Genomic DNA, 111996 nt, shown 5'->3' with positions numbered 1-111996 from the left:
TTTATGACGGCCTTCTTCCTACAAGACGGTGATTTCTCCCACTGATATTACTTATTCGAGCTTTTCTTGGAATTGACCCGGAGCACGATTTTTTCGGATTTCCCCTCACGCACTTTCCACGACATGTCGCGCTAGCCCGTATAAAACTTGAGAGTGATATTTATCGTCTCGCAAATGACGCGATTGTGGAAATAACGAAACAACGGATAGTGATGAAAAATACATTACGATTAAATATATATGGGGTATTCCATGCCAAATCGACCAGGGTTTGACCCTCGACCTCTCGGATTTGGTCGGCGATTTTTTATGTTATTGTTCCACCTCTAAAAGATGCACTCTGAATTTTTTTTAAACAATTGATTTAGTTATAATTTTTTAAACCGACATATCGATGACCACAATTTAAAAATCTGAAAAAATTCTCAAAAATCCTGTGTCAGATATCAAAATTTTCAAGCCTAGGTCCAAAGTGGGCCGGCGTTCGCTTCTAATTTTTTCGAGCTTTTTTTGAGTTTTTTTTCGAAAAAAAATATTGAAAAAAATTAGAAGCAGACGTCAGTCCACTGTAGGCTGTTGCTTAAACATTTTTATATACAATACAAGATTTTTGAAAATTTTTTCAGATTTTTTCGACGCATTTTTTTTATTTTGGAAAATCGCTTCAAAAAAATTTGAAAAAATTCTCACAAATCTTGTGTTGTATATAAAAATGTTTAAGCAACAGCCTACAGTGGACTGACGTCTGCTTCTAATTTTTTTCAATATTTTTTTCGAAAAAAACTCGAAAGAAGCTCGAAAAAATTAGAAGCAAACGCCGGCCCACTTTGGGCCTAAACTTAAAAATTGCTTCCTCATAGAGGAAGCTTTGTGATGGTAAAAAATTTTTTTTTCGAGATTTTGATGAAAATAGGTTTAGAATGTTCCAAAATGTCGAAAAATCATATTAGTAAAAAATGTCCGGAAGTATGTATGTATGTGTGTGTGTGTGTACGGATTTTTTGTACACGCATCTACTTCTACAATTTTTTAGATACCGGGATGCATTTTTTTTTAATCGATAGAGTATCATAGAAAGTATGTCCTCCTCAAATTTTATTAAGATCGGTTAACCGGTATAGATTTTAGGGGAATTTTTTTTTTAGAAAAGTGTGTTTTACGCTATAGCCTTCTCAATATTTGAGATACCGTTTTATTTCTAATTCTACTATATTTTTCAGTTTTTTTTACCCCTATTTCATATATAATTAATTAAGATTTGGTTAATTAGTTCTGTATGTATGTATGACCGCGAACTACTCATTCGTTAGTGGACCGAATTTTTACCAAAAGTATATGAAGTAGGGGTAGAATTTCCCGAGGAGTGCCATAAAGTGTATAGTTTTTCGTTACCGATTTTCTGGAAACCTGAGGAAGTTTCTCACAAAGCTTCCTCTATGAGGAAGCCAAAACAAATAAATACAAATAATTATACATCAAATAAAATAAAAGCTTACTCATAGAGGAAGCTTTGTGAGCGAAGGTTTCTACTTGCACATTTAAAAAATATAAAGAAGCAATGTGCAGGTTTCTACTTGCATAATTAAAAACTATGAGGAAGCAAAGTGCAAGTTTCTACTTGCACATTTAAAAACTATGAGGAAGCAAAGTGCAGGTTTCTACTTGCACACTTAAAAACTATGAGGAAGCAATGTGCAAGTTTCTACTTGCACACTTAAAAACTATGAGAAAGCAAAGTGCAGGTTTCTACTTGTTTTGATATGTGACTGGTCGATTTAGCATGGAATGCCCCATATATAAAATGAAAAGGAAATTTTCCCTCTTTTCCTTTACCATTGGAATCCGCTGCATATTGTTCCCATATTTATCTAAAGCCGGCTCTGCACGATATACGTATATGACAACATTGACCAATGTGATATCGTGTATATTTCATATGATCAATTTACATACATCACGAGCATGGCCATACTGGTATTGGCCAACGGTGATTTTTTTCGGAAAAAGAAAGGAAATGGTCAACGATACCATTTGCGTAATTGGACACATTTGGAAAAGCGAATTACAGTTTATAGTATGTTATTTAATTATTTATAGTGATTTTGTGACGAGAAATCAATATTTGACATTCTACCGAACCGAATTTTAAAAAGTATATAGTGAATATTAAATAATTAAAAAAAAAAACACGCACGCCCACGCATACATATTCTCTTATCAAACAAAATAGTTACTTCAAAACAGCTAATTAAGTTTCCTGTAAAATAAAACAATTAATTTATAAACTATTGATATCGCGACAATGTCTGTATGGGATATACAATCTATCCCATGCGTTGCCTGGCAGAGTTATTTCTCTGATAGAGGAACACTAATAAATTGGCTTATTGGATTCCGTATTTGGTATCAGTTATCGATGACACAAAATAACGAAGTTGCGTCATCAATTTGAACGGAAAGGCAATGCAAAATCCCTTAAATAAACTAGAGATTACGTAATATAAATGCAGATCAAATAAACCCCAATGCGCGAATCAAAGTAATGACGGGATAAAATTTCAGATTCGGACGTGAACAGCCGCTCCGACCTAATGACGCGTTACACCGACTATTTACGGACAAAATGAGAAAACGAGACCGTTGTAATCCCAGCCGGTAGGCGAAGGTTAACGATACGCGACGTGGGACACCGCCACGCGTGCTTAATTGATTTCCTCCAGTCGTTGAAAACTCGCCTGTAATTGAGCAGGACATTAATAACTCCGCGCACTGAATAATTCGTAGAAACGTACGTCCCCAAGTCTCAGGACGTGCCGGAGGACTTATCGATTTCAGATTAGTACGTAAATTGGCAGGCGAAGAGAGAGAGAGAGAGAGAGAGAGAGAGAGAGAGAGAGAGAGAGAGAGAGAGAGAGAGAGAGAGAGAGAGAGAGAGAGAGAGAGAGAGAGAGAGAGGGTGCAGGCTTGGCGAGGATGCTGGGGGAGGGACGTGCTCCCGCCCACGCATCTGCTTGTCCCCAGGTCATTTAGGGATTCATTTTGATATTCTGGCTATTCCCCTCCTTTCTATATCGAGCGCTTTCCAATTGGAATTCAGCCGCCTCGTTTTGTTCTATCTTTTCCCTACTCACGCTTCCTTGAAGTGTAAAAGCGTTTTCAAATTTCTCTCATTTCCTGAAAACTCGAGTATCGTCGACACTTCCTTTAAGACCGATTCTTCAGTTTTAAAGCTCGAGTGTGAGGGAAGCGAGACAAAAGTTTTGTGACAGATGCCGCAGAACGACCGACTTAAAACTTATTTCGTCGAAAACAGAAAAATTCGATAGCCAACGTGTCAAAAGAAGTACGAAAGAGCAGATTCTGAAACGTGAGTTTAAGTAATTTCAACAGTTGGACCTGAAATATCAGCATGATGTTGCATGACTCCATGATAGTGTGTATCTTACATTTCCTTTTCTCCACACGCCTTCTCTTTAGCTAGACGAGAACATTATCCCTATTATCGCCAGTCGAATAGGTCCGGGTTCATTAACCCGAGATACATCGATATATCGACAGCGGCTTTATATCTGACTGCCCGACTACCGACTACACCTGATCGCACATGCACAAAGCCATCTCCATTTTTAGGACAGCACTCGTTTTTTTCATCGATACATCGTATCGGCCTTGATGTCGATTTGCGTTGACCTTACATTTTGTTTGAGAGATCAGTAGGATGGTAACGCGATATCATAAGTAATACGAAACCATCAGTAACGCGATATAGCGTCATAGCGTCATTTTTAACGATAAAACTTTGCGTTCGTATCGTTTCCGCGAGTCATTCGCTGCGAAAACTTTCGGGCAACTTGTATTGTCGTACTTTTAGCGCTAAATGTAATGGCTTGGTTTTTTTTGTCCTGCAAGTTTTCATGGAAAAGCTTTTCGTCTTCTTTTTCTTATCCTGACGCGAATCTCTCGAAGATTTTCCGGACTGGAAGGTTTTTCGTAAAAAAAGTCGACCGTAAAGCCCAGATTATATCTTGTCTTATGAATCTCCCGATATCTGGTCGAGGCGGGACGCTTTCCGGATTCATGGGAAGCACTGCGGGGGATTTTTATTCGACTACGAGAAAGCGGCGGATAATAAAGTAAATCTTCATCTGCAACCCGAAACATTGCGCACGAAGATTACTGGAGGGAAAACGTTTATAGCGTCGAACCGGCGCGCATTTTGCCATTTGCCGTTTATTATTGTCGCAGTCTGTTGTATTTGCGCGCTGTGGAAATCGCGCGGAAGTTGAGAGGCGGAAGTAGAATGGATTTCGGTAGAATGCCCGGCTTTCTTTTATTCGAGCTAAATGATCTGTTTGAAAATGCTTTTATCCAACTAACGATTTTGTATGGTACATGCGATACCAGGTCTGGTGTTTCGTGTAGATTGCTGCACACACGAAAAATAAATCGATGCTTGCAATAGTTAAAACATTATTCGATAAAATCTTTACAGTTTCTTATTATATCAATATTCAGGCTTGTCGATTAAATCTCTGTGCTGTCCCGTTATGAGAATAAAAAAAAAGAATTCGGAATTATAATGAGCTTTCGAATCTCGAATTTATTAAATATAATTAAAAACTTCGAGTTGCAAAATTGAACATTTTTACTCATTGTCAGCTTGTCTTAAGAAAAAAATTAATTTTCTGTCCACAGTGATAACTCCAAAATTTTTATCTTGCTTCCAGAGCTTATATAGATGTAACTTATAATTCTGAGTCGTTCATTTTCTTGAATGTTAGAGGGTGAACTGCACAGAGGTGTTGAATATCTATCAATGCCAACGACATTCGGTGAATATATTGTCATCAATAGCGATTTTAAAAATAGCTTAGGTAAATGTGCCTTAATATACGAACGAATGTTTCTGTGAGTTAAGTATCCGATATTCCTGTCGACTTTTCTTAATCCGATATGCTTTGATAAATAATGAGAGTTCTCGTTGGCGAAGTGTATCAAAAAGACAAAGCATTAAAAATTGAACACACTATAGAGATATACGAGCAAGGTAGCTATTTAAGAACGTCAAGTAGATATATATTCCTAAAATTCCTAAAGTTCGCGGATACCGCAGGCATCGAAGAAATTGAAAAATCCGATAAGATTAAAAAATTCGAAAGCCCTGAAAGCCCATTACATTTTCGTGCAGGATCTAATTTCTCAATAACTTGCAGCGAAATTTATAACTGTTATTTAAACGGAAATGTATACGATTCTATTCGCAAACTTTTTTTGTGGTCTAATTGCGGCATGTATATATACGTAAACGAGAAGCATGAATAATTAAATGGAAAGATATAGAGACGTAAGCGAGTTTCAAATTATATATGAGCAGCTTTCCTTTTAATTGTAAGCGTAGTAGGATGTTAAAATTTCGCTTAAAAATTGCAGATTTTAAAACAGGAATCGCGATCAACGATTTTCCATTTTTACATCGTCGTTACACCTATGTTACGCGGTATATATTGGAATAAAAAGTTTTTTTTTCAGAAATTTAGTTTGTAATTAAATTCTCTTATGTCTATGTAACACACTCTGTCGTGTCTGTTACATTTAAACGAGATAAATGAATGAAGGAGGTATAAAAAGGACAATTTACGGGATGTTTCAGTGGGCGTGCGGGGGTGACTGGAGTGATGGGATGGGGCCAGAGCCCCATGGAGTTCGGGTAGACCCGTCTCCGGCCCAGCTCCCCAGCCCCCTCCGCCATCGATATCGACACCGCTCCTGCCAGCGTCGCAGAGGGCCGCCTCGATCGCGATGGAGGCCTCTAGCAATCAACAACAAAAAGAGAAGGAGCCACGCGTTCACAGGCCTTACGCCTTCGACAAGGTATATTCTTTTCTCGCGCGCGAATAAATTGTTTCCTAGTCGCGGCGCTACAAATATGATGACTAAAGGTCTCTTGGGACCCTATTGGAGTCCTAACTGATCGTAATAATAATTAATCGATCGTCGCGTTTGATCTCTGGCGCAGATGGAGGGGCTGGTGCGGGAGATGCAAGACCCTGACAGAGGGGTACCCGTGCGCAGCCAAAAACAATTTCTCACCTCGATCCCCTCAGCGTTCATGGGTGAGTGCCATCGGTACTTGCGTTGTGGAGTAAACGTAAGCGGCCATCACGGCCAGGACACTACAGTAGGCTGCCTGCGTGTTGCAGGTTACGACCTCATCGAGTGGCTGATGGACCGGCTTGCCATCGAAGAATCAGGTACGGGCTCGTATGTCTACTACTGATCGTTGCCGGCTGGCTCTCCCGGCTCTCCGCTGCTGTGTCGCTCTTTCCCTCGCTCACTCGCTCGCTCGGCTCGGCCACGGCGTCTCCTCGACACGCGCAACCGTAACGCTCTGCCTGAGGATATGCTAATGAGACACTATCGATAGTTTCGCTTCATAGCATCCGATCCTTTAAAGAATATCGATTATACACTAACCACACATTCTACACCGGATATTCTCTTTCGTTCAAGTCAAATATGAATTATCCGTACTGCTGATGGTTAATGAAAAGACGAGAGATTAACGAGAGAACTCGCAAATTTGTAGCTGTTTCGTGAGAAACGGTGAACTTTCTGCGGATTTTCTGCATTTCGTTCGCGGTTTTTTTCGCGCTCGCGCGGCCATGCAAATGAAGACCGTAAATTACAGTCCCGTTTCGTCGCGAAGCGAGCGTAATTTGCGTCGAATGAATTTAGAGAATAAATGTCTTCGTAACTCAGAGGAATAACGGAGGAATTCGCGGATAATGTTTATGGAAATACCGATGAATCAATATTTATCTATACGATAGGTTAATCGAATTAATCATTCGTTAATAATCACTTGGCGAGAGAGAAAGAGAGAGAGCGAGAGTTGGTGTCCTCTTCGAAGAAAGCTCATCGAAGCAACGCACAATCAGTTCCCTAAAAAATAACAAAACGATAATTTTATTGTGAGCAACTCTCGATGTATGTCCGCTAGAAAAACTGTGCGAACCGACAAACTCAACTAAAATATGACAGAGTAATGTGGCATTGTTTGAGTGATCCGCACGACTCTAAGCAACACTAAGCGAGACCCTTAGAGATATAAGCGTTTCTTCATATATGAAAATGCATTATTATGTTTGACAATAGAGGCGGTCCATATTGCTAATCAACTATGCCAGTATGGCTACTTCTTCCCGGTGAATGACTCCAAGACACTTACTGTTAAGGACGATAGCTCTCTGTATAGGTTTCAGGTGAGTCGCAGAGTAATTAATTCGAAAGTAATTAAAAGATAAAACTTGCGCGACTTATCCGCAATCATTTAATCCTCATCTGAAAAATTAATACGCGTAGACACCCTATTATTGGCCGTGGCAACATAGAACCCCCGACAACGTGGAGTACGCGATCTATCTGGCTAAACGAACTCTGAGGAACAAACAACGTCACGCTCTCGAGGATTATGAGATCGTATGTAAATTTACGTTGCTAATTACGTAGCGATAACACAAATCGAAAAACTCACATTTCGAGGACTTTCTTTCATAAAAGAAAATCGTCCCTATCTTTAGGAAGCTTTGAACAGCTTGCGCAAGAACTTACAGAACAAATGGGACATAATACAGCTACAAGCGGAAGAACAGGTGAATAACTATTCGTTACTATCGCACGCTTAATTTTCATCAATAGCATTCCGGGAGTATTGTCCCGCGTAAATGCCAATTCCGCATATTCGAGCACGTGACTCCTTGAAATGCTGCTGATTGTGTGGGCTCAGGTACGCCTATCCAAGGAGCGTAAGAAAGGCGACAAGATAGTGAGCGACTCCCAGGAACGAGCATTTTGGAGAGTCTATCGGCCGCCACCCGGTTGTCTCAGTAGCCTGGAAGTCGTGCCCGTACCCACTCGTTTTCGTCCTGGACTTCCACGACCTCCGTCACGCAAACGCACTCTCACCGATCTACAACGTGAGGTGAGCGTCAATTATATGTATATCGATCGGCAATGTTTCCGATACCGTTCTGAATCTCCCCGTACATAACATGCCCGTGTACGACTGTAACAGGTGGCCCTTCTACGGAACAGTTTGACACGCACGAGAATAAAGGTTTCGACTGCGATCGAAAATTTTAAATCATACTTTGAAACGTACGTGGAATACGATCCGATGTTCGTACAGCCGCAACCTTCCAATCCATGGATCACCGACGATCATATGTTTTGGCAACTGAATAGTCCCTTGTAAGTAATTGAAATCTGATATCGCACCTATGGAACGCGGAAATTTCAATTATGTACTTTTTTACGCCGATCTAGAGTGGAAGTTCCTACAGAGAAACGTGTTAAACGATGGGCGCTATCGATGGAAGAACTTATGTCTGATCCTACAGGTAAAACTTTTCCGTCGCATTAATAGAACATTACATATTCATTCCGCAAGCAAACTCACGAGCGCTATTCTGCCGCAACAGGTTTACAAGAATTCACGAATTATTTAAGAAAGGAGTACAGCCACGAGAATATAAGATTTTGGCTGGCGGTCAAAGATCTCAGGCATAGTTTTCAAGCACAAATACCTGACAAAGTCAACGAAATTTTTAGGTACGCGTTGTATTCATATGCTATGCTATGTTATTTCGTTATGTGAAAAAAAAAAACAATTTATTTGTAACCGTGACATTTGAAAATTCACGCAGAGAATTCCTGGCACCTGGAGCTCCCTGCGAAATCAACATAGATGGAAAAACAATGGAGAAGGTTCATCAGGAGATGAAAAATCCGAGCAGATTTACGTTCGATTCCGCTGCGGAGCACGTATATACGCTATTGCTAAAGAAGGACTGCTACCCTAGATTTATTCGTTCCGATCAATATCGTAATCTCTTAGCTGCGGGCGTGCAACCTCTGCAGAAGAAGAGGTAAGCTCTCGTCGAATCACGTGTCGTATTACGCAAGATACAACCGTATCTAGGAGTATCCCGTCTGTCGTCTGTTTTTTCCAGATTTTTTGGCTTCGGCGGCCAAGCCAAGAAGAAAGTTTCCTCCACTTCGACACCAACGTCTAGCACTTTGCAGCACGCTAATATAGGTGGCGGCGGCGGCGGTGGCAGACGTAGGGGAAGCGACCGGAGCCTGTCCGGAAGCGCCCACGAGCTCGCGATTTGCGGCGTCCGCGACGTCACTTCCGCACCGCGAGTTCCGCATTCCCATAGCCAGTCGAATCTCACCGACATCCCATACAGGTATGCGGGGTTTGGGGGTATGCCTGAGAGTAGGGTTTCCGAGAGAGATAATTTTTCTCTCTGTCCTACGCTCTGTCCGGCGAGATACGGGCTATTTTCTTGCGCTTTTAGCATGTTATCCGTTCACGCGATATCGGGTGGACGTGGCCGATGATAGGCTTATTCGTGCGCGTCGTATTTTCAGGGGAGATCTACCACGACTCGTAAAGATACCTTCGAGGCCTAGTCCACGTAGTATTCAGTAAGTCACCCCCGATACATACCACGGTTTTCTCAATTAAGTGTAGGAGCGGACGGCGCGCGCGGAGAGCGCTTAATAGAGCCTTCTACTCGCGTCTCCCCGTGCCGCGTGCCGTGTGCCGCGTGCCGCATGCCGCGGCTCTCGCATATCTCGAAATAACGATCGAGTTCGAACGAGCCCGGTCCGAGATACCCGAAGGGAGGGCAGGACGAGTTATTAACGCGCTCCGTTGCACTGCCGCGCCGCTCCGCTGTACCTTCGTATCAGACTTTGGCAGACCCTCTTATCTCGGTGTGTTTGAAAACTCTCGCACTATCAAAGAAATCCATTTTATGAAAAACTCACCAAAATGTGTGTAAAGCGTGTATCATTGGTAATAGTACTGTATGACAATATTGTGCCCGTTCTCCTTGATAAATCTCAGTGTTTTTGAATACTATCAAATCGTCCGCGGAGTGTCTCAAAGACACGTTATCACAGACAAATAGCTCATTACCTATTCTTTCGATCTTTCGATAGACGCGTGTCTCTCTTTCTCCTGTAAAGAAAACAACTGTTATTGACCTGTGTTATTTGTATTTTGAGACACTCTGTATAATTGTCTTGATGTCGATATTGTGTCGTCCGATATTGTGTATCAAGTTTATTATACCTCTGTGCTCATATATCTCTGTAATATTTTATGTATAACACATTACCTATACGTGCGATACTTGTCGAGCACATTATTTGCACAGCAAGAAAAGTATATGTACAAACTCTTTCCACGTTACAAAAATTTTTTTTGTGATTTACGTTTTCCGATGTGTCGTAAGAGTGTTTTTACAATGTGAAAACCCTGGCGTTTACTCGAATGCGCGACAAGAACTCCGATTGAAACGATTCCACGAAAGAACAAATCGCCCAGATCCCTACAGGATGCTCCGAAATTATTCATCTCTGCTCCGCTATGGAGTTTTCGAGCGGGATAATTCCGGAACACCCTTGCAACATTTATATGTATAAAGACCTACCATCTACCATCTTCCCTAGTCGTTGAAATGAGCCGCATGCATGTACCGACTAATGTTGGTAAAAAACACATATATACATTTATATACATATATATATATACAATATATATATGTGTGTGTGTGTGTGTGTGTGTGTGTGTGTGTGTGTGTGTGTGTGTGTGTGTGTGTGTGTGTGTGTATACGCAGAACACACGAAACACGCACACGAAGCGCGTGGTATCTCTGCCTTTAAGCAAACGGTGAAAACTAAATATAATAAAGTTCCTGTTGTCAGGGATGCTGGCGCGACGGAAGTGGTAGTTCGCCCTATGGACGACGTATGTCCATGGGAGGCCGTGCCGGGCCCGAGCACGGAACCCGGAGGAACGGGGGACACCGCGTCCTCTGGAAGGACAGCGTCAGCTGATCAGACTCGACACGTGTGGGACAGCGGCGGCTACTCGACAACCGCGTACTCCGCCGAGGCCGCACGCGCCTCTCGGAAGAATTCCGCACAGTTGGACTCGTGCAGCTCGTCGTCGGACGTCAGCCTTGCTATCGCGGACGTCTCCGAGCGGTTGCGGAAGTCGTGTAGTTTGCAGCATAGCGGTAGCGTAGGTCGGTACGCGATAATCAACGCGACAATGCGACGTAAGAGTACAGCCTCTAAATTATCCCTCTCCTAATTTTGAAACGCACAGGTACATCGACTTCAGGCCCCAGCACGATAACGCGAAATTATTCTACCTGCTCAGCGAGCGGCCGTATCAGGCTAGCCGAGATAGGTCGCGCGTCCGTGTCGTCCTGCAACTATCCGTCGCCCCAGCAGTCATTCGAGTATTCCCACGCGGTGGTGGAAAGGGTGGTCGAAAAGCTGGAAGAGAGATCGTCCCTGGAAAAGATAGTGCCCGAAGAGGAAACCGTCGCGGAAGCCATCGTCGAAAAAGAGAGCCAGCCGAGTCCTAAGTAAGTTCCTCGCGAGAACGCGAGACCCAAGGCTTATACGATCGAGAAACGAGATTCCGTTTTTGTCCCCCAGAACAACCGCAAAGGCGCCCTTGATCAGCATCAGTGCGATCGTGGGCGACCTGCCGAGCGACAATTCCACGATGGAGAACATCGACGAGGATGCGAGCGAGAGCTGCACGGCAAAGGACGCGGGGGAGATTGTCGCCGAGGAGAAATTGAAAGGCGAGGACTCGCGGGCCGACACCGGGGCGGATGTGTCGCCGGTGGCCGAGGAACCGGCGACGACTGAGGAGCTGCCCGAGGAGACGCAGGTCGTGCCTGTCTGGGAACCGGACGCCCAACAGGAGGACCGACCAGCGGCGGCGCAGGCAGTGCCTCGGGAGAAGCGTGACAATAATGTTAACGAAGTATGCCCGTGGGAGGATGAGTAAGTACCTGACCCGACCTAAAAAAAAAACCGCTTACGCTCGCTGTCGCGACGATCGCTTCCAAAAAGTTTCCTCTCACCGTACTCAAGTAATAACCTCAAGTAATAATGTTCTTATTCGTACGGAGCGCTCACTGTCTGTTTCAGGGAAAACTGTAGAGTGGATGCACCCTATGTAAAAACCTATGCGACTTTAGGTTACTTGTAATTTGTCGTTGATATTAAATCTTGCATTTTACATTTACAACATTCACAAATTCGATTTCCACTTTAATCCACTTTACTGAGCTCGCGTGTCCAGACCATTGCGCGACAGAAGCTTCGATCGCTGCGTTAATTAAGCCAAGACACAAGCATCTTTTGAGGATAAAGTTTACTTACGCGGAAGCAGTTCGAGGATTTAATAAAAATGACAGTGCACCCTTGCAGTCGCACGAGAGTACTGATAGCATTCAAATACTTACAGACAGATTTTCACGATGTTGCGTGCAATGGCAAGATTGCGAGCAGTTCGTTCGATAGAATCGATAACGCGAAAATATATATGTCGCGGGACGAAAAACGAGCATCGACGTCTAGTCTCTAACTTTGCATCGAGTCACTATATTTATATTGTACGTATGGCCTAACGATCCGATTCGTTTGCTCGAGATCATCGGGATGGATCCGTTTAGATCTCGATTAACGATCAAGGATTTGGAGCTCTTTCGTCCTTTCCGATTTTACTAGAGTTATTTAATCTCTACTATTTGTACTATCCTTGGTATACGCGAGCCACGTTGAAAGAAATGAGCAAAGCGATTATTTGTGACTTGTGAAAGAAAGAGATCGCGAGCATTATTGTTTAAAATTAGAGCGCAGTCTCCAATGTTGTTCGTAGATTAACGTAGATCAACGTAGATTAACAACGTAGACTAGGAAACCTAGAAGATGTGTCGCGTGACAAGTAGCGATAGATATCGTGTCTCTCTCTGTGTTTGAGTAAACGTTCAAAACGGCGATGTATCGCCGAGCAAAGTAGGAAGTAAATTCAAGTGCGCGGATTGGGAACTCATTATGATCTGTTCGTGTATCACGTGCAAACGCGCGCTCGTAGGGTGCTAGCCATTTGAGCCGTTTGGCCGCTCTCCATGGTCGCGCTTTTCCCGGATACCTCACTTTTCCGCGAGTCACACCTCGCGAAACTTTACGTTCCAATATCCCGATGTATTACGTTACAGAACGCGATTTCACCCTTGGAGACGTAATTGCTTCTCTAATTAACCAGACTGTGCGATTGACGATGTCGCATTGGAGATACTCTCAAAATATCTCGTTTACTCCCGAAATACATTATGTATCCCAATGCGCGGCGCGTTACATTATTTAAGTGCACGTATTAAGCCTTCGTCTTACTTACAATTAGACTTATCGCCTAGAGTTAGCGTGTTTTACGCAGTGTCTTACGAGCGTTCGATATTAATTATTGAAAAAATTATCGTGACCTGATATATATTAAGTGTCTATTTCATGTTATAGTTCGCCAGTTATAGTTGTCGTAATCGCGTCGCATTGATTAACATATCGGCGACGATTACGGCGATTTTATGGCGTTTCACTCGTTGATCCTCGGTTAAGCGAGTCGCGAATTAAACAACAACAACAACAACAAAAAAAGAATAAAACATGTTTGCGCGAATCTAAGTAATATTGATGTCGAAATGCCCATTGCTATCGGATCTCTGATTCTGTTACTGCCCCAGGATCTCCGATCCGACGCTAAAAATCGAAGGAGAGGCTATTTAAAATTAAATGCATTGTGCTCTTATCTGTATCTTATCGGTGTCTTTTCGTGTATAGTTTTAAGATACCAAAACGATACATAATTATTACACTAATTACCGACGACGTGTTTGTCTCGCGTTCAATCGCGAACCTTACGACGATTCTGACGGCCAAATCCTCGTTTTTTTCTCAACGAGAGGAAAGGATAATCAAACTGACGGGAACGAAGAACGATTGCCTAATTACGCTGCACTTTACACGAAAAGATGGGAAACGAACGAACGTGAAAAAAAAAGAAAAACATGGTGGTTCTAACGCATGCTAGTTTTTCTAACGAACTGAATATCGAATCTTTAGGTGACAAGTTATCTTCAAAGTTCTTCGAATTTAAGAATGTATCTGATCTGCGTTTATTTTCTACGTGCAATAGCGAGTGTAAAACAGATGCGAGATACACTCCGTTGACAATTATTTGAGTGCAACGAGCCGAGTACGACGGTCTGGACACGCGAGTGTAATCATATAAGGACTCTAAAAATATTCACGACGATCGTATTGTTAATTCAGCAGCTCAACTTAAGTATCGTAAAGTTCTTACGATAGATTAGCCGATAATAAGACTAGAAATAACACATGTCCCGTGATTGAGATATAAGAAAATTAATATATGATATACTTACTATACCGTACGATTTCGTTCGCGTCATATAGCGGTAACGAATTACTTTTCGATTCGCCCGCGTAATTTTATTGTACAAGCCGAGATAAAAGTGCGTCGTAGTCAAAAAACTTTGAGAAGACACGGAAGACGAGAGAATTCGGATGCTGGAGAAAAAGCGAATTCTAAGCAACGGAGGAACCATGGAGCAAATCAAAAAAGAAAAAAAACGTTACTCGCCTAAGAGGGACGCTATTCTGTGTAAATAATTTCCGATATCATCGCGTATATATTCGCTCTCTTTCGAATCTTGGAAAATATATATTATATTCATCACGCAAGCCAAAGACCTCTTCTCTCTCTCATATCGCGTCGAACAACGCAGAGGTGCGCGCAAGCTATATATCCTTCGTGCTCTGTTGCCGAAAATATTCCTGACATTTCATAAAATGAATTAAGTGAGTTAAGTGAAACAGATAAGATAATTTTACTGTTATTAAATTGCAACGAACGATCATCGTAAACATTTAGAATAACGCGAGAACAACTTCTGAGCCTTAAAGCTTTAAATTATGACAAAATAAATTGTACATTTTTCTAAATGTTAATCGCGATTGTAGTAATTATTTATTCAGTTTTATATCGAATCACGATCTCGTCTCCGTTAATCGCAAAAGCAAGCTACGTTCGGCAGCAGAGCCGACGGAGCAACCTTGACCGCATCCGTCATACCGTATTTTGTATAACTTGAAACTGCGACGTTTGGCGTACATCGATTACATTTTTAGCATACCATTGTCAGAATTGCAAGTTCAGCTCGGAAAGTTTCGTCGTTAAATAATGTTTAATATAAAACGATCTGAAACACACACAAATAACATCTCTTTGCTATTCCGACGTTGCGATTAACTCCTCAGCGAAGGGAATGGCAATTATTTCAAGTGCCGGTCAATCCGGAAGAGGTGACACTTTGTATGATATGACGGAACGGAAATGTGATTAGCTCGCATAATTAGCGTACGTAGGCGAAACGGTAGATACGAATAAAAAGTCCAGAATATCTTTCTAAAATAGTATATATTGCTAAAATATTATTGCGCAATGAGAAAATTGACTTGCATAAATTATTCGTGTTTTGCAAGTTGCACTTGTGAAAAGTCTGCGAGATCCGGTGCCACCGTATATATTGTAACATTATTTTATACAGCGTTTCTAAGCGTTTTGTTTTATAGTATGTTTTCGCGATTTGAGCAGAAATTGTAAATATTGTTGAAATAGTATTTATGTACGTTTGCCGCATGCATTTATAAATTGCAATTATATATATTTATCTAGATATAAAATGAGTAAGTGCGACACTTTTGTAGTAAACGCAATAATGCTGTCGTGTTTATTACGGAAGGTGTGAGAAAATGATTTCAATTCTCGTAACCTCGAAAAAATATAATAATTATTATCGCCGTAAACAGAGATTTAAAGAAGAAGAAAAAACAATGTACCGCGTGGATTACAGCTGACGATGAATGGACAGGATTACCCCCTTGGATCGGTGAAATGCGAGATATTTTTATTATTATTAGAAAATCTAGACAGATCTATCAAAAATTGACGGGACTTAGGCAACAAAATGTGCACCAATTAAAAGTTCAGCGCACTGTCGCTTCTACGCTGAATTAAGATCTAGTTGTCCCAATTGCCGCGAATCTACGATTGGTCGAGCGATATGATTCTTGCGATTGTCGAGTTGTGCGAAGTTACGCGCGCGTATACAATGAAGCGATCGTTAAAAGTGCGTATTATCACCCGCAGCCTAAGGACGCCATCGGTATAATAAAGATATAAAGACATAAAGGTATAAAGCGAGTGAAAATTGTTGCGTATTACGTTTTATTGCGCGTGCTAGATCTGAGATCCAGACGTTTGACATCTATGGACGTCGAATTCCTAATCGATTTCGGGCTATTCCGAGGAAAATTCACTTTCAGGGTCTCAGATCTACGAGCGGGATCGATCCGTTCGAGTCGGCGCTTGATCTCAAAAAGTCTCCCTGGCGGAGACCTGAGAGAGACAGGCATCGACATCCCTCGGTCGACGAGGCGCGATCCAAGGATCCGGGAACTCGGTTCTGGGATCCCTGAATCTCCCAGTCTAACTTTTCGCGTCTCGAAACCTTTCGCGATGGGAGACGGTCGGATTTTCGTGGCGCGTCGGCGCGGCGCGGTGTGTCGTCGCGCGTAGAAACGTGAAAGATTCATGATCATCATTTTCCCTGTCCTCTCTCCGAAATTGCATTCCGCCCGGCCCGGGAAACACGCGGCGTAATATTCACACGAAGCCTAAAAGACGAGAGCGCTAGTGACAATAGTGACAAAACGTGTGTATAAGTTGCGTCGTTGAATTTTTGCGAGAACAGAAGAAGGGTGAGGAAGCAAATTGCCCTCAAGATTGCCTCCGACTTACCCGCCCATTCCTCGTTTCCTAATAGATTAACTTGTCGCGTTGGAAGAGAATCGATGTCGTTCCGATTACTCCGATTATTCCGCCTCGATCATTCCCGCGATCAGTCTCGAAAGGTATATAAATCCGATCGTAATTTGCGATTCATTTCTCGTCAAATCTTGAAGAACCTTTTACGCTTCCGCGTGCTAACGACGGTTATTCGATACATCAAACAGGAGACCCGCGACTGTAAAATGCGCTTTACAAGAATACAGAAACGTCGTTAAAATTGCACTGCCAGCCAAACGATAGTTGAAAGAAAAAAAAGAACTATTTTTTTCATTATTTTGTAAGCAAAACGTCGAACGCCGATTACCGATAACGTAACGAATCGTCGGGGACAGAATGAACTGCCCAGACAACACGCATGTCCCAAATCGGGACATTATGTTCATTCTGGGTAACGATTGTTTGCGAATGTAATCATTGACGAGAGTAATCGGGTCACTCACCGGCCACAGTAGGTAGCTCCTCCGTCGTTTTCTCGTCCGTCGACTCCTCGTCCATTCCCTCGTCGAACACGTGTGGAGAGCGCGAGAACTGATATCGTCGATCATCCGCTAATTAACGTGATAACGCCTGGCTACCACTCCGAGAGCCACCAAACGCCATCGCGAATATCGGGAAACGATAGATTGATCACCGCTCGCGCCGGCTAATTATCGCTCCGTTCGCTCGATTTGCCACTCCGAGCCACCTCGACTGGTTCGCGACGCGCGGGCGCGGACGATGCACTCTGGAGTCCAGAGTCTGGACGGATAAATAACGGGAAACGAGATTGTTCGCGTCGTCCACTCGATCGCTCACCAAACCTTCCGAGAGTTCCGAGGTCCGTTAGGAAAGTTCCAACGACGCGACGGCAACTTCACGTCGGTCACGTTACGCGCTGCTCGCGACGACGATCGTCGATGGAGAATCGAGATCGCGTGGTTTAACCGCAGGCATGCACGTCGATCGACAATGTCGCGAGTCGCGAAGAACCACGAAGAACGCGCGGTCTCGTCTTCGGCCGAAAAGTACGCGGCGGTAATGAACGGAGATCGCTCGGCGGTTCGGCTCGGCTCGGCTCGGCTCAACGGATGTCTCGACTCTCAACTCTCGACACTCTCGATGCGCGTCTCCCCACCTCGTCTCGCGGTGGTTAAGCCCCTTGCACAATGCCAGGCAACAGGCAATAGGAACAGGAAATAACCAAAAAATCGTTAATTACAACCTAAAAAATTCGAATACTATGATTGGTTGGCAACAGGCAATAGGCACAGAATTTCCAACGTAACGGAAACTCTGTGTCTATTGCCTGTGTCATTGTTTATTCTGCATTTATACATGATTTCTGATTTCTATTCCCTGTTCCTATTGCCTGTTGCCTGGCATTGTGCAAGGGGCTTTACACTCGCAGAGCGAAGTTACGCGCGAGTCGATGTAAACACGCCGCGTTCGAGCCGGCCGGTCGGAGTCAAAACAAAAACTTTCACTAGAATAATATCAAAGTAAAGTCAGCTGACTGCTGTCGCGTGATTTAACGCAAATTTATGCAAAGCCGAATTCTATCGTGTTATCGCGGGAACAATTTTTGCCGATGGTAAAGACGCATTCGAACCCGATGCATAACGTCATTTAAGGCTCCTGGGTACTCGTCGCGGCCATGTTGGAATGTGACGTCAGAAGCGAGAAATGACACGTTGAAAATTCTTGCGTAGTATTTCCAAATAAAAAGATATTTGCTTAAAATAACACTACAGATCACTTCAGCACACTTTGAAAATACTCCGAGTTGAGGTTAAATCTACCTCTTTCCCTTGACAGTTAATAAATAGCCGTAAAACGAATGTGATGCGATGCAGGCTTGTGCGCAGGCGCATGACTAGATTTCGTATTACATTCATTTTACGGCTGTTTATTAACTGTCAAGGGAAAGAGGTAGACTTAACTTCAACTCGGAGTATTTTCGAAGTGTGCTGAAGTGACCTGTAGTGTTATTTTAAGCAAATATCTTTTTATTTGGAAATACTACGCAAGAATTCTCAACGTATCAATTCTCAACATTTCTCGCTTCTGACGTCACATCTCATGAGATGTCGGGAAAGAGCCCAGGAGCCTTAAACGGGAAAGTAATTTTCACGTATTTTCAATTAAAACACTTTGCGACGGTATTATTATATGTCTACGTTATAACTAAGATTTATGTAGTTTTCATTGATATGCTAACCCTGTTTGACTGTCAATGACGGAAATATCTACAAAAATAAAACTGGCCAAGACTGCTCTATGACGGAAATATCCGCACATTCAAAAAAGATACTTATACCGCAGCAATTAGAATGGAATACTATATTTTTGTTTTTGAGATCGCAAAATTTAAATCTGAAATCAAAATTGCGAAATTCAAAATGACGGGTCCAGTATAGCGGACCAAAAATACAAAAAATTTGTATACAAAAAATGTTTGACTTGCATAAAAATTTGTATTTCAAGGTTTTTGAAACCGCTAATTTCAAATTTAAAATAAAAAATCAAGAATTTAAAATGGCAAATTCAATATAATGAGCAAAAAATTTAAAATATGGTTTAATTTGAAAAAGTTTTGAGTGGTTTTTGAAGCTGCTAATTCTATTTTAAATTGAAATTTGTTAATTTAAAATGACGGATTTAATATGACGGCCAAAAAATTTAAAATATCGCAGTTTGTATAAAAATTAATTTATAAGAATTTTTATAAATTTTTCCGCCATTTTAAATTTTGACCTTAGATTTAGATTCAGCGACTCAAAAAATCCTCAAGAAGCACATCTTTTTTATAATTTTATTATCTTTTTCGTCAAAAGCATTTTTGGCTTACAAGAATTTTTTGCCTAACAGCCAAGGGGTTAACGATTATATCGATATTTTTCTGTCTTTCTTCTTTTTCACCGCTTTCGCCCTCTGGCATGTCCGCGTCAAGTTGGCAGGGCGCCTCTCGAATTTTTCGACGTGCACCTCGCACGGTTTCCGGTAACACCATCGAAATCGCTTTGCAAAGCGATGCGAGCGACTGCTTTATTCCCGGTTTATCGTTGCATTATTCCCGTGTTCCAAAGGCGTGATTGAGGGCGTGGGACGAGCGTCGGGTGATCTCGGACGGAATCGCTTCGATCAGTCGCGATTAGCGCGAACGCAGTGCAAAACAGTGAAAAATGGAGCCGTCGGCGTCGGCAGCGAGGAGGCAGCGGCGACGTCGCATCGGTCGGTGAGTAAACGCATCCGTTACGTTTGAACGAATGATCCTTAAGGGCCCGGACACACACTTTTTCGTAACAGTAACAGTAGGATTTCGACCAATCGCGTTGCTCGATTCGGGAACGTACGGCCGTACGTTTCCGAATCGAGTAGGGGAGACCGGGGCCTAACCGTCAGTTTTTTTTTGGTGCCGATTTTTAACAAGAAAATAAATAATTTTAGTTAAAAATGGTATACCACTGTAAAGAGTGAACCTTTAGCTACAAAATTTATATAGGAAATTTTTATCTACGTCGCTTTGTTTAACCGGTATAGAGCAAAAACGACAACGGTGGAAAAATTGAAATCTCAAAAATGTCGGGGTTTAACCGTCACACTACATTTTCAATACATATACGTACATCTAATCCTGAAAAATGATAGGATACATCTTAATAATTGTTTTTTAAGAGAAAAATATATAAATTTATTTAAAATTTTTATGCGAAACATTATTAAAAAATAGTTACGATGGTTCCTCTTTCCGCAGAAGTCACTCGCCCGACTTGTTTTACTCCTCGACGTCCGATGACTCTATTCGGTGTCTGAACGGTTTTAATTCCCGTCTCATCCATATTCCATATGCAGTGAGCCTGGAAATGCCCGGAAATGCCTTCGAAATGCACCCGGACTGCTTACTGACGGATTAACCCCAAACACAAGTTTCAGGTTTGATCGCCCACGAAATATTAGACATCAACGATAATGAAAAAACTACACTGGATTCGTGTTCAGCATGCATTACTCTTTATAATCACGTACCTCGAGATTTGGAGAGCAAATATTATTGCAGATATTACAAAATTTCCACGCGCAGAAAATGTAACTTTCACCTTCCGAAAACACGTTTGCCCTCGTAAAAATCATAACACGGCAGGTAGCCTGCCGAAACTCCGTTGGTCACATGGGTACCATAAGCAGCGTTTACAATGTTAATAGCGAGTTCGCACAATATACAGGTTCCGAGATATTTGATTTGACGGTTCAACCCCGGCGACGGTTAGGCCCCGGTCTCCCCTAACGCGATTGGTCGAAATCCTACTGTTACTGTTACGAAAAAGTGTGTGTGGCCAGCTTTATACCCCTGTTTATTCCAACTTGCGACGATTTGACGTTATTGCGTGGTAAAAAAAAAAGAGAAAAGAAAATTACGTGCGTAACGCATTACATGCATTCGGCACCGGATTACTTTCTGCTCCGCGGTTCTGCGAGAAGCGACATTATTTCCGATAACTTCCCGCGCGAGTTCTAAGGTTCGATCTTCGAACGATTCTTTCTTCTTTTCCTTTTACATTCTGACGCGAAAAGTTAACCCGACTCCTCTCGTAATCGCGTCGTCCTGAGGACGCGCTCATCGAGAGGATGTTGTCGACCCGCTCGTCCATCGATCGTCCATAAAATCGTAGTCTGATGCGGCTATCGCGATTAATCTGCGTGTGTCGCGATTAATCCTTTCATTCCCAATTTACATCTCTCTAATTTCGTCAAAGATGCAGCTGATCTGAGGAGCTTTAGTTAGATTTAATTAACGCAATAACGTGACAATATATTTTATTATAATTTCTAAGTGTTATCAAAATAAAGACAATAATTTATAAACGTGGTTTATTTTGCCTCATTATTAATGCATGAAATAATCCGTCAAAATGAAAAGTGCTCCGCTAATTGCATAATATTGCGTATCGATGATGCGTCACGGGAATGAGAGGATTAATGATAAAGCGGCGAGTCCTGTGGAAAATACGGAAGGAAGAGAGAGAAGGAGAGAGAGAGAGGGCACACGAATAATTAAACCGCAACCGACGGACGTTAATTAGTTGCATAGCAATTAGCAGTAAGTGACAGATAGATGATACCTTTGTATTATCGTACACCTCGCGCTAGAATTTGGCGTAGCACGAGTTTTATCTTGACGCGCTAATGTTACGCACTTTGGCGACGATTAATTATTATTATTATACGCGTATGAAGACGCGCCGATATAAATATACATATATATATATATATATATATATATATATATATATATATATATGTATATATATATATATATATATATATATATGTATAAAGAACATGTTATATATATATATATATGAGAGATGAAAGGAAGAGGAAAATGTTGCTAGCTAGCGTTGTAGACGATACAAAGATGGCTTTAGTGTATATAGTTTTGTAAAGTGTTAAACTATAGTGAGGAGAGATTTATGATTACATAATGTATAAAATATACTTAAACAATACATCGCTGCGAAAAAACGTATGAACTCGTACGTTTTTCTGGTATTATTAATTATAAATTCTCGTTGGCGATCGGAAGCGCGTGAAATTGGTGAACCGTCATCATTTCGTTAAACATAGCTGCATCCTGATATATCGTGCGTGAGGCCGCGGGGAATGTTGATGATTACGTATATAATATGTGATATACGCGTGAAATTTTAAGCTGTCAATAGAATGTCCTAATATTAAATATTATAGTGCCATTATACGGTTTCTTTTGTCCCTTCCCTCTTTCGCGTTTTACAGGAAGTAGGTGTATGCATTATATTTCTGTTTATTACTTCAAAAGACCACTTTAGACAATCTACAGATCACGTCGCATTAGGGGGATAGAATTCTATTTATAATTTTACCCCAGACAACAACGTCACGTGATTTTCACATTGATAAGTGGTGATTACCGGTCCTAGACGTCATGTACCCAATAACTGACGTTTAAGATGCGTGAATATTCTAACAATTTAAAATCAATAGCAATTTAAAATCAATTTAAGTCAATTTAAAAACGTTTATAATGCGTTTCAGATAGATCATTTTCAAATTAAAAGAATATATACGCAAATATCGGATCATCCGATGGGATCTGTTTCTCGTAAATAAAATATGATGAACGGTGGTAGAGATACCACCGAAATATGAGAACGGTGCATAAATCACGGAATTGCTCAACTTGTATCAGTTGTATCATGGAATTCACTCTTATAATAAAGTGGGGCACACTTTTGGATTGATCAGATTGATGTAACGTTAACGTAACCTTATTTTAGTTAATGGTACCTTTATTTTTGAAAACTGATAATAATTAAATAAACACAAATAAAATGCAGTGTATTTTATATAACACATCTCGTTTGAAATAAAATCATTTTGTATATAATTTTGATTTTCCTCTAGTTATTAAAACGTTTTTAAAACGTCATTAAAAGGCCAAAAAGGTCATAAAATCACGTTTTTTCAACGTCTTGAAACGTTGTCATCGGTCTGTGACTTATTCCTGTTATTTTTACGTCATTATTACGTGATTATAAAAGGATAATTGACGACTGACCAAAAACTGACGTGGAAATCACGTGACGCTGTTCCCTGGGACGTGCTGTGTAATAAAGAAAAACATTTAGAAAAATCGAAATACCCGCATATATAAAATATACATTAAAATACCTCAAAACAAAATATACGAAATACAAAATTATAAATCGAATTCTATCTTGAAATCCGACTTGAATCTCGGATCGTTTAAAATGGGGCTTTACACTTAGCATTCCTCGAAAGTTTTCCGGGAAGAAAAATCCACGATAAGGTAAGAGAAACGTTCTCTTGTGTACGTGTATATGTGTAAATTTTTCCACAGTATTATACGCACGCTCCGAAATTACAGTCAGACTTTTATTAATTCGACGGTATGCATATTCACATCCCACATTTAACGCTGCATGTAGAATGCCAATATCGGTCACAGTTTCAATAACAGTTACAGCGATCGGTCGGGCAATTCGACGGATATCGCATGCAACGTCTTAGGCAGTATTGGTCCGCTCCAGGTCTGTCAGCAATATCTCCAATAGCGTCGCAAGTGTTTCTGTAATCACGTCGAAACGAGGATCAGAGAGAATTTCCGAAACGCAGATGCTACATTGAAAGTCACGACCGTTTGATACTTTAATGCGATTCCGAGTCAATGACAATTTATTGCTTAAACTCGCGCGGCAATCAATTTAATACTCACAGACAATGACAGATTCCTGGCGGACAGTTCGACGGGATGCGAATGCAATTCACTTGACACCAATTGGTCATATTCTGCCTGTATCGATAAGCCGCGGTTGGCTCGCACACTTGAGCCCTGAAATCGTAAAATCCATGCACGTGCGTGTCACACCGAGAACAATCAAGCGCGCTCGAGGCTGACACGCGCGCGCGAATTAACTTACTCTTTAACGCTAATCGATTCTCACCTCAGTGGTCGAGCGAACGGCGCGGTCGAGAATTTCGGAGCTACGGAGTACAGCTCGTAGATAACATTCTGATATAGAAACCGCGGCGGTATTGCACCGGTGCTGGTAACGATGCTCACGTCGGCACAGTTTCGGAAGGTTTCTGGCCTGCCGCATCCGACGGCTTCCGTGCCGTTTTCACACGTGCCCCACATGTTACCTAATAGCAAAACACATACGAGATTAAGAGATCGCTCTCGGTACGAGAGACGAAAAGTAATACGCGATAAAATTTCGTGCCTGTGTAATAATTCCACTGTACGACGCATTGCGAGCACGTTAAATACGGTGGTAACGTTACCGTGTACCTAATGATGCCCTTCTTCCCCGTATCGTGCGGAATCTCAAAACGTACGTTCTCCGTCCCGGATACGTACAGGGGATAGCTGTGCAATTAAGCGATTAGTGATATTAGCGACAGCATCAGTAGTCTTATACATACCGAATGCGTAGAGATCACTTACGAAGCGAAACACTCCGGTGTTGTCACGCGCGACGGATCGTTGTTGGGGCAAATATACATCTCGAACCAGCCGTTATGGTTGGCCGTCAGCTCTATCTCCACTTCGATTTCCTCCAAACAGATTATACTGACATTGTACTTATATTATTATAAGTTTCTTACAAGCGTATTTTTTTCGCAAGAACATAAGAAATAACCCAGACAGCATGTCCAAAATCGGGACATAAGACGTCTTAAAGTTATCTTTAAAGAGGTCCCGATTCTGAATATAGTGCCTCTAACAGCATTAATATCCTGATGTATATCTGTAGAATATACTAAGGATGTCTTAATATATGGAGAACATTCTTATAACATTTTATGCTTTACGATATCCTCTGAACATTTTTAGAATATACATTTGCTGTCAAGGGCTGTCTAGGAATATATTGCTATTTAATCTTGCTATGAGATTTGCATGCGTGCAAATAATAACGTACGAAAACATCAGAAAGTTACATTACCTCTCCTACGGTGTATCGTCGAACAATGATCCCGTTTGCGAACTCGCCACCGGCCTCGTGTGGACGCGGCTGACTCAAATGATGCGCGTCCCCGCAAACCCCGCACTTGCCTTTATTCTGCTGCCAATGGACCGCATAACCACCGCAGAAAAGCTCGTTGTCATTATAATTGACGGGGTTTGGATAACCGAACCTCCACATCGCGTTCCTCGACGGAGGATCCATTAATCTTCCGTGTCCGTGGATCACGTCAGGCACCTTTTTCAAAGATTCGCGACGAAGGTAGGTTCGAGAGCGAGAAGAATAAGAAAAGTATTGCGTAAAAAAATGAAACTGTTACTCTGCACCTTTCTTCGATCGCGCGATATACGCAATGTCATTAAATGGGCGGCCTCGTTATAACTTTTACTCGCGTGCGTGAGTTATTAAGGGCGCGTCTGCTGGGAAAGTGCTGTGAAATGGCGGAATTGTCCGAGGCTATTGGGCGTATTTAAGGAGTATATTGAAAAACGAGTTGGTACGGTCGGACTTTCGATGCCACTGGCAAAAATAAGGCCTTTCAGATTTCCTTAAAACGTAAGTTTATGAAAAGAGGAACGTTTGTGCGATCAAGAGAGCGCGGAAGTCCTGTTAGTAATTTTAATCTCGTTTACGTAATTATCGTAATTATTAAAAAAATGATCTTACTTGCATGAAGAGGTATAATATTACGAGCAGAATGTTGTTTCGTTGATGCCTGGTGATCATTTTTTCCTGAAACCATTACAGCAATTAGTAAAGTATTTCTATTTATTCGTGTTCGATTGAGGGGATTTGGTTTTTAAATACAATGAATCGATAATATATGTCTCTAACAGCAATAATATCTTGTATATCTATAGAATATACTAAGGATGTACTTAATATACTAAGAACATCCTTATAATATCTTATATTTTACGATATCCTCTAAACATTCTCAGAATATACATTTGCTGTTAGGGATACTATATAGAATATAGTCTAGGAAACTCAGACAACACGCGTGTCTAAAAAAACGTCGCAAAGACATCTTAAAGACGTCTTCACGACGTCTTTTAGACATGCGTGCTGTCTGGGAAAGCTATCCGCGCTAAACAAATGAAGCGATTCAATGTCATCAACATCGAGCATTAATTATATTATTAACTCGATCAAATATAAACTTCGCATTCATCTCGCATTTAACTTTTAAGAGAAGTTTTCAGGAGCCTGCAAGGGGCATGAGAATCTATTCCAAACTGGAATTAGGCAACGTGTTCAAAGCTTCTGTCGTAGTGTCGCATAATAATGAGTTCCGCCTTCGAGTGCCGGGGGACGAGATTACAATGAAATAAGATCATGACGGACGTCCTTGAATCAGCTGGTAGAAGCCGAATCTTGCGTAAGAAAGTGAAGCAACGAGTATTGTGCCAACGGTGTCGTTACGACAATAATGGCGAAGAACGTCGTTGGCACTTATGTCACGTATTATTAAGCGATACACGTAGCGTAGGATTAGGATCGGCGCCAAAAACCGTCCCGAGCGCGTTCTTTTAACGGACGAAACAAAATTTTTTTACATCTATTTCTAGAATAAATCTTAATATCCATTTTGCTTTCGGCTATTCATAAAAATTCATCGCCGTTATTGATCGATTATTATTGACACGTCGATTAGTACGTAAAGCGGAAGTAGAATTCATTGACGTGTGTACACGTGTCATTGACAGCTGTTTGACACGCGACGAGATACATGGTGATGATCTTAAGTGACGGTCTTCCATTAGGCTCTAATATGAACCATTTAAAGTGCCGCAGTCTCAATCAGCTGCTGAATTGTAAGTTGAATACTTGGTTGAATATCAATCAGGTAGAACCATCATTCGCAACAGATGCTTTGATTTGAAAATAAATATAACGGTAAGTAATAACTTCCGTAAATTTTTTACGTGATGATATAACTGTATTCTCAAACGCGTCAATAATCTAATATCTAATAATGTAATATACTTAATGCTGATAAAATATGAATATTAAAAAAATTAATATCAATATATTAAATTAATATTAATTATATACGTATATGATAATCCTAACACATGATCGTTACACATAGATTGTATTGTTTTTGTTGGATCTCAATTTTTTATTGTCACAAATCTCATTTATGTAGTTTAATTACTGGTCAAAAGAGACTCTGCCATAGCAGGATTCGTGGAGCTACAATGAGATACATTCGCTCTGTAGTCCAAATAAAACCAAAGATTCATCGAATGTAAAACAGAGCCGGTTAACCTTCGCCGAGAGCAAGCTGGTACTATCAAATCGCAGTGATAAACGAAGGAGAGCATCACAGCCAATGCTCTTGGAAGGGACGCCTCGACGAATTCGCACGAGATAGGTGAAGATGCGACATAATGGAATTCGAAACGACATAGCGGGACAACGATGGGAAGTATAAATCTAACACTTTTAACACTAAGGCTGTTTAGTTCTGACAACAATGTGTTCCTCCCTCCTTTCCGATCTTCTCGCCGTTCCGCGATTTTAGCACCGAAATTCCTCCCACGAGGGCCGATTTTTAGAGGAGGCGATTCTAATCGCGGTCGTAAAGTGCGAGATAAGTGGTACTTTAGCTTTCGGGAATAGACACAAGCCAAATATCGTACCGGATTCCTTCGTGAAGCGAATGACCGGAAAGAAGCGATTCCGCGCGCGTGCCTGGTTAAAATTTTACGTTATCCTTCATTGAACATCGTTTATGATGATTCTTTCCTGAAGTTATGGGATTCACCTTCTTTCGTTAAATTTGGCGGATTTATAGGGCTATGGCAATTTTTCTTTTCTTCACGTTCTAAATTATGTTCTAACTGTACAAGACCTCCCGTTAGCAAACTTGTGTTCCGGCCGAACCTAGTGAAATTTTTATTGACTGGCTTATTATATCTCGATTCATAAATATGTCAAGCGAGCGGAAAAAAATGTAGAGATAAGCCAATAAGCCGCATAACGAGGGATCATAAGTTACCGGCATTTGAATCCTCCTTGTATCGTATTCTCTTATTCGTATTATTAGGTCGGTCGGCGGGATTCGAAAGTTGCAGTCATAAATTATGGGTTATTCGCGAGTACACACAGTTCGCCTTATCGGTTAATAAACTCGTGATATATATAAACGCTTATAAAACCTTTGTTGCCCTAAAATTAATATAAATTATATTAATTGTGTTAATACAAGAGTTGGAAACGAAAGCGCGAAACCTCGAGGCTCTCTCCAGATCGTTTTTTGACTACAATAAACAGTAAAAAATTATTAACGATCAATGCACGCTTTATAGTTTTTCCGAATTTATCAATATCAAGTGTAGAGATCGACGACCCATCTAACCGCGAAATTATTGAAATCGGGTTCGCCGGGTTACACCGGTTTCAGAATACGGCGACATAACAAAATAAGGGAGAGAAAGGAAAAAAGGAGACTAACACGCCTCCTGTTTCCACGTCAAGCCAAGGTCGCGGGAATGGGACAAATTTATCTCAAGACTATAGAGATTACAAATGCAATCGAGTTTAAATACGAGATTTCGTGTCGCGAGCTATTTCGATCGACTTAGAATAAATTATATGCGAGAGATCCAACGCAATTTATCGATAATTGGCTATTACTTTTCGTATAAAAACTTCTTGGCAGAGAATCCTTATGCGATCGATCTTGGAAATAATCAACGTTGATCCTACAATTAAATGCTCCGGTAACTCGCATGTCTAAAAGATGTGTTTACGACGTCTTTTAGACACGCGTGTTGTCTGAATGCGTTTTCGGATCGGGTCGCAAAACCCAATTCGCCGGCTTTCGTACTTCGTTGTACGTTAAAATTGTAAATTACGACACGTAGGGTATATCTGTACCCTGTATGTATGCAAAGTCATACTCACTCGAGTGCACGTGCTCAGTCTGATCGGATTGTTAAGCAGGTGAAAATCGACGGGCAACGCGATCGGTTCCGACGGGGTTGCTCTTCGCGGTCGCAGGTAGTCACCCAGGAGGACAGTTCCGCACAATCGGACGGACCCGCTCGAGCGCGTTCACGCGAGTGACAATGTGCGTGCGCGTCGCGCGCGGCCCGAGCTGCCCAAAAACACGGCCACCTCCAACCGTGGGCACACAGAACTTGAGGCGTGGTTTCCAGGTAAGTCGGATGGGCCCCGGCTAACATAGTGGGGGATGATCCGAGTGTGTGGAAGCTGGAAAATCCTCGATCGGTCCATTCGGCATTCCGCTCGAAATCGCATCGTCGACCGGAGGTCTGGATGATCGTTCGCGTCCTCGCGCGCGTTCGAGCACCAAGTTCGTATTCGAGCCTTGGGAAAAATGTGGGTATCCTTATTCTGTCCAGCAAGATCCACCGACTGACGGATTGGTGCATTATTTTCATCCGAAACCTGTCCGGTCATCGATTTCTTTATACTGTCTGCCTCGAGACAAAGACGATCATAACTGGTTACTTAGTTATTTGCCTTCCGCCTTTCGTAATGAGGTCAAGCGCAGCTCAAACACTTTCAGCTATGTGTGCTGAGAGCGCACGTGTCCATACAAATATACATATACATACATACATATTTATATATATGTATTGTTTAGTGTCAGTCAAATAACGATTGCCATGAAATTCGATAATTCTTGTGAATAATATATGCACGACATATAATAGAATCTCTCTATTATTTTAATTAATTAATTATACCAATTTAATTTACATCAAATTAACATCAAATTAACATCAAATTACAAATTAGTTATGCGGCATAACTTAGCATAAATGACTGCGATAAACACGTACGCGAACATGTGACAGGTAAACAATGAAAGAAAGACTTCTTTCCGGGAAATATGTAAAATTTTGTTGTACATTTAAATGGCACAATATAACATAACAGAGAAAAGCCCGAATTTGTACTTTCACTTTCACCGTATCACACCACGTAAAACCGTTGGAATTGTAGATACTATTCCTTACACGAAGCGCAACGGTATTCGTTGACAGCAACAGATATACAGACAGACAGTTGTGCAAGCAAGGACAATTTGATACCTCGCATTAATCAGCGACTGCTTTCGCAGTCAGAGCATCGCGAAAAGAGACCGACGTTTTTTTTTTGCCTTTGAACGCCTTCGGTACCCTTCACATGCGCTGCCAAATATTTGCAGTAGGTGCTGATTTTTCTTTTTAAATAGTATATTGGATGGAATATTGACATTTGTGGTATTCAGCGCTCTGAAATAGACCAATCATAAATCCCTACGACGAGGAGCGACACACAAGAGGAGTTCTCTCTCTCTCTCTTTCTCTCTCTCTTCCTCGGAGCAGAAGAGCGGCTGCTCCAGCAACTCGCGCCCCCACGAGACTCTCCGGCTCTTTTTACCGGGTGAACGCTATCAGCGCGTATCAGCGACCAGTACGACTCCATCCCTTCGGCAGAGACGACGTTGCTGAGAGAACAGCCCTCTTGTATCCGTGCTCTTGTCTCAAACGGAAATGCTCGTTAACAAGTATCACCGCGCGTTGAGTGGGCGGACCTCGCTCCGACGGCTGCTAAACGGTATTTATACTTCCTCTTCGTCAGACTCGAAAATGGGTGTAGTTCACATAATGGGTGACAAGAATCTATTCGGGAGCATGCCGCTCTATCGCGGACGCTGTGTGGACCGTGACAAAATCGATAAATTCATCTCGGCTCCAGCTGCTTCGCCGTCCGCCCGCGAATCTTAAATCCCTGTGCGGAGCATAACGATTGCAAAAAAGGCAAAAAAGAAATAAATAACATTGAAAGAAAAATTAATATATTAACTCTTTCACAGTGTAGTTCTCGGTGCATTTTTAACGAAAATACTTTTAACGTTGTATCTTTAGTGAAGAGTGCTATTAATATCTTTCATTATCCCATCGTTATTTCGTCGTTATCTCATCCGAAATTTTAAATAGCACGCAGATAAAGAATGTTTACTTTCGTCGCGATCTCGGACGTTGTAATGTTAATTTTAAATCAGTTTTGTACAAAATACAGTTCCATTACTATAAAATCTTCTCTCTCGCAAAGAAAAAGTGCCTCAGTGGTAAAACAATTAAATAAAAAGTGCCTCAGTGGTAAAATAAATTAAATAAAAAGTGCTAGCAAAATATATGTTGTAATCCAAAGAGAATCGTTATAATTTTCGAAAAATTTAAACAATCAATTCTTGTTTGGAATCTATATTTAATGACGCGGAAAGTAAGCATATTGCGTATCGTCAACTTTGTTACTTAGCAAATTTGAACGATTGGGTCCTATCCAGTCCTATCTGCTGATATAAAGTATCTCAGATATCAGACAAACATTTGATATCTGAGATAGGAGAGCTCATCCAAAACATGTTCTCTCGATCAAAATCACGTTTATTATATTTTATAATCAGTTATGATTAAATGAGAATTTAATCTTTTAATTCCGATTTCTATATCCAGAACTCTTTGCTTTTAATAGTCTCTTTGTCCAATACGGAAAACGTTGCAATCTGTATTTTCTTTATTCATACTCTAGTTTCTACGTTACCGTCCGCGACTTATGTATATCACGTCATTGCACATTGCAATTTGTAACATAATGATTTACGAGGGGGTTCGAATACGTAAAATCGCAGTAATAAATCAAGCAATCAGCCTTAACTATCGTCAATAGAACTGATCACCGCAGTTGTTGAACAATTTAGCGAGTTAAGTTGTTTTTCTGCTCGGATATGGATATGTCGGCAAAATCCAAAAGCGCAGAGAATCTTTTATATGTATATACGTGTATGTTTCTCTGCGAAGAAAATGCGTATATATTTAAATTTAAATATAAGAGTATAATGGTTGTCGTGCAGGCATTACAACGTGGAAGAGATGCTTAACCGGTTCGGTGCCGAGGGAACCAGAAGGGCCGGTACTTACGACGGAGATACCGGGTCCTCGATCGCGCAGCTTGCTACAAGAATTAAATACGATTCAAGTACGTCAGGCACTCTTGATTCTTTGGGTGACGTCACGGCATGATGTTGTAATCACATAATTTATCAATTAAATTGCTATATCTGCTGATGTTTTGAGTGTTTCGCCTATAGCTCATATTTCAGTTCGATAGTTTACGTTATAACTTTACCGTTGTTACATAGAATTGCTATAGGGGAGACCGGGGCGAAGTCGTCACTATTTTTTCGGTGCCGATTTTCAACAACAAAACAAATAATTTTAGCAAAATGTGGTATACCGTTGTAAAGAGGTGAACCCTTTGCTACAAAATTTATAAGGACATTTTTGGTCTACGTCGCTTTGTTCAACTGGTATAGAGTGAAAACGACAAAGGTGCAAAAATTGAAATGTCAAAATTGCCGGGGTGAAGTCGTCACTCCATTCTCGGACTGAATTTTAAATTAAAATTCATAATTCCGATCATGAAAGATGATAGGATACATTTTATTAATTACTTTTTAATAGAAAAATGAAAACATTAATTAAAAACACGATGGCGGAAAATAATTACAAGAAAAGCGCACACACTTATGTGCCCTACGCTCGCACGAAATACACTGTTTCTCGTCAGCTCTATTCTGTCATCTCTGAGCACACGCAGCACTACATATTATCCAAGTCCCCGCCGGAATCCGACCACTGCTGCTTCTTTGACTTTGAAAGTTTGATCGCTCATAAAATATTAGAAATCAACAAAAATAAAAAATTTTTACTGGACTCGTGTTCAGCATGCATTACTCTACAGAATCACTTATCTCGAGAATCGGAGAGAAAATAATATTTAAAATAGTTAAAATTTTCGACGCGTAAAAAATTTTACTTTTGACCTCCGAAAACACATTTGCCTTAATGTCAGAAAATTATAACATGGCATATAATCTCACTAAACTCCGTTGGTCACATGGGCACCATAATAAGTAGTGTTTACAATATTAATGGCAAGTTTATACAACATACAGATTTCGAGATAATTGTAGTGACGACTCCGCCCCGGTCTCCCCTATGTAGAATCAAAGTATATACATTTAAGATATGAGTAATAATGCGAAATATCTTTTGTAAATATGCCAGAGACGAAATGGGTTTACAATGTTGAAATCTGTGACTTCAGCAAGCGTCTTCCGTACAATTCTTCGCAGACTATGAAAAATCCGCCGGTAATTACATAATAGACGTTGACGGGAACGCGTTGCTGGACGTTTATATGCAAATCTCATCAATGCCCCTAGGGTACAATCATCCGGCTATGTTGGAGGCTCTCGCCGATCCCGTTAATCAAGTGAGTGATATAAAAGGCATTTCGTCGCGGAGTACCGTATTTATTTTTCTCATATACGGAATTTACATGCTAATCTCCTCTACATGATATATCACTTGAGTTTTAACTATACAGCGTATGTACAATATTGGATTAAATTCTAATAATCCGATATTCTTGGAATACATTGCGAATTATTTTGTTCTACGTAGAGTAGATGGTGTCCAAGCGTGTACGAAAAATTGTAAATGATATATTATGTCTTTTTCCAGAAAATTATAGCGAATAGGCCTGCATTAGGTGTCTTTCCAGGGAAAGATTGGCCTAATAGATTAAAGGATGTTCTGCTTAAGAAAGAGGTAATATACATATCGTAAAATTATAAAAAATTTTTTATCGTCCATCACTCTTCGCGCGATATAAATATGAATTATTATTATTGTTTTGAGCAGTTTGCACCACCCGGATTATCGCACATCACAACAATGATGTGCGGTTCTTGTTCCAACGAGAACGCTTTTAAAAATATTTTTATTTGGTACGCCGAGAAACAAAGGCAAAGAGCGCCGTTCACGAAGGAAGAGATAGAGTCATGTATGATAAATCAAATTCCCGGTTCACCTCGATACTCTATTATGTCCTTTAAAGGTCAGTCACCTGTCCGAATGAAAACAAGTTTCATTTTAATTAGGAATCTTTACGAAATATTTAATATCGTTAGGTAGCTTTCATGGAAGAACCTTAGGTGTCCTTTCAACGACTCACAGCAAGTACATTCACAAAATGGATATACCGGCTTTCGACTGGCCTATCGCCTCTTTTCCAGAGTACAAATATCCTTTAGAGGAGAACGTGCGAGAAAACAAGCAGGAAGATCAGCGTTGCCTCGCGGAGGTATCGTCAAGTCACTACTCTTAAATGTCTTTTTGAGCGTTTCGCATATATGAGAGAAGAATTTAAGAGCATGACGATATGTTTCAGGTCGAGGAACTATTCGAGAAGTACAAAAACGAAAAGAAAATACCAGTGGCTGGCGTGATAATTGAGCCCATTCAAGCGGAAGGCGGCGATAATCACGCGTCGCCAGAATTCTTTCAGGAACTTCAACGCGTGACGCGGAAGGTAAAGCGTGCGGCTCACAATTATCTCACTGTGCGTTGTAAGGAAAGATATATTGCATTAAAATGTTGCATTGAAATATTTTAGCACGGAGCTGCGTTACTTATCGACGAAGTGCAAACTGGTGGCGGACCAACGGGAAAAATGTGGTGCCACGAGCACTTCAATTTAGATACCCCACCCGACGTGATGACTTTCAGCAAGAAAATGCAAATGGGCGGTTATTATCACTCGGAGGATCTAAAGTAAATGTTTTTTTGTACGATAAAGCGATAACGTCGTGTTTTAAGTATTAACGTTTAATTCGCCCTGCACATCGCAGACCGAAACTGTCATATCGTGTGTTCAATACTTGGATGGGAGATCCCGGCAAAGTGATACTGCTCGAAGCGATTATAAAAACGATCAAAAAGGAGAATCTTTTGGATAGGGTTACGCGCGTCGGCGACTATATATTGAAACATTTGATGGATATGCAAAGAGAGCATTCTGCTACAATCAGCGCAGTGCGTGGACGTGGAACTTTCATAGCGTTTAATTGCGCCTCGCCTGAAATGCGAGACAACATCATCAAGAAACTTGCAACGAGAGGTAAGGTGATATCGCAATGTAAAATGCGAGCGCTAAGAATATCTTTCACGTTTTCGTGGTTTTCGTGTTCTTGTTAGGTATCCAGACAGGTGGATGCGGTAGCCAAGCCGTGCGGCTGAGGCCTGCGTTGACTTTCACAGAGCGTCATGCCGATATATTTCTGGACGCGCTTCGTTCCGTGTTAAAAAAATAAGAATAATCTTGGTGATTTCTTGTGTCTTCCAAATCAGATGTCTTCCATTATGGAGTGTTCACAGAGATATACGAAGTCTATAAATAATCATTATTTTTCTATGGCAGTTATATTATGGAATAGTTTATGACAAATGACGAATTAATGACAAACTAATCAACTGTATTGTCTTGTACATGTATGTAACAAATTATCGTTCGATGTGTTCTAGAAAATGTGCAAAATTATGATATGAATGTATTCCGTAACAAATGTAGAACTGTAAGTGATATCTTTATTGAGTATAAATTTTTACATCGATTATTTATATATTTCAATAATATGAACAAGATTTGCTATATTTTAGAAAATTTAGTATAAAATGATTAACAATTTTTATAATTTATATTTCATTTTATCTTCCTGATATTATTTGCTAATTGGCTTGATATAATTGGAAAAATTATTGCACAATTACAAAATGTCTTCTAAAAAAACTGCCAATAAAAAATGTTTAAGCTGTTCTAATTGTTATCGAAAACTTCCAATGTCCTTCATCTCGACATTTTCCTGAGTATTTCGGCAAAATGCTCATATTCTTGATGATGACTCTTCTGTGTCATGTAAGCCTTCGTCCTCATCTGAAAAAAATATTCGAGATAATTAAAGATTACAGAAATAAAACAATGTATTAAAAATCGAATTCCTGATTACTGCAAATGCGTATTTACCGTAACTTTAGAATCCACCGAACCATGTCGTTGTGACAAGTGCCACAAATTTACAGCCATATTCGCTAATGCAGTATCCCGTAAATCTGCACGAATAATAAAGCAATTAAAAAGTTCGAGTGCTAGCGCCGATTGTTTATCAAATTGCTCGGTAGATCCAAGATACTTGAGATGACTCAAGATTTCCTCAACAATCTTTGAACATATTTTATTGACTTCACCAATAAATTTCTGATCAGATCCATACAATTTATCATTTGAGTCAACCTGAAATGCCATTATGTGATAGATCTTAGTTCGTAATTAATTTCTCTAATTTTTAAATGTCATGAAATTACGGTTATTTAATTGTTCTTTCAAATATGCACGAAAATATGAGGTACCTTATCGATATGATATGGATAATTTTCCTGTGCTACCGTTGAAAGAAGATCGAGTACACGTAAATACAAATATGGTTTAGTTGAGGTATTCTCCTCGAAGTAACGTTGAACAGCATTGAGCAAGCCTCTCATCAAGTACAGGACACCATGCTCTGGGCTATCCTAATATAGTACAAAGCAATCTTAAAATCATAAAATTAAAACGTAGCGCATATCAGTATACTTACGGGAACTACTAATAATGTAGACAAGAAATTCGATAAGTATGAGAGCAAGTACGGCTGCGAGCTTTTCTGTCTTCCATCGATATCGATGGTTTTCGGCATTTCCGGAACTAAACTTAAAGCGGCCTTAAAGCAGGCATCGGCTGAAAAAATGCCGGTTTACACATGTAAATTGACGAGATAAATAAAAGCAATATGTTATATGTTAATGTTAAAAAAAGAATTAATTTGACTCGCACCTTGGCCTAGACATTGATTCAATAGGGCGACCTGTCCAGACAGTAGATACAATTGCAGGCGTGTATGGACTAAAGTTAACGACGGTATAGTGATGAAACAGAATGCAGCACAGGCGCGTACAAATGCCGACGTTCTCCTCGTATGGTGGCCACGTACTATCTTTCTGGTATCAACTGATAATCTATTCACGCACTGAATACAAAAGCAATGATTTAATTGCCACTAAAATTTTTATCTTGATATAGATTAGCATTGTAAAGGAAGAACAGTATATGTATTACATACCTGTACAAGTTGTATATGAACGCTATCAAGATTAGGAAATGCCGCCCTGGCCTCTGCGTAGAAACTAAGCTGCTTCTCAAAATCGCGACCATAATCTACTCGTTGCACTAGGCCACATATTAATTGTCCGATCTGTCGTTTCTCATCTTCGACGGTCAGAGCACTGCATTTGTTTGATTTTAGAGATCAGAATAAACTGTATAATCGCGAAATTAAATTGACATACCTAACGGAATCGTGCATTATTCTTGCGATAAACATCAGAGCGTTTATAATAATAGGATCTGTAATAGGCCCGCTTTGTGCACTTAATCCTTCTATAACAGTTTTACAAACTTCAACCTTAACACTTTCTTTGTGAAACAAGTCAATTAGGGGTAAAAAATTGTCCTGCAAAAATTGTCAGATTATTTGTGATAGATCGAACGTTTTAACATAATTTATTAAATAAATACGAATAATGTGCGGTTATATAAATGCAAGGATAGTTACTATGGCAAGCAGCGATTCAAAATCTTGCGTATGGGTGACTATCTTCTCAACAATATTCTGCAACTGTGGATAATAATTTTCGAAAGCTTTGTTTGGTCGTAGCCGGTCTATTATTTTACCGAAAAACAAATTTAATTCGTTTACCTGTATAACACATATTATATATTATAATAATTTAATTTGATATAAAGTATTATTATTATTATTATTATTCATACAACTTACAGAAAAGTGTATAACAGTGAACTGAATCCAAATCTCGATGCAATGCATGAATTTGTTGGGATCTGTGAGGTCCGTTATATACTTCCATATCACGTTAAGCACCGATTGACAATCTTCTTTCGGCGGAGATTCTCGCACAAGACATTCTCCCAAACTTCGATATAAGAGATACTGAGGATATCCTATTGAGGTAAAAAAAGAAAATCCTGTAACATCTCTAAATTAAATACATATAGATTTCTTATTTTTTTAATCTCAGTACCATCGTCTTCGCTCGCTACTATTAAATTGACGAAGTCCATTGCACGTGCAGCAATATACGTCGGTTTAAATGCAGTCAGTACTGTATTTAATAATAATGATCTGAAAACATGTATATGTCAATTACGTAAAAATGAATAGATTAAAGACAAATTAAAGATATAAATATATAGGTATAATAGGTATAAAATACCTATTTATTTACCCCTTCTCTTGCTTTTTACATCGAGATAAAACCTCTTCAAGAAGGCTCTCGGGCGATGTTGCCACCAAAACCTGTACGATCCAATCCAAAGCTGGTGAGTACAAATTAAGATACGAATGCAAGGTGACGTTTTGTTTCATTATTTCATTTTTCACAGCAGTACTAAATAGCTGCTGATATGTAAAGAGAAAATCGTACAAATTCTCCCTCACAAACTCAAAATCTGATGTTTTATTTAATGCCAATCCCACGCGACATAAATAACATCTCGCGTAAACCGCTATCAACGGATTTCCGATACCTCTTATCATACGAGTTATACGTAGTAGAGCAGTATTAAATTCGCTAAAATGAAAATATTGTTTTAATATATTAATTTTCATATTATTATAATATTACGAATGTCTATTACGAGAGTCTTACCTCGTCGTTAGAAAACTGTAAGATTTTATTATCGCCATTTCAACATATAAACGCGGTACTAGTTCGCGTATAGAAGCTATCTTGTAAAACCAATTCCGACACGTTTCCTTTGCATTCTCAGGAACCATATCGGGTGTAAAATTATCGGGCAAGCTTGTAGGTACTTTACTTCCTGGTCTACGAGAGAAATATCGCTATTAGCAACTGTGCGACAATCAGAAAAATATAAAATGCATGCAGTTAAAAAATAAGTTAAAAAATACATATAATAATTACTTGTAATACTCAGCCTTCACTTTCAATCTCTCGTACACAAGTTTTCCAAAGATATCCAAAATATCTGTGATGAGAACAAACTTGCTCGGATAAAAAGCCATTACAGACGTATCTACTAATAATTTGGCACACTGAAATAATTTAGTATTAATATCTAAATCGTAAGTTTCTTGCTCTAAGCTCTCTCATAGGAGCTGAACAAATGTATCGAAACCTGTATTGCAATTTTGAGCGCCTTCACTCTTTGATCGGAATGCCACGCTTGTACTAGTTCATTGTTTAATTGTTCGATTCGCGCGGTATACTGTTGCTGCGACAAGTCCAACATTTGCCTGACAGAACCCTCTTCAAAGTCGTCTAATTGTTCAAGTCGCGTTTTTACCTTGTCGACCATCGGCCCGCTTGGCTGAACTTTCACTACAACTGTGATAAATCAATATTGCGACAATTTAAAATAAACAATACTGTATTTAAATAATTTTATAAAATCAAATTAATCGTTAATTTTTTGAAAAAGTAAGTACCTTTCTCTCCACCTGGTAAGAAACTGGTTACAATCGATAATTTTTCGGAAGTTGTGTATTTGCTCAATATAGCGGAACGTCTAACAGACCATGGCTCTACCAACTCCTCTGCCGTATCTTTTGATTTTTTACTCGCAGGTGCAACATTTGAATAATCCCACTATGACATAGATAATAAACACATTGTGATAAAGACACTAAAATAAAAATATTATAAATTATATATATTACTTCATCTGCAGCCATCTTAGAGAGAGGATCCAATTCTTCTCGAACAAATTGTGTAAGGGGATCAGAACCATCCAGGGAAGGATGACTTAACAATGGATCGCTCAGTGGATTTGCAGGAACTGGTGTGTGCGTTGGGGTAGGTGTTCCAGTAGAGGAACCGGTGCTTGTACTTCGCAACGCACTGCGTCTAGCTGCGCCACGTCCATCAATCAGCTATATCATTGTAAAACAATTTTCTATGATTGTAGAAATGGAAATATTTGTGATAAGTACTCCAGTAAAAGAGAGGCTATTCTTACAGTGATTACAACTGGTTTCAAAGGATGATCCATAGTTTCTTCTAGGCACGCAAACTTTACAGTCCCATATTCCATGGGCTTTGATATCCTGCAATAAAGTTTCTTGTATGATTTCCTTATGTTAAAGTATCAAGGTTTTATTATATGATATCGAGAACAACAGTGTGAGCAGACACTTGAACGAAAATTAATTCTCTCACCATTCTACCTCCGTCATGTTTAATCGCGTCGAGACTCTTCTAAAGTCACAAGTAGGAGCGTAATCACGTCGATATTGTGCAGCTCATTATGCGGCATGCGGCACCGGAATCTGACGTTAAAAACCGCACCGACTGACCGACACACCACTCTGTCGACACGATGTCAAAACGTCAACCAACGTCAACTGATCCTCGCGGACCTCGCGCAAAGTCAGGCAACTGGCAAAGGCGCAAGCGGAGCGGAAGCACCGATCGGCAGTCGGCACGAGAATTCGTCCATCGCGCTTATTGGTCGCCCGAGGACGAGCTCCTAGAGATTTTCCAAATCCCGATTACACCCGACGAAAAGCGTTCATCTCGGCCTCGGTCACCTCGGTGCCCTCGGTTCCTCGTCACTCGTGGTGTCACGAATCTCCGGCCGACAGGTTTGCCTGCACGGCGAATTTCGACTTTCCGACCAGCGACCGGCGACCTCCGTCGCGAAATCACTCGACTTAAAATGCACGTCGACGATTCCAATGAACCGCCAATCCCGCTTGGGTCGTGACGCAGGGCGCAGGGCAGCACCGACACCGTCCCCGATTCTGACCATTCTGACCTGTTCTGACCACGCACGGCGCAACGGCGCACGGGGCGACGGCGACGGGCGTACCGCGTACCGTTCTCCCCCAGTTCTCGCCGCACGCCATCGTTCGCACGTTGCAGTACGCGAGCTCCGGATCTCTGCGGAAACTCGCGTCGCGACGCACCCGGACCATGGACGACGTTCTCGAGAGTTGGGAGCAGATAGAGGAATCCGGGGTAAGGCGCGTCCCGGAGTTTTCTCTCTTCGAGTCTGACATAGAACGGGACGATTAACCTATAACCTATAACCTCCTATAAGCTCCATTTCCTTCGATGACGAGAGGACTCCACGAGGCTCGTCGTCTCGCATTTCCTCGCGTCGAAACGTCCCAATCGTCGCGTATTTTTCGTACGTACATCGTTCGTAACTGATAGATTGATATACGCGACTGTTAATCGTACTTAGTACTTTACGCTACCATAAGGACATACTTTTGCATGGAATGCTCCAAATCGTTGAGCTCACGTGGAAACAGTTCTTTTCCTAATATTACTCGATCTCTTTCTGGAGATCATTTATTGTCGCGTGTTACAGAAGAGGAATGTAAAATTATGATGGATTTTTCAGACACTCGACAAAAGACTGGAGGCTTTTCGGTTGAACACAGAGGAAGAGATAGAATCTTCTAGGTAGGTTGAGGTGAATGTTTCTAGAACTTTTTTCCATTCTGTACTTTTTAAAGTCATTTAGAAACAATATATATATTACATATTCAATGACTTTTTGGACGTAGGGCCAGTAATGATGCAAACACGAGGATGATCATATTAGGAGAAGATGGCCTCAGATCTCAATACGTACCTCCAAAGCCCATGGTAAAGATATTAAAGAGACCGACCGCGGACTCGCGGGGCAGTGGCGATGGCCCACTGAACGACGACAAACCCAAGCAGCCTATCAAATCTTTGAAGCAGGTATGTAAACGCACTGTTTTTTTCGCCCCGTCCTGTCGAACATATGAGAGACGTAACGAATTCGTCTTAGCGGGAGCAGGAATATGCGGAGGCGCGCAGGAGGATCCTGGGGGAAGAGAAGAGCCCGGAAGAGAAGACGACGCAGGAGATCAACAGAATTCAGGCAAAGTCGAGTGCGCCGAACGGCAACAATTTGCCCAGCAACGTTCTTCGCATGCCTGTCGGTCCGGACGGCACCCGGGGCTTCAACGTACGCAGGTAGCGCGTCTCCCGACTGTCTCTTTCCACCCATCTTCTTCCTCTCCTTCCTACTCGCTGCCACGGGGAAGGAGAACGGCTATGAGGCCGATGACACGGAATAGCTTTGCGCTCCCGACCAGAGCGGACAAGATATTCTCGGAGCTGCGTCCTGCGACTTGTCATCACGCATAGATTCAGCCCAGCAAGGATTTGAGAGAAAATGGACTTAGCCACGCGAAAACGAAATGCCAATGTCACCACGCTACATTCGATTAGTGCTCTCTTACATGACAGAATCGAAAAAGAGACAAATGTGACAGGAAAAATAATTATATTTATGTTCATATTTGTATGAATATACATGCAGATATAATTATTTTTCTACGACGGAATTGCGATTTAGATAATGGAATAAGACGGAGGCGTGGATTTGTTACAAACGAAGAAAATGAATCGCATCAGTTTGTAAACTTGTATAGTAAGTGGAAGTATTTAATGGATTGTGTAATAAGTATCTGGACCGTGTAATAAAAGAACTCCCTGTATATATACACACATATATTATATACATGTACAATTATATTTGCGATATGTGATTCGTTTTGTTATTAAATCAAAGATACTTTTAACAGAGATACTTTTCATTTACCTCTGCTTCGAATATGATACAAACTTCATGTAGATGTAAAAGGGAGACCAAGGGAGATTACGCCTTAGCAATTTCATGTTGAATTGTGCTTAGAGTAGCATAAATTGGGAAAATTACTTATTAAATTGTTTATATACAATCTGACAAGTTTATAAAACTGCACATATTTCAATTGTTGAGATTCTTACAGCACACATTGTTTAAATTTCCTTAATTGCAATCGCAATGTTTTCCTGAATCGACAGTTACGACTCAAGATTGTTTAGATACGATGCGGATATAATTATCTTCAAGCGTAAAGAACTTCCCGAATGTACTAAAAATGAATTTACACTGTTGGGTACTGGGTAGTAGGCGTTCAAGCGTGATATTCGCGATAACGCTTCACGCGCGTGTATACGTGCATACTGCATGTGTGTGCGCGCGCATGCACGCTCAACACATGTGCAAATGCGTCATGGCGCATGTCAAATTGTACGTCTGCCGCTATTATCAGCTCGTCTGCGTCCCGCAGCACGGATATTTCTCGCGGTTTTGAAATAATGTTGCCGAGTTGTCCGTGGAAATAGGTGTCCGGGTGCCGCAAGTGCCGCGTCGCGTTGTCATCACCGGAGCCGTAAGGATGGCGGAATCGAGCGGGCCGATTCTTCACGTCATCGTCGTCGGGTTTCACCACAAGAAAGGCTGTCAGGTAGAGTGACAGGCCAATTAACCTGCCTTCCTCGTTTCCAATCGCGTCCAGGGCGTGCTGATAACGTTAATGTCACCTTTTCAGGTAGAATACTCGTTTCCACCTTTAGTGCCCGGTGCGCCTAACGAGTGCCCGTTGGGATGGAAGTATCTGCCCACGCTCGCCCTGCCCGACGGTTCCCATAACTACGACGAGGACACAGTCTATTTTCACTTACCTAGTCTGAACGATCCAAAACGTACGATATACGGCATTTCATGCTTCCGCCAAATACCTGTGGAGGTATTACAAAAGTATTCTACGTTAATGTATACAAGTTTTAACTTGTCGTATAAATATCAAGCCAAACGTTACTGTGTTTGCAGAAACTAAAGAATCGTACGTCTGACATAACAAGAGGCACTGTTCAGAAGTCAGTTTGTGTGCTAAGCACTTTGCCTCTGTACGGACACATTCAGGTAAAAATGGCCTTGATAACACACGCATATTTCGAGGAAGGAGATTTTAGTAAAGTATCCTTACTGGAGGATACTTATCATCATCTTAATTCGTGTATGAGCGGCGAAAGTCATATACCGCCGCAAATTTTTGTTGGTAATTATCCATCAACAAATTTCTGTTCAATGATATTTTAGTCACACCGCCTGCATTATACACATTATTTACAGGTTTGTCTGCAAGAGATTTTATATTGCAATTTCGTCACAAAGTGTTACTTTTATTTAAATTGTTCTTGCTTGAGAAAAGGATAGTCTTTTATCAATCACCTGTACAGCCACTGTGCGCCACGATATTGACTCTACTGTCACTGTATCCAGACATGATTGAACATGGTCTCCAACAAGCGGCTTGTGTAAGGTACTACGGAGATACTTTAATAAATAAATTTATCGAGATTGATAGCAGTAATAAGTTCAATAAACAAATCCTTCTTTTCTTCAGACCATCCAGGCCGATGTCTCCTATTCCGACTTTCGATGAGGAAGAAATATCAACGAATAATGTCGACGATTCCAACTTGTCATCCACCCGCATCGTCAAAGACGATATGTCAAACGCCACGAGTCACGAGCAGTGCAACGATAACAGCAATAGAAATTCCCTGTGCATTAACGACAACAAAACTATGGAGTCGATGGAGGGTAAATGTTTGGACGGACTACAGCATGTAACCCTACAGAAGAATAATAACGACAATGAAAATCTAAATATGAAGGTCATTGAAATAGAATCGGCACAGGAATGCACCGAATCTTACCTGGAGGAAAGCGATTCTAAATATTCGCCGAAGCCGAACGATAACGTACACAGGGTACATAGTGTAAACGCCATCACATTAAGCACGGGCGACACGGATAATAGTTTACCTCGTGACACGAGTAGCGATGCGCTTTCTGACGCGAGATTAACGAATAACATTACGCAAATTGCGCATGTTAATCCGGAGTTGTGCGGCCTACCTTTGGAGTTATTTACAAAGGTAACGACATCTGATGTACTTGTCATAGATACAGGGTGTTTCCTAAGTAAGTACAAAAAAGTGAAGGGGATATTCCATGGTTTGTTTTAGGGAGAAAAGATCCTATAAACATATGCCCTACACTGCTTCGTTTTCAAAATACAGAGTGTCAAAGTTGTAAAATAAATATGAAAATTTCGGAAATCTGGAAAACATTTAAAGATATTTAATTCAAATTTGGTTTGCGTACATGTGGTATTAAGAATCATTTTCCGGTACCGATAAAACATTTTTAGACCCATCAGGGGCGTGCATCTTTGACATCGTGTATTTTGAAAACGAAGCAGTTTAGGGCATGTGTTCATAGGACCTTTTCTTCTTAAAATAAGCCACGGAATATGCATTTCCTTCAATTTTTTATACTTATTTAGGAAACACCCTGCATATTTCATTCGGATAACATTTTGCATATTGCAGAAATATGTATCTGTTCTAGGGATATCTCTGCTTACCTTACTTGTCTTTGCCCTATTTGGATCTCTTGGGGGACATTAATGTTAGAGGATATATAGTAGGCGCTACAAATGTGCTGTTTAAACAAAAGAAGCAGCTAATCGATGTGCTAGTCGAGGTAAGCTTAATGCTAGATGTATATTTGAATGGGAATTGAATATAAATTTTGTTTAACTTATAATCGTATGCTACATTTACAAAAGGTTGAAAACACGCGGATAGAGGCGACCGATCCCGAGCTGAGGCGGCAGCTGCATCTCACCACGGAGGACTTAAGATTCGCCGATTACGTGGTAAGGCATGTGGCCGAGCCTCGGAAGGATATTTTTCTAGACGGGGTGGGATGGGAGGGTGGCGACGAATGGATTAGAACACAGTTCCGGGTGTATCTATTGAGCATGCTGCGTACATCCATGCAGCAGGATACTCGTCAGTCGGATCACTACAATGCAGCATTCATGTCCGCATGGCGCGCTACAAATAATTACAAGGCGTGGTGTAGCGCGAACAAACCGGAAATACTCAATATCGAGCCCGGTCATCCCTTTGCTGGTCAGCTGTCGGTGCAAGATATGAAATTACGTTTATCACAGTAAGTACAAATCTCTACTATAAAGTATAAATTTATAGTGCAAGGAATAAGAAATAGACTAATTCGGTTCATTGCTTTTTATGCTTTATTTTATCCGATCATGAGTACAATGTTTAAGAAAACAAAAACATTTGTTGTTTCAGCACGATGCAAAATACGGAAAGCGGCAGAAAGTTGAATCAAGCAATGGCATCGACTGGGCGCGCAGTGGCCACTACTGGGAAAGCTGTGGGTAAGGCTGCATAACTTGATTTAAATATAAGCCGGACGATAGAGCATTTAAATGCATTGTCAATTTCTAAGTACAAATATTTCTTTCATACTTAAAACTGCATATTAATATCTATGTATAAAAAAAAATACCTGTTATATAACTCTTCGTATTTATTATATTCTATATTTACATGCAGTTTTAAGTCTAGTTACTATATGAAAAAAAATCATAATTGGGAATATTAAATCAGACGTTCCGCTTAGTTTCGCTCAACGTCCAATGCGATCAGAATATGCATAGTTAGGAAGAAAAGTGTGCATAGAAATATTATTCTTGGGACTAACAATTTACAAGGGGGAGCGCTGTCGCAAGCAAAAGGGGCGTTCTCAAACTGGTGGAGCACGCTGACAACAGTTCAGCCGGTCGATGAGGCGAAGATTGACAATCAGACGACAAACAACCATCACGCAGTATCCAGCGTCACGGACAAAGAGTCTGTTGAAGACGAGGAGTTGAATTTCTCTGCCACCAATAACGCGGATCTTACCGTAGACCTTGATTAATACGAAAACATATGCCGATGAGAAATGAAAAAAAAACGATCACGTGTGATCCAAGCTAAAAATACGAGATATCGGACATTGGTACAGAGCGTAATATAAAGATACGTAAAACTGAAACGAAAAAATTCCTTGCAAGACCTCGTGTACGACGTGCTTGTTAAACGACCGAATTTTTTAAAGCATTTCAGTTTTAGCGAGAGAAGTTGTGAAGTAAGAAAGTAAACCCGCGTACGTACTACAGACTATATTAATGTGATATATAGCCCGCTAGGAGATTTTTTAGGCTGTCCGGCAAATGCTAGTTAAGCCGATATATTATTGATTTGAGTACAAGTTTTTGTAATTTCCGTCGAATATATTTTGTATATATAATTTCTATATTGTTTGTAAGATATGTGATATAATTTCGTTATGAAAAGACACGTAACTATCGCCAGTGATCTTGTACTCAACTTTTTCAATGTTGCATGCAATTAAGCAACACTATAAAAATGTCAATCAATTTTAAACCTAAGTAATAGACAAAGCATTTTTTTCAGTCGCAAATCTTAACTATTCTCGAAGGCTATACTACATTTACACATGTAATATTACATCCAATAATATTATTGTTTCGTTTATACATAGAGATATTCTCGCTTAAGAAGTACCTGTATCCTTTGTATATAAAAAATGTTTACGCGCACGTTTACATCGCGATTATCATGATGATTTTTCGCGCGCTTTGCGTATCATCTCGACGAGATCTTACGTCTTATTTACCGCTCGGATCGGAAGAGTACATTATCCTTTAGGCGCATATAAAAGAAACGCGAGAAGAGTGGCATGTTTGACGTACGCCACATCGCACATTATCGATCGTAGCAAATTTCTATCTGCAGGGTTTTCAATATTTTGTATTGTCGTGAGTAGCGGATTACATGTAGAGGACGGGCGGAAAGTTCGGAACTGGGACAGCCGATATCCGACAAGACATAAACATTGTACATTGTTCCATAATTCATTTCACTAAGGCTAATCCTGTTATTGACAATATTGCTACCTCCATTTATTGTCGAGATTACACCGTACGATTAGTTTCGTGTACCTACAACACGACGATCCCTCATAATTCGATAGATCGGTAATGAAAGATCTAAATCGAGATAGATAGTTGTTAAGCTGACTGTATCCTTATATCCGTCGGAATAAATTGTTAGCTTTATCGTCAAGATCGTGGACGATCATTCGTGGAACGAAGAGCTGCCGTTAATCATCGTAGCAAAGTTACGATTCAATTAAGCTTAGAGCACCCATGTAGATCATTTGTAGTGCTACTAGCGTAGTCATTATATAGTAACACACGTATATCTGATTAAGGTAAGAAAGTTTTTCTTCGCCATAATATTCGCAGAGTTACGCGAAAAGCGTTTCGTAGGGGGTATTATTAATTTACGATTCGCCCCTTTTTAGAGCTTAATCGTACTTAATATTCGCTCTATTTTTACACCGTTTTTACGTTAACCAAGTGAATCTCAAACGGCCACATTTGGCGCTAAATATCGATTTTTGTTACAGTTGTCAAATCGATCTGTCAAATTTTATCTTAAGCTGTTATTTAATAAAAGGCGACACGTAGTAATTATGCGAGCTGTTTATCTTGAAAACGATCGAGAATATCTAATCTCAATGGCAAATTTTATCTCACTTAAATCTGTCCTCGTACACACAACCACCACTGTTTTCAGAATAAACGGTTCACACGCCAGTTTAGATTAAGGTATCATAGGTGCATCTTTGTGATATTTAGTTTGTCATAATCTGCGACTTGATTTAAATTTCTTCGAAGAGAATTCGTCGGGGTGTTAGGGTATGTCTTTATTTATATGAGTAAAGTGTGCCAAATGTGGAGCGTGTACATTTTTAGGAGTATCGATGTCTGGGCGAAATGTATTTTGCAAACGGCGGCGCGATGCAAATTCAGACGCGAAAAACGGCCAAGCTGCTAATAAACGGAATCGACGTTGGACATTTAATAATTTTATTAAACGTTCGATAAAATTATCGTCTTTGATAAACGATCGACTTTTTTTTCGATCCCTTGCCATCATAGAAAAACTATGAATCCTCCTCGAACGACATATTTTTGAATTTATGCGAATAACGAATTTTGCTCGCGCTGTCTTTAACATTATTATATAGAAAACATAAACGTTTCGTAGACATTTTTATTTAAAGTCGTTTATAACACGACGTTTGTACATACATTTTATTTATTACAACATAAATATATTTTTCAGCGGCATCTTTTTCGCGAAACTGCAGGATCTTAATATTGTATAGTCGTTAAGGTTTTCTCTTTGCGATCGAATTACGAACGCGCTCGATGTATAAAATATTCTAGTTGATTTATCACCGATCGAAACAATAATGATAAAAGCAGAAAATTCGACGATCCCTTTGCACAGCTTTAGATGTGATTATATTATCGCGAGAAGTTATTTAAGACCCTCCTTCTCCCGCCCATATCGGATATAACTGAATATGTTTTCTATATTTATAAAACGCAAGTTTGTACAGCTTATGAAAATGTAAGGAGAACGGTGCGTCACGATCTGAGAAACGACTTATTGTACTGTACTGTATTGTATCCTATGACTGTAGAGTACCACCATTCGTCAAAATATTAAAAGAAATAATATCTAATTCTGAATGTGTGTTCTCGGGTTCTTTTTGCAGCGGCAGATTTATCGTTAATCACGTTGTAGAGATCCACGATATTTGTTTTTATCGAGATACAGGGCGGCGCAGGTTTTTTAATTGCCGATAATTTACGCAACGCATCGGCGTAAATATCGGTAACAGATTTGATCGGACATGTCAGCAGACTGACATCAACTGCGTCCGCATTGTTTATGTTCTGCCAGCAGTCTGCTGACATAAGGCCTGTTCTTGTGTTCTTTTTAGCTGAACTTCTTGCACAGTTAAGCGGGGAGCACACACTTCTGCACAACGCATAATGCGTAAGCATAAGAAAATTGATTGGTCTATTTCCTTATGCACATGTGTATGGACCAATCAATTTTCTTATGCTTACGCATTTTGCGTTGTGCAGAAGTGTGTGCTCCCCGCTTTAATCTTTTTTCTTCAATGTGAAAAGAAAAAGGGGGAAGATGAACCGTGCGAGTTCAGCTAAAAAGAACAGGTCGGTAGAGCAGATCGGCAGCAGAATTAAACCGCGCAGAACATAGACGGTTTCTGCAGAATCTGCTCGATTTCTACCGCTAATCTGCTATCCGATTGTGTTAGCAGACTCTGCTGGCGGAACATAAGCTGAATGCGGACGCAGTTGATGTCAGTCTGCTGACATGTCTGATCAAATCTGTTACCAATCTGCCAACAGACTGCCACTTTACGACTTCCGCGGATTTCCAATCATTTGCGTGTTTGACCAGTGTGAGCGCGCCTTAAAAATCATACCGCTCGGTGCGGTGGGACGGTGCGGCAGGAGTGGAACGGCGCGCGGCGCGGCGCGGGGGCGGCGGGCGGTGCGGCGCGACGGCGGCTAGTAGGGAAACGAAAGCGAGAACCGGGGATGATCTCGCCGCGAGCCGTGACTGGTCGGCCGATGCGCCGCCGAATAAACATCGTAGCTCACCGATAATAGCCGAAGAGCCGTAAGGTGCCGCTCGGCTTGCGGGTTGCGGGAGCGAGACAGAGGAGGTCGTGTGCGAACATGGTGTGTGACTGGCAACGTCACTGTCGTCGTCGTTGCCGTTGCCGTCGCCGCCGCCGCCGTCGTCGCTGTTAAAATTTCCGCGTCGCAAGTGTCGCAACGTTCGTGAGTCGTGTCGTGTGAGTGCAGCGAGAGACGTCCACAGGCGGGCTCGGCGCGTTTACCTCGTGAGGAATTCGGGCATCGCGTTACGTTGGCCTCGCGTGCGCGCGCGCGCGCGCAAATCGCGGATTCGGCCGCGAGTGAGAAGAGAGAGAAAAAAGGAAACACATATATGTAAAGCGCCAAGGGACGCGGCGCCGCGTCGCCTTTTTTAAAAGACCGCGTGTCTCTCCGCGCGCGCGTGTGTCCGCGGAACCGTCGTCGTTGCTCCGCTCTGTTCCGCGCCGCGCCGCGCCGCGCCGCGCCGTGCCGTGCCGTGCCGTGCCGTGCCGTGACGCGCGGTGCAGTGCAGTGTGTACACGTACGAGGCCGCGTGCGCGCGCGCGCGCTCGCTCGCTTGCGCGTGTTACGCTACGCTACGCTACCACGTCGTCGCGGGTGTGTGCATGTGTGTGTGTACATGTCGCGAGAGTGTTGCCTCCGTGTTTGCGCTTCTGTGTATCGAGAAGAGAGTGCGTTACGGTTCCTGCCGAGGTGAGCTTTTTAGTACGAATACTGTCGGGCCAGCGAGCGAGAGTGCGGCCGACACGCGCGCGCGTTACCGGCATCTAGGATTTCGCCCGTCTCATCGTTCCTTGTGTCATCGTCGTCGTCGTCGTCGTCGTCGCCGTCGCCGTTGTCATCGTTGTCACCGTTGTCACCGTCATCGTTGTGTGATCGTCGTGTGTACGTCGGGTGATCGTCCTCCCCGTCACCCCGCGGCTCTCAGGGTCGCAGTTAACGACCCGGTGCATCGTGACCGCGGTGAACCGCGGCCTCCCCGGGTGGCTCGCGGTGGCCCCCGTCGCCGTCGCGAAAGAGTGCGCCATGCGAGAGAGGGCGAAATCGGTGACTGGCAGGCGGCGGCCATCTTCCAGATGAGTTTTTCCTCCTTTCTTCCGATAAACGAGGCGCGCTATGCCGTGAGGGAGAAAGACGGCGAAGGCGAGAGATCGTAAGAGAGGACCGACCGATAAAGAGAGAGAGAGAGAGAGAGGGAGAGGGAAGAGATAGGAGAGGAAGGTGCGAGAAGGAAGGAAGTTTTGTCTATCATATGCGACGAGAGATGCGGTGAACGGCGCGTGCTGCTCGCTCCGGAGTCACGAAATTTCACGAGCGCGTGTCGCCGCTTCGACCAGCCTTCGCCTCGTGAGGGCGAGCAAGAGAAACGGTCGCTCGGGCGCGCGCGCGACGAAAAGAGACAGGAACGTATTAGGAAGTGCGCTGCTTGCCACGCGTGTACGAAAGAACAGAGAGAGGGAGGCGAAGGGACGGCGGAGCGAACCAGAGCGGAAGACGGAGAAAAAGACATACCGCGTGCGGGGGAAGAAAACGGAAGCGGTGCGGAGTGAAAAGAACCCGGAGCGGCCTGACCCCCTGTCGTCGCGCGTACTTTTCTTCGTAATCGCGTCGTTTTCGCGAGAACGCGAAAGACCGGCGGCCGCCGGAACGAGGGAAGAGCGAAGAAAAGGAGGACGTAAAAGGAGTCAGAGGAAAAAAAGAAAGAAAACAAGTGAGTCGCGCGCGTCGTCGGAGAACGTCGCCGGGACATCGTCTCTCGCCGCGATCTCGACGAGTGCGTTGTTGGAGTTGGTAAATCGATTACTCGCCGTGTGTAACCTCCAAGTCTCTCTGGCTGGACGTCGCGAGGAGACTGGGTGGCGGCTGGGAGGGATGAGGGAGGAAAAGAGGAAAGCAGGCAGGCACAGGCAGGCAGGCCTCGACGACCCGAGCCATCGCCTTGTCGTCGTCGTCGCCGTTGTTGTCGCCTCGCCTCACTTCGTCTCGTCTCGTCTCGTCCCGTCCTGTCCTCTCGTCCTCCCGTCCCGTCTCGTTTCGTCTCGTCTCGTTTCGTCTCGCCTCGCCTCGCCTCGTCTCGCCTCGCCTCGTCTCGCCTCGTCTCGCCTCACCTCACCTCGTCTCACGTTCGGCTCTCTCGCGCGTCAACCACGCAAACTGAGCCGTTTTTCGAGAGCGGGTCGAACGGTTGAAGTTAAAAGCCCATCGGGGATCCAAGCGCGGAGCCAATCGTGGCCGATAATTCGCGGCTCGCGCCGCGGATCGCGGGACGGATCGCAAAGATCGGATCGATCGGCGGGATTAAACGGCCGCGCCGGTCCACCGTCTTGATTCAATTTGCTTTCTCTCTCTTCGGTCAAAGCCGGCGCCTACGCGGTCGGTATTGTTGCGCTGTAATTTTGTCGACGCTGGTATCGGGGCCAATAAGGGCCAGGACACGACGAACCGTATAAGACGCGATCTTATGCGATTCGCGCGAAAAAATTCCACGCGTTATTACTCCGTTAAACGATTCTCGTAGAAATCGTTCGAATTATCGGCGATCAACGCCAACTTAAAAATTTTGAATGGGGAGATCCTCGTTCGATTTGAGCGACTTTTATACTCCTACGTTAGATCCCGACACGTGATAGAAATTAGCTCGAATCGATCAAACGCGATATCGCGCGCCGCTGCGATCCGTCGCGTAATTCGGCCTTAATCAAGCCCGAGCGGTCCTCGAAAATGTCGGCGCCCTTGGTTTACGTCGTACACATAACCTCGTCTCTCCGCGATTCCCTTCTTAGGATTCGCTCAGATTCGTAAGGAGTCGAGCGTCGTCCTTTGCAGATGCATTCATCCTTCCCTCGCTTTTCGAAAGGAGAAAGAGAAAAGAGAATCGCGAGACGTAGAAAACAGATCCGACAAAGACTATCGTGCGCGTTTCATATTTTTCAAGTTTTCGCGCGAATCTCGCACGTTCGGGATGGGTTTTTGAGTCATCACGCCGCCATTATGCGCATTGCTGCACCTGGTAGAATACCTCTTACGTCGTGGCATGTCTCGCTTGTCCCCTCCCGTCCCCCGCCAGGCTTGGCTTTCCTTCCGATATTACGGCAGACGAGCGTATACGGAGAAATTATTCCCGAGGAGAAAATCTCTCGCTTATTCGGGCGCGGATAAGGATACTCGAGGACGCGCAAAGTGGCGCGCGTCGATTCGCCGTCGATCATCCACTATTTTCTCTCCCAGGTTTCCTTCGCCTTCGTATTCACGTATTTTTCACGGACAGCGCTCGAACGAACGAACGAACGAACAAACGATTGTCGTCCATCGTAGCGAATCCGCAAGACGGGAACGGGACTAATTGAGAAGCGATCGATTTGCCTCGTTGATCCGATCGATCCGTTCGGCTAGTTTCGATTTCCTTCGCAGGATGACGACGCGGTCGTCATAAAAGGATAACGGTGCTCTCGTAAACGTATACCTAGCGTGCGCGCACGTGTCTTCTCGAGACGAACGGATTCGCAGCGAGTCCTGCGAAACGGGCGTCGCGCCGCGCCGGCCGATAATCGTTCGACGAGGCTCACGCCGTGCGGGCCTGATGTGACCCGTTTGATCGAAAAGCGGCTCGAAAAGAGACGCAGCGTTCTGGCGGTTCTGTGAGACGACGCGCGTGATCGTGCTGTGTTGCAGAGAGGAGATCCTGTCGGCGGAAGCCCCGGGGGGTGGCCGGGGGTAGCCGGATAGCCGGCCAGCGAAAATCGGGAGTGCGCAAAAACCCTTACGGATGCTTTTCGGATGCGGTGTGGCCCACCCGGTACATCCGCGATCGAGAGAGAGTGTAGTGTGAGATCAATAATGAGACAGGTGCTCTCATTGGTGTAAAGCGATGCGGCGGAGCTGAGAGTTTTGTTGGGCGGCACTAGGGCTCATGAAAAGTGTATTCGGCGCGTGTGACGACGCCGCCGCAAACGACGTCAAAGACCAACGTGCCGCGAGACATTCCAGCGAGTTGGATCAGTGTAATTATAATGTAGTGCCAACTCTGCAAATGGATAAACAGGGATGACTGATAATTGCTGGAACTCTGGTGGTGGTAAGTGTTCATATTCGACATGCACGTCCCACTCTTTAAACTCTGGCCGTTCTTCTATTTTTAACCCTTTCGCCGCTATTAACCGATTGACGAAAGTGCTGACGACGGGAAGATCCTCCGAGACCTGTAGACGGATCGAAAGCGAATCGGGAATGTATTCCCGTATTTCTTAAATAAATGTAAATTTCCAGATTCGAACTTTGCGTCACGATATCTCCACTCGTGAGGCACGTAGAAAACTAAAAACAATTTTATCACATAATTCAAACCCGAGCTATCGATTGAGCCTACTCGGAACTTGATCGGTTCAGCCGTTATTGAGATCCAATAATCTCGGGTACTCGCGACTCTCGCGGTCTCGCGCTGCGCGTATACTTGGCGCCAGACATTGGGAGCTTTCCAGCAAGCAACACAAATCGACACAAGTATCGTTTTATCCTTGTTACTCATTGCCAAAAAAGAAAGATAGAACGATGCTTGTGTCGACTTGTGCCGCTTGCTGGAAAGCTCCCATTACCTACCGGTGTCTCTTGATTCTGAGGATTCCCAGTTCTCACGTTCCCTCTCTTCAGGAGAACTTCGGGACGCCCGGTGGATGAAAATACGGATGTTATTTCGGACTTATAATACGCGAGATTAGATAAGTAACGCGAGGCGAAATCAGCCGAGAGCGGACACACCGTCGGTTGGCCGCTCAATTACGTTTATGTATATATATTACGAGATGTGAACGTTAGGTGCCACTCTTGTGCTCTTGGGCAACCGCAAAAACTTATTTTCCACCGAGCTAACCCAGAACGTATAGCTGTTAGCAGTAATTTTTTGTTCATCCTGCGCGTAAAAATACGCTTGAGATACGTAAATAACCTTGAAAACGTTCGTAGGCGATAGCAGAACTGTTTTGAAATCTTTCGTTATTGTGAAAATTAAAGGCGATAACGCGATTCCTCGCGGATCGTAAAATGATTATCTCGGATAATTCGTCGTCTTATTATTTTCAACGACCCGCTTTTTTTACATGTCCGAGAGCTCAGTTCCGTAAACTCTTGAGCATGGGCGTTCTTTCGGCATTCACTGAGATATAATATTGAAGGTCTCAGTTGACCCCTGTTTGGCCAGCCACGCGTTATCTCTCAAACGATTGTCGCGAATTCGTTAAGATAAACGTTCATCGGACAGATTCGACGAATCGCGAGTTTGTCACTTTACGTAGCTAATTGTGCGGGAAGAGCTTTTTCTCCACGAAGAAGAAAATAATAAACCGCGCGGCAACTCCCCAGACAACACAATGCCCAAAATCGGAACATCTGAACCTTTCGATAATGTTACACACGTTAATCGACCTAATGCGTTCTGTTTTTTATCGCGGGACAAGGGAGAAAAAGACACTTGTCAGTATTGGAAACAAAGTATTTATTTCTTAGATAGAGATCCGCTTGTGCGGAGGAATGCGATGATTATTATCGTGCAGCATGTGTCCCACGTTGCGTAAAGTTGAACTCGCGCATCCACTGATCGCGATGGAGCGCGTTGGGTTTTCTCGTTTTTATCGCAGCAGCGGCTCGCGGAATAATAGATCCCCCCGTGAAATCATCGCCTAATTAGTCCCTAATTAATCCCTGTCCAAATGTCGCCAGTCACGACAGAAGCGACGATAGAGACGCTCGGCGCTGCTCTCGACACCTTCGCATTTCAGTGTTACGTTTCAGCAAACGTTTCAGCATTGTCCGGCGGATCCACAACATCATGGACCTTCGTTTCTCGACGGCATCGCGGTGCCGCTGAACAGAGATCTGACGCTGCCGTGTTCGGCAGCGTTCGGATGGCACACTTTTTCGGAGGATGCGGAAATTCGGCCGGCGGCCGATGGACGCGCGCGCGTTAATGCAATTCGCCGTGTAGAGTGTAGAGCCGCTCGCGCGATATATCATGAGCAACGTCTCTCACATTGTTGCTAGCGCCTCGCTTTCTCCGCGCCTTTTGTAGAACGAATGAAATTCCACGATGGCCGTTGCCGCCGTCGTGACACTTCTCCGCGATGTAAACGTCGCACACGTCATGCAAAGCTAAAGGCATGCCACGGTTCGCTCGCGGAGGTTAGCGAAGGGGCACGGATAAAAATCTCTCGGCGTCAATTGGGGAAGTCTATTGCGCATGTGTCGTGACAAAGTCGACGACGGTAATGTGCAATTTTTAAGCGATGAAATCGAAGTATTTCTGGATTTGTCGCGCGATATTGCACGCCGCGCGCCGTGTCGTAAAAGTGCATTGTACCCCTGTTGAGCTGCCCCCCCCCCCACTTTGCAGAAATTAAAAAACCAATAGCGCAAAATTACAAGCTATTTATGAGCTTTCATATCCCGCAGATTAAAAATTTTGAGCTCCTCACACTGAGCAGGAATTTAATATTTTTTGTGGGGGGGCTGAGTCAACGTTGACTCAGCCCCCCCACTACTTAAAAATAGAGATATTGAATCGTTCTTTGCGGCAGAATTAGGAGCTATTTATGAGCTTTCGAAGTGATATAGTTTCGATTTTTGAGCTCATCCCCTTAACCCCCAAACAACCCTTTAATTGATTCAACTTAAGAGAAAAATGTTGAGAAAAATTAAAATATATTGTATCGCGGATATAATTCGTATAGCGTATAAATTCTAAGAATCAACTCTTAAAATACGCGCATTTTGATTATTGAGCTACAACCCCTTCGCAAGAAAACCACCCCATCTTCCCGGCTTAAGAGAGAACTGTACTTAAAATGAATAAAATTAATTATTTTGCGACTAAATATCGTTTACTAATTTATGAGCTCGCAAAATACATGCATTTTGATTATTGAGCTACAACCCCTTCGCAACAAAACCACCCCATTTTCTCGGCTTAAGAGAGAACTGCACTTAAAATAAATAAAATTAATTATTTTGTGATTAAATATCGTTTACTAATTTATGAGCTCGCAAAATACATGCATTCTGATTATTGAATTGCAATTTCTTTTGTAGGAATATTTTATATTCCTGCTGTACGAAAAAATTATAAGTTATACTTATAGAATATTAATTTACATTTTATCCAAATTAATTCTTTAATAGCCCAAAGTATACAATAATTTGTTTACATCGTGTAAATCATAAATTTAAAAAAATTAAATTAATTGCATTAATTTTTTAAATGCATGTATTTTGGTGTCTGTGAAGTTGGCACCTCATTTTCAAAAATCGGAAATTTTATTAAGAGTTCCATTTGCACCCACAATAGTTCTACAGTTCCTGATGTATTTCAGAAATAGTTCCGTCGATTTAGATAAAAATATAACGATTTAAAAAAATGAGGTGCTAACTTCCCGTGGCACCTCAAGTTTCGAAAATATTTATTTTTATCACGGAATTCTATAGTTCTTGAAGAGTTCTATAGTTCCTGATACTTTTTAGCGATAGTTCTGGTCTTTAAGTATTTTTAAATAATTTTTTAATCTGACCGCTGGCACCTCAAGTTTCAAAAAAATTGATTTTTATCATGGAATTCTATAGTTTTCGAAGAGTTCTACCGTTCCTGATAGGTTTTAGCAACAGTTCCGGCCTCTAAATATTTTTTTAACAATTTTTTACTGTGACCGCTGGCACCGCACACAAGAGTAAAGTCATGAATCGCAGGCAGTTTCGATCGACTTTTTGACAGTTCTCGATAGTTCTCGCATAGTTCCAACAGTTTTAATAGGTTTTAGCAACAGTTCCGGCCTCTAAATATTTTTTTAACAATTTTTTACTGTGACCGCTGGCACCGCACACAAGAGTAAAGTCATGAATCGCAGGCAGTTTCGATCGACTTTTTGACAGTTCTCGATAGTTCTCGCATAGTTCCAACAGTTTTTATAGGTTTTAGCAACAGTTCCGGCCTCGAAATATTTTTTTAACAATTTTTTACTGTTGCCGCTGGCACCGCACACAAGAGTAAAGTCATGAATCGCAGGCAGTTCCGATCGACTTTTTGACAGTTCTCGATAGTTCTCGCATAGTTCCAACAGATTTTATAGATTTTAGCAACAGTTCCGGTCTCTAAATATTTTTAAAATAATTTTTTACTGTTGCCGCTGGCACCGCACACAAGAGTAAAGTCATGAATCGCAGGCAGTTCCGATCGACTTTTTGACAGTTATCGATAGTTCTCGCATAGTTCCAACAGATTTTATAGATTTTAGCAACAGTTCCGGCCTCTAAATATTTTTAAAATAATTTTTTACTGTTACCGCTGGCACCGCACACAAGAGTAAAGTCATGAATCGCAGGCAGTTCCGATCGACTTTTTGACAGTTCCCAATAGTTCTTGCATAGTTCCAACAGTTTTTATAGGTTTTAGCAACAGTTCCGGCCTCTAAATATTTTTTAAATAATTTTTTACCGTTACCGCTGGCACCGCACACAAAAGTAAAGTCATGAATCGCAGGCAGTTTCGATCGACTTTTTGACAGTTCCCAATAGTTCTCGCATAGTTTTTGCTCTCGCATTGACTTTACTCTTGTGTGCGGTGCCAGCGGCAACAGTAAAAAATTGTTAAAAAAATATTTCGAGGCCGGAACTGTTGCTAAAACCTATAAAAACTGTTGGAACTATGCGAGAACTATCGAGAACTGTCAAAAAGTCGATCGAAACTGCCTGCGATTCATGACTTTACTCTTGTGTGCGGTGCCAGCGGTCACAGTAAAAAATTGTTAAAAAAATATTTAGAGGCCGGAACTGTTGCTAAAACCTATTAAAACTGTTGGAACTATGCGAGAACTATCGAGAACTGTCAAAAAGTCGATCGAAACTGCCTGCGATTCATGACTTTACTCTTGTGTGCGGTGCCAGCGGTCACAGTAAAAAATTGTTAAAAAAATATTTAGAGGCCGGAACTGTTGCTAAAACCTATCAGGAACTGTAGAACTCTTCGAGAACTATAGAATTCCATGATAAAAATCAATTTTTTTGAAACTTGAGGTGCCAGCGGTCAGATTAAAAAATTATTTAAAAATACTTAAAGACCAGAACTATCGCTAAAAAGTATCAGGAACTATAGAACTCTTCAAGAACTATAGAATTCCGTGATAAAAATAAATATTTTCGAAACTTGAGGTGCCACGGGAAGTTAGCACCTCATTTTTTTAAATCGTTATATTTTTATCTAAATCGACGGAACTATTTCTGAAATACATCAGGAACTGTAGAACTATTGTGGGTGCAAATGGAACTCTTAATAAAATTTCCGATTTTTGAAAATGAGGTGCCAACTTCACAGACATCGTACAGCAGGAATATAAAATATTCCTACAAAAGAAATTGCAATTCAATAATCAGAATGCATGTATTTTGCGAGCTCATAAATTAGTAAACGATATTTAATCACAAAATAATTAATTTTATTTATTTTAAGTGCAGTTCTCTCTTAAGCCGAGAAAATGGGGTGGTTTTGTTGCGAAGGGGTTGTAGCTCAATAATCAAAATGCATGTATTTTGCGAGCTCATAAATTAGTAAACGATATTTAGTCGCAAAATAATTAATTTTATTCATTTTAAGTACAGTTCTCTCTTAAGCCGGGAAGATGGGGTGGTTTTCTTGCGAAGGGGTTGTAGCTCAATAATCAAAATGCGCGTATTTTAAGAGTTGATTCTTAGAATTTATACGCTATACGAATTATATCCGCGATACAATATATTTTAATTTTTCTCAACATTTTTCTCTTGAGTTGAATCAATTAAAGGGTTGTTTGGGGGTTAAGGGGATGAGCTCAAAAATCGAAACTATATCACTTCGAAAGCTCATAAATAGCTCCTAATTCTGCCGCAAAGAACGATTCAATATCTCTATTTTTAAGTAGCACAAAAAATATTAAATTCCTGCTCAGTGTGACGAGCTCAAAATTTTTAATCTGCGGGATATGAAAGCTCATTTAGCTCATAAATAGCTTGTAATTTTGCGCTATTGGTTTTTTAATTTCTGCAAAGTGGGGGGGCCAGCTCAACAGGGGTGTGCATTGTTTTGGGTTGCGCAATTAAACCTGCGCCTCGACGAGCCGCGTCTATCTTCTCTTACGGCGAGTCCGTTCGCCTATCCCAGGCTGCACTACGAATAAAATAGCCTTGCCCCCGTTTTACATGAAAATTGTGGCCGACGACGAGTTCAATGACTGCGCTACTGCACTCGCGCGCGAGCAAGCGCGCTTCGCTCGCGCGTTCACTCGCTCGTATTTATCGAACAGCCAGATACATTTCGGCTGTCCCGGTCCGAGTGGCTTTAATTATCGTGTACCGCGACGATTAATTTTCTCCATTACTTTCTCAATTTTCCCGCCGAACTTGAACGCGTGCGAATAATACCTGCGACTCGATCGCAGAGTGGAAAGATCGTTAAACATCGGCGTACAAAACAAAGTTGCGCCGTTTGGTAACGCGCAACGGCCGGTCACGCATCGTGAACGTGTATAATGTCTTTAACGGATTGCAGTGATTCTCGAAAGTAACGGCGAGCAGTGCGACTCATTCAATCGTATATATATATATACATATATATATACTCGCGTTGATAACAGGACGAGGGGAAAGGAGGACGATTCTATCTATGAAAATTAAATGCTCTTATGATGCACGTGAATGAACTTTTTGCTGGCTCGTACGCGTGTCGTCTCGCTGGCCAGTGAATTTTAGAGAGATATGCTATTTATCAAAGATTCCAGAGTTATAAATATCAAAAGCCCTATCCGCCGCGCGCGTGTCGTGAACTTGGACGGGTTTAAGCTTGGCGATTATTTCTTTTCCGGGAAACTATGTCCCGAGGGTGGTTAACTGGACAATAAGTCCAGGGTGATTCTTTTCTCGGAATAACATAGCTTTATCCGCGATGTGAGTAGCGAAGATGGAAAGGCGCGCAACGCGCGAATTATCTATTATTTCTGTCGGTCGTCGATTCGACTAAATGAGACGGACTCCAAGTCGCATAATAGAACGTGGTTTGTTCGCGGAGAGGATCGACGCGAGTTAAATTCAATTCGTTTGATCGAAATAGATAATGCTCGACATAACGCGGCTCCGCAAACGCTAATTATAGCATTCGGATTGCACCGTTTACGACCCGTGGGATGTCCAGTTTATTGCGCGCAGCGGTGATCATAGGCGGCTTCGGCAGCGTCGCAGTTACGATCGGGGATATGATGACGATGCGGTAGATACCGTCGTCGAAGCATCGATAATCGCGGTTCCGAAAGCGGCATTTCTATCCGAATTTTCTACTTGGGAGAATTTGGATTGTGTGCCGAAAACGTCGTCGCGGACAAGCGTTATCGCTTTCCCTATATTTTTCCTCGCTCGGATTCGTCCGAAGATAAAACCTTCGCGATGCAATGCGTTTTCAAGTTGCTTTTGAACCAACGCCGAGAAACAGGCACGATTAGGCGCTCGGAGATTCTTGCCGAGGAATTTTGTTCTGATCTCCACGTGCGCGAACGACGATAGGGGGAATCGCGGTAAATTCAGGTGTAACGCGCGATCTTCCTACGATTGCGTGGCGCGTAATAACGCCATCTGATATTTAATATATCGGCTCTGCCGGAAGCTTACGCGATAGTCCGTTTCTCTTTGCGTTTTCTTCCGCACGGCTAACCCTTGCTTCATCTCTTTCTCTATTTCCTTTTTTCGCCTTTCTCGTCTCGTCGTCGTTTCTTTTATTCCGATGTATCGCGTCGATTTCACGATCACAGATCAATCGAGAAGATCGGAGTACATTGTTCGTACGCGATCGACTCTTATACAGATCGTGGATACGCTTCTCGATCTTTATCGCAGATTCTTCGTTCTCATTTTCCACTGACGCCACGAGCGAAAGGTCGAAGTGTAATTCGCTGTGACTTGTTGTTCCAGGCGCTGGCGTCAAGATGGAGCACTTTCAGGCCACCCTGGACCCAAGGAAGCAGGAGTTATTGGAGGCCCGCTTTCTCGGAGCGAGGGTGAGCTGCCTATAGCACTACACACACACACACACACACACACACACACACACACACACACACACACACACACACACACACACACACACACAAACACACAACACATACACACAAAAACACGCGCGCGCGCTCACTTTCTTTCTCTTCTATTCTTATCTTGTACAAAGATATTCTCCTTTCTTCGCAATCTTGCGAACGTTCACATAGAGGGAAAAGTTCGACATTGTACAAAATAATGACATTAGGCGATGACGAGTCGTCCCCCGGACGACATTCGTCTAGCAGATTATCACTCAGTCTATTGATACACTATCGGCTTTATCGACTTCGAACCGCTGAAACGAGTAATTAGCTCGTGAAGCACGTGATCGCAGTAGTTGCCATACATCGGCGAAGCGACTTGCATTTCGTCCGCAAATTTTCCACTTATCGCTTTATCACGTGCTCCGAGGCCGGCAACGTACATCACCGTCGACCTTTATCTCATATGACGAAACCGCGACGTTCGAATTGTCACGCACGTCGCCGCGACGTGATTGCTCTCGTTCTCTACCTCACCTGAGTTTTCTAGCGGCCCTTAATCCTGGCAGCGACGACGACACAGAAATCGGGTACCACTCGCGGAAGCCGCCGCAGCTCGATCCTTCGATAAAATCCGACAATTATTATGTCACTGGCATAAAGCCAATAAATGCTGGAGTCAGGTCCGGCAGGTACTCATTATGGAACGAAACGAGTCGTACGCATAATAAAAGGAGACGTTCCTCCGAGATTTTACGAACTCGGCACTCGGGTTACGCTGCGCCATCCCGCGACGTCGTCGTTTATTTTCTTTTTTTTTTGTTTACGAGATTTACTCTGATATAGCGACATCTGAGAGTGAATACGAATCATTTTCCATGGGTATATCCAGTGTTTGCCAAAATCATCTAATTGTAAGATAAAGATGAAAATTCATAAATTTATCTTAGATGAGATAAAGATAATTTTGCTTTTAATTAATCTAGATGAAAGATGACATGATTATCGCGATTTATTTAGATAAATTTTTAGATAATTTTGTGTTTATGTGTATATTCATAAACATTTATAAAAAGAATTAAGCAGATTTTAAAAGGGATATTAAAACAACACTCAATTTTATTTTAAGTTTTTATTTCTCAAAAATAAAAATTTTTCGAATGTTTTGTCTAATAAGCGATTTCGATGGGGTACATTTATGGTGCTAAACTAAAAAGGCGCTCTACTATAGAGACCCTCTAATAAGAGTCGCGAAATGACGCGTCAAAGTTAGGTCGGCAACGCCATTTTTCAGCAGAAACCGGAAGCCATGGCTAATATAATACAACTGTGAACACCATCACAGTTGGTAAAAAGACATGTTCAACATAATACATTAACCTAGAGACACATGTGCATCTAAACAGAATGACTGGTTGTAGTAGTTGTTCTGCGCCAGAGTGTAACAATTCTTCGAAAAAAGGGATATATTATGAAAGTCTTTTTCTGTAATCCCGAACAAAGAGTAAAATGGACTGCAAATGTAGGACGACCATGTTTTAGAAATTAAATTTCGCGCCATGGCTATTTCCGGTTTTTGCTGAAAAATGCTGATCCCCCCCCCAATAAAAATTGGAACCCTTATTTGTATTTCGCGACTCTTATTAGAGGGTCTCTACTTTACTAGTACCTACCGACTATGGCAGAGATGTATTATATTTAAAAAAAATATCTTTAAAATGTGGAAAATTCGTCAGAAATTGGAGTCCCTTCGAATTAGATTTTAAATATAAAAGTGCTTCGATGTGTTACCACTAGTAATTGTTTGCTTATTATTCTTTTTTTTCCAATATTGCGGAAGAAATCTTCTCCGCTACTATTAGAAGAACTACTGATTTGTTTTTGAGTGTAGTGACATTTTTGCAGTATGAATAATCTACTTCTTTCAAAAATAGGTTTTTACACAACTTTATACTTATATATAATAACGTTCCAATAATAACGTTCCTGGAATTCAATTTAATTTAAACAGCGGTAAAGAAATAGTAGAAAGAGTGAAAATCCTGCTAACTTACATCTTATAAGTTAGCGGAACAAAATGAGCAGAACCAATTGTAAATAATATTTTTATTTGTTGCTCATTTGTTGCTAAAAAGTTGCCAAAGAAAAAAATGTTTTGCTCTGTAAGTTTTTTTAAAAAATGATGTTCCACTAAAAGAAGATTAAGTTAGCGGGACAATATACATATAGCAACGAAATTGCACATAATAATAACATAAAAATTTGTTGCTAATTTGTTGCTCACAAAATATGCTAGTCCCGATTTCGTTGCTCGCAAAATAAGTGTAAATAATAGCGAAAACCTCAGCGTGCAGACAGTTACAAGAGTAAAGTACCAGAAAAAAATTTGTTGCTCGCATAATTTGGTAGTGGCGGTATTGTCTGAATTTGTTGCTCTCGACATATCCAAGTTTTGAATTTTTTGCTTGCGAAATTAATATAGGGGAGACCGAGGCTATCTGTCTACGGGGGCTATGTGTCCACAGTACTGCTATCTCAAGTTTTAAGAGACATATGTCTCTATCATTGTAACAAGTAGGGGAGACCGGGGCTAAAACGTCTACGGGGTAAATCCGTCTAATCAAATATCTCGGAACCTGTATATTGTGCGAACTCGCTATTAACATTGTAAACGCTGCTTATAATACCCATGTGACCAACGGAGTTTCGGCAGGTTACCTGCAGTGTTATGATTTTTACGGAGGCAAACGTGTTTTCGGAAGGTGAAAGTTACATTTTCTGCGCGTGGAAATTTTGTAATATCTGCAATAATATTTGCTCTCCAAATCTCGAGGTAGGTGATTATAAATGCATGCTGATTATAAAGAGTAATGCATGCTGAACACGAATCCAGTGTAGATATCTAATATTTCATGGGCGATCAAACCTGAAACTGATTTATCCCGGGGGATAGACGGTTTAACCCCGGCATTTTTGAGATTTCAATTTTTCCACCGTTGTCGTTTTTGCTCTATACTATACCGGTTAAACAAAGCGACGTAGACAAAAATTTCCTATATAAATTTTGTAGCTAAAGGTTCACTCTTTACAGTGGTATACCACATTTAACTACAATTATTTATTTTGTTGTTAAAAATCGGCACCGAAAAAAAACAGACGGTTTAGCCCCGGTCTCCCCTATTTGAAAAATGCCATACGTAAAAGATTTAAATGTTGTTTGTTTTTTTGTGATACCTCTCGCAGACGCTATATACATTAAAAGAAAAGCGAAAACAATTATTCACATTTTTCGACGGTCGAAAAATTTGCTGTGCGACAGTAGTTTAACTCAAATTAAAGTAAGCAATTCATAATATTATCAATTAATATATAATTATCAGGTGTGAGAAGTGTCAAATCTTAATTTCGCATAATCTAAAATTGGCAACATGTTAAAGACTAAAAAACGTGGTCGGGGCTGTCTGTCCTATTTTTGATGGGGCAATGTGTCCACACTTCAATGACGGATTGTTCTTTTATTAATAGATAATGCTGCGTAACTACAAAAGAAAGACTTTCTTTAAGACGGATAAGGTAGACATATCCAATAAAATTATACTTAGAGCGATTAAAAGAATAAAAATCGAGCGAGAATCTTTTCGTAAAAACAGCGTTAGACTTTGGAATAAATGTTCGGGCTTTCACTCGCTACTGTAAAAAAGTGATCTACGAGCAGTTACTTGATCCTGCGATTCAAGAATCGTCACTAAATTTTTATTTTAAAAATACACGTCAAGTTAAATATATGAGTTTGTCTTAAATTATTGAGTATTTTCTATTTCAAACGCTGCCGAGTATAAAGTAAAGGCCTCAAATAAAAAAAAAAAGATTAAAGAATTGAGGGGACAAAAGAAACTCATCACATTGATTTTGCAACGCACTCAAAATCAGTTTGATGCCACCGTATATAAAGAAAAGTCAGCTCTGCGCAGGAATCCTGTTAAAAAATCTTCACAAAATGTCTACTATTGCTCTGACTCCAACGACTAGGCAGTTTTTTAAATATTATATATTAATAATAAATAATATTATAAATAAGTATAAATATTAATATAAATAATGTGTTTTTTATCATGTGGACAGATAGCCCCTCGAATGTGGACAGATAGCCCCGCATATGGGGCTATCTGTATACGCATTTATTATTTTTTTTAATAGCAAGGTTGAAGGGTTATACTATTAAAATTTTAGCCAAATAGCTTTATTAGTTTTTTAGTAAACTTGAAAAAAGCGTAAAGTGTGGACACATAGCTCTGGTCTCCTCTAAACAATAGCAGAAAACTTAATCTTCTTTTAGCGGAACATTATTTTTTAAGAAAACTTACAGAGCAACAAACTTTTTTCTTTGGCAACTTTTTAGCAACAAATGAGCAACAAATAAAAATATTATTTAGAATTGATTCTGCTTACTTTGTTCCGCTAACTTATAAGACGTTGCTAACTTAGATAATTTTTAGGTAAGATAACAGTTTTTTTATTTAAGGACGTTCTCCGGTCCTTATACTAGGTGCGCAACTAAGTTTCCGGGTTTTTTTGATCAATAAAAAATGGAAAATTTCAAGAGAAATACAAAAAATGGTTTATTCAAAGTATCGTCCCTCGCTAGCTATACATTTTCGCCATCTCTCTGGCAATACATGAATACCGCGACAATAAAACGACGCGTCTTTGGTCCGAAACCATTCATCCAACCAATTTTGCACTTCTTCGAAATTGGTCAAGTGTAGCACAGTTAAGCCATGCACCATCGACCGGAACAAGTGATAATCGGAAGGCGCCAGGTCTGGCGAATACGGCGGGTGCGGTAGCAGATCCCATTTCAGCGTTTTGATGGTGTCCTGGACGATGGAACTGCGATGGCACGGAGCGTTGTCGTGCTGCAATATCACTCGTTCGTGTCTCGTGTCCCATTCTGGCCGTTTTTCGAGCAATGTATGGTTTAAATTGATCAGTTGTTGTCGGTAGCGATGCCCATTGACAGTTTCGCCCGGTTTCAGCAGCTCATAGTACACGTTTCCTTTCTGGTCCCACCAAAGCGCTCCTTGTCCTCAGTGTCGAAATCGCCACTTCTGAAGCGTTTAAACCAATCTTCACAGGTAGTTTGCGATGGTGCATGTTCGCCGTAGGCCTCCTCAAGCAAACGACGTGCTTCAGCTGTATTTTTTTCAAGTTAAAGCAGAAAAGCAAAGCTTCCCGCAAATGCTGTTTATTTGGCACAAAACTCGACATCTCCGTTGTTAGAAAAAAATATTTTTGCGTTGCGATATGTGTTTATATAACGACTGGTTATTGTTAACAGATGTCCAAGCTATAACTTCAGACAACTTCAGACATGTAAGTCGAGTACATGTGTTATTGGTGCCATCTATGTGTGAAACCCGGAAACTTAGTTGCGCACCTAGTACTAGAGAAAATCGATTTTCTTAGGATTTTCTTGAAACTGTGAATATACGTTAATTTAGGTGTGCTTTATGCGTGGTATAAATTTCAGTACCTCTTCCGGTATAAAAAATAAAGATACTGAGCCTCAAAGTTTCAACTTTTACTAATGAAAAGGTTTTCCAGGCCAAACGGTAAGAGATACGAGGTTGGCCAAGAGGACCAAAGTTGCTCCTCTCGTCGAGTTCTATAAGGAAAAAATGCCAAAACTAAAAAAAAATTAAATTTAAATTTTTTTTTTGAAACTTTGAGGCTCAGTATCTTTATTTTTTATACCGGAAGAGGTACTGAAATTTATACCACGCATAAAGCACACCTAAATTAACGTATATTCACAGTTTCAAGAAAATCCTAAGAAAATCGATTTTCTCTAGTATAAGGACCGGAGAACGTCCTTAAGATAAAGCTAAAGGCCATTTCACGTAACAATGTTTTAGTTGTAATCATAAGGCCGTAAGAAAATAGACCAATCACAGTCGCATCGTTATTCTCATCGCACTTGCAGAATAATCGAGTGCGTGATTGGTCTATTTTCTTTCGGCCTTACGATTACAACTAAAACTTTGCTACGTGCAATAACCTTAAATATACTTTGAATTTTTTTCACCTTGATAAGATAAAGATGATTACATGTCTTCATTTGGATAATTATAGATAATTTTATCTAGATACCGGCAAATACTGGGTATATCTTACCTAAGTAACAATATAACACAATAGGCTAGGCTGTATCTGTAGACGATGAGAACTACCGTTACTTTCTCCAAAAAGAAAAGTAAAAAATTATATAATAAAGTGATTCGAAGCTAATGCAAATGCGAGTAACACGAGCCAGAATGTCGATGTGTCGGTGCGTAACAATTTTTTTATTCAAACAATGCGGAATAATGAATGCGAAATAGTAATTGTACGGCCTGATGATGACCAAAATAAACGATCAAAATGTCCGGAGAAAAATTTGTTTGGATAAAAGAATTGTTTACACAGAGCAACATTGGCGTGTTTTTTAGCGCGCGTGTCGACTCTATACCCTACGCTTACATCGATACGCTTGCATCGATGTAACTACATTTTACGTTACTCGATAACGAATGTGTGAATGCACCGTTAAATTTAAGCATATCTGGCCGTGATTAATTTATAACTGTATCGCGCCAAAGATCGATCAGATCATATATCACGATTCTAGTTCTTTTTCACCGGAGACGACTCGCGTACACGTCGACTCTATTTTCGGCAAATTACGACATCATGATATACAGAGTGTCTCGAACAAATGGCTCTAACACAAGAACGTCGTGTCGTCTTGTAGGGATTCTAATTCTTGTGTTAATTTAACACGTAAAATTAAAATATTCTCTCGATATCGTTTCAAGAGTATAAAGCTCGCTTCTTCGAAATTCTACTTTTTCCAAGACTTATCCTGTAGAAAGGGATATATTACATACTCGGCGTAACTTGCTCGCCCGTGTATAATGTAATATTTACAACGACCCGTCTATATCGATCGTAACTTGCATTTATTCAGACATTTAGTATCCGCTCTCTAAAATACAATCACGTGTGTGAAGATAGCATCTCAAGTGTTAGCATCTCACAAATAAACTGCAAATTCACTTGCATCCAGCATAGTTCCACAGTTCCTGATAAGTTTTAACAATAGTTCTGATAAATTTACTATTAAAATCGCGTTTTTAAGAAATGAGATGCTAACTTCCAAAAACACCTGATAGTATCTCATCGTATTTCGAATACATGATCACGGAGGAGTAAATTCCATAGAGTTCTCCAGTCTAGACACATTCTGTCAATAGTTCTGACGATTAAACTCCGTAGAAAATAATTTATAATTGCAAAACCCATCTGATCCCATGTGTATGAAGCTGGCGTGGAAACTCACTAATTGTTTACAGTTCTAGAGTTTCTCTATGAGTTAAACAAATAGTTCCGACCATTAAAGCAAAAGAATTGATTCAGACAAAAAGTTGACTAAGACGACAACTTCACGCTGCGTCTCAATTTGTCTTACAGCAGTTCCCTTACTATATCTCATCAGATTTTGATTTGCAGTTAAAGACGAGTTCTATAAAGAGTTCTGCAGTTTAAAACCAAAAACATCGATTAAAATAACGTAAAAACTAACGAATATAGTGTAACAAATATATCAAGCTGAACGATTTTTCAGAGTTCTGGCTTTTCCAAGATAGTTCTGTATAATTATGAATACATTTATGCATTTTTTAAAGAGTTCTAGACACTATCAACGTTGTGTTTTCAAAAAAATTAATACTGCTCGGAAAGTGGATTTAAATAGAGATAAAGGTGAGATGCTGGTCAATATTCGATAGTTCTAATAATCGTAAAATATTTTTCATGCAGTTCTAAACATATTTAACAATTTCCTAAAGAGTTCTGGGCACTACCAACGTTGTTATTTTTTAAATAATTAATACTGCCCGGAAAATGCATTTTAAGACAGATAAGGGTGAAATGCTGGTCGATATTCGATAGTTCTAGTCATTGTAAAATATTTTTCATGCAGTTCTAAACGTATTAAACAATTTTCTAAAGAGTTCTGGGCACTACCAGCGTTGTATTATTTTTTAAATAATTAATACTGCCTAGAAAATTCATTTTAAGACAGATAAGGGTGAGATGCTGGTCGATATTCGATAGTTCTAGTCATCGTAAAATATTTTTCGCGCAGTTCTAAACGTATTTAACAATTTTCTACAAAGTTCTAGGCACTACCAACGTTGAATACTTTCACATATTATTTAAAAGTATTAACTATTTATTTTGTTTGGCAACGCTCTTTTAAATACACCATTTGTTAAATACGTTCAGGACTGTATATATTAAAAAAAAATAGTTGACAATTATTAGAACTTTCGAATCAACATAGATCAACATCTTATCTGTTTTAAAATGCACTTTCCGAGAAGTATTAATTTTTTAAAAACCAACACAACGTTGGTAGTGCCTAGAACTATGTAGGAAATTGTTAAATACGTTTAGAACTGCGCGAAAAATATTGTACGATGACTAGAACTATTGAATATCGACCAGCATCTCACCCTTATCTGTCTTAAAATGCATTTTCCAGGCAGTATTAATTATTTAAAAAATAACACAACGTTGGTAGTACCCAGAACTCTTTAAGAAATTGTTAAATACGTTTAGAACTGCGCGAAAAATATTTTACGATCTCTAGAACTCTCGGATATAGTCCAGCATCTCACTCTTATCTGTATTAAAATGCATTTTCCGAGCAGTATTAATTTTTAAAAAACCAACACAACATTGGTAGTGCCTAGAACTCTGTAGAAAATTGTTAAATACGTTCAGAACTGCGCGAAAAATATTTTACGATGACTAGAACTAATGAATATCGACTAGCATCTCACCCTTATCTGTCTTAAAATGCATTTTCCAGGCAGTATTAATTATTTAAAAAATAACACAACGTTGGTAGTGCCCAGAACTCTTTAGGAAATTGTTAAATACGTTTAGAACTGCGCGAAAAATATTTTACGATCACTAGAACTATCGAATATCGTCCAGCATCTCACCTTTATCTGTATTAAAATGCATTTTCCGGGCAGTATTAATTATTTAAAAAATAACAACGTTGGTAGTGCCCAGAACTCTTTAGGAAATTGTTAAATACGTTTAGAACTGCGCGAAAAATATTTTACGATCACTAGAACTCTCGAATATCGTCCAGCATCTCACCTGTATCTGTATTAAAATGCATTTTCCGGGCAGTATTAATTATTTAAAAAATAACACAACGTTGGTAGTACCCAGAACTCTTTAAGAAATTGTTAAATACGTTTAGAACTGCGCGAAAAATATTTTACGATCTCTAGAACTCTCGAATATAGTCCAGCATCTCACCCTTATCTGTATTAAAATGCATTTTCCGAGCAGTATTAATTTTTAAAAAACCAACACAACATTGGTAGTGCCTAGAACTCTGTAGGAAATTGTTAAATACGTTCAGAACTGCGCGAAAAATATTTTACGATGACTAGAACTAATGAATATCGACTAGCATCTCACCCTTATCTGTCTTAAAATGCATTTTCCAGGCAGTATTAATTATTTAAAAAATAACACAACGTTGGTAGTGCCCAGAACTCTTTAGGAAATTGTTAAATACGTTTAGAACTGCGCGAAAAATATTTTACGATCACTAGAACTCTCGAATATCGTCCAGCATCTCACCTGTATCTGTATTAAAATGCATTTTCCGGGCAGTATTAATTATTTAAAAAATAACACAACGTTGGTAGTACCCAGAACTCTTTAAGAAATTGTTAAATACGTTTAGAACTGCGCGAAAAATATTTTACGATCTCTAGAATTCTCGAATATAGTCCAGCATCTCACCCTTATCTGTATTAAAATGCATTTTCCGAGCAGTATTAATTTTTAAAAAACCAACACAACATTGGTAGTGCCTAGAACTCTGTAGGAAATTGTTAAATACGTTCAGAACTGCGCGAAAAATATTTTACGATGACTAGAACTATCGAATATCGACTAGCATGTCACCTTTATCTGTCTTAAAATGCATTTTCCGGGCAGTATTAATTATTTAAAAAATAACACAACGCTGGAAGTGCCCAGAACTCTTTAGAAAATTGTTTAATACGTTTAGAACTGCATGAAAAATATTTTACAATGACTAGAACTATCGAATATCGACCAGCATCTCACCCTTATCTGTCTTAAAATGCATTTTCCAGGCAGTATTAATTATTTAAAAAATAACACAACGTTGGTAGTGCCCAGAACTCTTTAGGAAATTGTTAAATACGTTTAGAACTGCGCGAAAAATATTTTACGATCACTAGAATTCTCGAATATCGTCCAGCATCTCACCCTTATCTGTATTAAAATGCATTTTCCGAGCAGTATTAATTATTTAAAAAACAACACAACGCTGGAAGTGCCCAGAACTCTTTAGAAAATTGTTTAATACGTTTAGAACTGCATGAAAAATATTTTACAATGACTAGAACTATCGAATATCGACCAGCATCTCACCCTTATCTGTCTTAAAATGCATTTTCCAGGCAGTATTAATTATTTAAAAAATAACACAACGTTGGTAGTGCCCAGAACTCTTTAGGAAATTGTTAAATACGTTTAGAACTGCGCGAAAAATATTTTACGATCACTAGAACTCTCGAATATCGTCCAGCATCTCACCTGTATCTGTATTAAAATGCATATTCCGGGCAGTATTAATTATTTAAAAAATAACACAACGTTGGTAGTACCCAGAACTCTTTAAGAAATTGTTAAATACGTTTAGAACTGCGCGAAAAATATTTTACGATCTCTAGAACTCTCGAATATAGTCCAGCATCTCACCCTTATCTGTATTAAAATGCATTTTCCGAGCAGTATTAATTTTTAAAAAACCAACACAACATTGGTAGTGCCTAGAACTCTGTAGGAAATTGTTAAATACGTTCAGAACTGCGCGAAAAATATTTTACGATGACTAGAACTAATGAATATCGACTAGCATCTCACCCTTATCTGTCTTAAAATGCATTTTCCAGGCAGTATTAATTATTTAAAAAATAACACAACGTTGGTAGTGCCCAGAACTCTTTAGGAAATTGTTAAATACGTTTAGAACTGCGCGAAAAATATTTTACGATCACTAGAACTCTCGAATATCGTCCAGCATCTCACCTGTATCTGTATTAAAATGCATTTTCCGGGCAGTATTAATTATTTAAAAAATAACACAACGTTGGTAGTACCCAGAACTCTTTAAGAAATTGTTAAATACGTTTAGAACTGCGCGAAAAATATTTTACGATCTCTAGAACTCTCGAATATAGTCCAGCATCTCACCCTTATCTGTATTAAAATGCATTTTCCGAGCAGTATTAATTTTTAAAAAACCAACACAACATTGGTAGTGCCTAGAACTCTGTAGGAAATTGTTAAATACGTTCAGAACTGCGCGAAAAATATTTTACGATGACTAGAACTATCGAATATCGACTAGCATCTCACCCTTATCTGTCTTAAAATGCATTTTCCGGGCAGTATTAATTATTTAAAAAATAACACAACGCTGGAAGTGCCCAGAACTCTTTAGAAAATTGTTTAATACGTTTAGAACTGCATGAAAAATATTTTACAATGACTAGAACTATCGAATATCGACCAGCATCTCACCCTTATCTGTCTTAAAATGCATTTTCCAGGCAGTATTAATTATTTAAAAAATAACACAACGTTGGTAGTGCCCAGAACTCTTTAGGAAATTGTTAAATACGTTTAGAACTGCGCGAAAAATATTTTACGATCACTAGAACTATCGAATATCGTCCAGCATCTCACCTTTATCTGTATTAAAATGCATTTTCCGGGCAGTATTAATTATTTAAAAAATAACAACGTTGGTAGTGCCCAGAACTCTTTAGGAAATTGTTAAATATGTTTAGAACTGCATGAAAAATATTTTACGATTATTAGAACTATCGAATATTGACCAGCATCTCACCTTTATCTCTATTTAAATCCACTTTCCGAGCAGTATTAATTTTTTTGAAAACACAACGTTGATAGTGTCTAGAACTCTTTAAAAAATGCATAAATGTATTCATAATTATACAGAACTATCTTGGAAAAGCCAGAACTCTGAAAAATCGTTCAGCTTGATATATTTGTTACACTATATTCGTTAGTTTTTACGTTATTTTAATCGATGTTTTTGGTTTTAAACTGCAGAACTCTTTATAGAACTCGTCTTTAACTGCAAATCAAAATCTGATGAGATATAGTAAAGGAACTGCTGTAAGACAAATTGAGACGCAGCGTGAAGTTGTCGTCTTAGTCAACTTTTTGTCTGAATCAATTCTTTTGCTTTAATGGTCGGAACTATTTGTTTAACTCATAGAGAAACTCTAGAACTGTAAACAATTAGTGAGTTTCCACGCCAGCTTCATACACATGGGATCAGATGGGTTTTGCAATTATAAATTATTTTCTACGGAGTTTAATCGTCAAAACTATTGACAGAATGTGTCTAGACTGAAGAACTCTATGGAATCTTACTCCTCCGTGATCATGTATTCGAAATACGATGAGATGCTATCAGGTGTTTTTGGAAGTTAGCATCTCATTTCTTAAAAACGCGATTTTAATAGTAAATTCATCAAAACTATTGTTAAAACTTATCAGGAACTGTGGAACTATGCTGGATGCAAGTGAATTTGCAGTTTATTTGTGAGATGCTAACACTTGAGATGCTAGCTTCACACACGTAATACAATCAGTATATTGTCACTGAAAACAGTGATAATTCAATCACTGAATTATTTACAGTGATATACTTTTAACATATGTTAATCGGTGAATATTCACCGCTTTTCAGTAATAATACACTGATTGTACACTGTAAAGAGTATGTTGTACTTGCTCACACTTCACTCACATATCTGACGAAAAGAGAAGAATCTTCGTCTTTTTAATTGATACGTGGCATGGAATGGTTAGAAAACAAAAGAAGAATGTCGTGCAGCAGAAGCAAAGATTCTGATTGACTCACGATCACACATAACGTTACATGAACACTTCATAACTTAACTTTTTGAAGAAGCAAGGTGGGAGTATGTTCACTAAAAATCAGTAAATATTCACTGATTGTCGGTGACATATTGTTTTACTAATTCAATCTGCAACTTTTTACTGATTGACTTTAAGAGAGCGCGTCTTTCGATGACGTAACGTCGACAAAGAGTATCGACGAGCAAGTGTCATCCCCGCAGAGAGAGACAGGAGGGAGCGAATTGTCTGTATTACGCTAACTGCGTTATTAAAGACACGGTGGTACACCCGTTTGGTCTAGTATCTCCATTTTTGGAACGCCAGGCACGAGCGTGATTGGTTCTTATTCTGGATTTCTAAATCAGATATATTACCTGGAACAACCTGCGATAATACTCGGTGTCCCAGAAATGGAATCGGCAAGATCGATGGGTTAAACGCGTATCTAACTACTAGCAGAATAATATACATAGCTATAGCGGAACATTCATAGATACATGGTCTATATTATCGGGCCTGAATGTATGAAAGATGAAGAACAAGAGAGGAGTCGAAAAATCCGTTAAAGGTAAAGGATAAGCCGGTAGATCTGTCATGCGCGACCTTATATACATACATCCGATCGACCGATCGACCAGTCAACTAACCAACCAACCAACCAACCGACCGACCAGCCGACTAACCAACCAACCGACCGACCGACCGATCGACAGGCCGGCGACGTTGCCGGATTTTACTCGCATTTGTGTATGAGGTTCGCGTGCAAAGTACTAACGAACGCATGCATTTTGCATCCGTCACAACCGCGTCATGTTGTCCGTTCCAGCTCCTTGTCCGCCGCCACTGAGAGAAAGAGAGAGAGAGAGGGGGGGAGGGGGGGAGAGAGAGAGAGAGAGAGAGAGATATCGCTCGTTTTATTATCGTTGCATCGCATCCGAAGAGCGGCGCGGCCGGACGAAAAGGTGTGGCCAATCGCGGCGCGCCGTGCGATCAGCCCGCGTGCTATCGGAAGCATAGCGGCCTGGGGTCGTGCGCGACGACATCACGTGGCGCTCTCACTTAGAGCACGGCAGTCAAGTGCGCGAGCCCGACGCGCTCTCGCGCGCCCGCCGAGCCGTGAGAGTGAGGGAGGGATTAGGGGGAGTGGGCGCGCTACGCGCTTAAGGGTGCTCTCACATGCTCGACGACGTCACAGTCAGTACTCTCTTTTCTCTCCTTACTCCTTCTCTCTTTCACACAGTCGTCGACTATTACCGACTGTGTTTGTAACGTTACAACCGCATCCGTTCCTTTTTTATTGTTAGTCGCACTTTGTATACGATTCTCCACTAGCGTCGTACTTTCCTCCCTTTCCGATCCGACACCCAATTTGTTTCGCGGTTAGAAAGGACGGGACAAAGTACGAATGTCCGCGCGTGAAGTTCGCTTAATACATGTAAGTGTACCTACACCTACAACGTATCGACGAGGACGACGAGCCTGCATTCGAGGAGCGATATTTCTCAGATATAACTTCGCTCGCAGGTAACTCGACTTACCTAGGGTCGCCATCGACCTCTTTCGCGTCGGGATAAACCAAACGCCCGGAATTATTTTCGCGGAATTATAACACGTACGCAACAAGCTCAGATTTATAGATTTTTGTAAACGTACAATCGCTACCTCAGTTTTTGCTCCCTTATATGTTCATCTTCGAGACGCCATTGCTGAAACAGCAGGTGATCCTTTGCGCTTCGTTCTTGTGCATCTCTTTGTTTCACGCTCGTCCTTTTTCGTCCTTTTCACCGAAGGACGAGCGGAATGTGCGTGCGCGCATAAACGCAGTTTCACCCACACCCACGCGACTGCACGATGATGCAGCATGCACCGGCGTGCGACCAAGGCTTCACGAGCTTCTTGCCATCGCTTCAGGAATGTTATGGCTTCTTGCGTTGTAGCAAGAAATCTGAGATCTGCCCCTGTTCTCGAACTTTCAATGTAAATGCATATATCCCGCGAGGTTCCGATCATGTTAATCATCCACAAATCCATTACAGAGAGACATCGTTTTCTTTCTTAACCCGCAGTTTGCAATTAAATAATTGCGTTCTTTATTTAAGGCGTTTCTCGGTCGAGACCTGTTAACCGGAAGTCCAAGCTTATCGATTCGTGCTCTGTATACCGATCGTTCCTTGGCTACGCGAGAGAAAGAAATCCCGGTATCGAACTTGCCGCCCGGCTCAAGTCCAACGGTGAAGATTTATACCTGCCCCTTCCCTGTTTGCCTCGAACCGAAGTGAGACCTAAGTCGTTGCCGCCTGTCCTCTAGTCTACCGCTTGTCTACTAACCGTTTATACAACGCGGCCCCCTATTTGTAGAGACCCTAGAGGCCACAAAAGTTTATGCTATTTATACAATGTCGAATCAAAGCCATCGTAGCATTCCCGTTACACAATCACGCGATTGTTTCATGCGCGGTCGTTCGTGATTGTTCGCGGATCTTGCGTTCGCACTCGTAAGCTGCTTTTATGGCTTGTTATTCGAGAGATAGATCCATACTTAATGCTCCAAATCTTTAAACGCAAATAGTCGTGTGAATCTGTTGGACACTTGGAATGATCACAACTTTGTCATCAATTTGTGTCGTCAATTTAATCGTGGCTTTTTTATGTTATTAATTTAATCGTGCTTCAAAATCGTCGAACTTGGCACAATCATTCTATGACTTCGTCCGTCTGGCGTAATCCCTTGCCTATCCGTCGAAACACATTGGATCTCCACGTTGATGCTCCGCGCTTCTTTCCGGGACACCCGGTGTATACGTGCGGGCACAGAAGGAATCCATAGGTACCCGACATTTTGCAGTACTGTTCGTACCGGCGCGGCGACGGGCATAGGTAGTTTCCAAGCGCGAGCATCATCCCTTCGTTTCCCTTCCACTTGGCCCAATATTCTCATCCTTATCTAACTCATCCCCCCCGTTGCCCCTCTGCCCTTCCTTGCCACATCCGCTCACATCCGCGGCGTCTCTTGCAACCCCACCCCTATTAGTTATTTTCTCGACGAGTCTCGCTCTCCTCTCTTCTATTTCTCCCCCTCCCTATCCTCCCCCCTCTCTCTCTCTTTCGGAGTCACCTCTGTTGGTCTCCACATCCTTCGAGGATCGATCGAGAATGTGTAATATATATATATATATCCATTTCCAACTCCTTCCCTCCCCCCTTCACTTTCTGTCGATTCCATTTGCCCAAAGTCCGCATAGAAACCCGCCGTTCCCCATGTAAGTTACAAGCGGTAGGTATCGCTGTAGAAGCGTTCCGTCGTATCCTGTATCCAAACGGTCTTTAATTATCCCTTTAGATACACCGAAATCGAATCTCCTACTCGATTCATGCTAAAACAGTTCGCGTAGCATAATCCCGAGGTTGCGCTCGATAGGTAATCAGATGTCGTTTAGATAGTCAACCTTAGATAGAAATAAGGCGACAACTCAATAAAGCGTCGAAATTTTCGATACTTGGAAATATCCAGCGGCAGCTTGGCCACTTACTTTTTTTCCCCTCTACAGGACGTCGCAATAGGCGTCAAAATGGTCGACTTAGGCCGACTATCGACTTTTGATAAGTGCTATTGTAATCCAATGAAGAGTCCCAAGTCCCGCTGATTCGTTTCGCGGTCCGTCACTGATCAATCAACTACTTTCACTCCGCTATTGCGCAACGTTCAAAACTAGCGTTTCGCCTCATCGCCACACAGATCTACGAAGTTTTGATCCTTAACTCGTTTGGTAGGATTTTAAGTTGTATGTAAAAAAAAAATTGTATATGATATTATATGTACCATTGGGCTTGTTGAAATAGGTATGTATCAAAATCAGTCCAGTTAACGCATTCGTGTCTAGGCTCTTATATGGTACGCTATCTCGGTGGTAAAAGGTTTAAGGCGTGAGATACACGGAACCGAGGAAGGTACCGTAGGACGCAGAAGCTGTCGTCAGGTTGGCAATGATCGAGCGAGCTTTCGCCGCACTGTGTTGCCGCTCCTTCTTCGGCACATGGCGGTGCATAGTGGTATCAACGATCGTATAATAGCAATGAGCTCGGGCTCGCATTGTATGTTTATTGGACGAGGGGACGGAATTAAATTCCCGCGTTACATGCGACGCGAGCCCGCGTCATTTTCATCGGCTCGATCATTCGCTGATTAAATCGGCTGATCGCAGCCGGCTTGACGCTTCGCTAGAGCTCTTCCTCGGAACGCGCGACATCGTCCCGTCGTTAGCTCTTCTACGTTCGAGATGCCTCGCCGTTCCTCCGCTGTTCCTCCGCTGTTCCTCGTTAGAGATCTCCAGCCGCCCGTAACCGCTTGTTCACCCTGTACATGCAATACAGTATTTAGTACGCGCGACGTATACGTAGTACGTACCCGCTATCGATCCCGGACCTTAATAGGTATAAAGTTAGCGTCTAGAGTCGGTGTACCAGTGTGGTGAGTGTCTTCTGGCGAATGCATCCAGTAACAATATGGCGGCTCCGACCGTTTCGAGATGCGCCGAGTATCTGGCGAATAATTTTGCTCGAGCTTCGAAAATCGATTTCTCATTCGCGGGACCGTTTGATGGAGAATAATCGTCGGGGAATTCGCTTGGGATACGTTCCGCGTAAATGCGAAATAATTCTAAAGTTTTGGTGCGCAAAAGGTCGTTGCTTTTTCGCGATCGTCGATTTGAAGAAACGGACGACAACAATGGAGATTAAATATATCGTGGATTAATTGTGATTAATTACGTTCGCGCGAATAATCGTTCACTCGGCGATTTTATTAATTGACTTATCGACCAACAACGGCAAACGATGCACCGCGCCGGAAATGCGGCAGTCACGCTGATTTAGGAACGCATCGGAGCTCTGCGCTCGTTAATGGACCCGTGCCCGTACCGATTCGATTCCGTCGTAAATAAGAGATTCGGATAATAATACGCGGTCGCCGAATGTCGGTCGAATTAACACCATCATTATCTGTTTGCTCATTAACGGTGTTAATTAGCCGTCCGTACCGTTATTAACGTATTATACCGAAAATGCGGATTTGCACAACCGCCGCGGAGTGCAAAAAACTGCGAGACGAAAGCCGCGATATTCACGATAACCGGAAGTTATCCGCGGTATCGCATACTCGTTCCATTCTCGCAATTACTTAAATTGTTCCCTATATTTAAACAGTTCGGTGCTTCCTCTCTCGCGCTCGATTAAACGTACTCGTACTGCGGCTCGGTCAACGGCGGAGAATCGAGAATTGGTCGAAAGGCGAACGGAGTAACGATATTACAAATCTCCTTCTGGTATTCTTATCCCGTACACGCTTGCACATTTGCAACGTACCGTCCTCTATTTATAAGTCGTGTTATGACTGCGAGGGAGACGATGCGATTTCCTTACTAACGGTAGAATCTCCCGTGGATATCTCGCGGTTTCTCGTAATATTTTTCATTAGATAGCTGCGCAAAGTCCCTGCACATCCATTCTGCCGATTTGTTGAATCTGTCCTTCAACGTCAAATTTATGTTGGATTATTGACAATGAGCTGTTTTATAGGCTTCTGTTTACGTGTCCTCTCCTCTCCTCAGATCGTCCGTCCGATGGCTGAAAGCGATCGAGAGCCATCAGAATCGTACCATGTAAATTTGCCTTCACGTGCGACTCAATGCGGGTTTTCGCGGTACACGAAAGAATTCGCCGCAAGGTCGACGGAGGCGAAGCGGATGGAAGGAGCGGAAGCGAGAGGCGGAGGGCGAGACGGACGGAGTGAGGTCGATGGAGGCGAAAGGGGACGAGCAGGGGTGTTATTGCGTGGTAGTGTGGTTAAACGTATTGATCCCAATCACTACGATATGTCCAGGCTCCGCTCCGCTGCGAGCACTATGGCCGGGTCATCGCCGGAAAGCGAGACTTGCGAGTGTTACATAGTTTCGGTTAACGATAAAAGTATTTTATTACATTATCCGCTTCCTTGAGTCTCTCGGTCGATTCTCTACGTCCAAGTTGTGATAATGAATATTAGCTCGAATCGGACTTGAATCGAGTATGGGCCAAAGCACATATGACAGTCGTAGTCGTGGACGTAAGTAACGCACAAGCTTTGGCGTATCCTGATCTGTCAGATCGGGGACTACGAGTACTACGACCGTCGTATATCGCTACGCCATGTTATGTGCTTTGGCCCTATCTTACGAATAACGGAGATACACGACACGCGCCTAATTTCACTCGTAACAACTGTAATTCGAAAATTTACAGCGAGAGCCTCGTTTATTTTCGATACTGCTCATTCAACGGTCATCCCTAAGTGGCTCCCGTGTTTTTTTTCTACCTTTCCGAAGAGCGCCGTGCCTCGAAATGGAAATCGCGGATCGATGACGAGGTGTCGCTGAAGCGAGACACGGCGAGAACGTAGTCGACGCTTACGTAATGGCCTTCGGGCGCTTTTAAGGCGTACGCAAGCACCATGCTCGCGTCGCTCGCGATTAATCGGAGCACGTGATGTAAAAAAATCTGGCAACAGCGTAACGCGTTACCGTGGTATTCCCTCCGCATATTCGTAATGTCGTGTCGCGCGCGAGTTCGGTGTTACGAGCGCGCGTTAATTGGACCCCGCATATTATCGAGCCACCAATCGCGACTCTCGGTCCGGCCTTTGTCTTTCTCTTCGCATCTTTTTATCCGTTTATGGTTACGTTTAATTATTTCATTAGAGAGACGTGATTGAGCCGATTTCTCGATGCTAAATCAGCCATCTCCAAGCTCGCAATTAATAATCAATATACAATTATTTAATTAAATTCAAAAATTATAAAAATTTATATTTTTAGCACTTTATTTTTATTTTCGAACGTAATTTAGCTTATTTATTCAATTAATATAATTCATGCTTAATCAGAAACTAATTATCAGATTTCGTAGATGGAGGAATGTATATTTGTCTCATTTTATTTTCGTACATTGTTTTATTTTATTTTCATGGCGATAGCTGTTTTGTGAGTGAAATGAGCGCAACCCTTTCGTGAACGCGCCGGAGAATTCCGTGAGAAGCTTCTGGTTTTGCGATCGATGTGACGCTCTCTCTGCGGCAAGCCGTTGGTCGCTGAAGTTTCCTACTGGACCAATGGGCTACCTATCTATCCTTGGATGAAAGGATACTGTATATTCAGCACTGTGTGTGTGTGTGTGTGTGTGTGTGTGTGTGTGTGTGTGTGTGTGTTTATTAGTAAAAAATATTTCTGTTGCATCACGAAATGAATTGTATATATCACAAACATATGAAATTAAGTAAAAGATTTATACGTTTCTTTCTTATTGTTAGCAGAAAAGGTTCCACCTTGCAATGTTTTTGCTTTAAGCCGTGACGATGTTCTAGTTCAATGTCTTCTATTATTTTTTCTCTTATCGCGTTTCTTCTATTTCTATTATTTCTATCATCGTTCCTCGAAGAATGCAGATAAGGCACTACTATTATATGTTTGCAATCACAGAACTGTATCATCTCAGATATCAACGTAATTTAATCATTCCCTCATATATATTTTTTAAATGAGATAATACCTAAAAAAGGTATATGACAAAGGCGAATAGCGGAAATGAGATTATCGAAAAAGAGTTACGTTGACGTATAAATTTTCTCCAAAAGTATCTCCCGTCTGGAAAACCTTCCTGCATACATATATCTACCGAAGACTCGGTTGTTATGTTACATCATCGTCATCGTCATCATCATCATCATCATCATCGTCATCATTGTCGATAATGCAGAGATACGCAAGTCGATACGAGAAAACCACCCCTTTCGCTCGCGTACCCGCATGAAGTGGCGTGCATGCAATAGCGTACCACCGGTGAGAGACCAGACGGTCGGTCGACGTGCCGCCTATTTATATACACTCCGCGCCCGCCGTCCAGTCGAGCGACGACGATCGTGTCACGTCGTCTCGCGTCGGTAGGAGCCGAAAGCACGCTTTCTCTTTCTCTCTCTCTCTCTCTTTCTCTTTCTCTCTGCCCCCTCCCACCCTTCTGTCCGCCCGCGCCATCAGCTGCACCTGCCGCGCGCCGCCACCCGCTGGCCGTGTCTCGCCACTTGGGACGTAGCCGCCGAGGGCGACAGATCACGCCGCTTCCCGCTCTCTCAGCTGAGCTGCCGCGTCGGGCCAGTAGAATGCTAGCGCGTTCGTTGGCGGCTTGTAATGATAATGATAATGATAACAGAGTATATCTGGTTCACCGTTCGTAGGATCCCAGTTGCACCGGGAACCTTGGCTAATTAAGCCCGATTAGCGATTTCCTGGCCCCACTCCTAATCGTTGCCCCAGTTTTGTATCAGATCGCCGCTAGCGTCATGTACGTTTCAACGCCATTGCATTGGTTTCTAAAATGCCGGTAACCTTACGAATAGCATCAAGCTCGTCGTTACGTTAGTTATACTTCAAAGAAATTATAACTTTATGTTAACTTGTTGCCATGAGTTTGTAATTTTGTTAGAGTGCAAACGGATTCCTGTTCCCGGAATAATGTTCGATAGATAAAATAGTTTTCTTAGAGACTTTACGAGACTTTTAAATCTATTGTTATATAAAGCAAAGCGATCTGCCTCGATTTAGTGGCTGTTTAGTGATATGCGAGTAAGGGACACTTATCGATCGATTAATCATGCCGGGCACACGCCGGGAACACTCCGGGAAAAGGTACCGAAAACATTTTTCACGGGCCACTGGGCATCTCCGAGCGGATACGCGGAAATCGAATAGACACCTCGATAGCCCACTTCCGGGAGTCGCCTACAGATACCCCGATTCTTTCCGCTCGCTGGCAACTTCGCCTCGTAGGTCGAATCTACTCGTAGAGACCACGCGCGGATTCTTTTTCCCTTTTTTCGTTTCTCCATCGTGTGCTCTCTCTCTCTCTCTCTCTCTCTCTCTCTCTCTCTCTCTCTCTCTCTCTCTCTCTCTCTCTCTCTCTCTCTCTCTCTCTCTCTCTCTCTCTCTCTCTCTCTCTCTCTCTCCCCTCTCCCTCCCTCCCTCCCCCTTCTCCTCCCTTTTTCTCTTCTCTACCTCTCCTCTCTCTCTCTCTCTTCTCTTGCATAGTTCCAACTTCTCCTCTTGTACCCTCTCAGTTCCCAACGCTCGGCTGCCTACTCAGTAGCGAACTCGTGCGAATTCGGCCTAATCGGGCCGTCTCGTCTGTCGGACGAGAACGCACGAGCGCCACGCGCGATGCCGCAAGCTCTCCTTAGTCGTGGGCGTGATTGGCCGACTGAACAATGAAGCGGGCGGTGGGGCAAAACACAGTGCGAGAGCAGCCGGAGCAGCGCAATGGGCAAAAGGGAACGGGGGAGTCGAGATCCTCGCGAGTGAAGGTTCTCCTCCCCCTCTCTCGGCAGAATTCATTGCGGATAATATATGCGCCGTTACCGCGTATTAATCTGTTTATCCGGCATGGAGTTTTGGCACGCGGTATGAAATACATTCAACGCGAGGCGAAAAAGACTCGATTGGATACCCTAGAGGGCATTTCTTTAGCCGTTACACTTGAACGCTGTTCTTTCTGTTTACGTTAAAATGTACATAACGTTACGTACACAACGTTAAAATGTAAACCTCAAATGTAATTTCGGAAAACAACAAGAAGCATATTTAATGTTTTATACGATTTATACTTTCTGATTGACTTCCTACGGGATAGGGCGGATTTGGACAAAGAAATTTACTAAAAAGAAGATGAGTCAGCAGTACGTTTTCATATCGTGAGGTATCTGCATATGCTGTTGTATTCCTGACGCGCTTGGTACTCGATGATGTAATCGTGATGTTGTAAATACTGTAGTTTCTGACTTACGGTTGGCAACGCTGGTGCGAACGAATTTGCGGATCGTTCCTCGCGAATCTCGTCCTTTTGCTCTCTCTCACTCTCTCTCCTTCCTTCTCTCTCTCTCTCTCTCTCTCTCTCTCTCTCTCTCTCTCTCTCACCGCGTTGTAGTCCTGCGAGAACACACGAGTGCTGCCGAGTTCCTCCGATTACGGGACGTAGTTGACCGAGGAGGGTGAAGGGCACTGTCCCGATGCTACACCCCTGGTAGGGTGACCTCCGTTTGTTCCCCGTTCCGTGCTTCGAAGAAACTCGATAGCCGAGGCGACTCTCGGCAGCTCTCGCTTTTCGAGATCGCAAAGACGGACGCAAGGTCCGAGACAGTACTCGCAAATATCGACAATCGTGTGTCGAACCGCGGCTTTTAAGATCTCGCCCAGAATTTTTCACTCTAACGTAAAAAGTCGCGTTGCTTTTAATGGCTGTTCTTTCAGAAAATATCACATTCCCGAAAACATTTTAAAAAATAGTCTTACTACTAATTGTTGGTCATTGTCCACGAAAGCTCGATTATATTCATTGATAAGTTATCTGTAGATTGTAGTATGTGGTTGTCCCAATTGGGACTAAAACCCATCAAAATAGAAAGAAGAGGTTTCTTTGTCGAAAAGTGCTTGCTTAAATATCGACATCAATTCACGATCTCCTTTGGACTAGATTTTCCCTCTCGAAGAATTCTCGCTTCCTTCGAAAGGTATATCCCACGAAGACGCTGCGTGACCTACAGTTTTGTAGGCGAAGGAAATTCATGAACGCAGGTAGGCAGGTAGGCAAGCAAACAAGCAAGCAAGCAAGCAAGCAGACAGACAAGCAAGCAAGCAAGTTGGTGCATGTCCCCCGTATTGATCCTTTCGATAATAAGTGAGCACTACGCGCATTGTAAGGAAGGTTTCTACATACCTACCTACCAACCTTGAGAACGCCGAATATATATGTAAGCACCGTAGAAACGACGAGCGAGCTCCCGGAGCCTTCTTCCTGAGAAATCTCTCTTTCCCATCGTGGAGCGCGACTAATGTTTTTCCAGCCTTCCCGATGATCGTTATGGCGGTCCGTCGGGTTCTCGGAACTTCGAAACTGGTATCGTTGCCTCTCTCACGGACTTTTTTTACGAATCGCCGCGCATCTTTCCGCGCAACGCGCCTTCTCCTATCTACTGAGTGTCTCGAGAGAAATTTCAATCCTTGATTCAGGCACTTTCGTTAATGCGCAGATGAAAAATTTCCGTTCGCAAGCTGCTCGACATCACGGACGTTGTGAGTGATGCCACGACGTTTCTTGCTGGGCAAATAACCGTTTTTAATTGTCGGTCTTCTCTTTAATGACTCAACTTAAATAACCGTTATATTTAAATAAATCCATTTCTTGTCGGAGAGCGACGATTGTCAATTTCATTTCGTTCGGAGATATATGGATGTAATATAACAGTCGTTAACTTCATCCCTTCCCCCTCCGTATTTTTCGAATCTGCAGGTTCCGAGTTAAGATTTCGGCAAGTTTTTCGGGGGGGTATGGAGTCGTGTGCATAAATCGTACGGTGATCATAGGTACGTGACAACGTATTCTAGGATCCGCGTGTGTTAAGATCCACAGACTTGCCGTAGCTGTCGGAGGGATTAATCGGCTAGGAATCCACGAAATGGAGAGCGAGGCGACGGCCAATAGACGGCCGACGACAAGGCGAACGGACGGTGCATTCGAGAGATGTGCACCATACGATGCAACGCGGTAACGGGAGACGCCCTGAGCCCGCAATCTGCATTACCGTCCGCTTTTACCGCCACATTGAACTTCTTTCGCCGACTGCTGATATATCGACGCCTGAGTAGCGCAAAGAAACAGAAAGGGAAAATACTTGTCGCTCTCCGTGCTCCGTCTCGCGTTCGCGCTCACGTAATCTCTCTGTCTCTCTCTTTTTCTTTCTCGCTCGCTCCATCCCGTTTGCGCTTTCATCTTTGCACCATCAACGGTGATAGATAGGCATGCTTATTGAAATATCGATACTCACTCTTCGATACTGAGTATTTCACGGTACTAGAGTAACGTTATGCTGTTGCCGATTCATAGAACGAATCTCTCAAACGCTTGTCCCGAGAATTGCTTTGCATCCCCAAATAGATAGCAATTAGCAAGTCAGCGTATCGTTAATAATCACAAAGATAGTTTATAAAATTTGGCAGTAATTCGTGCCTCGGATAGCATGAAGTTTTAGTCTGATAAATGACTCTATTATTAAAATATCCCGTCCAAAAATAAGAGTCCGAAGGAATCAAGAAAAGAAGGGTTTGATGAAATCTTGATTAAGAAAAAATTACCGATTATTAAAAAAAAATTGTTATCGAGCAGAAAGAAGCATGCTATTAAATAAGTAATTTGAATAATTCTGTGAGCCCGACGCGTGAATTAAGTATCTCTGATTTGTGGTCATGTCAATGACGCAAAGAATAGGCATTTGCATACACGAAGTATTTGGGATTCTATTCAGGTATACGAGTACGCGGGTCTCGTGGCGTACTCGTGACACGAAGAGAGCAAAGGTTTACCGCACGAAACTGACGTTCCTTTACCGACAGTCAATTTGACGAGTAAAACTCGCTTAAATTTTAATTCTCGTTGTTGTGTTTTTATCTTTTTTTTTGTACGTTTCATGGAAGGCATACATAGGTCAGTCATATTAGACATTGAATCGTCCAATTAACCTTCCCAGGTTGCAACCACCATGAATCGCTTTGATTTGAGGTGCTATAAGTGGGATTTATTTTGCTTCGCAAAATTAACGCGGAATAAAAAGTTATTAACAATATTATGAACAAAAAACACGATTTTTTTCATTTTTTCTCAAATATCTCGAAAACTAAGCAAGATAGGGTAACTAACTATACGTACCTTTTTTGTAGAGCGTAAAATTATCTACAACAATGATCTGAACAACATTAATCGTCAAGTCAGTCGTTTAGCTTGCACGCGCCGTCAAAGTCCGAGACTCGGATCTCGAAAATCCTCGATTTCATCGTTTTTTTTTATGTTGCGCCGGTGATTTTTTTCCGTCATTTAAAATGGAATTAAAAATCCCCAAAAAATCACACATCATCTGAGAACTACAAAAAATACTTTTCATGATGCATCCGATTTTTTAGACCCTTTTTCTTTAGTTTGTAGCTATGTAAGCAAAAAATATTGATTTTTTGGAATAGTCTTAGTTTTTCGCTGTTTTCAGGCCTTAGAATTTATTTGAGACGAATTTTATCGTATGCATCTTGTTGTGGACGAATATTGCAACAAAAAAGGACCCTTGTATTTTTTTCGTACGACGAACGCTGATTTTTTTATTGGCACGCAAAGTTATCTAATATTGCGCACAGGTCGGATAACGCTTAACTTTGCGCGTCAATTAAAAAATCAACGTTCGTCGTACGAAAAAAATACAAGGGTCCTTTTTTGTTGCAAATTTTGTCCATAACAAGATGCATATGATAAAATTCGTCTCAAATGAATTATAAGGCCTGAAAACAGCGAAAAACTAAGACTAATCCAAAAAATCGAAATTTTTTGCTTACATAGCTACAAACTAAAGAAAAGGAGTCTAAAAAATCGGTTGCATCATGAAAAGTATTCTTTGTAGTTCTCAGATGATGTGTGATTTTTTGGGGATTTTTAATTCCATTTTAAATGACGGAAAAAAATCATCGGCGCAACATAAAAAAAACGATGAAATCGAGGGTTCTTGGGATCCGAGTCTCGGAGTTTGACGGCGCGTGCAAGCTAAACGACTGACTTGACGATTAATGTTGTTCAGATCATTGTTGTAGATAATTTTACGCTCTACAAAAAAGGTACGTATAGTTAGTTACCCTATCTTGCTTAGTTTTCGAGATATTTGAGAAAAAATGAAAAAAATCGTGTTTTTTGTTCATAATATTGTTAATAACTTTTTATTCCGCGTTAATTTTGCGAAGCAAAATAAATCCCACTTATAGCATCTCAAATCAAAGCGATTCATGGTGGTTGCAACCTGGGGATATTAATTGGACGATTCGATGTCTAATATGACTGGCCTAACAGTTCAAATTGTTGACATCCATCGTCTATCGCCGTGATGCATTTAGTCTCCCGATCTGAGAGATGCTGCAAAATCTTGAACGCGAATAGTTTCGATCAAACTCCGACTAACTTAATCGGCGCGATTGCTCGCAACACAGTTTCTATACACAGAAAAATATCATTCTACAATCAAGGAGAGCAATTACTTATTTCATTTGATTTTTTTTCAAGTAATAGTTTTCTTCAACAAAGAATATTTCCTTAACAATAGTTTTCAGATGTACTCGTCACAAGTCTTAGAAAAGCTCATTATTTTGTGCTCAAAAGAAGAATTTATTCTCGTTTCAAGAATATTATGAAATTTTATCGAAGAAAAGCTACATAGAATTAATTTGAATATTTGACGATATATTAACGTAAGAATATTTATTAGAGAGAATTTAGTATGTTTCTTCCAATTCTATGCAATAGAATCAGAACAAACGAAATATAGTCACATAGTAACAATCCATGTTCTCAATTCAAATATATTTTTTCTAGCATGTTATTTCAAACAATTACCTCTGTGAAGTTAGCACCCCATCTTTCAAAAAACCATTTTTTTCTTCAAGTTCTAAATGCACCCCGAAGAGTTCTAGAGTTCCTTATTAATTTTAGAAATAGTTCTGGCGAATAAAGCTAAAAAAACCGTTGATGAATCTTGGGGGTGCTAACTTCACAAAATAAAATCACAAAATCAGCGATAACAATAAAAGTATTAAAAATATTTAATTTTGCCATTAGGATTTCTTTTAGAACTCTTGAGGTGCTACCCAGAACTCTCAACAGAACTCCTAGAACTTAAAAAAAATTTTTTTATTTTACTCAAAAATCGAATATATCGAGAACTTTAAAGTTCTGGGAGTTCTGCTATGAGTTCTGGGTAGCACCTCACGAGTTCTACCAAAAACTACACGGAGAGAATTTTTTGTTATATTTTACCCTTAAATTCACTACAAACTTGGGACAACTTGGCAACCAAGGAATTTTTAAAATATACAAAAGACATTTTACAAACAACGTGATAAAAATTACCAAGCAGATTGGTAAATTTTGAAAAATTATTGAAATTTCCTAGATATATTATAGTAAAATTAATCAAACATATTTTATATTTTAATGTAATAGATATTAATATTTTTTATTCTAGTAGATATTAATCAGAATAGCTCGCATAAAATTCTTGGTGGTACATGTTGTCCCACAACTACCATGATTTCAGGGTAAATTTTAAGAGAAAATTCTCTCCGTGTATTAATGCTCGAAGCGCTACGATCGATATATAAAAAGTTCTCGCGATTTTTCGCATGTCGGGTCGAAAAATTTCTAAGTTCCGAAGGATAAAATTTTTGTTTCGTAAACCGGGCAGTTTTATGAGAGTTCTGGGTAGCACCTCACGAGTTCTACCAAAAACTATTAATGCTCGAAGCGCTACGACCGATATATAAAAAGTTCTCGCGATTTTTCGCATGTCGGGTCGAAAAATTTCTAAGTTCCGAAGGATAAAATTTTTTTTCGTAAATCGGGCGATTTTATCAGAGTTCTGGGTAGTATAAAAAGTTCTCGCGATTTTTCGTATGATCAAAAATGTTTTTTAAAGTTCTGGGAATTCTGCTGTGAGTTCTGGGTAGCACCTTTCGAGTTCTGTCAATAACTGTTAATGCCCGAAGCCCTGAGACCTATATACAAAAAGTTCTCGATATATTCGATTTTTGAGTAAAATAAAAAAAAATTTTTTAAGTTCTGGGAGTTCTGTTGAGAGTTCTGGGTAGCACTTCAAGAGTTCTAAAAGAAATCCTAATGGCAAAATTAAATATTTTTAATACTTTTATTGTTATCGCTGATTTAGTGATTTCATTTTGTGAAGTTAGCACCCCCAGGATTCATCAACGGTTTTTTTAGCTTTATTCGCCAGAACTATTTCTAAAATTAATAAGGAACTCTAGAACTCTTCGGGGTGCATTCAGAACTTGAAGAAAAAAAATGGTTTTTTGAAAGATGAGGTGCTAACTTCACAGAGGTCAAACAATTACTTTTATTTTTATAAGCTACAATATTTTACTATGATTCTTTAGGTAAGAATATAAAATACTTGAAAATAATGAATTGCTTGTTCTGAAAACTAAGTATTGCAATATTAAGAATGTAATCAAGAGGGATAGTCTAGTGGTAAAGTGCCAAACTCGTGGTTACGAAGAATCGAGTCCACCTGATCACAGGAATTTTAATATTCTAAAGAAACTGTCGCATATCTGAATTTAGAATGATTGAAACATCCTAAGAGGCCCTATGTTCCACTTGGGAATTAAAGAAATCAACAATAATAATAATAATATAATAATGATAATAATAATAATCTTTATTTACTTGAAAAACCCTTTAGTATATACAAACGAGAGATGCAGTTTATAATATTAAATAAAATAGATATAAAAAGTACGATCAAAAACAATAAATTATATTATGAAAGTAAACAAATGAGTTTCCGTTTAAATGTAGACGCATTGCCACCAAAGATTATAATTATCATCATCATCAAGAATATAATCTCTTTTAGGAAGTAGGCGGATTATTCTAAAATTTATACTTGATTCAAATAGCGGATAAACTTTTCTCAAGAAAATGTTATATATTTATTGAAGTATATGCTTCTTTTCCGTAAACTCCATATATATAGTAAGCAAACCGAATTTTTGTATTAATTAAATATTTTTGTTCGAAGTATTAAACTTTCTAAGAACCAGAATATGTTTTGAGTAAATGCAATACTTGTAATAACTTTATGGTGGATTTGCGGATATATAAACTTAATCAAATACTTAGAATAAGTAATATTTACTTGCAAGTGGTATTTTCTATGTGTAACTATATCACTCATTTTCCCTAATTTAATCTTCTTTTTCAAATGACAAAGAATTGATTATATTATATCCAGTAGATGAAATGCTGTAAGTTCTACTTGACAAATTAATCGTAATTTGATTCAGAGTAACCATGCACGTTTAAGAACAATCGAATACAAAAAAAATAGTGTGATGCGGAAGTTTTCTGGACTCACACACTCGCGATGTCAAAGCTCGATCTAATCAAGAATAAATGATAGAAGGAAAAGTAAGAATCGATCAAATAAATGTACTACTTAGCTTAAATATGCGTTTCATAAATAATCGCTAGAGTATTAATTTATTGCTATTTTGAGTCGCATTTAGCATATTTTGGTACATTTTCAGATAAGAGATGATAATATTTCAATTAAATCTCGCGTGGTCAATAAACATTCTAATTCAGGAGAAGCCACATTCATATTTTGCGAAATTTTGACGGTAATAGCGGTGAACTATGATGACTTTGGCACGTTAGTTACATACGTGTAATAAGCTCGGTAATTAGTTACATGCGAATCGAAACGGAGGATCGTTTTTCCACATGAAGAGAATTTTTATTGAAGGTATTAATGCTCGGACTTTCTACTCTCCTTTTTTTCGGTTGTGAGAACTAGCTCGTTAAAACTGGCCGTTGATCGCGCTGACTGCACTAGATTGTTTGCGTCGATTCATCATTTTCTCGTTCATCTTACTCGTTTGAAAAGGGCGAACGAGCGGCGGCGACAACTACACGACAGCCGTCCCTGTTGCTAGACTCGCCCGACATTTTTCTATTCCGGCCATTTACACGTCTACAAACACCACAATAATCGTTTTGTAAAACATTGTTTATAATTGCTCGCTAGCCGTATTCCACAGTTCTCATTTTTCAAATAATTTGATTGCAATATTATTGTAATTTTATCGATTGCTTTTGACAAATCCATGAAATTTTCTACCATGGCTTCAATTTCTACTCTCACATTCTTTACTACATGACTATGATTAATTAATCAAATTACACGTCAATTTTACGATTCCAAACTACATGGCTTTTTAATCGTCCAATCTTGAAGCATTCATCTATGGCTCGACGGAGAATGTGAGAATAATTTCAATTTACTTATTCGAAGATGGCTCAAAGCGGCGCCGAAACGTAATTTATAAAATAATTACGCATTGTAAATTATAATTAAATAGTGTTATTTCGATAACTCACGCACCTACAATCGCATTGTTTTTTTAATACCCATTATTAACTCTACTTTGTCAAATTGTTTATAATTTCATCGAAATGGATGACAAGCAAGGACAATGGTTTAAGGAGGTTGGTTAGTTCTCTGTGCGGGGAAAGGGCGCGCGGCAGGGAAAAAGCATATAGGTTAGATTTTCGTCGCGTGAAATAAACGAATTTTAGCAAATAAATATGTGGAATGCATTTAATTGCTGTTTCTTAAGGTTTAAAAAGAGTTGTTTGTACAATTGAAACCCAAATACGTTATTATCCACATTGAAATGTGGAAATAATAAATGTGGTCCTGTTTTATTTTTACAATTTCTTGATAACTATAAAGACGAATCATTTCAGTCTTCGAGAAAGTTCTTCCTAAATATGTAAAGAGTTATTTGCACCTATTTTCACTAAATTCTTATCATTTTTAATATGCTTTCGAGAGTTACATTACAGGTTAGGTAACATTTCTGCTGTGTCGCCCGTGTATAAGAGAGAGACAAGAGTATAACTTCAATAATTAATTACTCGACAACCATGCAGACGATTGTCTTCAACTTTGGCATGGACGACAGATTCCCATAGACGAATATTCTCCGTAAATTTGAACTAATTCTTATCAAATTGATTTGACTAACCACCCTCCAAGTCCGTCACTTCCGTCGTACATTTGCAATGTAGCAGAGCGAACTGATAAGATATCTTGTAACGCTATTACAGTTAGTCATATGACTCACAATTTTAGCGTCAATTTTAGTTCGTTGTCATGTCATGTCGTTAGTTATTTTTTGGTTACACGTATGTAAATAGAGAAATTATACATTGCGACTATGCAAAGAAGAGAGAGACAAGGAAACGGTAGCTGGTAAAATTATTATGTTGTCTCGTTGTAAACGCGTTCTACATCTGCAGTTATGTCGCTTGATCTCGGCTCTAGAACCATACGCTACATTTTCGTACACGCGGACTCTTTCTCTTTCTCTCCTTCAAATCCTCTCTCGAATATTTTTTATAACCCTCATAAAGACGCATATTTTTTGACGATTTGCTTTTCCAGCGTCGTAGAATGTAATGTGAAGTGAAAAATTTAAATCTGCTCGCTGAATTGCAAGCATGTTTGAAGGAGGAGAAATTCCTAAGAACATCAACGACTTGAAGACGTACACACATAGGTCTCGCAACCCATGCATGTAATCCTAGGCAGGGTCAATACGTGTTGTGCCTTTACGGACCTTGCAGTCGCAGACAGTTGCACCCTGTGGGCCCTGCGCACCTCCGCGGATAAAGTCGGACTCACACTCAGCATCCGCGCGCGTTCGTATCTGCTTTTTTTCTGGCCGCCTGAGCGGGGAGCTCCCGGCGACCACCTAGTGCCACGTGCAGGAACTAGGGCCGGCTTTCGATCGTTACTGATCTACCTACGTTAAGTGTTTGCCCGATGTCCGTGCGACCACCGAGCCCCACCCTGATTGTTATATCGCCCGCCACCGGCGATCGCGAGCCTTACGGCAAATTTGCACGATTTATTTTCGTACGCTCGACTCGGATGAATCATCGAAAGAATGAATCGCGTGAACGACAACGCCGCCGCTCGTAAAACAAAGACCGGTCGCTGTTATTTTGAAACAAACCGCGCGCGCGCAACGACAAACATACCTCGCCGCGAGGCATCGGAGACACGGACAAAACGAAGAGAAGGCGTTAGGTGTTACAAAATGATGTTTATGAGAGACTGGGGTCGAAAGATTTTCTCTATACGTGGAAGAGAAGGGTCGCGAACCGCGACGGATTGGGAAACGTTATTCCAGACTTCTACCAGGGCTGCATATTTCATGGACGCATCGTCGAATACGAGAAGATTGCATCTGTCTGTCCATTCCTTCCTTCCTTCCTTCCTTCTTTTCTTCGACATGCCGCGCGTCTGCGCGTGGGCCGTGCATACTACGTCGACAAATCGTACGTGGTCCCTGTCATGATACTGCGCGGTCGACAATGTTGCATCGTTGCGATGATAAGCCTTATCTCTCACAGTCAGCGGCGATTCAGTCGTTCGCGGCAAATACACGACGCGCCGATAAGAGGTCGGTCTCGAAATAGTCCCTCGCGTCTCTCAAGTTTCGCCTTATTTACGAGAACGGTCGTTTTATGTAAGATTCACTCCGATATATCTCGGAATTGTACGTGTACACAGTTGGTAAGAGAATATTCCTTCCGTATTTCTTCGTCTTCAGGGGCACGAGAGCTCGCACCGGATACCGAGTAATTCCGAGTACAATTTCGTGCAAGAGCTTCCCCCCAGCGCCCGCGACTTGACTTTTAACGTTCGATTCTAAACTTCATATTTCGGCAAGAAGAATCTCGGCTTATGGGGGGGGGGGTGGCTTCCAGGTTCTTTAGGTACAAAGTATCAATCTGTCCTCACACAGGCACTTAAGAGATTATGGATATCGTGACGAACCACACAAAGAGACAAGCACTCGGCTGTGCCACGCGACGCCATTGCGTAACGTAAGAATTGCGAGATTTATGGAAATGTTGGACATGGGCGATGCGCGCCGTTGCCATCGCTGTTGGCAGATTCGCCTTACACGCGATACGAGGGTTTTAAACGCAGTCACAAGGTGACAATGTTTTATGGAGGCTAAAACCGTAGCGCCGCCGTCGGACATTACGATTTCTAGGCGGACGACATGTCCGGAGACTCCCCATGCGGGCTCCACCTGTCGACATTATTTACTTATCGCCTACACCACGTTAGTCCACAGGACTAATTGCTAGAGCCGGAATTTAAAATTTAAATGGCGCGGAATATTACAGAACGATGCGATCATCCGCGTCGCTTTTTCCTTTCATGCAGTCAAATGCTTTAAAGGGACTGGTCAGATGCCGGAAAATCATGCTTGTTTTTGAAAATATTTTGTGACAAAATGAATAAATGTGCGAAAATGAAATTTTATTGACAAATACTCATAAATATACGATATGGCCGAAGTATACCCTCCCCCCGCTTTTTTTCGAGGTTTTTTCATCATTTTTCAATAATACCTATCTCTGTTCTCGGTGGTCTGATTAAGGCGAATTTTTGCTAGAAATCTTGAGGAGGGTTGTCATTATTTGATGAATCACTATAAGAAAAATCAAATTAAAATTAACAAAATGGCAGCTATTATTAAGAAAAAAATCAAATTTTTCTGTCCTCCGTCTTTCGTCTCCGTCTTTCATCTACGAATCTCGAGTGGTGTAAATGGGTCTTAATGGGGAGCCAGAAATCTGCGCTACGCCTCGCGACCAGCTTAATGTGCGCCGTCCGAAACGAAGAACGCGAGAAAGAAGGAGAGAGAGAAGGCGAGATCGTATCGCGCGCACGCTGTTGACCTGCGGGAGTAGTCCGTGCGGTTATGTCGTAACTTTCACAATGAGCGTGTTTGTCGTCGCACTCGCCAGTGCCGACCGTCGTCGGCGATGATCGGCAGGGCTCGGCGCGTGCGATCGGCGATCTTCGTATGTTCGGTTACAAGGATCGGCTGCTCTCGGTGGATATCCGCTCGTCGTCATAAGTAAGAATGCTTACGATACGCTGATCGAATATCGAGATGTCGATATTTTGTTCTTCCGCCCATCACCTTCTGTGTATTTCCTTTTTAACGCAAGAGCAAATGATAATATTCTCGCACGACCTCGTCTCTAAATTGTCACTAAAAACAGTCGCTGTTATTCTCAGAATAGGTACCGTTTCGTTGCGACGATACTATTTATCGTGTAGATGCGTGATTTCGCTGAGTGGGAGATGTCTCGTAGCTCAGTGTGAGTGCGATAGACTCGTATGCTAGGGATCATGAGTTCGATCCCGATTACCCCACATATTCCTCTTTAAAAAGAGGTATCCCTAATAAGGGAAAAACAAAATAATTTTAAGAGTTCTAAGAACTCGAGATTACATGAATAATCTCCCGATTAAGGGGTAGATATTAACTTATTGTAGAGAACACATTTGCATCTCTTTCAATGTTTCTGTGTTGTCATGCGAAATGGGTTTTTTGAAAGTTTTCCTATATTGTAAATCTGGAAATAGCGTACTCCAATTCCATTTAGAAATTATCGTCTCAAGATTTATTTAATAAAGTAAATGCAGGTTTGGCTAGACCTAGGTACTGCAAATAAAATCAATAGGATTAAAAAAAGCGTTTCGCTGAGTGAAAGATTAACTGCCTATGTCACGTATGAGTGAAATTTTTCAGTCATTGATACCAAAGACGTGTAGGATAAAAATTAAGATCGGCATTTGAGTTGATGCACAGTCTGAATTATCGATTGTCTTCTATCATTTTTCAAATTTTTATTCCTCTTCTAAAAAAGGCATGTCATCGATACTCGAATCTATTGAAGTAGGTATTGTTGTCGTTTTTCCGCGATGCCGATTGGTTCTCTCGTTGCGCTTACTTCATGAGCGACTGTCATGGTATATTTTGACAGTTGTGTGGTTAATAGTGTAATAGTAATAGTGAAATATTAAAGATAAATAGCGTGCGCGTAGCGCGCGTCTATGATGTCTAGTTTATATAAATAGTAAACTAGCTTGAAATATATTCATAACATTTGATTTAAGGTACACGAGAATTGAGATTGTTGAGATTCTAAGTCCGTATCAGACTACAAATTAAGATTGAGATTAGATTCAAATTTGACCAATCAGAGCAAAGTTCACTAGACTTGAGGTTAGTTTTCTTTATTCTGATTGATTAAATTTCAATCCAATCACAATCCAATCTCAATCCCAATCCGTAATGTGATACGGGCTTTATGATTGAGGGCGAAAGTAGCCAGGTTTACTGAGAATGCGAGAAATTGTTGCAAATCATTTAATCGTTTGTTGCGAGAAAGCATACGAAAGAAAAAAATATAGTTACGAGATCGGTAAATCAGCATCCAAAGTTGATGGGACCTTTATCCCGACTATTTATCATTCTTTAGTTTACTATTTTTTATTAATATTTTTAGGTGTTAACATTTCTTCTAACATCACTTCGCTAGTCGCTAGTCGCCGCCGTGCCGTTGACCTGCCAATTAGTCTGCACGATTATGTCGTAACTTTCACAATAACCATTTTCGTATTCGCTCGTCAGTTTGCTAGACCATCAATTAACGATGTATAATGAATTTCATGAAATATCATCGCGTGGTTTTCTTCCATTGCTTTCTTTTCCTTTGAAAGATTCGTCACGAAGATTTCACGAGTGTTGAGACTCTGAAATCGGTGAAGTTGTGATTTAATATAGTGCCGATAAAGCTACGTTATCTTCATTCAAATTTAATTCGAAACACGGCGCCTAACGGTTATGCCGTGTGAATGCGGCTTAATTCGGCCGCGAACGCGTCCTTGCACCGTGTCGGCCGCCACGCCGTTTACACGGGGCGCCGGGCTGCATCTAACCTCTCGTGAGTGTACCATGCGCGCGCGCACGCACACCTCCCTGCCCGCTGCGCCGCACCGCGCCGCCGGTTCTCTCGCTGAAGCGACATACACAGAAAACCGCGTGGCGGTGCGGCGCGCACGGCGCAAGCCAAGCAACGAGGCAACACCGCGTGGTCGACCAGCTGATCGCTCGGCGACGTGCTCGCCGCGGGTAGAGAGGGGGGAGAGGAGGGGAAGTCGCGCGCGACTGGGCTAATGAGTGTGCGACCTATTGGGAGGGCTCGATGGGGAGAGGGAACGGTGCGGAGAGGGGAGAATCCGCGCGCGATCTCGCCGTGAGTAATGTGAAGGAGGGGGGGGGGGGCCGCTGTGTTACCATCACGTCAGACAGCCGTGCCTCTTGCTGCCGCCACACCGACGGTCGAGTGGTGGCGGCATTGCAAGGTCTAGGAGGCCGCGTACTCGAGACGCTATGGTCGTTTCTTGATCCTGTATACGAACTTGATGACTCTTCCGAAACGTATTTTCTCTGCGGATTGCTTTTTACGAGCAATTTTCTCAAAATTCTGCAGACTATTATTATTTTTTGCTCGGTAGAAGATAGAAGATGAACGATTTTAATTGATTGAAGATACTTATTTCGGATTTATTTTTTTGTATTATTTATTTTTCGGACTATATACCTAGTTCAGATTATTAGGTCCTAACTTATTCTATGGCATACTTAAGTGATACACGCTATTCTATTTTAGAGCAATTTAGTCAGCATTTTCAACATTATTAAATAAACATTATTTATAAAATTATTTTATTAATTAATTTAGGCTAATAATTTCACAAATGAATAAAAAATTTACCGCATTGCTGTGGCCCCTAATTCCTTAAGATTGTTCTATCTAATGTCCAATTTGATTCAACAATGTATAACAATATAGCCAAGAAACTATTCTTTCAAAATCTATAATCACTGAATGGAATTCCATCAGGAATGGCAAGAAATTATTCGAAATAGAAAAACTGATCAGTTTATTAAAGTTATACCGATTGATCGATTATACCGATGCTACTTGCGCAAGAGAATATGACTTCCTCACAAGTATAGTTTCAAAATTAAAATATCCCTTTTTTTCTCTCTTTATTTTATAATAATATAGATTCTTGTTGCTATATTTAAAGTTAAAAAAATATTCATCTAGATAACGAAGTGCGTTCTTAACATGGCATTTAATCTTAAACATAAAAACCTTCTTAGCAATAAGTATATACGCAGTTCGGATTTATATCGATCTTGTGTCGAATGTTATGTTGGCATGTAATTTGCAAAATCACACCCAAAGTTCGCATTCGGCACACCGACGTGAACGCCATCATACGGAAATGATCGCGCTTATTTTCCCATGGAACTCATACCCGAGGGGAAGAAGGGGGGGGGAGGCAAAGGAAAGAGCAGGCAAACTTCCGAAAAAAGAGAAAAACTCATTGCAACGTTGTCGCGGTTTCCGAAACGCTGCACTGGCCGAAACGCGACGTTGCCCTTCGATTTCATTCCGTATCAATAACGAAAGAATGAGTGCAAGCGAGAAGGGGATTAAGGAGAGAGAAAAATCTGTCTGCCAATTAGGAGGTCGCTCCTCGCAACTGTGTCGTTGAAAACCTATCGTAACGGCTCGTTGTGTATGTAATGGCGACCCGTCTCGCTACTTCACGCCAATTGCTCGCACGGTTGCCCGTCAAATCACGTCTCGCGCCTGCCGATTTATGGGCTCATTATTCGTGGATCATATATTGTTCATACAGACATAACAGAGATATATTTTTCGTCGTACATGTTTAATTGATTTCTAAGATTAGCACAGGTAAAGGTTGTAAAAACTATCATCTGGACGACTCGAATCTTCGTTACGATCACTTCCAGTTTTTTAAAACTCGTTTTCATGTACTTTTTGTATGTAGATTATGTTTTTGCTTTTACAAAATATTGAACGTCACTGCGTGGGCGGCTGAAATGTGAAGATTGAAATGTCATCATGTCGCAACATTGTAAATGATCGTAACCTGTCAGGGAGGAAACAGCCAATCCGCTAACTTTGTGTTCTTACGGCACTCTACGTGTCATAAAATAGTATTATTATTGGTCGCTTTTTACGCGAATAGCATCATTTCCTGACAATCGTGAATAACATTGCTTCACTTATTAGATTCGTGATATAGGGACATTATTTGTATCAGTGCTGTCATATCGTCACCTATATTCTCAGGAGTCACTATTCACATAACAGTTTACTATCATCACATAACCATTACAAAAACTAGCGCCGTTATAACGAGAATCTTCCTTTTTTGACCTGTACACCATTACTTCGTTTTTCAAAGGGAGAACTTGCATTCCATATTCAAGGTGATTATAATTCAACTCAACAAGTGAATTCCATTTATATATCCGTGCGAAAATCGCTTGTTATTATGTTTCTACGTTCACCCGTGAAACTTCTCGGTCACATTCGTTCGCACTATTCCGCGAGAGTCGCGAGATTATTCTCGTTTACGATGATTTCGCGCACGAGAGATTCACCTTGCGTACTAACACGTCCGCCACTTGAAAATATTTATCGGCGTACTCCGATCGTCTACGTAGAAAGTTCATTTTGGAGCAACTCCGTTGGTAACAATATATGGAGCATAGCTCAGATTTGCACGGTCGCTCGACCTGTTATGTTCGTCCGTTCCGCTGTGTTCCGTTTTCTTGTACGTGTCCCCTCTACTTCGTATCTGCTCCCCTTCCCTGTCTCCTTTGCCCCCTCCACTGTTCGGTCTTTGCGTTTCTCTTACTAATACGCCCTCGCACAGGCCGAAGCACGCGTCGGCACGTATTTTACAGGAACGTAACGAGCGGAACCCATTGCGAGGGCGCATTTTCAAAAAGATGTTTCGCCGCGAATACGAACATGAGTTTAATAAAGTTAGATTATTCATTCTTTTCTTCACGATAATATTCCCACAATCTAAATACTGTATTGTTGATTAGTTAGGAAAAATGCAATCTCAAAATTTCAAATTTTTTACTTAGGATGTTTGTATAAATATTCTTTAATGTTTTATTAATCCGATTTCTGACAGATTTATTAAAGTTGAATTTTGTTACATCAATTTTTCGTGTATTAAAGAATTGAAGAGTACCTACTACTTTATTTCAGAGGAACAGGTATCTGTTAACAAAAGAGTTTGGATTATCCAGTACGTAGCTTCTTTTCATGGCACGTACTGCTATTTAACGCTATAGTTATATAATCTCCTAAGTCATAATATACGCTTGATTGCTACCATACACGAGTTGTATGACACAATATATAGTATACTATATGTGCCTTTAAAGCCTCCTTTAAAGCAGCTATATGTAATTTTAAATCCGAATAATATCGAAAGTGATAGCACGCGAAGATTACTAATTTACTTCAACGTCTAGCGCAAGGAAAAATTCCCTTAATTTATTGCTTCGGACATTGTAATTAAATACAGTGTAATATAAACTTTAAAATCAAAGGGTAAATTTTCTTCTGTTTTGCATTTACGAATTATTTTGTCCATAAGGTAAAAGTACCAATGTCGGGACACTGAGTAGGTAAATGTACCAATGCCTGGGCACGTACCTATGTCTGAATACCTTTAAAAAAATATAAATTTTTGGAAATAAACGTTTGGATGCTATAGCTAAAGTTTCAAACTACAAGAAAAAATATTTTTATCTTCGATTTTAATTCGCGTTATACTTATAAATAATAAAGGTGTCCAGATATAGGTACATGTCCGGTTATTGGTACATTTACCTTAAATAGCTTAATGTTTGTCAAATTAAAATTGCCATTTCTCACTCACACTCACTCACTTTTTCACTCCCTCACTCACTTACTCATTCATTCACATACTCGTGCACATAGCGAACAGTTGTTGTATAATTTATCTCGATATTTTCTTTCGCGTTGATCCGAAAATTAAAGTTCTTAGCCCATTTGCAGAATTTCTAAGAGCATAACTGACATAATTTATAAATCTGTCGAAGCTTCAAGTTATTCGCCGTTATTGTCTACATCCTGAAATTGTAAATACTCCAAGTTCGAAATTCAGTAAAGAACAACGTAGACAGCATCGGACATTATAGTCGAGTTCTCGTGGCTAGTAAAAGGTACTATTTTCCATAAAATTGTATTTACACGTGGTATAGTGGATAAGAGAGGCTCTCTTTCCTCGCGGGAGAAATTAACGCAACGGCAAAAAAGGAGCGTCATTCGTTAACCCGACTGACTGCTTCTCTCTGGCCCCGAGATATACAAGCGGACCGCAAAGTAACGCCGCAAGGCGGAACCGCGGATCACACACGGGAAACGTATCTCGGCGGTGAAGAGGAGAGGGTGAAGGGGTGGTCGTTGCAGAGAGGGAAGGGGAGGAGGAACAGAGAGAGGTACAACAGAGCAGGGGCACCCTTCGCACGCTGTAGCGGCACAACTACACTTGGCCACATCGATTTTACCGGCTCGCTTGCACTCACACTTAGTCGACCCGTTCACTGAAGGAATGTCTCATACGCCTTCCTCCTCCTCCCCCTCTCTCCCCCCGTCGTATTCTCTCCTCCCCTTCGAATCCCCGCACCGGGCTGGTGCTGCTCGCCGCCGCCACCCCCTACGGACCCGGTCTCCGTCAGTCACGGACGGTTCTCTTTCTATCTTATCCTATCCATCCCTCTCCTCCATCCAAGCTCGCCAACGTTTGCCCCTGCCCCTCTTCCCTCCGCGTTCCCATCCCCCCCCTCTCTCTCTCTCTCTCTCTCTCTCTCTCTCTTTCCCTTCCTCTCTCGTTCGCTGGTACATTCTACCAAAGTGTCCCTCTTTCTCTCTGACTCTGTTGTGTGATGCGGGGCGGTAGTAGCACCGCGGGGAAAAGTGGGAGGAAGGTTGCATCTTTTGCCGCATCTCGGAATCTCGCGCGTTGCTCATTTGCCGTACATAGAAGAGAGGAGAGGAGCGAGAGAAAGAGAGAGAGAGAGGGAGGGAGAGAGAGAGAGAGAGCGCCAGAGACCGACGAAGTGAAAGAGGAGGAACGGAGGGACGAGGGAACGGAGAAAGAGATAGAGAGAAACCTCAGGGCTAGGTAGTAGTATGCGAGAGCGGCGGTGGCATGGTGGTCGGACAGTTCCAGTTCCGTTTCGATTAGGCGAGTCCATGCGCGCCGGGTTTTTGGCTCGCGCTCTCATAACGCATCGTGCGCGAAGAGAGAAAGAGAAAGAGAAGGAGAGCGTGTGTGCGCGCGCGATGCCGCTCGCTATATCCATTGACATCGCTCGGCGCGATCGCCGTTTCCGTTGCCGTTGTTTGTGCCGCTGCTGCTGATGCTACCGTCTCCGCTGTTTACTCGGCGTGCCAGCCGCACGCCAACATTTACGAGCGCGTCCAGGGGGAAACGGAGTGAACGGACCTCCTCGTGCGGCGAGGCGCGAGAGAGACGGAGAACGAGAGAAAGAGAGAAAGAGCCCGTCTCGTAGACGCGAGACTCGGTCTTACGTACTACTCGACCACCGGTTACGGGTTCGTTCGTCAACAGACTGATCTCTCGCGGTTATGGCCACGCCAGAGGCAGGTCGCCAGGGTTACAGACGTGCGCTGTAAAAGTCCTACATGTCCTGATTTACCGGGTTCGCACGTATGTATGTACGCCAGCCATTTGCGCGAAGAATCGCTCCATATACGTTCGCGCACACACACATATGCGTATACAACTCGTACACACCATCACGCGCATCTGCTGCGCGCGATTGTACACGACACGGTGCTCGGGTGCTCCATCCATCTCGACAGCGAATCGCAATGACAACGGAGGATTCGCCATCCCTCTCTCTCCCCCCCTCTCTCTCTCTCTTATTTTTCTCTCTCTCTCTCTCTCTCTCTCTCTCTCTCTCTCTCTCTCTCTCTCTTATTTTTCTCTCTCTCTCTCTCTCATTCTTTCTCTTCGCCGGCCCTTTAGCCCAGTTCCGGGCACGGCCACTGATCCATCGATAAGGAAGTTTGCTGTCCTTTCCCGTGGTGAATTTGTTCATGTCGGTCGTGCGCGATACGCGAGAAATCCACGGGAACGAGCATCTCGTTGTCGCATAGTCGGGGCCGGCAGGCGCGATATACTGCCGGTCACGTGACCGGGCTACCTGCTAGACGGCGCGAATTACGGACTGACGGAACAAAATATAAGATTAGACATAGAGACATATTTAAAGTCGATTGTGATTCACATTTTTAATTGTATCTCGTTCTTGCATTACTTTGCCGTATCAGCCCGGTAATTTGCCAGATATCATTCCTTCTTTTTTATTTCTTTTCGCGTCAAACGTCAGATATGTCGATTGTCATAGCGATCGACGTGTCATCATCGACGAAAAAAGGGATTACGTTAAATCCTCTATAATAATAGTTTAGCGTGAGTTCCCAAAGTAAAACGTTACGTATTCATCTATCTTTTGAATCGATCTCAGGCGTCACGCGCCGCTCGCGAATACGTCATAACTTATTTATAAAGATCACAAAAGTAGAAAAAAGAAGATAAGTATTAATCACTGTTATTAACCTAGTTTTGCCTAAACGATATCGTCGCAAGAAAATCAATTTCGCCATTTCATTACGATGGCGTAATTAAGTAAGCAATATTCGTTTCTTTTCTCCACGAGGGGGGGACTTGCTCTTCGTAAATCTCACGTGTTCTTTCTTTCTCTTAGTTTGCGCCGAGATATAAATAAGGTAAAACAGTCTCTCGGAATAGCGCCACGATAAAAATAAAAGGCGTCATCAATCTAAGTAGATCGCCATGCGCTATCAAAGTTGATGCGCTATAAGAAGTGCGTAACTAATCGGATCAATGAGATCAAACTAGATTTTTCGACGATTCACGTCAAGCGTGAATGGGTAAGCCACTCGCATAACTTCAGCACGTACCGGTAGACCGTGCGATATTCAAACATATATAGAAATTGTTCTAGACGACTCTCAAAGGTTCTAATAATTTTAAATCGAAAAAAAAATACAATTACTGTATAACGATAATATTTAATCACGTGGACTTTGTTTGGTGACTTTCGCTCACATAGTAGAGGGTAGAGGTCCAGTTTCTCGTGGCTGCGCTCTTGGCTCGATTTGGCGACGACGGATCGATGACGGAGTATCGGAGTATCAGCGAGGTTAATTCGAAAAGGATACGGATATATGAAAAAGCGTAGTCGCGACGCAACGTGTAGCAACGGGGGCGAGATAAAAAAGAAGGGATGATGTCTAGCAAAAATGGGCAAAGAGGAAGAGAGAAGGTGACGCGCGCGTAGGTGCGTAATTTATCGCTACGCGGGACGTGCAACGGACGCGCGACGACGTCACATTTTACGCGCCGTGCAGTCGGCCGGAATGACGTAGCGTGTCGTCGCTCTCTTCTCTCGCTTATCGGTGCTGTTAATCGAGGAGGCGCAGAGCGCGCGCCCCCGTGCCCCTCCACCTGCTCCGCCGCCGCCACCGACGCCGTTGCCACCGGTGGCCGCGCGCGCGGCCGCCGCGGCCGCGGGTGCCGCTTACGAAAATATGCGCGACACGAGAGCCAAGTTAAACCGTGGCCTCGGCCCCGTGCTGTAAGGAGTTCAGAAGCGCAACGTAGTGAGTAAAACTGCCCCCTCGCGGTGCGCACTCGCGGTTTCCGATCATCGCCCATGCACTTCTCGAATCATGCACGCCGTCAAGTTCTTACCTCCTACCTCCTACCCCGCGCGTGCGTTACCCTAACCTTCCTCCCGTCTCCCGCCCCCTCCTCCTCCGTGCCGTCGCCGTTTTCTCTCCCTTCCCGCTCCCATACGCGCTCGTTGCCCCTTAGAACCTCTGTCGCCCTTCCGCTCCCTCTCTTCCTTCCTCCTTCCCGCCCCCCCGCCTGCCCCCCCCCCCCCCCGCTGCTCTAAGGTCCTCCATTTTGTCGTGATTCCTCTAGCTCTAAACGTATATCGGATATTTCCCTTACGCGCTGCCGCCGCCACTTGCGGCAGGATCGCGCGTGAAAATTCCGTTTGCCGTTGACAGTGTTGACACACCGCCAATCGGTCCCGGACGGCGCGAGTACTATGGGACTCCACCACAGGTCGTCCTGGAAGTTGTCGGTCTCTCTCTCTCTCTCTCTTTTCCCCCCCTCTCTCTCTCTCTCTCCCCCCTCTCTCTCTCTCTTTCACACACACACTCTCACTCACTCTCGCTCCGTCTCTCGCCATCTCTCTTGCTCTTGCTGTGCGTTTGTTCCTCCTCTCTTTTACGTGCTACCATTCTTCTTTCCTTCTCTCGTCTTCTCTCACTTGCTCACGCGCGCTTGCTCTCTCTCGTTTCCCCTTCCGCGCCCCTCCTCGGATCATCCAGCGCCCCTCATCCCTCCCCTTTTCTCCGTTCTATAAGTCTTTCTCTATCCTTTCAGGTTTGTTCCCCTTAGAGTAAATCGTGTCTTTTTAACAACACGCGATTCTCTCGATCCATAGCGTCGTACGCCGGTTTTTGCCGTCCGCGAAGCGTAACCTCTCTCGCGCCGCCGAGATGGATCATTGAAGCCGTCTCTCTCTCTTTCGTGGCTCGTATTTCGTCGTTCTTGTGCTCGTCCCCGTCGTCATCGCTATCGTTCGTGGTCGGTCTCACACGCCACTTTGCTTCGCCGTACGAACTCGTCATTACTATGTGGTGGCGACGTGCCTTATTCTCGATAACGGTTGAATCGCACAGGCGCTCCTTGCGACTATAGTCCGTCACTATTTGGTTCGTTGCATTGTTTCTCTTCTCTTGGCTGTTCTCGCCACTCGGCAGCTTGCAGGCTATTTTACATTTACAGGGCCTGTTCTCTGCTTTCAGATGTCTGCTGGGTCACAAATTCAGATGGCACCCCAAACAACCGTAAACTCTGGTCAGACAGTTCATAGTCAAGACTCGAACATGAGCACTGGTAAGTTCGATTTATTCGCTTAGAGATTGATACACAAATAGCAGAAATCTTGCTAGAAATGTCTGATTACTCTCTGCACGTCCTGGTCCTTTGAGCAACTCGCTTGCCTCGAGGATAAAGTTTTGTGCATCTGAGAAAGTTCTTTGAATGTTCTGCGATCAACGACAGATCCGCTGATCTGTTGTGATTATTTGAAATCAACGTTAAAGTTTAAAGATATCTTCATTCTGACAATTGATTGTAATTCTGCAGGCTCATCGCATAGTGATAAGGAGGTGGATGCAAACACTCCAGAAAAAGTACCACGGACTACTTCTGAGAGGAAAAGAAAGCGTAAAGCCGACGATGGAGGTGGAGGTGTCGCAGGTGGCTCTGTAGCTAGTAAAGGCGCTAGGTCAGTTGCTGCTCTTGATAATAAGAAGATCAATGAGTATTTTCCAAAGCATCATCTGGGTAATAGTCCTATTCGGCATGGTGGAGCCAAGAGTCCCTCCCCTCAACAGGGTTATCCTATGGTAAGATTAAGCATTAAGATTACAAGAATTATCTCAACTATAGCTTTATGACGCCTACATAACATATGTTTTCTTGCTAACAGTATCCGCCATCACCTCAACAGTTACTTTCGCCACAAGTAACAACACCTAATTCTTCGGTGGCGGAATTCTCTTCGTTGATGCAGCCACCAAGACCTCATCCTCAACCTCCACCACCTCCACCACCAGCTTCGTCGCAACCTGCAGGCTCAATGGTCAGCAAGCAGGTGCAGGTAAGGCCTACCAACCTCAATAGGACAAGCCAGGTCAGGCAAGCGAAGACTAACACCCCAAATGTAAGCAAAATTCGGTAATATCTGCAAGCATTTTATAAGAAATGACCCATAATTTGTATTAATATCTCTACTGCAATAGCCGGAAGTTTTGCGATAGGGATATGTAAGCGTCTTTCATTATTAGTCTGACAAAATATAACAGTTCTGCCATTGTACAATAAGCAGATAACAGCCAAGCTGTCACTGTTATTCTCAACGATTGAAATGTACTGATAAAGATATAAAATTATTGTCTAATAAAGATTTATATATTAGTATTACCTTCAAAGATTTGTCTTTAGTTAATTTTTTGCACAGAAACAAAATGATAAGAGCAATAAAACTGGAAACAGAATAATAGATTATTATTACAAAATTTAATTTTTTGTACCTAAGAATATTTTTTGTAACATTCTGTTTATTCATGTGAAATGCAGATAAATTAGTTCTTTTATGTGCCTACGATTGTGATCTCATGATGGGCATTTCTTGTCAAATGTTTACAGTAAAATCAGCTAATTTTTTGGCAAATTGTAGCACTGTATACATTTGTTATTGTACAAATACAGGCTATCTTGTAGTGCCGTTGTGAGATATTTGTCTTAAGGATTTGACTACTGTCGAAAATAAAAAATTGTACTATTGCTCGAACACAAACGAGCATTATTAAAGACATATTTTATTACTTTAATATATCGCACCTTTATTTCTTAGGATTCATTGAATATTGCATTTGAGTTCTAAGAAGTCCAATATTGTTTGACTGTTCCAGGATAAAATCTATTAAAAATTTTGTTGGGGTTTTACACATATATAGACATTTGTATGAGAGCATTTTATACATGCGTACATTTTTGGTGTTTTTCTTGCTGCCTATGTGACCTTCAGTTCCATCAGCGTTTGTTCATGTTGCTTAAGTTTTGCTCACTAGTTTATTTTCTACAAAAAGAAAGTCATGTGTTGTGAAATATAGAAATAATTACGTTATGTAATTATAAACAGATAGTTGTTAGAACACCAAACATAGACGTCGTATCTATGCAACTTTGTTTATACTTAAATTGTCTCTGACATTATACTCTTTCTGCATGTAGCAAGGTATCCAGTATTTTCGAGCAATGCTGACAAATGTATCAGATGTTACGGTAACATACTTCATTTATCGTAAAATTATACAAATTGCATTCCAGACAGAACTTACTTGCCAGAGGATACAGGAATTTGAAACCCAAGCCTCTTCAGACTTAGAACTACGTAACAATAAAATTGACGAGTTAAATAGGGTAAGTGCAATCGCGATTATGGAAGTTAGCTTATGCAAATCCTACCGTTCTTACTTTAGATTGAATTACGCATAATATAAATATTATGTAGGCGAGCTATGCTGTGTATCTTGACGATGGCAAATTAATCTAGATCTGTTCTTTGAACTTTCCAGACAACGGACGAACTTAGGCATCAAATGGCTAATCAACAGAAAGTGATTGAGCAGCACAAATCACATATAAATAAGTGTATAGACGTTGTAAAGAAGTTATTAAAAGAAAAATCAAACATAGAAAAAAAGGAAGCTAGGCAGAAGTGTATGCAAAATAGACTGAGGTTGGGCCAATTTGTGACGCAAAGGGTGGGCGCGACATTTCAAGAGAATTGGACCGACGGTTACGCATTTCACGAGCTTGCGCGACGGCAAGAGGAGATAGCAACGGAGCGGGAAGAGATCGACAAGCAGAAGAAGCTGCTGCTCAAGAAGAGGCCGTCGAACAGCGAGACCGGCAGGAAACGTAGTCAACCGCAACCTTCCTTGCATAACGGCACTGAGGCGACATTTTTGAAGCCAGATGCAGTACCTGGGTCGTATACGTGGCAGGAGTATTATGAAGCTGATGAAATACTCAAGGTACCATGATATTACGCGATCATATTTTCCTTAGATATCCGATTTTTCTCCATTCTTAAGCGATAATGTGTTTTCAGTTGAGGCAAAGCGCGTTGAAAAAGGAAGACGCGGACTTGCAACTAGAAATGGAAAAACTCGAGAGGGAGCGGAATTTACACATCAGAGAGTTAAAGCGTATTCACAACGAGGACCAATCGAGATTTAACTCTCATCCTGTTCTGAATGAGCGTTACCTCTTATTAATGTTATTAGGAAAAGGCGGTTTCAGTGAAGTGCATAAGGTAACGAAACATTCAAATTCCATCTATTGTTTTCGTTAACTGTATCAAAATTTACATAAACATAAATACATATTTTATTTACTTGCTCTTATCTGTGTCACGTTTTTTTCTCGCCTTATAGGCATTTGACTTAAAAGAGCAACGGTACGTGGCTTGTAAGGTGCATCAATTAAATAAAGACTGGAAAGAAGATAAGAAGGCTAATTATATAAAGTAAGTTTCTTTAAATTTTCACTCCCGTCGATATTAACTTGTTGATTATAATTGATAGTGTAGAGACGCTTTAATAACGACACGTTCTTGTTCCTCTCAAGAAGGGTGTTCTACCTATCCTTTTTTGTTACAACAGGCATGCATTGCGAGAATATAATATACACAAAGCATTGGATCATCCTCGAGTCGTAAAATTGTACGATGTATTTGAAATTGATGCCAATTCCTTTTGTACTGTTCTGGAATATTGTGATGGCCATGATTTAGATTTTTACCTCAAGCAGGTAAGCGTTTAATTATCATGTCACATTCCTTTAATGGTAGCCATAATATGTTTTTATTATTTTTAAACCATGTCTTAAACATTTCATTGCAGCATAAGACTATACCTGAAAGAGAAGCGAGATCTATTGTTATGCAAGTCGTATCGGCATTAAAGTACCTCAATGAAATAAAACCTCCAGTTATACATTATGATCTGAAGCCAGGTAAATATTATGAATCTAATAATTTATTTTCGCGAATGTAATAGTCAGTCCCGAGGAATTTTATATCGAAGATTATTTTTGTGCGCAAGTGAGTATGATTTCAT

The 111996-nt window shown here is 41.4% G+C and overlaps 7 protein-coding genes across 14 annotated transcripts; 5 read left to right on the top strand and 2 right to left on the bottom strand.

Moving 5' to 3' along the window:
* Positions 1 to 3125: 3125 nt before the first annotated feature.
* Positions 3126 to 22545, top strand: LOC139783976 (uncharacterized). Of its 3 annotated transcripts, none has more exons than XM_071723140.1 (18): positions 3126 to 3367; positions 5651 to 5871; positions 6017 to 6113; positions 6201 to 6251; positions 7156 to 7262; positions 7363 to 7479; positions 7581 to 7653; positions 7782 to 7981; positions 8075 to 8250; positions 8326 to 8399; positions 8481 to 8610; positions 8706 to 8927; positions 9012 to 9251; positions 9436 to 9492; positions 10780 to 11102; positions 11186 to 11450; positions 11524 to 11880; positions 12028 to 22545. In XM_071723140.1, exons 2-18 carry the CDS (start codon positions 5800 to 5802, stop codon positions 12086 to 12088), a joined length of 2622 nt encoding a protein of 873 aa, XP_071579241.1. In that variant the 5' UTR covers positions 3126 to 3367; positions 5651 to 5799; the 3' UTR covers positions 12089 to 22545. The 3 variants fall into 3 exon arrangements, with proteins under 3 accessions (XP_071579241.1, XP_071579242.1, XP_071579243.1); XM_071723141.1 differs by having other exon boundaries at positions 3128 to 3367; positions 7581 to 7652; positions 7787 to 7981; XM_071723142.1 differs by lacking the exon at positions 9436 to 9492 and having other exon boundaries at positions 3128 to 3367.
* A 50-nt stretch (positions 22546 to 22595) lies between these two features.
* Positions 22596 to 30270, bottom strand: LOC139783979 (uncharacterized). 2 transcript variants are annotated; one of them, XM_071723149.1, is made up of 8 exons: positions 29236 to 30270; positions 25987 to 26052; positions 25300 to 25557; positions 24798 to 24907; positions 24574 to 24719; positions 24295 to 24493; positions 24066 to 24182; positions 22596 to 23918 (listed from the first exon to the last, which is right to left on the bottom strand). In XM_071723149.1, exons 2-8 carry the CDS (start codon positions 26044 to 26046, stop codon positions 23801 to 23803), a joined length of 1008 nt encoding a protein of 335 aa, XP_071579250.1. In that variant the 5' UTR covers positions 26047 to 26052; positions 29236 to 30270; the 3' UTR covers positions 22596 to 23800. The 2 variants fall into 2 exon arrangements, with proteins under 2 accessions (XP_071579250.1, XP_071579251.1); XM_071723150.1 differs by lacking the exon at positions 29236 to 30270 and having other exon boundaries at positions 25987 to 26319.
* Positions 30271 to 30742: 472 nt separating this feature from the next.
* On the top strand, positions 30743 to 36008 carry Gabat (4-aminobutyrate aminotransferase). Of its 4 annotated transcripts, none has more exons than XM_071723144.1 (10): positions 30743 to 30900; positions 32201 to 32325; positions 33457 to 33624; positions 33876 to 33962; positions 34056 to 34251; positions 34325 to 34497; positions 34585 to 34725; positions 34810 to 34967; positions 35045 to 35313; positions 35391 to 36008. In XM_071723144.1, the coding sequence occupies exons 1-10, from the start codon at positions 30837 to 30839 to the stop codon at positions 35504 to 35506; spliced, it is 1497 nt and encodes a 498-aa protein (XP_071579245.1). In that variant the 5' UTR covers positions 30743 to 30836; the 3' UTR covers positions 35507 to 36008. The 4 variants fall into 4 exon arrangements, with proteins under 4 accessions (XP_071579245.1, XP_071579246.1, XP_071579247.1 ...); XM_071723145.1 differs by lacking the exon at positions 30743 to 30900 and adding an exon at positions 30952 to 31103; XM_071723146.1 differs by lacking the exon at positions 30743 to 30900 and adding an exon at positions 30952 to 31103 and having other exon boundaries at positions 33417 to 33624.
* On the bottom strand, positions 35761 to 41033 carry LOC139783975 (VPS35 endosomal protein-sorting factor-like). Of its 2 annotated transcripts, none has more exons than XM_071723138.1 (18): positions 40485 to 41033; positions 40285 to 40372; positions 39986 to 40198; positions 39755 to 39914; positions 39445 to 39647; positions 39231 to 39361; positions 38955 to 39131; positions 38532 to 38876; positions 38328 to 38428; positions 38066 to 38247; positions 37841 to 37984; positions 37575 to 37738; positions 37349 to 37511; positions 37063 to 37255; positions 36827 to 36966; positions 36600 to 36761; positions 36217 to 36483; positions 35761 to 36126 (listed from the first exon to the last, which is right to left on the bottom strand). In XM_071723138.1, the coding sequence occupies exons 1-18, from the start codon at positions 40499 to 40501 to the stop codon at positions 36040 to 36042; spliced, it is 2937 nt and encodes a 978-aa protein (XP_071579239.1). In that variant the 5' UTR covers positions 40502 to 41033; the 3' UTR covers positions 35761 to 36039. The 2 variants fall into 2 exon arrangements, with proteins under 2 accessions (XP_071579239.1, XP_071579238.1); XM_071723137.1 differs by having other exon boundaries at positions 39445 to 39653; positions 40485 to 41032.
* Positions 41034 to 41107: 74 nt separating this feature from the next.
* Positions 41108 to 42892, top strand: LOC139783980 (SUZ RNA-binding domain-containing). The gene is made up of 4 exons (XM_071723151.1): positions 41108 to 41285; positions 41677 to 41738; positions 41843 to 42023; positions 42094 to 42892. Exons 1-4 carry the CDS (start codon positions 41241 to 41243, stop codon positions 42283 to 42285), a joined length of 480 nt encoding a protein of 159 aa, XP_071579252.1. The 5' UTR covers positions 41108 to 41240; the 3' UTR covers positions 42286 to 42892.
* A 350-nt stretch (positions 42893 to 43242) lies between these two features.
* Positions 43243 to 49636, top strand: LOC139783977 (late secretory pathway protein AVL9 homolog). Its single transcript, XM_071723143.1, has 9 exons — positions 43243 to 43603; positions 43688 to 43885; positions 43969 to 44197; positions 44272 to 44461; positions 44546 to 45083; positions 45559 to 45693; positions 45779 to 46167; positions 46311 to 46399; positions 46736 to 49636. The coding sequence occupies exons 1-9, from the start codon at positions 43535 to 43537 to the stop codon at positions 46942 to 46944; spliced, it is 2046 nt and encodes a 681-aa protein (XP_071579244.1). The 5' UTR covers positions 43243 to 43534; the 3' UTR covers positions 46945 to 49636.
* Positions 49637 to 50597: 961 nt separating this feature from the next.
* Tlk (Tousled-like kinase) lies at positions 50598 to 111892 on the top strand (the record flags this gene model as incomplete). The annotated part of the gene is made up of 12 exons (XM_071723136.1): positions 50598 to 51295; positions 54275 to 54677; positions 62567 to 62652; positions 108109 to 108199; positions 108452 to 108714; positions 108798 to 109031; positions 110201 to 110293; positions 110449 to 110910; positions 110988 to 111191; positions 111313 to 111404; positions 111541 to 111688; positions 111781 to 111892. Coding segments are annotated over exons 2-12 (1816 nt in total), but the record flags the coding sequence as incomplete, so codon positions are not given.
* Positions 111893 to 111996: the final 104 nt, after the last annotated feature.

Source organism: Temnothorax nylanderi, unplaced genomic scaffold (genome assembly GCF_030848795.1).
Source record: "Temnothorax nylanderi isolate EJ_2023f unplaced genomic scaffold, tnyl_v1.0 TNYL_tig0566_pilon, whole genome shotgun sequence".
In the NCBI taxonomy this organism is placed as follows: domain Eukaryota; kingdom Metazoa; phylum Arthropoda; class Insecta; order Hymenoptera; family Formicidae; genus Temnothorax; species Temnothorax nylanderi.
Note: the sequence above shows the minus strand (reverse complement) of the source record. Positions and strands in the feature narration are given on the sequence as shown.

Coding starts and splice junctions, on each gene's coding strand:
- LOC139783976 (XM_071723140.1), top strand. CDS start 5,800: ATGGAGGCCTCTAGCAATCAACAACAAAAAGAGAAGGAGCCACGCGTT. Junction 6,252..7,155: donor GCTTGCCATCGAAGAATCAG/GTACGGGCTCGT, acceptor GTTTGACAATAG/AGGCGGTCCATATTGCTAAT. Junction 9,252..9,435: donor CTCACCGACATCCCATACAG/GTATGCGGGGTT, acceptor TCGTATTTTCAG/GGGAGATCTACCACGACTCG.
- LOC139783979 (XM_071723149.1), bottom strand. CDS start 26,046: ATGATCACCAGGCATCAACGAAACAACATTCTGCTCGTAATATTATAC. Junction 25,558..25,986: donor TATTATACCTCTTCATGCAA/GTAAGATCATTT, acceptor TCTTTGAAAAAG/GTGCCTGACGTGATCCACGG. Junction 23,919..24,065: donor CCAGGAATCTGTCATTGTCT/GTGAGTATTAAA, acceptor ACGTGATTACAG/AAACACTTGCGACGCTATTG.
- Gabat (XM_071723144.1), top strand. CDS start 30,837: ATGCTCGTTAACAAGTATCACCGCGCGTTGAGTGGGCGGACCTCGCTC. Junction 33,963..34,055: donor ATGTTCTGCTTAAGAAAGAG/GTAATATACATA, acceptor TGTTTTGAGCAG/TTTGCACCACCCGGATTATC. Junction 34,498..34,584: donor ATCAGCGTTGCCTCGCGGAG/GTATCGTCAAGT, acceptor GATATGTTTCAG/GTCGAGGAACTATTCGAGAA.
- LOC139783975 (XM_071723137.1), bottom strand. Junction 39,915..39,985: donor CTAAGATGGCTGCAGATGAA/GTAATATATATA, acceptor TCTATGTCATAG/TGGGATTATTCAAATGTTGC. Junction 38,877..38,954: donor TACAGTTTTCTAACGACGAG/GTAAGACTCTCG, acceptor TTTTCATTTTAG/CGAATTTAATACTGCTCTAC.
- LOC139783980 (XM_071723151.1), top strand. CDS start 41,241: ATGGACGACGTTCTCGAGAGTTGGGAGCAGATAGAGGAATCCGGG. Junction 41,739..41,842: donor GAAGAGATAGAATCTTCTAG/GTAGGTTGAGGT, acceptor TTTTGGACGTAG/GGCCAGTAATGATGCAAACA. Junction 42,024..42,093: donor CTATCAAATCTTTGAAGCAG/GTATGTAAACGC, acceptor AATTCGTCTTAG/CGGGAGCAGGAATATGCGGA.
- LOC139783977 (XM_071723143.1), top strand. CDS start 43,535: ATGGCGGAATCGAGCGGGCCGATTCTTCACGTCATCGTCGTCGGGTTT. Junction 43,886..43,968: donor TCCGCCAAATACCTGTGGAG/GTATTACAAAAG, acceptor CTGTGTTTGCAG/AAACTAAAGAATCGTACGTC. Junction 45,084..45,558: donor CTTTGGAGTTATTTACAAAG/GTAACGACATCT, acceptor TATCTGTTCTAG/GGATATCTCTGCTTACCTTA.